We start from the raw sequence: 144,179 nt of genomic DNA, 5'->3' as shown, positions 1-144,179 counted from the left end.
AGGCAAAAGTATAACTGACGGGGATTGGAGTTTCCCAGGGATATAAGAAGCTCTCCCTGAACCAAAGAGAGGCCACAATAATTAACCCCAGGCGTGCAGGTCAAAGCCTGCACTAGGCTCAAGACATTAAATCCCTGACATGCAGGTCAAAACCTGCACTGGGATCATGATAGTTCTATTCAGTCGTTACATTATTCTCCCACGCACACTTGATGGACCCACCTAATTTACTTGTTTCAGTCATTTATTATTATTGATTTCTCTATATGTACATAGTGACTCATTGTTAAGGGAGTTGTTCACTACTAGGATAACCCTGTCTTAAACTAAATGTTTGGCCCCGATAAAATGATAAAGCCTATACTCACCTCTTGTGCCTGTGCTATTCCTGCAGTGTCGATGTGGGTTCACCCCGGGGCTCCCATGCAGTAGTTGTGACATGTGACGCCAGCGCCCAAACAGTGGTAGGGTCACGGTCTCCACCTTTGTTGGAACTGAACATGAAGAGGATGTCAGTGATCAGCTGCAGCCCAGTCTGCCTCTTCATGTTCAGCTTGTCCGAAGGCGGGGACAGTGACACCGGCTCTGATTATGCGTCGGGCTTCATGTGTCATTCCATTGCATCACATCACCAGAACCACGAGTGCCAACGCTGCTGGAACGGCGCCGGCACGGGATGTAAGTATAGGCTTTATTATTTTATCGGGGCATAACATTTAGTTTAAGAAGGAGTTGTCCTAGTAGAGGACAACCCCATTAATGCTTTGTGCATATCTTACTTTCTGATATCTGTTGTTTATTTGTAATTTATTATTCAATTCCATGTGCAGTTTCTACTTTATATATCCGTTACAAAAGAATTATCTTTAAAAAAACGGTGCTATTTCTGGGAAAATGCTGCTCTTTTTATTCCAAATCCCTGACAGCTAGTCAATTCAAGGTGAATCTAATTTGTGTCCAATTTTACAAAAAATTCAGATTCAAGAGAATGCAGAAATTTTGCAAATTGCCATTAGGTTATGATAAGTCAGCTATTTTGCTGGATCTGTAAGAATGCAATTTTTTTTGTGATATTCGAGGAAAATACAATTTGCCTTGAATTGATTCACTCTAGTTATCTGAGAGCAGAAAAACTGATCTGCATTTTTACTGATATTGCACCAGTTTTGTCTACAGGCTATGTATTGAATTGAATGGATCTGAGTTTGACAAAGCCATGGACAAGGAGTTGCTAAGAAAAAAATTAGAAGACTATTTCATCTAATCTTGTCTGATAAAAAAACATATCTAACTATGTTAGACAATCTGATTTCAGAAAAATCCAAAATTTTTTCGAGCTAAGTACCCTGCCAGTGCAAAGCTAACTTTCCAAAACTTCAGCATGGGAAATAATCCTGAGCAAAACTTCTTTACCTGATGCCAGCAGGCTTTGTTCCGCAACTCAAGAACCAATTTAGTTGTGTTATATCAAATCAGCATATTCTGGCCTGCAGTGAACGTATATAAATATAGAATGCTCTATGTCACAATGTTATTTTTGTAGTTATCTATGAAAATATAGCCTTAGACTACATGAAATATACAGCGCTACCTTCCTATCTTTACGCTCAGTACACAAATGAGTTGGTGAAGCATAAGAGCAAGGTGCTAATATATCAGAAAAAATGTAAAGAAAGTGTAAGGAAAGTCAAAAAAACCTTACCTAGTGAGAAGAAAAAGCTAAAAACAAGTAAATGGTGAAATGGTGGATGAGGTAAAAGCCAATATATTAAATTATTTTTTTTCAACAGTATTTACACAAGAAAATCCCATGATGCAGTGTTTTCTTTGACTGGTCTCCCTGAGGTCAGTGATTGTTTTGTGATGTTGGTCTACTAGGCATTGCTCCCACCTAGCCAGAATCCTACTCCACACTGATGAGGGGCAACACCCCGAAACAGCTGTCTGTGGATGGATGCCTGGCCTTGGTATTTCCATTGTCATATCTGTAAACTCGTAAAGAGCTGGATATTGACTTAAAGGGCCACTTAATATGGTGGTAATGGTGGTTTCCGAAAGGAGCCACTCCTTGGCTGGGTCTTTCCCTGGAGGAAGATCTGGCTAGTCCCGTGTTTGAGACTCTTAAATGAGGCTCCACGGACTTTATTTGTATATTCGTATTTACATATACGTATTTACGTATATTGGAGCAATGCGCCTAGGATTTCACTGTGATTGAGCGCCTTTGCCGGCTGCCGCAGTGTTTTCTTTGACTGGTCTCCCTGAGGTCAGTGATTGTTTCGTGATGTTGGATAACATGATCAGTGATAATAAAAATTCTCCATTAAATGTCGCCTGCTTAACCCAGCAGGAAGTATGGCGGCGTCTAAAAATCACTGAATTTGACAAATCCTCTGGCCTGGATGGGATACACCCCCGAGTACTGCAGGAATTAAGTACAGTCATAGATTGACCATTATTTTTAATCTTTAAAGATTCCATAATAACAGGGTCTGTACCACAGGACTGGCGTATAGCAAATGTGGTGCCAATATTCAAAAAGGGGATGAAAACTGAATTTGGAAATTATAGGCCAGTAAGCTTAACCTCTATTGTGGGTTTTCTAAGAGATGCTATGCTGTAGTATCTGAAGAAGAATAACCTCATGACTAGTGTTGAGCGATACCGTCCGATACTTAAAAGTATCGTATCGGATGGTATCGGCCGATCTAAAAAAAATATCGGGTATCGCCGATTCCGATACCGGAAGTCCCATTCAAGTCTATGGGACTTCCGGTATCGGAATAAGAAAAACCCTATTTTTGCCTTGTACAGCCTCTCTGGGGTCTGTACGGGCCTTTCGGGGGGCTGTGCCGGCCTGCTGGGGGGTCTGTGCAGGCTCCGGTGGTCTGTGCAGGCCTGCCGGTGGTCTGTGCAGGTTCCGGTGGTCTGTGCAGGCCTGCCGGGGGGCTGTGCCGGCCTGCCGGTGGTCTGTGCAGGCTCCGGGGGTCTGTGCCGGCCTGCCGGGGGGGCTGTGCCGGCCTGCCGGTGGTCTGTGCAGGCTCCGGTGGTCTGTGCCGGCCTGCCGGGGGGCTGTGCCGGCCTGCCGGTGGTCTGTGCAGGCTCCGGGGGTCTGTGCCGGCCTGCCGGGGAGCTGTGCCGGCCTGCCGGGGAGCTGTGCAGGCTCCGGTGGTCTGTGCCGGCCTGCCGGGGGGCTGTGCAGGCTCCGGGGGTCTGTGCAGGCATCGTCCGATGGGACTACAAGTCCCGTCGGGCGATGCCTGCTACCATGACAGTGATTGACACATTAGCCAATGATGGGGCAGTAGTAATCCCATCATCCGGCTAATGTGTTGAATGTAAAAAAAAAAATATAAAAAAAAAAATGACATGCTACATACATACAACATGCATACTACATATATACTACATGTAACATACATACTACATACATGCTACATACTACATACATGCTACATACTACATACATACTACATGCATGCAACATACATACAACATACAGTATATACTACATGCATGCAACATGCATACTACATATATACTAGATGTAACATACTTAATACATATATACTACATGCTACATACATGCAACATACATACTACATACATGCTACATACATACCTCATACATAATACATATATACTACATGCATGCAACATACATACAACATATATACTACATGCATGCAACATGCATACTACATATATACTATATATACTACATGCAACATACTGTACATACTACATATATACTACATGCTACATACATGCAACATACATACATGCTACATACATACTACATACATAATACATATATACTACATGCATGCAACATACATACAACATATATACTACATGCATGCAACATGCATTCTACATATATACTATATATACTACATGTAACATACATACTACATATATACTACATGCTACATACATGCAACATACACACTACATGCTACATACATGCAACATACATACTACATACATGCTACATACATACACACTACATGCTACATACATGCAACATACATACTACATACATGCTACATACTACATACATGCTACATACATACTACATATATACCACATGCATGCAACATGCATACTACATATATACTGCATATATACTACATGCATGCAACATGCATACTACATATATACTATATATACTACATGTAACATACATACTACATATATACTACATGCTACATACATGCAACATACATACATACATGCTACATACATACTACATACATAATACATATATACTACATGCATGCATCATACATACAACATATATACTACATGCATGCAACATGCATACTACATATATATTATATATACTACATGTATCATACATACTACATGCTACATACATGCAACATACACACTACATGCTACATACATGCAACATACATACTACATACATGCTACATACATACAACATACATACTACATACATGCTACATACTACATACATGCTACATACCACATGCATGCAACATGCATACTACATATATACTGCATATATACTACATGCATGCAACATACATATATACTACATACAATACATACATATAGACATACAGTACATATAACATAGAGTACATACTCACCGTCACTTGTCACTTTGATCCCCGAAGCCATTGTCCCCTTGAGGAATAAATATCAAAATAAAAAAACACCAATATACTTACCCCGATCCGCAGAAGTCCACGAGGGTCCCACGTCCATCTTGCGTGGAGAACAGCAGCATCAGCTGATGCTACCGTTCTCTACCAGCTCCAGGAATACAATGACAGAAGGTAGGTATCCTTCCGCACTGTATTCCTCCACCACTTTAAAAAAAAAAGTCCCTAGTGGGAAATTCCCACGCAGCAATGGCATAAAGTGAGACTAGGGACTTTTTTTTTTTAAAGTGGTGGAGGAATACAGTGCGGAAGGATACCTACCTTCCGTCATTGTATTCCTGGAGCTGGTAGAGAACGGTAGCATCAGCTGATGCTGCTGTTCTCCACGCAAGATGGACGTGGGACCCTCGTGGACTTCTGCGGATCGGGGTAAGTATATTGGTGTTTTTTATTTTGATATTTATTCCTCAAGGGGACAATGGCTTCGGGGATCAAAGTGACAAGTGACGGTGAGTATGTACTCTATGTTATATGTACTGTATGTCTATATGTATGTAATGTATGTAGTATATATGTATGTTGCATGCATGTAGTATATATGCAGTATATATGTAGTATGCATGTTGCATGCATGTGGTATGTCGCATGTATGTAGTATGTAGCATGTATGTAGTATGTATGTTGCATGCATGTAGTATGTATGTTGCATGTATGTAGCATGTAGTGTGTATGTTGCATGTATGTAGCATGTAGTATATATGTAGTATGTATGTTACATGTAGTATATATAGTATATATGTAGTATGCATGTTGCATGCATGTAGTATATATGTTGTATGTATGTTGCATGCATGTGGTATATATGTATTATGTATGTAGTATGTATGTAGCATGTATGTAGTATGTATGTTGCATGTATGTAGCATGTAGTATATATGTAGTATGTATGTTACATGTAGTATATATAGTATATATGTAGTATGCATGTAGTATATATGTTGTATGTATGTTGCATGCATGTAGTATATATATTGTATGTATGTTGCATGCATGTAGTATATATGTATTATGTATGTAGTATGTAGCATGTATGTAGTATGTAGCATGTATGTAGCATGTAGTATATATGTAGTATGTATGTTACATGTAGTATATATAGTATATATGTAGTATGCATGTTGCATGCATGTAGTATATATGTTGTATGTATGTTGCATGCATGTAGTATATATGTATTATGTATGTAGTATGTATGTAGCATGTATGTAGTATGTAGCATGTATGTAGCATGCATGTAGTATGTAGCATGTATGTAGCATGCATGTTGCATGTAGTATGTATGTTACATGTAGTATATATGTAGTATGCATGTTGTATGTATGTAGCATGTATGTAGCATGTATGTAGCATGTAAATTTTTTTTTTTTTTTTTTACATTCAACACATTAGCCAGATGATGGGACTACTACTGTCCCATCATTGGCTAATGTGTCAATCACTGTCATGGTAGCAGGCATCGCCCGATGGGACTTGTAGTCCCATCGGACGATGCCTGCACAGACCCCCGGAGCCAGCACAGGCCACCGGCAGGCCGGCACAGCCCCCCGGAGCCTGCACAGACCACCGGCAGGCCGGCACAGCCCCCGGCAGGCCGGCACAGACCACCGGAGCCTGCACAGACCACCGGCAGGCCGGCACAGCCCCCCGGCAGGCCGGCACAGCCCCCCGGAGCCTGCACAGACCACCGGCAGGCCGGCACAGCCCCCCCGGCAGGCCGGCACAGACCCCCGGAGCCTGCACAGACCACCGGCAGGCCGGCACAGCCCCCCGGCAGGCCGGCACAGACCCCCGGAGCCTGCACAGACCCCCGGACAGTCGGCACAGCCCCCCCGAAGGCCCGAACTGACGGTGCATCATGATGCGCACAGACAGCGCATCATGATGACGTCATTTCGGCAGCCAATCAGAGCCACAAAAGTGGCTCATTGCATTTTGGACTTCCGATTCCGGTATCCGATACGAAAAAAGCATCGGTACTCGGTATCGGAATTCCGATACGGCAAATATCGGCCGATATCCGATACTTGCGGTATCGGAAAGCTCAACACTACTCATGACCCAACATCAACATGGGTTTACGAGGGACCGTTCCTGTCAGACTAATCTGATAATCTTTTACGAAGAGGTAAGTTCCTGACTGGACCAAGGGAATGCAGTGGACATGGTGTACATGGACTTTTCAAAAGCTTTTGATTCGGTGCCAAACAAAAGGTTGATACATAAAATGAGAACAATGGGGATAGGGCAAAATATGTGTAAGTGGGTTAAGAGCTGGCTCAGGGATATGAAACAAAGGGTGGTTATTAATGGAGCACACTTGGACTGGGTCACAGTTGGCAGTGGGGTACCACAGGGGTCAGTATTCGGTCCGCTTCTTTTTATCATATTTATTAATGACCTTGTAGGGGGTATAGAGAGTAGAATTTCAATATTTGCAGATGACACTAAGGTCTGCAGGGTAATCAATACAGAGGAGGACAATTTTATATTACAGGAGGATTTATGTAAACTAGAAGCTTGGGCTGATAAATGGCAGATGAGCTTTAATGGGCATAAATGTAAGGTCTTGGACACTTGGACAGAAGAAATAAGATGTATAATTATGTGCTTAATTATAAAACACTGGGCAAAACTGTCACTGAAAAAGACCTGGGTGTATGGGTGGGCGACAAACTCACATTTAGTGGCCAGTGTCAGGCAGCTGCTGCAAAAGCAAATAAAATAATGGGATGCATTAAAAGAGGCATAGATACTCATGAGGAGAACATAATTTTACCTCTATACAAGTCACTAGTGCGACCACACTTAGAATACTGTGTACAGTTCTGGTCTCCGGTGTATAAGAAAGACATAGCTGAACTGGTGCAGAGAAGAGCGACCAAGGTTATTAGAGAACTGGGGGGTCTGCAATACCAAGACAGGTTATTACACTTGGGGTTATTTAGCTTGGAGAATCGAAGGCTTCGGGGTGATCTTATTACAATGTATAAATATATGCGGGGACAGTACAAAGACCTTTCTAATGATCTTTTCACTCTTAGTCCTGTGATGGGGACAAGGGGGCATCCTCTATGTCTGGAGGAAAGAAGGTATAAGCATAATCACAGACACGGATTCTTTACTGTAAGAGCGGTGAGACTTTGGAACTCTCTGCCATATGATGTTGTAATGAGTGATTCCCTAATAAAATTTAAGAAGGGACTGGATGCCTTTCTTGAAAAGTATAATATTACAGGTTATATACACTAGTTTCCTTGATATTGCGTTGATCCAGGGAGCTAGTCTGATTGCCGTATTTGGAGTCGGGAAGGAATTTTTTTCCCCAAAGTGAAGCTTACAGTTTGTCACATGGGTTTTTTTTTGCCTTCCTCTGAATCAACATGTTAGGGCAAGTTAGGATAGGATATGGGTTGAATTAGATGGACTTAGGCTGTGTGCACACGCTGCGGATTTTGCTGCGGTTCCGCAGCGGTTTTGGCCGCTGCGGACCCGCAGCAGTTTTTGCTGCGGTGTACAGTACAATGATTCCCTATGGGAATCAAAAACCGCAGTGCAGACGGTGCGGAATTTTCCGCGCGGATTATCTGCGGTTTTCAATCCGCAGAAAGAATTGACATGTCAATTCTTTCTGCGGATTCCCCTGCGGTTTGCCATCTCCTCCATTGAGGAGATGAAAAACCGCAGGGTCAAACCTCAGAGCAATCCGCAGGTAAAACCGCAGGTATTTTGACCTGCGGTTTCACCTGCGGATTTTACAAAATCCGCGCGGATGAATCCGCACCTAATCCGCAGCGTGTGCACACAGCCTAAAAGTCTTCCTTCAACCTTAAGAACTATGTTACTGTGTTACAAGTAATCACTGTACTAGAAGTAAAATTGTAAATTGTAACTCAGATTTAAGGCATCAGAAATAACAATTTATCCTGACCCCAGACCAGTACCCTAAAATAAATCCGACACATTCCTTATTAACATAAGGCTTAGAATAAATTTAAAAATGAAAGAAGCAATATCCACCATACCAATCCTCACCACTCCCCCATTCACCGGCTCTCCGGTCCCCCACCAGTCTCTACTTCCTGTAGTTATGACATCCCAGTTCAAGAACATGTGACTGCAAGAACCAATCACTAGTAACCCCTTCAAATTAATTTAGATCTCATTATTTGAAACCCAAGGTCAGATTCTTAAATTTGGACGGGACTCAAAATTATCTCAGACCTCAGATCAGAATGCTAATATTTCAGACCCCAGACTGGACCTAAAAATTAAGGAACAACAAGATCAGATCCCAAAATCAGACATGTTGTTACAAAGCTTTGGCTGCTCTAAAAATGGATACCACAGACAGGTTTAGTGTGACGGCGTTGGGTGTGGACTCAGGGCACCGAGGTTGAGCTTACCCTGGAGGGGCGTGACTAAGTGACTACCTGGTTTTCACGAAATTTGATGGTGAGGATTGGCTTGAGCCACTGGCAGTCACCAGATGTCACGCCATGGAAGTCCCCAGACCTGCAGAAGCTGACCACAGGTCAAAGCAGGAAAGTGGAGCACAGAGGGGCAAAGACAGAAGTGTAATCAGACAGTCCAAGGTCGGAGCAGGCAGAACGGGTAAACAAGCAGGGTCCGTAACAGTAGAGATGAGACAAAAACACTACACTAAATGCTGTTGATGAACAGGAACTTAAGTTTAGATGCAGGGAAGATGAGGAGGAGCAGCCCAATATATCTTCTTCTGGCAGAGTTGGAAATTCGGCCTGACATGGGAAGGAGCAGAGCGGTAAATGCAGTGAGTAGCACAGTGCTGGGAATGCGCGCAAGTTACCATTGTGACACTTAGTGCAAAGTATTCAATTTACCAGATCCCATGGATTGCCCTGGATTTCACACTTTAAGCCCTATAAAGGGATCTGGATTTAAAACAGGAGCTCCTGAGCTGGGTGCATGGAGACAGCCGTTGGCCAATGGTGCAGTGGTTTCAAGTAGCTGAGTCAGAACCAGGAGGGCAATAAAGAAACAAAACAAGAAGGCAAAAAAATGGTAAAGAAATGAAACATGCAAAGAAACAAGCAAAATAGGAATTGAAGGCACAGGACTGAACCAAGAGTAGATTAATTTTTAACTGGCAGTAAGAATCTAAGGCTCACTAGTTTAAATAGATGAGTGCTGATTGTCTAGTGCAGAAACCCTCAGGACCCCAGCAAACCTTCAGAATCTGGGAAAACCAGGTTGGGAAATGTTGACCTAATGGAAAAGGGAATCTGACCAACTAGAACCTTTTCACAAGGGCCACATAGCAGCTGCAAGACCATCTCTATGATACATATGTTTTTGGATACACTAGGGTTCTACATGAATCAATTTTGATTTCCAAAGGGTTTTCCTGTGATTTGATTCAACAGAATCACAAGAATCTGAACATTGTCTCCATAGTACATAGGGATATATGAAGTCAGTGTGGTTATGGTCTTATGATGTTGAATACATGGAATATGAACCACTCCTTCCTTGACAAGCTCCAGAGGGAATGAGTTGAAAATATGAATAAAGAGCCACCACCATACTATCAATATGAGCAATTTTGTATTAAGACTGGCTTCAAATTACAGGGTAGTAATGGTTAATAACGTGAAACCAGAGACACTGTTGGTATTCAGTTATTTTGGTGGCAATGTCCAATAAAACTACTAGACAATAACGACTGAGGGCACGTTTTCATTACTTTTCGAGGACGTCTCCACTACATTTCAGAGATATGTTTTTCCCGTGAATGTGGAACCTAATCCCGGACTGTTGTGAGTTTCTTTAATTAAAAAGAAACCTAATCCTTTTGTTTTGTTGCTATTTCCACCTTCCGATATGTTCCACTCTCCGCATTATAACATTAATATGAATTTCTCTTCATAATCCTGGAGTACTTTTAGAAAGTAATATGGGACCAGATCTGAAATGTTTTTGATTTTATGATCCAGGGCCGATTTTTGCTTGCTTGATAATGAAAATAAAGCTTGAAATACTGCTATACTGATATACACATACAGTTGTGCTCAAAAGTTTGCATACCCCAGCAGAATTTTTGTTTTCTTGGCCTTTTTTCAGAGAATATGAATGATAACACCAAAACTTTTTCTCCACTGTTTTTTCTCTTTTCAAATCATAATGACAACACAAAACATCCAAATAACCCTGAACAAATGTTCATATATCCTGGTGATTTTGGCCTGATAAGGCGCACAGAAATTGACACAAATGGGTTTGAATGGCTACTAAAGATAACATCCTCACCTGTGACCTTTTTGCTTGTAATCAGTGTGTATACATAAAAGCTGAGTGAGTTTCTGGGATACAGACAGACTCTTGCATCTTTCATCCAGCCACTGACATTTTTGGACTGTGAGTCATGGGGAAAGCAAAAGAATTGTCAATGGATCTATGGGAAAAAGTAGTAGAACTGTATAAAACAGGAAAGGGGTACAAAAAGATAACCAAGAAATTGCTAATGCCAGTCAGCAGCATTCAAACTGTGACTAACAAATGGAAAATCAGGGGCACTGTAAAAACAAAGCCACGGTCAGGTAGCCCAACAAACATTTGGCGAACTGCCAGGAAGATTGTTCCGGCTGCAAGAAAAACCCACAAATAGCATCAGCTGAAATACTGGACTCTCTGAAAACTAGCAGTGTGCACAATAGGGAGGCACTTGAAGAAAAATGGTCTGTATGGTCAAGTCGCCAGAAGAAAGCCATTACTGCACAAAAGCCACAAAGTATCTTGCCTACAATACGTAAAACAGCACAGAGACAAGCGTCAAAACTTCTGGAACAAAGTAATTTGGAGTGATGAGACTGAAATTGAACATTTTGGCCACAACCATAAATGTTACATTTGGAGAGAGGTCAACAGGGCCTATGATGAAAGGAACACCATTCCTACTGTAAAGAACAGAGGAGATGTTTTGGAGATGTGTAAGCTACAAAGGCACAGGAAACCTTGTCAAAGTTGAAGGAAAGATGAATGCAGCATGTTATCAGCAAATACTGGAGGCAAATTTGCAATCATCAACCCGGAAGCTGCGCATGGGATGTACTTGGACTTTCCAACATGACAAAGATCCAAAACACAAGGCTACAGCAGAACAAAGTGGGGAGATCTCAAGTGCACAGTTCATGCTAGACAGCCCAGAAATTTACAGAAACTGGAGGCTTTTTGCCAAGAAGAGTGGGCAGCTTTACCATCTGAGAAAATAAAGAATCTCATCCACAACTACCACAAAAGACTTCAAGCTGTCATTGATGTTAGAGGGGGCAATAAATGGTATTAAGAAATAATAATCTTTATTTATATAGCACCAACATATTCCACAGCGCTTTACAGTTTAACAGTTTCAAAACACAAGTCATAAGTAACATCGTTAACAATACAATAATTAAAGCAAAATAAGACGACCCTGCTTATGAGAGCTTACCATCTACAATGAGGTGGGGGAGATACAAAGTACAGGTGTGTATTTACAATGGTGTATTTACAATGATGGTCCAGCCATCTTGAGGGAGTGAGGGATGGATGGAGATAGTGAATGGGCTACAAATGCACACTTACACATAGAATGACTTTGATTAGTGAACGTGATAGGCCGCTCTGAACAAATGTGTTTTGAGGGAGAGCCTGAAACTGCAAATTGTGGATAGTCCTAATTTCTTGAGGTAGAGCATTCCAGAGGATTGGCGCAGCACAGGAGAAGTCTTGGAGTCGGGAGCGGGAGGTACGGATTAGTGCAGAGGTTAGTCGAAAGTCGTTTGCAGAGCTCAGCGGTCGGTTAGGCCGATAGACAGAAATGAGGGAGGAGATGCAGGGGGGTGCTGCACTGTGGAGAGCTTTGTGGGTGAGAACAAGTACTTTGAATTGGATCCTATAATGAATGGGAAGCCAATGTAAGGACTGGCTAAGACTGGACGTGTCCGAGTACCGATTAGCCAGATGGATGACCCTGGCTGCTGCATTAAGGATGGACTGGAGAGGGGATAGTGGAGTAACGGGGAGGCCAATTAGTAGAGCGTTGCAGTAGTCCAGGCGGAGTGGATCAATGCTACAGTGAGGGTTTTTGTTGTTTCCATGGTGAGAAAAGGACCGATTCTGGAGATGTTCTTTAGGTGTAAGCGGCAAGAGCGGGCAAGAGATTGTATATGGGAGGTGAAGGAGAGATTGGTGTCAAACATAACACCCAGACAGCGCGCCTGCTGCCGGGGTGTTATTATGGTGCCACCCAGGGAGAGGTAAATGTCAGATTTAGGGAGGTTAGTAGATGGCGGGAGCAGAAGAAGTTCAGTTTTGGAGAGGTTGAGCTTCAGATAGAGAGCAGACATGATGTTAGAGACTGCGGACAGACAGTCACTGGCGTTCTGTAGTACAGCGGGGGTAAGGTCGGGGGATGACGTATATAATTGTGTGTCATCAGCATAAAGATGGCACTGAAAGCCAAATTTGCTGATGGTCTGTCCAATTGGGGCCGTATACAGAGAGAAGAGAAGGGGGCCAAGGACTGAGCCCTGAGGTAACCCGACAGTGAGAGGAAGAGGAGATGACATGGATCCAGAGAACAAAACACTGAAGAAGCGGTCAGAAAGATAGGAAGAGAACCAGGAGAGAGCAGTGTCTGTTATGAACGAGTCACCGTAGGAGGCAAAAACAGAAATGCTAGCTAAGTCCAGAAAACCAGAGACGTTGGCAGCTATCGGATTGCAGACCCCTGAACCTAACAACAACTAGCAGTAGCCGTGGGGGGTTCCTACGGTGCCCTCGATCACAGCCGGAGAACTACATAGCCTAAAGACAGAAAGGGAAATCTAAACTGCCCCAGAGCAGACCCCAAAGCAATAGGCAGCCCCCAACATATAATGATGGTGAAGCAAGAAGAAAAAACACTAACACAGATAGAAAGATAGACTGAGCAAATGATGGGGCCCAAGCTAACTAGATAGGACAGGATAGAAAAGCTGCTGTCTGCAATCTGCCAAAAACCCCATCAAAACAAGAGCCAACAGACTGACAGGGAAAAAGGCCCTGAAGACGCTAGGCTTCAAAAAGACTATGTCATTACTCAGGTATTTTCTGAAGACAAAGCAAAAAGACACAAAGGAATTCAGCTCACCCCAGCAGGGAATGGCAGAATCCAGAAAAGCAAGGCAAAATAAAACCAAAACACAAATGCAAAAAGCAAGGCAGAAAACTTAGCTTTTGAGGAGCAGGAATCAGACTGGTCTCCTAGAATCCCTCAGAGAAATCACCAGCGAGGCAGAAGGGCGTCGGCTGCCTTATATCCAGTCAGCAATTCCCGTCACCCAGTCATCCTCTACCAGCTCAGGTATTTGGTATTCAGCCTCACTACCTTCCTTCACCAGAAGAGGGAGTTCATCAGATCTCAATGGTGAAGGGGAAAATGAACTCATAACAAGTGTCCTTATTGCCTTGTGACTGGAGCCTAGAGAGTAAGAGATGGTGGTCAACAGTGTCGAAAGCTGAAGATAGGTCGAGAAGAATGAGCAGAGAGTGGTCAACGTTACGTTTTGCTGTCAGAGGGTCATTGGTCACTTTGATGAGCGCAGTTTCAGTCGAATGTAGGGGGCAGAAGCCAGATTGTGAAGGGTCTAGAAGGGAGTGAGTGGAGAGGTAACGTGCAAAGTGGGAGTAAACTAGGTGCTCCAAAAGTTTAGAGATGATGGGGAGATTGGAGACTGGTCTGTAGTTGTTTGTGCAGGTGTTTGGTGTGTTTGAAGGAGGATGGGAAAATGCCCGAGGAGAGGGAGAGATTAAAGATTGCAGTTAGGTGAGTTGTGATGACTGGAGAGAGAGGCTGGAGGAGATATGAGGGAATGGGGTCGGTAGTGCATGTAGTCGGGCGAGAGGAAGGGAGGATTCTGGAGACTTCTTCTTCTGTGATGGGATCAAATGTCGAAAGTGAGCCAGGGGAGATGCAGGAAGTGATGGGAGTCACAGCACTTGGTGGTTGGGAGCAGATTTCCTGATGGATATTATCTATTTTCTCTATAAAGTGGGAGGCCAGGTCATCAGCACAAATGTCTGTGATAGGGGCTTGTGCTTTTGGCCTGAGAAGGGAGTGAAAAGTGTCAAAAAGTTTCTTGGGGTTGTTGGCTAGGGAGGAGATCAGGGTGGTGAAGTAGGTCTGTTTGGCGAGGTGAAGGGCAGCGTTATAGGTTCTTAACATAAATTTGAAGTGGATGAAGTCTTCTGGTGTGCGGGTTTTTCTCCATAGGCATTCAGCACTCCTAGAGCATCACTGGAGAAGTTGAGTTTGCTATGCGAGCCAGGGCTGTTTTACTCTGTGCTTGGAGGTTCTGAGGGTGAGGGGAGCTACTCGGTTATGGGTGCTTCTAAGAGTGTCGTTGTAGTGATGAACAGCCAGATCAGGACAGGAAAAAGAGGAGATTGGGGACATTGATGAGAGTAGGAAGTCTGAAAGTGTCTGAGGGTTAATGGCTTGTAGATTTCTGAATGTGTGGTAGGTAGGAGTGAGCTGGGGAGGGCGAGGATTTGTGAGTGTGAAGGAGAGAATGTTGTGGTCAGAGAGTGGAAGCGGTGAGTTATTTAGGTGGGAGATTGAACATAGTCGGACAAACCAGATCAAGGGTGTTACCGTCCTTGTGTGTCTCAGAGGTTGAAAGCTGCGAGAGGCCTAGAAAAGTGGTTTGTGATAGAAGCTGGGATGCAGATGTGGAAGTAGGGCTGTTAATGGGGATGTTGAAGTCTCCCAGGATAAGATTTGGTAGTTCTGAGGACATGAAGTGTGGCAGCCAGGCTGAAAAGTAGTCAAGGAAGTGGGTCGGTGAACCTGGGGGCCGGTATATGACCGCTACTCTGAGGGAGAGGGGACGGAAGAGCCTGATGGTGTGGACCTCAAAAGAAGAGAATGAGAGTGATGGAACTGGGGGGATGACCTGGAAAATGCATTGTGGGGACAGGTGTATGCCGACTACACCACCATGTCTGTTTGTGGGTCTCAGGGAATGACAGAATTATAAGCCACCATAGGAAATGGCAGCAGGAGACACAGTGTCAGAATCCTGAATCCAGGTTTCAGTGAGGGCCAACATACAGTATTAGGAGAGTTGTTCAGAAAGTAGTTGTGCAGGAAAGGAAGCTTGTTACAAACAGACCGTGGATTCCAGAGGGCACACTTAAAAGATGGAGATGAGGGAGTGCAAGTAATATTAATATGATTATTATGGTTTTGATATGAGGTAGGGTAGGGGTTGAGGTTGGGGGATGGTGGACCAGAGTTGGGGGAGATGTCACCTGCAATCAGAAATGGGGTATGTGAACTTTTGATCAGAGTTGTTTAGATGTTTTGAGTTGTCATTATGATTTAAAAAGAGAAAACACAGTAGTTTGACAATAAATGGCTTCACCCAACCACTAACCATGAGTGGAGACAAAGTTTTGGTGTTATCATCATTAGGGATGGGCGAACCCGAACTGTAAAGTTGGGGACCGGTCACAAGGTCCCGAACACTGGTTTCCATGGTAAACCTGTGTTACAGTTCGGGTCCAGTTTGCGTTTGGGTCCAGGGCCATTCTAATTATACTTACCTGTCCAGCGACGCATTCTCCTGTCCAGCGACGCGTCCTTCCATCCCGCTGTCTCCCGGCCGCATCTGCTTCCGGGAACGCTCTTTAACTGGCGGTAGGGATGGGCGAATCTACTCGTTAGGACTCGTTACTCTGCGAGTAGTAGGGGACTCGCAGGAGTCGGTACTCTGCGCGTTTCCAAGAGATTACTCGCACAGTAACGAGTCCAATGCAAATGAATGGCAATCCTAGTTTTTGCAGAGTTTCTTAGCGATTTTGTGTCAGCAGCTGGACACAAAATCGCTAAGAAACTAGGATTGCTTGTATTAAACTGTGAAAAAACTAGCTAGGAGTTCTCTCTCTCTGTTTTGCAGCGATTCCTGTGCTGGGGAGGAGGAGAATGGGGATGCGAGTTTGCAGCGATTCCTGTGCTGGAGGGGAGAGAGAGAGAACTCCTAGCTAGTTTTGTGTGTCCTAGCTGGACACAAAATCGCTAAGAAACTAGGATTGCTTGTACTAAACTGTGAAAAAACTAGCTAGGAGTTCTCTCTCTCTCTCTCTCTCTCTCTCTCTCTCTCCCCCTCTCTCTCCCTCTCTCTCTCTCTCTCCCTCTCTCTCTCTCTCCCTCTCTCTCTCTCTCTCTCTCCCCCTCTCTCTCTCTCTCTCTCTCCCCCTCTCTCTCTCCCTCTCTCTCTCTCCCTCTCTCTCTCTCTCTCCTCGCATCCCCATTCTCCTCCTCCCCAGCACAGGAATCGCTGCAAAACAGAGAGAGAGAACTCCTAGCTAGTTTTTTAACAGTTTAATACAAGCAATCCTAGTTTCTTAGCGATTTTGTGTCCAGCTGCTGACACAAAATCGCTAAGAAACTCTGCAAAAAAAAAATTCTGCATCCCCATTCTCCTCCTCCCCAGCACAGGAATCGCTGCAAAACTCGCATCCCCATTCATTAACATTGGACTCGCTAGACTTGCAACGAATAGCGAGTTTCCAAGTCGGACTCGTTACAGCCTAGCGATTCCGAATATTTCAGGATTCGCCCATCCCTAACTGGCGGCAGTATTAACTGCACTTGGCAGTCTTTGGCTTTTTCCGGCAGTGTTTCTGTGGTGACATCACTGCACGAACACTGCCGGAAAAAGCAGAATACTGACGAGTGCAGTGAATACTGCCGGCAGTTAATGAGCGGTCCCGGAAGTAGATGTGGCCAGGAGACAGCGGGACGGGAGAACACATCGCTGGACAGGTAAGTATAATTAGAATGGCCCATATCTGTAAAGTTCAAGTTCGGGGTTCGGACGTAAGTTCGCATAATCTCTGGCCCCGAACTCGAACTTTGCAAAAAAACTCAGGCGAACCCGCCAATCCCGAACATTCGCCCATCACTAATCATCATTCATCTTCTCTGAAAAAAGGCCAAGAAAGCAAACATTCTGCTGGGATATGTAAAGTTTTGAGCACAACTGTATATCTGTCACGATCCATTCTTGGATCTGTGTCAGAGTCTGTATTCTCTTATAAAATCCTTTTTTCCTTTCAGGCCATCAGGGGTTAATATTAGTTTTTGCCCCCGGTGGCCGCTGGTGTTACTACAAGTTTAGTGAGTCTGCTGCTGGGTTTCCCCCCCCCGTTGGCCGCTGGTGTTACTACATGTTTAGTCAGTCAGTAGGTGCAGTAGCGTAGCTACCGGGGGGCAGAGAGGGCGGTGGCTCTGAGAATCGATCATCTCCCTGCTCTGCTATGTTCTCTTCTGTACACACAGGACCTGTGATGAGATCACAGGAGGGGAGGAGTCATGGGTCACATGATCAGGGGCCTCTGTGTGCTGTTGGTCATCATGCTGGATGAGGGGAAGTTTATGTGTGGGGTCAGGAGGGGTTTACAGGGTGGATGTAGCAGAGCTGTGTGTGTACGAGGTGTACGGAGAGGAGCCATGTGTGTACGAGGTGTACGGAGCGGAGCCATGTGTGTACGAGGTGTACGGAGCGGAGTCGTGTGTGTACGAGGTGTACGGAGCAGAGCCGTGTGTATATGAGCGAGGTGTACGGAGCGGAGCTGTGGGTGTATGAGGTGTACTGAGCAGAGCCGTTTGTGTACAAGGTGTATGGAGCAGAGCCGTGTGTCTATGAGGTGTACGGAGCTGAGCCGTGTATGAGGTGTACGGAGCAGAGCTGTGTGTGTACGAGGTGTACAGAGCAGAGCTGTGTGTGCACGAGGTGTACAGAATGAGGCCCTGTGTGTACAAAGTGTATGGAGCTGAGCCGTGTGTGTATGGGGTGTACGGAGCGGAGCCATGTGTATGGGGTGTACAGAGCGGAGCCACGTGTGTACGGGGTGTACAAAACAGAGCCCTGTGTGTATGAAGTGTACGGAACTGAGCCGTGTGTGTACAGAGCGGAGCAGAACCATGTGTGTACGGGATTTAGGGAGTGGAGCCGTGTGTGTATGAGGTGTACAGAGCGGAACCGCGTGTGTGCGAGGTGTATGGAGCAAAGCCACATGTGTGAAAGGTTTACGGAGTGGAACCATGTGTGTACAAGGTGTACAGAGTGTGGCTGTTTGTATACAAGGTGTACGGAGCAGAGCCGCATGTGTACGAGGTTTACGGAGTGAATCCATTTGTGTACTGAGTGGAGCCATGTGTGTGCGAAGTGTACGGAGCGGAGCCGTGTGTGTACGAGGCATAGAAAGCGGAACCGTGTGTGTATGAGGTGTGCGGAGCCATGAGTGTACAAGGTGTATGGTGGGGAGCATTCATGACTCCCAACCGTCCCGGATCCAGCAGGACAGCCCCGATTTTGAGAGAGAGTCTGCCCCACTGCCCCAGCTGGGAGCTTACTTTTCCTGCGGACACAGGAGTACACGGCGGAGCCCCGAGGAGCACTTTAAAATTCGCACGTGACGTTCCACCGGAAGTGATGTGCTAGGAGCTGACCGGACAGGAGGTAATTTCTGGAGGAGATTGTGACGGAACCATGGAGGCACTTCAGGGAATGCTTCATATCCATCACCGTGTCCTCCTCCTACAGTGCGGACAGCGGGATCGCCTTGGACTCGGAGATGTCGGCCATGTGAGCAGATCATGATATGTCCTGCACCAGAAGGCTCAGGTGGGCACTACAATGGAAGCTGGGCTGCTATAGTATCTTTATAGAATCTTTCTTTCTTTCTCTCTCTGTTCTTTCTTTCCCTCTCTAATCTTTCTTTTCTTTCTCTCTCTTCTTTCTTTCCCCTCTTTCTTTCTCTCTCTAATCTTTCTTTCCCCTCTTTCTTTCTCTCTCTAATCTTTCTATCTTTCCCCTCTTTCTTTCTCTCTCTAATCTTTCTATCTTTCCCCTCTTTCTTTCTCTGTCTAATCTCTTTTTCTTTCTTTCTTTCTTTCTTTCTTTCTTTCTTTCTTTCTTTCTTTCTTTCTTTCTTTCTTTCTTTCTTTCTTTCCTCTCTTTCTCTCTGTGCTTTCTCTCTTTCTTTCCTCTCTTTCTCTCTGTGCTTTCTCTCTTTCTTTCTTTCTTTCTTTCTTTCTTTCTCTATACTGTAGCCCCCTTCATATGGTATAAAACAGCCACCCCAAAGAATATAATGTAGCCCATTCAGAATGCAGCCCCCCCTCATAGGGTATCATGCTGCCCCCTCATGGAGTATAATGCTACCCTCCCTTATATGGGATATCATGCTGCACTCCCTTATATGGGGTATCATGCTGCCCCTCAATACGGGGTATCATGCTGCCCCCCCTCATGGGGTATCATGCTGCCCTCCCTTATATGGGGTTTCATGCTGCCCTCCCTTATATGGGGTATCATGCTGCCCTCCCTTATATGGGGTATCATGCTGTCCTCCCTTATACGGGGTATCATGCTGCCCCCCTCATGCGGGGTATCATATTACCCCCCTCATACGGGGTATCATGCTGGCCCCATCATACGGGGTATCATGCTGCCCCCTCCTCATACGGGGTATATCATGCTGCACCCTCATACGGGTATCATGGTGTCGCCCCCCCATACGGGGTATCATAACCATGCAACCAGGACTCACTATATAAATCATAATAAAAAAAAAAACTATACTCACCTCTCCTTCTCGATCCCACGCTGATTTCGGCGGGGCCTCTGCTCCGATGTCAGGAGCAGCGCTGCAGTCAGACCAGCACGCAGCTGGGACGTAATATCAATATTGGTCTTTTTATATGTAGATTATTTTTGGCAACAGTACGGTCATCTGCTGAGTTTCTCTGGTTAGGGGCCCACTCAGACGTTTCGCCCTCCCTGAATCAAAACCCTAGCTATGCCTCTGAGTAGGTGTGACCACTCCTTCCTTCCTTTATAAGGCCACTGGGTGCTGCAGATCACTGTTGGTAATACTGGTCATTTGCTAACCAACCTTGGTGAAGATTGGACCTACCTGGTGCAGAGGGGGTTCAGCTTATCTGGAGCTGTGGTTTTCCTGCTGGAAGCTGTGTTCGGGTGCCTTACTCTGCTGCTTGTAGCATTGGCAGCAGATAAAGCTAAGTTTTGGTTTTTAGCTGCTTTAACCCAGTGGTGTCTGTTTTATCTTTCCTTTCTTGTTATTGGTGCAGTTCACTTTATTCCCTGTCTCATCTCCTGGGGAGGGGGTTAGGGGTTTAGCTCAGGGCTAAACAGGAGATAGGGACAGGTCGGCGACTTGGGCCTCACTACCATCAAGTATACCCCCAAGTTAAGGAGAGTCAGGACACCCCCTTAGCCTGAGGGGCAGTTCAGGGGCCCAGGTTCCTCGTCCCCTGTTTTCCCACTACTGTCCCATGACAATATCTATAGAAATGTTATACTAAAGTGATAAACACATTTTGTTTCAAAACTTTTCATCAAAACATTGTTCTTTAGCCCATTAAAGGTTTTCGTGTGACGTATTAAACTGATGGTCTTGGTGTACCCTAAAGACAAGGCCGAGAACCAGCATTAACACCTAGCGAACCCTAGTGAACTGATGGAGTTTTCCCAAGTTTCTCCTAACATTAGACAGTGAAAAATGTACAGCTCTAGGATGAAATTTGGATATCAAATGTGATGTAAAGTTGATCAAATCTATTTGACGCACATAAAATTTTAGTAAAATTTTATTAAATTTGCAAATCCTGGAGAATTTAAACAATTTGCTGTTTGATTTGCACAAATCGACAAAAAATGCCCTCCACCTTTTTACACATTACAGTAGACTTTATGGTGATTTAGGAAAGTGAGGAGATGCCAGACAGGAAGAGAAAACCCTAAAACACTGGACAAACAATAGTACACTTGCAGTACTGAAAAGGATGAGTGTTATGATTGGGTCACCGAGGAGGAAAACAAGACCAAGCTAAGCCACATAAAACCAGAGATGTTGGTAACTAAGCGAATTGCAGACCCCTGATCCTATCTACACAACTAGCAGTAGCCATTGAGCGTACCTACGATGATTTTAGACGCCTCGACACAGCCGGAGAACTAAATAAGCCTAAAGCAAGAAAAGGGGAAATCTAAACTGCCCCAGAGGAGACCCCAAAGGAATAGATAGCCCCCAAACATATATTGTTGGTGAGACAAGATGAAAACTCAAACACAGGTAGGAAAATAGGCTGAGCAAACGATGGGGCCCACACTAACTAGAAAGGACAGGAAAGGAAAGACACTGTCTGCAATCACGCAAAAAACCTTGCAAAAATGTCCAACACTTCTGATAGCAAAAAACTCTGAAGTCACTAGACTTCACCCACTATATCAGCACTCTGGCATATTCTGAAAGCAGAGCAAAAAGAGGCCAATCTAATAAGGAACAAAAAACAAACTGGCACAAACAGTAACATAATGATGGAAATTCAGCACAGCCCCAGCCGAGGCTGGCTGACCACACAAAACTGAATAGACAAAACCAAATCAAATGTGAACAATAGCAAAGAACACTTAGCTTGAGCATGCAGGGACTGAACTGGAAACTAAGACCTCAGGAGGCAGGAAAAATCACCAGCAGGGATAAAGGGAGTTGGCTGTCTTAAATCCAGTCAGAGACTCCAGATGTCCAATCGTCGTCCTCATTATCAGGTGGCAGGCCTCTGGCAATTAGATCAGCTCCATTACCTCCTGTAACCACCAGAGGGTGCCCAGAAAGAGAACTCGCGACTCCTCTGTCAATACAACCACCTCCACTACCTTCACTAGCAACCAGAGGTAGGCCAGAAAGTGAATTCACAACTGTACCCCCCCCCTTTAGGAGGGGTCACCGAACCCTCATCCACGCCACCAGGCCGATCAGGATGGGCCCACTGAAAAGCACGAACCAATCTATCGGCATGAATGTCAGAAGCAGAGACCCAAGAATTATCCTCCTGGCCATAACCCTTCCATTTGACCAAGTACTGGAGTCTCCGTCTAGCCAAATGAGAATCCAATATTTTCTTTACCTCATATTCCACATTGCCTTTAACCAATACAGAGTCAGGAGGTGCCGCCATAGGAACTACTGGCTCAACAAACCTCTTCAACAGAAATTTATGAAACACGTTATGGATCTTAAACGTAACTGGAAGAGCCAATCGAAAAGAAACAGGATTAAGAATCTCCAAAATCTTATAAGGTCCAATAAATCTTGGCTTGAACTTTGGAGACGCAACCTTCATAGAAATATTCTTTGATGACAACCAAACCATATCACCCACTTTAAACCGGGGACCAATGGTCCTATGCCGGTTGGAAAACTGCTGGGCTTTTTCCTGAGAGAGGGACAACTTATCCACCACTTGGTCCCAAATCCGTTGCATTCTCTCTACCAAAGTGTCCACACTTGGGCAGGTCGAAGATTCCACTTGCCCTGAAGAAAATCGAGGATGAAACCCAAAGTTACAGAAAAAGGGCGGCATCAAAGTGACTGAACTAGCTCTATTGTTTAGTGCAAATTCGGCCAAGGGCAAAAATGAGACCCAGTCATCCTGATCAGCAGATATAAAACATCTCAAATAGGACTCCAATGTCTGGTTTGTTCTCTCAGTCTGCTCATTGGTCTGCGGATGAAACGCAGAGGAGAAAGATAACTGAATTCCCAGATTGGAACAAAAAGTTTTCGAAAATCTGGAAACAAACTGGACTTCTCTGTCCGACACAATGTTCTCAGGAATCCCATGCAACCAAACCACCTGTTGTAAAAACAAGGGCACCAACTCTGAAGAAGATGGCAACTTTGGGAGTGGTACAAGATGGACCATCTTCGAAAATCTATCACAAATCACCCAGATAACAGTCATTCTCTGAGAGACACGAAGATCATAAATAAAATCCATTGAGATATGGGTCCATAGCCTCTTGGGCACTGGCAGGGGCATCAACAACCCACTTGAACGAGAACAGGGTTTAGACCGAGAACAAGTCCCACAGGACTGCACAAAATTCCTGACATCACAAGGTAAGGCAGGCCACCAAAAAGACCGACTCGCCAAATCTCTGGTACCAAAAATACCTGGATGACCAGCCAACGCGGAGCAATGAATTTCAGACATCACTCTCTTCCTCCACTGGTCAGGAACATACAATTTTCCCATAAGACAACGCTCAGGTTTGTCCTCCTGAAATTCCTCCAGGGTACGTCTCAAATCGGGCGAGATGGCGGAAAGAACTATCCCCTCACCTAGGATGGCAGTAGGCTCGGTCACAACAAGAGAATCCACAAAGAAACTCCTAGAAAGGGCGTCCGCCATAACATTCTTAGTGCCCGGAAGAAAAGAGACCACAAAATTAAAATGCGTGAAAAACAAGGCCCACCTAGCCTGTCTAGGATTCAAGTGTTTGACTGATTCAAGATAAATCAAATTCTTGTGGTCGGTGAGGACTAGTGTTGAGCATTCCGATACCGCAAGTATCGGGTATCGGCCGATATTAGCGGTATCGGAATTCCGATACTTAATTCCGATACTTTTTTCATATCGGATTCCGGGATCGGAATCGGAATAGGAAGTTCCCATCATGCTATGAGCCTGCTTGCTTTGATTAAGCCAATGGGAATCCTCCGAAGTGTGGGCACATCCTGTTAGGCATGTAGGCATGTTAACTATTGGCATGGCTGTGATTGGCTGCCGAAATGATGTGATGATGCACTATAAAAGCCACCGCAGCCGCCATTTCTGGTCACTCTGCTGTGAATTCAGTTAGGGACAGGCTGCTGTAGAAGACTGTGAGGGACAGTTAGAAATAGCGATTCCACCAAACATCTAGTGCTTTACCCAGGCTACATAAACCACCACTGTAGCCTTCTTTGCCCTAGCAGCAGTGTTCACAGCTGTCTGCAAGGGCTGTGTGAGTGCAGCTCACGCTGTGGAGTGGGTCCTGCAGCCACGTCAGGCTGTAGGCCACCCAGTGTGATCACTGCTGCCTCATACATCTTTTATTTTTTGAGCTGCATTTTTTAAATAATTTCAATCTAGTGTGCTTCCATCCGTATCCATATACGTTGGTTGCAAACACTAGTAGTAGACAGCGGAGCCTTTCTGCAGCCTTTCAGTGCTAGTGTCCACTTTGCTGCACTGTTCACGGCTGTCTGAGAGGTCTCTGACTGTGTGTGAGTGCAGCTCACGCTGAGTAGTGTGTCCTGCAGCTACGTCTGGCTGTAGGACGCTCAGCGTGCGTCACTGCCTCACACATATTTTTATTTGAGTGCAGCTCATTTTTTCTTCTATTAGTGTGCATCCATCCGTCTCCATCTACGGTGGTTGCAAACACTATATAGGAGTACACAGCGGAGCCTTTCTGCAGCCTGTCAGTGCCAGTGCCCACTTAGCTGCACTGTTGACGGCTGTCTGAGAGGTCTCTGACTGTGTGTGAGTGCAGCTCACGCTGAGTAGAGTGTCCTGCAGCTACGTCTGGTTGTAGGACGCTCAACGTGCGTCACTGCCTCACACATATTTGTCTCTGAGTGCAGCTCATTTTTTCTTCTCCTATTAGTGTGCATCCATCCGTATCCATCAACATTGGTTGGTTGCAAACACTATATAGGAGTAGATAGAGGAGCCTTTTTTTCTGGCTTGTGCCCTGCCGGCGCAGCCAGATTAGTATTACCCAATTTTTTTGGAGCCTCATCTTTTGCATTGTAGGTTACCTGCCTGCATTGTAATAGCTCCAAAAAGTTGGTGATACTATCAGTTTCAATTCTTTGTTCTCATACTTTGAGTTTGTTTCAAACAAAGAAACCACATAAAAAGTTCACCAAACACTACATTTTGAACTTGTGTAGGCCACATCAGCTCCTATTAAAGTCTAGTCCACACACACACACTTCATAAAATTAGTGTTTCTTGTACCTGTAACCAGCTGTTCAGGAATAAGCACACTAAGGCCCCCCTTTGTACTTTTTTGCCTATCTTAAGCAGTCTTGCAAGATGAAGAAGGCAGGGAGTAAGGCGCGGGGGCGTGGGCGTGGGCGTGGAGTTTCAGCAGGGAGAGGACGTGGGGATTCTGCAGGGAGAGGACGTGGGGATTCTACAGGTAGAGGACGTGGGGATTCTGGGCCTGCTGCGGGCACCAGTGGATCAGCATCCCCCAGTTTTAGCAGGCAACAGTCCTTTATGCGCAGCTTTGTAGGACCTCAACGTACCCCACTGCTGCGGGAGGAACAAATTGAAGCCGTTGTCGGATGGATGGCAGCTAACGCATCGACTTCAATTACTTCCGCATCCTCTCAGGGTCAGAGCACCGAAGAGCAACCATCTGTCTCTTCACCACCTGCCAAAGTGCCCAGGCAGTCAGAGAGACATGGACAGGAGCCATCACAGTCTCTACTTCTGTTCTCGGAATCTGTTGGCTTGGAAAGAGGGGGCCAGCCAAGCAGCATTCCTGAATGTGAAGAAGAGGGAGTATGCAGTGATGCGCAACTTCTTTGTCCCTCTGAATCTGAAGAGGCGAGTGGGCCAGTGCCTATGGTCAGCACACCTCAGTACGCATCAGATGATGACGAGACTCAGTTGCCACTTTCTGGTGCGTACGGTGCTGGCGAGACAACCCCGGAGAAGCAGCTGTTTGAAGAGGGGAGGGAAGATGATGAGGTCCTTGACCCATCATGGCGTGAGCAACAGGAAGGTGGTGGGAGCAGCTCGGAGGAAGAGATTCCCCTACCGGCCAAAACAGGAGGCAGAGGGAGGGGGAAGACTTGGTTGCCTGTACCCTCCACTTCGGCACCCGTTAGGAGCATTCCTCCTTCCAAAGGCAAACCGGGCGCTCACAAGAGTTGCAGTGCGTGGTCCTTTTTTGACACAGTTGCAGATGACATTTGCTTTGTCAAATGCAAGCTGTGTCATCAGAGAGTCAAAAGAGGGAGAAATGTCAGCAACCTCAATACCACAAATATGTGGAAACATGTGCGCACCAAGCACGAGTTGGAGTTGCAGAGACACCCTGAAGACGTAGGCCAACGTACAGCACCACCTACCACCTCTTCAGTTCGTGTTGGGCCCTCTTCCTCCAGCTCACACACTGCTGGTTCGGCTTCCTCACAGGATCGCCAAGGAAGAACCTTTGCCACTGTTGTCCGGAGACCCTGTCAGATTCCACCCATAACAGCACGTTCCCATCCATCACAGCCATCGGTAGCACAGGCATGGGATAAAAGGCGCCCTTACTCGGCAAACCATCCCCGAGCACAGTCTCTGAATGCTGGCATTGCCAAACTTCTGGCAGTTGAAATGCTGTCATTCAGGCTGGTGGACACTGACACCTTCCGGGACTTAATGGCATTGGCAGTCCCCCAATACAACGTGCCCAGCTGCTTTTATTTCAGCAGGCGAGCCGTCCCTGCCCTGCAGAAACATGTTGAGGGCAAAATAAAACATGCGCTACTAAACGCCGTTAGTAGCAAGGTCCACCTGACCACCGATGCGTGGACCAGTAACCATGGACAGGGACGATACCTTTCCCTCACTGCCCACTGGGTCAATGTTGTGGAGCCGGGTACGGATCTGGAGAGTGGCGCTGTACGTGTTCTTCCAACGCCACGGATTGCAGGACTCCAGTCTGTACACATAGACTCCTCCTCCTACTCAAGTTCCTCAGAAACAGCAGAGCAGGAGCCTGTTACGACCGATATGAGCACAGCCGTGGCCAAACGTCAACAGGCTGTACTCAAATTAATTTCTTTGGGGAATCGAAGCCACACAGCGCAGGAGCTCTGGAATGCTATCAAGCTGGAGAGCGATGTGTGGTTTGGGCCAGCGAATCTCCAGCCGGGCTTGGTAGTGTGTGACAATGGCCGAAATCTGGTGGCAGCTCTTGGCCTAGGCAACCTCACACACATCCCATGTCTGGCACATGTTCTTAACTTGGTCGTGCAGAGCTTTCTGAGGGACTATCCGGATCTTGATGCACTGTTGCACAAGGTCCGCATAGAGTGCGCTCACTTGCGACGTTCCAGCACGGCAAGATCGCGCCTCGCTGCTCTGCAGCGATGATTTGGCCTTCCGGAACATCGCATCATATGTGACCTACCCACCCGGTGGAATTCAACGTTACATATGTTGGAGCGGTTGTGTGAGCAGCAGGCAGCAGTCATGGAGTACCAGCTGCATCAGGCGCAAACAAGTCGCACTGTGCGCCGTTCACACTTCAGCACCATTGAGTGGGCCTCTATGAAGGACATCTGCCTCGTTTTGCGTGCCTTCGATGAATCCACGCGGATGGCGAGTGCAGATGATGCACTAGTCAGCATGACTGTCCCCCTTATCTGCCTGCTTCAACAAACACTGCAAGCACTAAGGGATGAGGTTTCAGAAGAGGTGGAGGATGAGGAGTCCCAAATGCCATCTGCTTCTGGACAGTCTGCGCTACGTGTTTCCTCACAAAGGCCTAGGCAGGGGACACTTTGTGAGGAGGATGAGGAGGAGTCGATGGAGGAGGAAGACATCTCTCCAGAGGAGGGAGGTACACAAACCTCTACTCAGTATGTACAGCGAGGGTGGGGTGATGCAGAGCAGGTCGAGGTCACGCCTCAAACAGGGGACAGCGGTTCTTTGGCAGTTGGGAGTCTGCAGCACATGGTTGATTTCATGCTGCAGTGCCTGAGAAACGACCGCCGCATCGCCCACATTCTCGTCTCGGCTGATTATTGGGTGTACACCCTCCTAGATCCTCGCTACCGGGACAGCGTACAAAGGCTCATACCAACGTTGAACCGGGAGCGTAAAATGCGGGAGTACGAAGAGTCACTGGTGCAGTCCATAATGTTTTCCATTCCACCCAACAGCATTGTTGCTAGTGCTTTACAAAGCAGCTCTGTGCGTCGATGCAGTGGAGGAAACTCTGCACAAAGAGGGAGCAGAGGCAGTGCCGCAGCACAAGGCAAGACCACTATGGCCCAAATGTGGCAAAGTTTTGTGTGTCCACCACAATTGTCTACACCATCAGCGACGCCTCGAGTCAGCAGGAGGCAACGCTTCCGTCAGATGGTGTCAGACTACATGTCTTGCCCTGTCGCTGTACTCCCAGATGGCTCTTCCCCCTTCAAGTTTTGGGTCTCTAAGCTGGATACATGGCCAGAGCTTAGCCAGTATGCATTGGAGGTGCTGGCTTGCCCTGCTGCCAGTGTATTATCGGAACGTGTCTTTAGTGCCGCAGGTGGTGTACTAACAGACCGTCGCACGCGACTATCTTCCGATAATGTTGACCGGCTGACTTTTCTGAAAATGAACAAGGCCTGGATCTCCAAAGACTTTGCCATTCCTCTTACAGACTAAATTAGTGGTTGGCAACTGTATCCAGGTCTGCTGGTGTGTTCATTTTTCTACCACCTGAACTATAATCCCTGTGCTTCAACACAGCCAGTTGTCGCTCAGATGTGTCGTCTGCACAGAGAAACACACTAGCTCCTGTGTTACTGGGGTTCAGTAATGCCAGCTGATCCCCTGCTGTGTGGACGGCAGAGTCACCAGCTCCATCAACATTCAAACCACTACTGATTTTTAACCGTGCCCAACTTAGGTCTCTGGCTCCACTGTCTCTACTATTTCCCCTGACCTCCAACCCCGCCATCTACATCTCTGAAGTGGCGTCAGCACAATCTACACTTGTTCCTGTGTTCCTGTGGCTCAGTCCCATCAGTTTATCCCCTGATGTGTGTCCGGCAAGGTCTCCTGCTCTGTCCACATTCCCATAACCAGTAGTGGGAATGAGGACAGAGCTGGCGAACTTGCCGGACAAACATCAGGGGATCAACTGATGGGACTGAGCACCAGTAACACAGGAACAAGTGTAGATTGTGCTGACGCCACTTCAGAGATGTAGCTGGCGGGGTTGGAGGCCAGGGTAAATAGTAGAGACAGTGGAGCCAGAGGCCTAAGTGGAGCATGGTTAGAATCAGTAGTAGTCCACAACCTCCATAAAAACCGCTGCCCATTGGCCTCTGCATGCGGCATGCGTAATCCTGGGCTCCAACAGCGTCAGTTGGTGTTCAGAAGTGTCGTCTCCACAGAGCCAAACACATTCGTTCAAGTGTTAGTGGGGTTCAGCACTGCCAGCTGTTCCCCTGCTGTGGAGATGGCAAGTCTCCTGCTGCATTCACCTGCCAAAATCCAGTAGGCCCCAGCCTGCTCCTCGCCTAATCCTGGGCTCCAACAACGTCAGTTGGTGTTCAGAAGTGTCGTCTCCACAGAGCCAAACACATTCGTTCAAGTGTTAGTGGGGTTCAGCACTGCCAGCTGTTCCCCTGCTGTGGAGATGGCAAGTCTCCTGCTGCATTCACCTGCCAAAATCCAGTAGGCCCCAGCCTGCTCCTCGCCTAATCCTGAGCTCCAACAACGTCAGTTGGTGTTCAGAAGTGTCGTCTCCACAGAGCCAAACACATTCGTTCAAGTGTTAGTGGGGTTCAGCACTGCCAGCTGTTCCCCTGCTGTGGAGATGGCAAGTCTCCTGCTGCATTCACCTGCCAAAATCAAGTAGGCCCCAGCCTGCTCCTCGCCTAATCCTGAGCTCCAACAACGTCAGTTGGTGTTCAGAAGTGTCGTCTCCACAGAGCCAAACACATTCGTTCAAGTGTTAGTGGGGTTCAGCACTGCCAGCTGTTCCCCTGCTGTGGAGATGGCAAGTCTCCTGCTGCATTCACCTGCCAAAATCCAGTAGGCCCCAGCCTGCTCCTCGCCTAATCCTGAGCTCCAACAACGTCAGTTGGTGTTCAGAAGTGTCGTCTCCACAGAGCCAAACACATTCGTTCAAGTGTTAGTGGGGTTCAGCACTGCCAGCTGTTCCCCTGCTGTGGAGATGGCAAGTCTCCTGCTGCATTCACCTGCCAAAATCAAGTAGGCCCCAGCCTGCTCCTCGCCTAATCCTGAGCTCCAACAACGTCAGTTGGTGTTCAGAAGTGTCGTCTCCACAGAGCCAAACACATTCGTTCAAGTGTTAGTGGGGTTCAGTACTGCCAGCTGTTCCCCTGCTGTGGAGATGGCAAGTCTCCTGCTGCATTCACCTGCCAAAATCCAGTAGGCCCCAGCCTGCTCCTCGCCTAATCCTGGGCTCCAACAACGTCAGTTGGTGTTCAGAAGTGTCGTCTCCACAGAGCCAAACACATTCGTTCAAGTGTTAGTGGGGTTCAGCACTGCCAGCTGTTCCCCTGCTGTGGAGATGGCAGTCTCTCCTGCTGTCTCCGCATTACAAAGACAGTAGGCCTCTGCCTACACCCTCCTATTTCCTGGGCTTCAACACAGCCAGTTGTAGTTCGGAAGTGCCGTCCACACGGAAAGAGATACTTGCTCCCGTGTCTCAGTGGGGTTCAGTAACGTCAGCTGATCCCCTGCTGTGTGGATGGCAGTCTCTCCTGCTGTCACCTCATTCAAAATACAGTAGGCCTCTGCCTACACCCTCCTATTTCCTGGGCTTCAACACAGCCAGTTGTAGTTCGGAAGTGCCGTCCACACGGAAAGAGATACTTGCTCCCGTGTCTCAGTGGGGTTCAGTAATGTCAGCTGATCCCCTGCTGTGTGGATGGCAGTCTCTTCTGCTGTCACCTCATTCAAAATACAGTAGGCCTCTGCCTACACCCTCCTATTTCCTGGGCTTCAACACAGCCAGTTGTAGTTCGGAAGTGCCGTCCACACGGAAAGAGACACTTGCTCCCGTGTCTCAGTGGGGTTCAGTAACGTCAGCTGATCCCCTGCTGTGTGGATGGCAGTCTCTCCTGCTGTAAACTCATTCAAAATACAGTAGGCCTCTGCCTACACCCTCCTATTTCCTGGGCTTCAACACAGCCAGTTGTAGTTCGGAAGTGCCGTCCACACGGAAAGAGATACTTGCTCCCGTGTCTCAGTGGGGTTCAGTAACGTCAGCTGATCCCCTGCTGTGTGGATGGCAGTCTCTCCTGCTGTCACCTCATTCAAAATACAGTAGGCCTCTGCCTACACCCTCCTATTTCCTGGGCTTCAACACAGCCAGTTGTAGTTCGGAAGTGCCGTCCACACGGAAAGAGACACTTGCTCCCGTGTCTCAGTGGGGTTCAGTAACGTCAGCTGATCCCCTGCTTTGTGGATGGCAGTCTCTCCTGCTGTCACCTCTTTCAAAATACAGTAGGCCTCTGCCTACACCCTCCTATTTCCTGGGCTTCAACACAGCCAGTTGTAGTTCGGAAGTGCCGTCCACACGGAAAGAGACACTTGCTCCCGTGTCTCAGTGGGGTTCAGTAACGTCAGCTGATCCCCTGCTGTGTGGATGGCAGTCTCTCCTGCTGTAAACTCATTCAAAATACAGTAGGCCTCTGCCTACACCCTCCTATTTCCTGGGCTTCAACACAGCCAGTTGTAGTTCGGAAGTGCCGTCCACACGGAAAGAGATACTTGCTCCCGTGTCTCAGTGGGGTTCAGTAATGTCAGCTGATCCCCTGCTGTGTGGATGGCAGTCTCTCCTGCTGTCACCTCATTCAAAATACAGTAGGCCTCTGCCTACACCCTCCTATTTCCTGGGCTTCAACACAGCCAGTTGTAGTTCGGAAGTGCCGTCCACACGGAAAGAGATACTTGCTCCCGTGTCTCAGTGGGGTTCAGTAATGTCAGCTGATCCCCTGCTGTGTGGATGGCAGTCTCTCCTGCTGTCACCTCATTCAAAATACAGTAGGCCTCTGCCTACACCCTCCTATTTCCTGGGCTTCAACACAGCCAGTTGTAGTTCGGAAGTGCCGTCCACACGGAAAGAGACACTTGCTCCCGTGTCTCAGTGGGGTTCAGTAAAGTCAGCTGATCCCCTGCTGTGTGGATGGCAGTCTCTCCTGCTGTAAACTCATTCAAAATACAGTAGGCCTCTGCCTACACCCTCCTATTTCCTGGGCTTCAACACAGCCAGTTGTAGTTCGGAAGTGCCGTCCACACGGAAAGAGATACTTGCTCCCGTGTCTCAGTGGGGTTCAGTAATGTCAGCTGATCCCCTGCTGTGTGGATGGCAGTCTCTCCTGCTGTCACCTCATTCAGATTACAGTAGGCCTCTGCCTACACCCTCCTATTTCCTGGGCTTCAACACAGCCAGTTGTAGTTCGGAAGTGCCGTCCACACGGAAAGAGATACTTGCTCCCGTGTCTCAGTGGGGTTCAGTAACGTCAGCTGATCCCCTGCTGTGTGGATGGCAGTCTCTCCTGCTGTCACCTCTTTCAAAATACAGTAGGCCTCTGCCTACACCCTCCTATTTCCTGGGCTTCAACACAGCCAGTTGTAGTTCGGAAGTGCCGTCCACACGGAAAGAGACACTTGCTCCCGTGTCTCAGTGGGGTTCAGTAACGTCAGCTGATCCCCTGCTGTGTGGATGGCAGTCTCTCCTGCTGTAAACTCATTCAAAATACAGTAGGCCTCTGCCTACACCCTCCTATTTCCTGGGCTTCAACACAGCCAGTTGTAGTTCGGAAGTGCCGTCCACACGGAAAGAGATACTTGCTCCCGTGTCTCAGTGGGGTTCAGTAATGTCAGCTGATCCCCTGCTGTGTGGATGGCAGTCTCTCCTGCTGTCACCTCATTCAAAATACAGTAGGCCTCTGCCTACACCCTCCTATTTCCTGGGCTTCAACACAGCCAGTTGTAGTTCGGAAGTGCCGTCCACACGGAAAGAGATACTTGCTCCCGTGTCTCAGTGGGGTTCAGTAACGTCAGCTGATCCCCTGCTGTGTGGATGGCAGTCTCTCCTGCTGTCACCTCATTCAAAATACAGTAGGCCTCTGCCTACACCCTCCTATTTCCTGGGCTTCAACACAGCCAGTTGTAGTTCGGAAGTGCCGTCCACACGGAAAGAGATACTTGCTCCCGTGTCTCAGTGGGGTTCAGTAATGTCAGCTGATCCCCTGCTGTGTGGATGGCAGTCTCTCCTGCTGTCACCTCATTCAAAATACAGTAGGCCTCTGCCTACACCCTCCTATTTCCTGGGCTTCAACACAGCCAGTTGTAGTTCGGAAGTGCCGTCCACACGGAAAGAGATACTTGCTCCCGTGTCTCAGTGGGGTTCAGTAATGTCAGCTGATCCCCTGCTGTGTGGATGGCAGTCTCTCCTGCTGTCACCTCATTCAAAATACAGTAGGCCTCTGCCTACACCCTCCTATTTCCTGGGCTTCAACACAGCCAGTTGTAGTTCGGAAGTGCCGTCCACACGGAAAGAGACACTTGCTCCCGTGTCTCAGTGGGGTTCAGTAACGTCAGCTGATCCCCTGCTGTGTGGATGGCAGTCTCTCCTGCTGTAAACTCATTCAAAATACAGTAGGCCTCTGCCTACACCCTCCTATTTCCTGGGCTTCAACACAGCCAGTTGTAGTTCGGAAGTGCCGTCCACACGGAAAGAGATACTTGCTCCCGTGTCTCAGTGGGGTTCAGTAATGTCAGCTGATCCCCTGCTGTGTGGATGGCAGTCTCTCCTGCTGTCACCTCATTCAAAATACAGTAGGCCTCTGCCTACACCCTCCTATTTCCTGGGCTTCAACACAGCCAGTTGTAGTTCGGAAGTGCCGTCCACACGGAAAGAGATACTTGCTCCCGTGTCTCAGTGGGGTTCAGTAACGTCAGCTGATCCCCTGCTGTGTGGATGGCAGTCTCTCCTGCTGTCACCTCATTCAAAATACAGTAGGCCTCTGCCTACACCCTCCTATTTCCTGGGCTTCAACACAGCCAGTTGTAGTTCGGAAGTGCCGTCCACACGGAAAGAGACACTTGCTCCCGTGTCTCAGTGGGGTTCAGTAACGTCAGCTGATCCCCTGCTGTGTGGATGGCAGTCTCTCCTGCTGTAAACTCATTCAAAATACAGTAGGCCTCTGCCTACACCCTCCTATTTCCTGGGCTTCAACACAGCCAGTTGTAGTTCGGAAGTGCCGTCCACACGGAAAGAGATACTTGCTCCCGTGTCTCAGTGGGGTTCAGTAATGTCAGCTGATCCCCTGCTGTGTGGATGGCAGTCTCTCCTGCTGTCACCTCATTCAAAATACAGTAGGCCTCTGCCTACACCCTCCTATTTCCTGGGCTTCAACACAGCCAGTTGTAGTTCGGAAGTGCCGTCCACACGGAAAGAGATACTTGCTCCCGTGTCTCAGTGGGGTTCAGTAACGTCAGCTGATCCCCTGCTGTGTGGATGGCAGTCTCTCCTGCTGTCACCTCATTCAAAATACAGTAGGCCTCTGCCTACACCCTCCTATTTCCTGGGCTTCAACACAGCCAGTTGTAGTTCGGAAGTGCCGTCCACACGGAAAGAGATACTTGCTCCCGTGTCTCAGTGGGGTTCAGTAACGTCAGCTGATCCCCTGCTGTGTGGATGGCAGTCTCTCCTGCTGTCACCTCATTCAAAATACAGTAGGCCTCTGCCTACACCCTCCTATTTCCTGGGCTTCAACACAGCCAGTTGTAGTTCGGAAGTGCCGTCCACACGGAAAGAGACACTTGCTCCCGTGTCTCAGTGGGGTTCAGTAACGTCAGCTGATCCCCTGCTGTGTGGATGGCAGTCTCTCCTGCTGTCACCTCATTCAAAATACAGTAGGCCTCTGCCTACACCCTCCTATTTCCTGGGCTTCAACACAGCCAGTTGTAGTTCGGAAGTGCCGTCCACACGGAAAGAGATACTTGCTCCCGTGTCTCAGTGGGGTTCAGTAATGTCAGCTGATCCCCTGCTGTGTGGATGGCAGTCTCTCCTGCTGTCACCTCATTCAAAATACAGTAGGCCTCTGCCTACACCCTCCTATTTCCTGGGCTTCAACACAGCCAGTTGTAGTTCGGAAGTGCCGTCCACACGGAAAGAGATACTTGCTCCCGTGTCTCAGTGGGGTTCAGTAACGTCAGCTGATCCCCTGCTGTGTGGATGGCAGTCTCTCCTGCTGTCACCTCATTCAAAATACAGTAGGCCTCTGCCTACACCCTCCTATTTCCTGGGCTTCAACACAGCCAGTTGTAGTTCGGAAGTGCCGTCCACACGGAAAGAGACACTTGCTCCCGTGTCTCAGTGGGGTTCAGTAACGTCAGCTGATCCCCCTGCTTTGTGGATGGCAGTCTCTCCTGCTGTCACCTCTTTCAAAATACAGTAGGCCTCTGCCTACACCCTCCTATTTCCTGGGCTTCAACACAGCCAGTTGTAGTTCGGAAGTGCTGTCCACACGGAAAGAGACACTTGCTCCCGTGTCTCAGTGGGGTTCAGTAACGTCAGCTGATCCCCTGCTGTGTGGATGGCAGTCTCTCCTGCTGTAAACTCATTCAAAATACAGTAGGCCTCTGCCTACACCCTCCTATTTCCTGGGCTTCAACACAGCCAGTTGTAGTTCGGAAGTGCCGTCCACACGGAAAGAGATACTTGCTCCCGTGTCTCAGTGGGGTTCAGTAATGTCAGCTGATCCCCTGCTGTGTGGATGGCAGTCTCTCCTGCTGTCACCTCATTCAAAATACAGTAGGCCTCTGCCTACACCCTCCTATTTCCTGGGCTTCAACACAGCCAGTTGTAGTTCGGAAGTGCCGTCCACACGGAAAGAGATACTTGCTCCCGTGTCTCAGTGGGGTTCAGTAACGTCAGCTGATCCCCTGCTGTGTGGATGGCAGTCTCTCCTGCTGTCACCTCATTCAAAATACAGTAGGCCTCTGCCTACACCCTCCTATTTCCTGGGCTTCAACACAGCCAGTTGTAGTTCGGAAGTGCCGTCCACACGGAAAGAGATACTTGCTCCCGTGTCTCAGTGGGGTTCAGTAATGTCAGCTGATCCCCTGCTGTGTGGATGGCAGTCTCTCCTGCTGTCACCTCATTCAAAATACAGTAGGCCTCTGCCTACACCCTCCTATTTCCTGGGCTTCAACACAGCCAGTTGTAGTTCGGAAGTGCCGTCCACACGGAAAGAGATACTTGCTCCCGTGTCTCAGTGGGGTTCAGTAATGTCAGCTGATCCCCTGCTGTGTGGATGGCAGTCTCTCCTGCTGTCACCTCATTCAAAATACAGTAGGCCTCTGCCTACACCCTCCTATTTCCTGGGCTTCAACACAGCCAGTTGTAGTTCGGAAGTGCCGTCCACACGGAAAGAGACACTTGCTCCCGTGTCTCAGTGGGGTTCAGTAACGTCAGCTGATCCCCTGCTGTGTGGATGGCAGTCTCTCCTGCTGTAAACTCATTCAAAATACAGTAGGCCTCTGCCTACACCCTCCTATTTCCTGGGCTTCAACACAGCCAGTTGTAGTTCGGAAGTGCCGTCCACACGGAAAGAGATACTTGCTCCCGTGTCTCAGTGGGGTTCAGTAATGTCAGCTGATCCCCTGCTGTGTGGATGGCAGTCTCTCCTGCTGTCACCTCATTCAAAATACAGTAGGCCTCTGCCTACACCCTCCTATTTCCTGGGCTTCAACACAGCCAGTTGTAGTTCGGAAGTGCCGTCCACACGGAAAGAGATACTTGCTCCCGTGTCTCAGTGGGGTTCAGTAACGTCAGCTGATCCCCTGCTGTGTGGATGGCAGTCTCTCCTGCTGTCACCTCATTCAAAATACAGTAGGCCTCTGCCTACACCCTCCTATTTCCTGGGCTTCAACACAGCCAGTTGTAGTTCGGAAGTGCCGTCCACACGGAAAGAGACACTTGCTCCCGTGTCTCAGTGGGGTTCAGTAACGTCAGCTGATCCCCTGCTGTGTGGATGGCAGTCTCTCCTGCTGTAAACTCATTCAAAATACAGTAGGCCTCTGCCTACACCCTCCTATTTCCTGGGCTTCAACACAGCCAGTTGTAGTTCGGAAGTGCCGTCCACACGGAAAGAGATACTTGCTCCCGTGTCTCAGTGGGGTTCAGTAATGTCAGCTGATCCCCTGCTGTGTGGATGGCAGTCTCTCCTGCTGTCACCTCATTCAAAATACAGTAGGCCTCTGCCTACACCCTCCTATTTCCTGGGCTTCAACACAGCCAGTTGTAGTTCGGAAGTGCCGTCCACACGGAAAGAGATACTTGCTCCCGTGTCTCAGTGGGGTTCAGTAACGTCAGCTGATCCCCTGCTGTGTGGATGGCAGTCTCTCCTGCTGTCACCTCATTCAAAATACAGTAGGCCTCTGCCTACACCCTCCTATTTCCTGGGCTTCAACACAGCCAGTTGTAGTTCGGAAGTGCCGTCCACACGGAAAGAGACACTTGCTCCCGTGTCTCAGTGGGGTTCAGTAACGTCAGCTGATCCCCTGCTGTGTGGATGGCAGTCTCTCCTGCTGTAAACTCATTCAAAATACAGTAGGCCTCTGCCTACACCCTCCTATTTCCTGGGCTTCAACACAGCCAGTTGTAGTTCGGAAGTGCCGTCCACACGGAAAGAGATACTTGCTCCCGTGTCTCAGTGGGGTTCAGTAATGTCAGCTGATCCCCTGCTGTGTGGATGGCAGTCTCTCCTGCTGTCACCTCATTCAAAATACAGTAGGCCTCTGCCTACACCCTCCTATTTCCTGGGCTTCAACACAGCCAGTTGTAGTTCGGAAGTGCCGTCCACACGGAAAGAGATACTTGCTCCCGTGTCTCAGTGGGGTTCAGTAACGTCAGCTGATCCCCTGCTGTGTGGATGGCAGTCTCTCCTGCTGTCACCTCATTCAAAATACAGTAGGCCTCTGCCTACACCCTCCTATTTCCTGGGCTTCAACACAGCCAGTTGTAGTTCGGAAGTGCCGTCCACACGGAAAGAGACACTTGCTCCCGTGTCTCAGTGGGGTTCAGTAACGTCAGCTGATCCCCCTGCTTTGTGGATGGCAGTCTCTCCTGCTGTCACCTCTTTCAAAATACAGTAGGCCTCTGCCTACACCCTCCTATTTCCTGGGCTTCAACACAGCCAGTTGTAGTTCGGAAGTGCCGTCCACACGGAAAGAGACACTTGCTCCCGTGTCTCAGTGGGGTTCAGTAACGTCAGCTGATCCCCTGCTGTGTGGATGGCAGTCTCTCCTGCTGTAAACTCATTCAAAATACAGTAGGCCTCTGCCTACACCCTCCTATTTCCTGGGCTTCAACACAGCCAGTTGTAGTTCGGAAGTGCCGTCCACACGGAAAGAGATACTTGCTCCCGTGTCTCAGTGGGGTTCAGTAATGTCAGCTGATCCCCTGCTGTGTGGATGGCAGTCTCTCCTGCTGTCACCTCATTCAAAATACAGTAGGCCTCTGCCTACACCCTCCTATTTCCTGGGCTTCAACACAGCCAGTTGTAGTTCGGAAGTGCCGTCCACACAGAAAGAGATACTTGCTCCCGTGTCTCAGTGGGGTTCAGTAACGTCAGCTGATCCCCTGCTGTGTGGATGGCAGTCTCTCCTGCTGTCACCTCATTCAAAATACAGTAGGCCTCTGCCTACACCCTCCTATTTCCTGGGCTTCAACACAGCCAGTTGTAGTTCGGAAGTGCCGTCCACACGGAAAGAGATACTTGCTCCCGTGTCTCAGTGGGGTTCAGTAATGTCAGCTGATCCCCTGCTGTGTGGATGGCAAAGTCTCCTGCTGCCTACACAGTCGTACCACTACTGATTTTTAACCGTGCTCCAATTAGGCCTGTGGCTCCACTGTCTCTCGTATTTCCCCTGTCCTCCAACCCTGCCAGTTACAGCTCCGAAGTGGCGTCTGCACAATCCACACTTGTTCCTGTGTTACAGGTGTTCAGTCCGGTCAGTTAATCCCCTGATGTGTGTCCGGCAATGTCGCCTGCTCTGTCCACATTCCCATTATCGGAATGTGGACAGAGCAGGCGACATTGCCGGACACACATCAGGGGATTAACTGACCGGACTGAACACCTGTAACACAGGAACAAGTGTGGATTGTGCAGACGCCACTTCGGAGCTGTAACTGGCGGGGTTGGAGGACAGGGGAAATACGAAAATCAGTGAAGCCACAGGCCTAAGTGGAGCTTGGTTCAAATTAGTAGTCTACAACCGATCTTAAAATTTCTTCAATGCAGCCTAAGCCTGCTCCGTGCTTGTCCCTGGGCTTCAACACAGCCAGTTGTTGCTCGGAAGTGCCGTCTTCACAGAGTAAAACACTAGCTCCTGTGTTTGTGGGGTTCAGTAACGTCAGCTGTTCCCCTGCTGTTTTGATGGCAATCTGTCCTGCTGCCTCCCAATTGACAGCACATCAGGCCTCAGCCTGCTAAGTGCTTGTCCTGGGCTCCAACATCGCCAGTTGCTGCTCATAACTGACTTTGGCACGGGTACTCCCTCCTGCCCAGCTTGGTTCCAGCCCTGCCTGCTGTTTCCGGGAAGTGTCAATGTCAGTTTGCCACCCCAAGTTGCCATGTCGTGTTGCGGTTGGGTTAGCCGAGGCTAGGGTGCCAGCAGTTTAGGTGCTTCCTATGTGGACTGCGGGTTCTGGTAAGAAAGGTTTGTTCCATAGTGCCAGTAGGACAAGCACCCCCTGTAGGACTGTGTGATTCGGTAACTGCGGCCAGCTTGCGGCATGCCAACTTTGCTTTTCAGGGGTAACTTCTGATACCCCTCCGGGTTCCAGCACCGTCAGCTGGTTCTCATCAGAGCCTTTGGCCTAGGTGCCTCCATCTCGGTATCCGAGTTCCGGCAACGTCTGCTGGTCCTTGGTAGTGCTTTGTAGCACAGGTACCTCCTGCTTAGTAACCGGGTTCCAGCACCGTCAGCTGGTCCTCGGTTGTGCCATTGGCTCTTATTCCTTCTGCTGCCCCTCCGGGTGCCAGCACTGTCAGCTGGTCCTCGCTATTTCCATTTGCTCTTGCAGCTTATGCTACCCCTCCGGGTTCCAGCACCGTCAGCTGGTTCTCGTCAGAGCCTTTGGCCTAGGTGCCTCCATCTCGGTATCCGAGTTCCGGCAACGTCTGCTGGTCCTTGGTAGTGCTTTGTAGCACAGGTACCTCCTGCTTAGTAACCGGGTTCCAGCACCGTCAGCTGGTCCTCGGTTGTGCCATTGGCTCTTATTCCTTCTGCTGCCCCTCCGGGTGCCAGCACTGTCAGCTGGTCCTCGCTATTTCCATTTGCTCTTGCAGCTTATGCTACCCCTCCGGGTTCCAGCACCGTCAGCTGGTTCTCGTCAGAGCCTTTGGCCTAGGTGCCTCCATCTCGGTATCCGAGTTCCGGCAACGTCTGCTGGTCCTTGGTAGTGCTTTGTAGCACAGGTACCTCCTGCTTAGTAACCGGGTTCCAGCACCGTCAGCTGGTCCTCGGTTGTGCCATTGGCTCTTATTCCTTCTGCTGCCCCTCCGGGTGCCAGCACTGTCAGCTGGTCCTCGCTATTTCCATTTGCTCTTGCAGCTTATGCTACCCCTCCGGGTTCCAGCACCGTCAGCTGGTTCTCGTCAGAGCCTTTGGCCTAGGTGCCTCCATCTCGGTATCCGAGTTCCGGCAACGTCTGCTGGTCCTTGGTAGTGCTTTGTAGCACAGGTACCTCCTGCTTAGTAACCGGGTTCCAGCACCGTCAGCTGGTCCTCGGTAGTGCCATTGGCTCTTGTTCCTTCTGCTGCCCCTCCGGGTGCCAGTACCGTCAGCTGGTTCAAGAGGACAAAGAACAGGAAGACAACCACCAAGATGCAGAACAACAAGAGAGAGAAGACAAAGAAGCATAAAAAAAACAAAGCAGAAGAACATTAAGCATAAGACTAATACTCTGAGCAAATGATATTATCTTATTTATAAGCAGAAGAAGACTAAGCAGTGTATGGGGGTGAGTCCGTTCCTCCTCGTGGTGCCCCTGGAAAAGGCCTGCTTCTGCAGGCCAAACTGAACGCGGACAAATCCTGTTGTAAATCTTTTGTGACAGGCAGAACGGAAGGTGTAAACTTCTAACTTTTCTAGATAACAACTACAGGAATGCCTGACACAAACAAGAATATGATGAAGAAGAATAGGAAGAAGATGAAGAAGCTGAATATGTAGAATAATAATTGTTGAATAAGAAGAATATGAAGAATGTAAGAAAAGGAAGAAGAAGAAGAAGAAGAAGAAGAAGAAGAAGAATGTAAAAAAAGGAAGTAGAAGAAGAAGAAGAAGAATGTAAAAAAAGGAATAAGAAGAAGAATGTAAAAAAAGGAAGTAGAAGAAGAAGAAGAAGAATGTAAAAAAAGGAAGTAGAAGAAGAAGAAGAAGAATGTAAAAAAAGGAAGTAGAAGAAGAAGAAGAAGAATGTAAAAAAAGGAAGTAGAAGAAGAAGACATACATGTCTGGCAAAATATAAATGAGGCTAACATAGTCAATATCTTTGTAACTCCTAACATCTTTAAAAAAAAAAGTTTAATTCCTGCTATTCCATTTGATTGGGCTAAACCTCTATGGCTTTAATGTCTCCTCCACCTCCCACAATACATTCTACATTATTCTTAGTTGTTTTTCTTCATGTAGAATTAACCTACAAGGAAAGAAAGGGTTTTTTTTAATTCCGATATTTTGGCCCCATTGACTTGCATTGGTTCCCGGTATCGGAATCGGCGATACCGATACTTTTTTTAAAGATCGGCCGATCCATTCCGATCCGATATTTTCAAGTATCGGCTGGTATCGCTCAACTCTAGTGAGGACCACAACTTGATGTCTAGCTCCCTCAAACCAATGTCTCCACTCTTCAAATGCCCATTTCATGGCCAACAATTCCCGATTCCCCACATAGTTACGTTCAAATGGGGAGAATTTTCGAGAAAAGAAGACACAGGGATTCATTTTAGAAGTCACCGGATCGTTTTGGGACAAAACAGCTCCTGCACCAATCTCAGAAGCATCTACCTCCACCTGAAATGGAAGTGAGACATCAGGTTGCCTGTTGTGAGTTCATTTTCTGGTCCACCAGTTGTGAGTTCTCCTGCCAGGCTCCCTCTGGTGGTAACAGGAGGTAGTGAGGCTCATTTAATCAGTAGAGATCTGCCACCTGATAATGAGGATGACGATTGGACCTCAGGAATCTCAGACTGGATTTAAGACAGCCGAATCCCTATTCTGGTGCTGGTGATTACTTCTGGCTTGTCAGGTCTTTGTTTTCAGCTCCGTTCCAGTCATCTAAAGCTAAGTTTTTCTGCTAATGTTCACACTTGATTTTGTTGGTCTATTCAGTTTTTTGTGTGGTCAACCAACCCCGGCTGGGGCTGTGCTGAATTTTCATTCTTATTTACCTGTATTTGCCAAATTGCTTTTTGTCCCTTATTAGATTGGCCTATTTTTGCTCTGTCTCAGAATATTTCAGAGTGCTGATATAGTGGAAGAAGTCTAGTGACTTCAGGGTTAATTTTGCTATCAGAAGTTTGGACATTATTTTTGTAGGGTTTTTTGCAGATTGCAGACAGTGTCTTTCCTATCCTTTCTAGTTAGTTTGGGCCCCATCGTTTGCTCAGCCTATTTTCCTGCCTGTGCTTGTGCTTTCATCTTGTTTCACCGTCAATACATGTGTGGGGGCTGTCTTTCCTTTGGGGTCTGCTCTGGGGCAGTTAGTTTTCCCCTTTTCTTGCTTCAGGCTTATGTAGTTCTCAGGCTGTGACGAAGCATCTAGGATCATCGTAGGTATGCTCCACGGCTGCTGCTAGTTGTGTGGTTAGGATCAGGGATCTGCAATCTGCATAGTTACCAACCTCTCTGGTTTTCTGTGACTTAGCTTGTTTTGTTTTTTTCCCCTCGGTGACCCATTCATAACAGTTGCCGTAGAACCGGAGCAGAAGTGAATCTCCGCTTAAGCTCCTGAAATGCCGAGACAGCCTCTGGAGACCAATTCAGCACATCAGCATCCTTCTTGGTCAGATCAGTCAGTGGTTTGACAATACCAGAAAAATTACCTATAAATTTACGATAGAAATTAGCAAAACCAAAAAACTTCTGGAGAGCCTTCAAAGAAGTGTGCTGAACGCAATCATAAATCGCCTGTACCTTGGCCGGGTCCATTTCAATAGCCGACGGAGACAAAATAAATCCCAAAAATGAAATCCTCTGTACACCAAAGAGGCATTTCGATCCCTTAACATACAGGGAACTTTCCCTCAAAATCCGGAACACAGTGCGGACATGTACCACATGAGAATCCCAATCACTGGAAAAGATCAAAATATCATCCAGATAGATGATCAAAAACTTATCCACAAAGTCCCGGAAAATATCATTCATAAAGGATTGGAAGACAGAAGGGGCATTAGTGAGCCCAAAAGGCATCACCAGGTACTCAAAATGTCCCTCCGGAGTATTAAACGCCGTCTTCCATTCATCCCCGTGCTTGATGCGAATAAGATTATACGCCCCCCGAGGTCAAGCTTGGTAAACCAGCAGGCACTTTTAAATCAGGGGTAACGGGTACTGATATTTAATCGTGATTTTGTTAAGGGAACGATAGTCATTACAAGGCCTTAATGAACCATCTTTCTTGGTCACAAAAAAAAACAGCACCTAAGGGTGAAGAGGATGGTCTAATATGACCCTTCTCCAACGACTCCATGATATAAGATCGCATAGCATCATGTTCGGGTACCGATAAGTTGAAAAGCCAACCCTTGGGAAATTTACACCCGGGCATCAACTCAATTGCACAGTCATAACGCCTATGAGGAGGCAAAGACGCAGACTTACTCTCACTAAATACATCAGAAAAATCAGCCAAATAATCAGGAATATCATGAGACTGGGGAGAGGTGAAGAAAACAGGAGTGTCACTAAGAACACACTGACAACCCCAACTCACCACAGACACAGATTTCCAATCCAAAACAGGATTATGAGTTTGCAACCAGGGAAAACCCAGAACAATAGTATCATGCAAATTGTGCAGCACCAAAAATGTACAATTTTCTTGGTGGTCCGGGCAACCCGCATTATCACCTGGGTCCAAAACTGGGGTTTATTCTCCGCCAAAGGAGTAGCATCAATACCCCTCAAAGGAATAGGCGTCCGCAGGGGTATCATGGGAAAACCACAATGTTTAGCAAAGTCCAAATCCATCAGATTCAAAGCTGCTCCTGAATCCACAAAAGCCTTAGCGGAAAATGTGGATAAGGAGCAGATCAGAGTAATTGCCAAAAGGAACTTAGGTTGTACACTGCCCATAGCAAATGTGTGTGCAAAACGTTTCTCTCATTTAGGGCAGACAGAAATATTATGAGAGGCATCTCCACAGAAAAAACACAGCTTATTACGCCTTCTAAACTCCTGACGTTGCGCCCTAGACAAAACCCTATCACATTGCATGGGTTCAGACGTTTGTTCAAAAGGCGGCAACGCCTCTCATGTAGTTTTACGTTCACGTAAACGATGATCAACCTGACTGGCTAATGACATAGAATCATCAAGACCAGAGGGAACAGGAAATTCCACCATAACATCTTTTACGGTCTCTGATAAACCCTTCCGAAGGAGAGCTGCGTCCTTCCATGTAGTAAGAACCGCCCACTTTCGGAATTTTTGACAGTATAACTCTGCAGAATCCTGACCCTGGTTCAATGCCAATAGGGTTTTCTAAGCTTGATCAATAGCATTAGGTTCATCATACAACAACCCCAAGGCTTGAAAAAATGCGTCCACATTAGTCAGAATCGGATTTCCTGGTGTCAGAGAAGAAGCCCAATCCTGGGGATTTCCGCGCAGCAAGGAGATGACAATTTTAACCTGCTGCACAGAGTTCCCCGATGAATTAGGCTTCAAGGCAAGAAATAATTTAAAATTATTCTTAAAATTCAAAAATTTAGACCGATCCCCAGAAAACACATCAGGAGTAAGGATTTTTGGTTCAACAGCAGGTGATTGAGCGAGATAGGTGGAAATTCCCCACATTTCAGCAGCAAGCTGCTCAACACGATCAGACAATTGCTTAATCTCCATTAAAGAAAAAATCCTCCTACGGCCCCAGAGAAAAAGAGGAAAAAATATATATAAAAAAAAAAATTCTGACACTTTTTTTTACAATTCTCTCCTGTTTTTGAGTACCCTAGAATATGCGGTTTAGGCTGGTGATTCTGTTATGATTGGGTCACTGAGGAGAAAAACAAGACCAAGCTAAGCCACAGAAAACCAGAGAGGTTGGTAACTAAGCGGATTGCAGACCCCTGATCCTATCCACACAACTAGCAGTAGCTGTGGAGCGTACCTATGATAATTCTAGATGCCTCGACACAGCCAGAGAACTAAATAAGCCTAAAGCAAGAAAAGAGGAAATCTAAACTGACCCAGAGCAGACCCCAAAGGAATAGAAAGCCCCCAAACATATATTGTCGGTGACACAAGATGAAAACACAAACACAGGTAGGAAAATAGGCTGAGCAAACAATGGGGACCCCACTAACTAGAAAGGACTGGAAAGGAAAGACACTGTCTGCAATCAAGCAAAAACGCTGCAAAAATGTCCAACACTTCTGATAGCAAAAAACTCTGAAGTCACTATACTTCAACCACTATATCAGCACTCTGGCATATTCTGAATGCAGAGCAAAAAGAGGCCAATCTAATAGGGGACAAAAAACAAACTGACACAAACAGTAACATAAGGATGAAAATTCAGCACAGCCCCAGCCGGGGCTGGCTGACCACACAAAACTGAATAGACAAAACCAAATCAAATGTGAACAATAGCAAAGAACACTTAGCTTGAGTATGCAGGGACTGAACTGGAAACTAAGACCTCAGGAGGCAGGAAAAATCACCAGCAGGGAGAGAGGGAGTTGGCTGTCTTAAATCCAGTCAGAGACTCCAGATGTCCAATCGTCATCCTCATTATCAGGTGGCAGGCCTCCGTCAATTAGATCAGCTCCATTACCTCCTGTAACCACCAGAGGGAGCCCGGAAAGAGTACTCGCGACTCCTCTGTCAATACAACCAGCTCCACTACCTTCACGAGCAACCAGAGGTAGGCCAGAAAGTGAATTCACAACAGATGAGTTTGCGAATAATACAGATATATAATAGATAAAAGAGACAGAAATAAGAGAGGTGCCAGCAGCAGTGCCAGTCTCAGTGTGATTGATCAGCGAAATGGAACAGCTGTCATCAATCATGTTGCATTTGAATAAAGTTTCATTCAGACTTCCATTTTTCTTGTACTAGTGCTATCCATATTTTTCACAGATAGCATTCTTACCTGTGATAATCTATGCAAAATTTGATCCGAGTGTCGAATCACAATCGGCAATGCAAGTCTCCATGAAAAAGTCAAACCATATTCGTATGACAGCTTCGTGTGGTCTGATTTTCATGGACTGTTGTATAGGAGAGGAGGAGAAACTTTTTTTTCCACGTACATCCGCATACAACGCATGTCACTGCGTACCCAATGTTAAAGATAGGTACGCAGGGAAACACAAGACGCATACAGAAGTAGGAGGAGCATAGGCGAAGCTTCAGGGAGAAAGAAAGGAGGAAATAGGCAGCCATCCACAGCACTCCTGAACGCAAATGTAAAACCAGACTGAGGAATAATTTTTTGACTGTTTTTTTTTAACATGAAAACTCTGTCAGTACATTGTACTATATTAAATGGGCTGTAGGTTGCTACAGGTTTACCCTCTATTTCTGTGGTAAGAGCACGTGGATATTACTAAGGCTGTGTTTTTGTTAAAGAACTTGAAAAATTAGATAAAGTTCTCGAAGTCCTTAAATTATTAACAAAATAATTTCAGGGCAATTGCAAGCTTTGCATTATTGCGATTCATGGCAAATCAATTTGCTAGAAATCAAAAAATTTGCCAAATCCAGAGAAATGAAATTTCAAAAGATTTGATAATCTCTAATGTGATTTTCATTTTTCTTTCTGTAGAGCTTAATGTGAAAAAAACGTACATATCTCTTATTTTTCTTTTGCAGACTGAAAAATCTCATTACGAGACCTAACTGATGCCCCTTGATTAAGGCGCAAAAGTTCTAATTGAACACTTCCTCTAAAAGGTGCAGAGTTCCATTAAGCCCCATACGTGAAATCAGCATAGGGGCAATATGCAGACAATTTGTTTTTCTCACATCTCCTTCCTTAAAAGAAGATATTTGGCTGTAATATCCACTTCAATAGGTGACTACTTTACGTTTACTCGAATGTAACAATTTATTAATGAAATGTCGATCTATGCATTGCATCTGGAAGAGGCGTCAGCCCCAAGAAGGAAAGCAATGAAATGATTGGTTGTAAGTAGTGTTGAGCGAAACCGTTCGATACCCAAAAATATCGTATCGGATGGTATCGCCCGATACGAAAAAAATATCGGGTATCGCCGATTCCGATACCGGAAGTCCCATTCAAGTCAATGGGACTTCCGGTATCGGAATTAAAAAAAGGCCTTTATTTCCTTGTTGGCTAATTCTGCATAATTGAAAACAAATAAGAATCATGTAGAATGTATTGTGGGAGGTGGAGGAGACATTAAAAGCATAGTGGTTTATTCAAATCACATGGCATACCATTAATTCCAATTTTTTTTTTCAAGACGTTCGGAGTTAAAAAGATATTGACTATGTTAACCTTTTTTATATTTAGTCAGATATGTATGTTTCACAACTTCCATGCTCTTCACCTTCTTTTGTACTTCTCCCACACTTTCTCCTTCATGATCCACAGCAGTAGCATTTTTTTCATCAACTTTTTCTTCACCTTATTCATCTTCTTCTTCACCTTCTTCCCATTAATTTTTTTTTCCATTCTTCATATTCTTCTTATTCAGCTATTATTAATTTTCATATGCTATTTCTTCATCTTCTTCCTATTCTTCTTTTTCTTCATTTTCTTATGGTGACAGGCATTCCTGTAGTACTTATCTATAAAAGTTATAAGATTACACCTTACGTTCTGCCTGTCACAAAAGATTTACAACAGGATTTGTCCGCGTTCAGTTTGGCCTGCAGCAGCAGGCATTTTCCAGGGGCACCACGAGGAGGAACGGACTCACCCCCATTTACTGCTTAGTCTTCTTCTGCTTATAATTTTGATTTCTTCTATGCTGATTTTTTGTCTTATGCTTAATGTTCTTCTGCTTTCTGTTCTTCTGCTTTTGCTTCTTCTGCATCTTGTTCTTCTGTCTTTTGTTCTGTATCTTGGTGGTTGTCTTCATGCGAGAACCAGCTGACAGTACTGGAACCCGTAGTGGCAGCAGAAGGAACAATAGCCAATGGCACTACTGAGGAACAGCTGACGGTGCTGGACCCCGGTTACTATGCAGGAGGTACCTGTGCTAGAAACCACTACCAAGGACCAGCTGACGGTGCTGGACCTCGGATACCGAGATGGAGGCACCTAGGCCAAAGGCTCTGGCGAGAACCAGCAGACAGTGCTGGCACCCGGATGGGTAGCAGAAGGAACAAGAGCCAATGGCACTACCAAGGACCAACTGACGGTGCTGGACAACGGTTACTAAGCAGAAGGTACCTGTGCTAAAAAGCACTACCAAGGACCAGCTGACGGTGCTGGACCTCGGATACCGAGATGGAGGCACCTAGGCCAAAGGCTCTGGCGAGAACCAGCAGACAGTGCTGGCACCCGGATGGGTAGCAGAAGGAACAAGAGCCAATGGCACTACCGAGGACCAACTGACGGTGCTGGACAACGGTTACTAAGCAGAAGGTACCTGTGCTAAAAAGCACTACCAAGGACCAGCTGACGGTGCTGGACCTCGGATACCGAGATGGAGGCACCTAGACCAAAGGCTGTGGCGAGAACCAGCAGACAGTGCTGGCACCCGGATGGGTAGCAGAAGGAACAAGAGCCAATGGCACTACCGAGGACCAACTGACGGTGCTGGACCACGGTTACTAAGCAGAAGGTACCTGTGCTAAAAAGCACTACTAAGGGCCAGCTGACGGTGCTGGACCTTGGATACCGAGATGGAGGCACCTAGGCCAAAGGCTGTGGCGAGAACCAGCAGACAGTGCTGGCACCCGGATGGGTAGCAGAAGGAACAAGAGCCAATGGCACTACCGAGGACCAACTGACGGTGCTGGACCACGGGTACTAAGCAGAAGGTACCTGTGCTAAAAAGCACTACCAAGGACCAGCTGACGGTGCTGGACCTCGGATACCGAGATGGAGGCACCTAGGCCAAAGGCTGTGGCGAGAACCAGCAGACAGTGCTGGCACCCGGATGGGTAGCAGAAGGAACAAGAGCCAATGGCAATACCGAGGACCAACTGACGGTGATGGACCACGGTTACTAAGCAGAAGGTACCTGTGCTAAAAAGCACTACCAAGGATCAGCTGACAGTGCTGGACCTCGGATACCGAGATGGAGGCAACTAGGCCAAAGGCTGTGGCGAGAACCAGCAGACAGTGCTGGAACCCGGGTGGGTAGCAGAAGGTACCCATTGAAAGCAAAGTAGCCAGGCCGCAAGCCGGCCGCAGTTACCGAAACCCACAGTCCTACAGGGGGTCCCTGTCCCATTGGCACTACGGATCCAGCCTTCAGTGCCAGTTCCCGCAGTCCACATAGGAGTCACCTAAACTGCAGGCACCGTAGAGTCGGCTAACCCGGCCGCAAGACGACAGGACAACGGATTGGTGGCATAGTGACCTTGACACTACCCAGAAACAGCAGGCGTGCTGGAACCAGGCTGGGCAACAGGGAGTCCCCGTGCCAAAGACACTGCCGAGAACCAGCTGACGGTGCTGGAACCCAGATGGGTATCAAAAGCTACAAGAGCCAATGGCACTACCGAGGAACAGCTGACGGTGCTGGACCACGGTTACTAGGCAGGAGGTACCTGTGCTAGAAACCACTACCAAGGACCAGCTGACGGTGCTGGACCTCGGATACCGAGATGGAGGCACCTAGGCCAAAGGCTCTGGCGAGAACCAGCAGACAGTGCTGGAACCCGGGTGGGTAGCAGAAGGTACCCATTGAAAGCAAAGTAGCCAGGCCGCAAGCCGGCCGCAGTTACCGAAACCCACAGTCCTACAGGGGGTCCATGTCCCATTGGCACTACGGATCCAGCCTTCAGTGCCAGTTCCCGCAGCCCACATAGGAGTCACCTAAACTGCAGGCACCGTAGAGTCGGCTAACCCGGCCGCAAGACGACAGGACAACGGATTGGTGGCATAGTGACCTTGACACTACCCGGAAACAGCAGGCATGCTGGAACCAGGCTGGGCAACAGGGAGTCCCCGTGCCAAAGACACTGCCGAGAACCAGCTGACGGTGCTGGAACCCAGATGGGTATCAAAAGCTACAAGAGCCAATGGCACTACCGAGGAACAGCTGACGGTGCTGGACCACGGTTACTAGGCAGGAGGTACCTGTGCTAGAAACCACTACCAAGGACCAGCTGACGGTGCTGGACCTCGGATACCGAGATGGAGGCACCTAGGCCAAAGGCTCTGGCGAGAACCAGCAGACAGTGCTGGAACCCGGGTGGGTAGCAGAAGGTACCCATTGAAAGCAAAGTAGCCAGGCCGCAAGCCGGCCGCAGTTACCGAAACCCACAGTCCTACAGGGGGTCCATGTCCCATTGGCACTACGGATCCAGCCTTCAGTGCCAGTTCCCGCAGCCCACATAGGAGTCACCTAAACTGCAGGCACCGTAGAGTCGGCTAACCCGGCCGCAAGACGATAGGACAACGGATTGGTGGCATAGTGACCTTGACACTACCCGGAAACAGCAGGCGTGCTGGAACCAGGCTGGGCAACAGGGAGTCCCCGTGCCAAAGACACTGCCGAGCACCAACTGGCGTTGTTGGAGCCCAGGGACAATCATGGTGTAGGCCGAGGCCTACTTGGTGGTAGTTTTAGATTGTTTGTAGGCTACAACAGACTGTCAACGTGCTCCAATTAGGCATCTGTCTCCACTCTATTTCCAGGATTTCACGTGACCACCAATACCGCCAGTTTATGCGTACAGTAGCCGTCTGCCCAATCCACACGTGTTGCTGTGTTACTGGGATTCTGTAATGTCAGCAGATCCCCTGATGTGTGTCTGCCACTGTCTCCTGCTCTGTCCACCTTCCCACCGCTTGCAGTGGGAAGGTGGACAGCGCAGGAGACAGTAGCGGACACATATTGGGGGATCTGCTGATGTTACAGAACCCCAGTAACACAGGAACACGTGTGGAATGCGTGGACGGCAACTGTGAGCAGGAACTGGCGGTGTTGGAGGTCAGGGGAAATACTAGAGACAGAGTGGAGACAGAGGCCAAATCAGAGAATGTTTAAATCTGAAGTAGTTATAATTTGGAGGCAGCAGCAGTTTGCCCTCCACACAGCAGGGGATCAGCTGACGTTACTGACCCCCACTTTCACATGAACGAGTGTGTTTTTCTGTGTGGACAGCACTTCCGAGCACCAACTAGCGTTGTTGGAACCCAGGGACAATCATGGTGCAGGCCGAGGCCTACTAGGAACCAGGTGTAAAGCTGAGGTATTTTGACTTTGGAGGGAGCAGGACACTTTGCCCTCCACACAGCAGGGGATCAGCTGACATTACTGACCCCCACTTTCACATGAACGAGTGTGTTTTTCTGTGTGGACAGCACTTCTGAGCACCAACTAGCGTTGTTGGAACCCAGGGACAATCATGGTGCAGGCCGAGGCCTACTAGGAGCGAGATGTAAAGCAGAGGTATTTTGACTTTGGAGGGAGCAGGACACTTTGCCCTCCACACAGCAGGGGATCAGCTGACGTTACCGAACCCCACTTTCACATGAACGAGTGTGTTTTTCTGTGTGGACAGCACTTCCGAGCACCAACTAGCGTTGTTGGAGCCCAGGGAGAACCAGGGTGCAGGCCGAGGCCTACTTGGTGGCAGTTTTAGATTGTTTGTAGGCTACAACAGACTGTCAACGTGCTCCAATTAGGCATCTGTCTCCACTCTGTTTCCAGGATTTCACGTGACTACCAACACCGCCAGTTTATGTGTACAGTAGCCGTCTGCCCAATCCACAAGTGTTCCTGTGTTACTGGTGTTCTGTAATGTCAGCAGATCCCCTGATGTTTGTCTGCCAATGTCTCCTGCTCTGTCCACATTCCCACCACTTGCAGTGGGAAGGTGGACAGCGCAGGAGACAGTGCCGGACACACATTGGGGGATCAGCTCACGTTACAGAACACCAGGAACACAGGAACAAGTGTGGAATGCGTGGACGGCAACTGTGAGCAGGAACTGGCGGTGTTGGAGGTCAGGGGAAATACTAGAGACAGAGTGGAGACAGAGGCCAAATCAGAGAATGTTTAAATCTGAAGTAGTTATAATTTGGAGGCAGCAGCAGTTTGCCCTCCACACAGCAGGGGATCAGCTGACGTTACCGAACCCCACTTTCACATGAACGAGTGTGTTTTTCTGTGTGGACAGCACTTCCGAGCACCAACTGGCGGTGTTGGAGCCCAGGGACAATCATGGTGCAGGCCGAGGCCTACTAGGAGCCAGGTGTAAAGCTGAGGTATTTTGACTTTGGAGGGAGCAGGACACTTTGCCCTCCACACAGCAGGGGATCAGCCGACGTTACCGAACCCCACTTTCACTTGAACGAGTGTTTTTCTGTGTGGACGGCACTTCCGAGCAACAACTGACGATGTTGGAGCCCAGGGATAGTCATTTTGTAGGCTGAGGCCTACTTGGAGGCAGTTTAAGATAAGACGTTGTTTGAATTTGGAGGCAGCAGCAGTTTGCCCTCCACACAGCAGGGGATCAGCTGACATTACTGACCCCCACTTTCACATGAACAAGTGTCTTTTTCTGTGTGGACAGCACTTCCGAGCACCAACTAGCGTTGTTGGAGCCCAGGGAGAACCAGGGTGCAGGCCGAGGCCTACTTGGTGGCAGTTTTAGATTGTTTGTAGGCTACAACAGGCTGTCAATGTGCTCCAATTAGGCATCTGTCTCCACTCTGTTTCCAGGATTTCACGTGACCACCAACACCGCCAGTTTATGCGTACAGTAGCCGTCTGCCCAATCCACACGTGTTCCTGTGTTACTGGGATTCTGTAATGTCAGCAGATCCCCTGATGTGTGTCTGCCACTGTCTCCTGCTCTGTCCACATTCCCACCGCTTGCAGTGGGAAGGTGGACAGCGCAGGAGACAGTGGCGGACACACATTGGGGGATCTGCTGATGTAACAGAACCCCAGTAACACAGGAACACGTGTGGAATGCGTGGACGGCAACTGTGAGCAGGAACTGGCGGTGTTGGAGGTCAGGGGAAATACTAGAGACAGAGTGGAGACAGAGGCCAAATCAGAGAATGTTTAAATCTGAAGTAGCTAAAATTTGGAGGCAGCAGCAGTTTGCCCGCCACACAGCAGGGGATCAGCTGACGTTACTGAACCCCACTTTCACATGAACGAGTGTGTTTTTCTGTGTGGACAGCACTTCTGAGCACCAACTGGCGGTGTCGGAGCCCAGGGAAAATCAGGTAGTAGGCCGAGGCCAACTTGGTGGCAGTTTGCGATTGTTTCTAGACTACTACTAACTGTCAACGTACTCCAATTAGGCCTCTGTCTTCACTCTGTTTCGAGTATTTCCTCTGGCTTCCAACCACGCCAGTTGCTGCTCTGAAATGCCGTCTGCACAACCCACACTTGTTCCTGTGTTACTGGGGTTCTGTAACAGCAGCTTCTCCCTAGAGGTGAGTCAGGAAATGTCTCCTGCTCTGTCCACATTTCCACTACAAGTAGTGGGAATGTAGACAAAGCAGGAGACATTGCCGTGCTCAACTCTGGAGATGAGCAGATGTTACAGGACCCAGGTACCACAGGAACAAGTGTGGATTGTGCAGACGGCACTTGAGAGCAGAAACAGGCGGTGTTGTAGGCCGGAGGAAATACTCAAAACAGAGTGGAGACAGAGGGCAAATCAGAGAACATATTAAATCAGAGGTAGTCAGAAGTTGTAGGCAGCAGGAGAGTTTGCCATACACACAGCAGGGGATCAGCTGACGTTACCGAACCCCACTTACACATGAGCGAGTGTTTTGTCTGTGCGGACAGCACTTCCGAGCACCAACTGGCGTTGTCGGAGCCCAGGGAAAATGAGGTAGTAGGCCGAGGCCTACTTGGAGCCAGGTGTAAATCTGAGGTTGTTTGACTGTGGAGGGAGCAGGACACTTTGCCGTACACACAGCAGGGGATCAGCTGACGTTACCGAACCGCACTTACACATGAGCGAGTGTTTTGTCTGTGCGGACAGCACTTCTAAGCACCAACTGGCGGTGTCGGAGCCCAGGGAAAATGAGGTAGTAGGCCGAGGCCTACTTGGTGGCAGTTTGCGATTGTTTCTAGACTACTACTAACTGTCAACGTACTCCAATTAGGCCTCTGTCTTCACTCTGTTTCGAGTATTTCCGCTGGCTTCCAACCACGCCAGTTGCTGCTCTGAAATGCCGTCTGCACAACCCACACTTGTTCCTGTGTTACTGGGGTTCTGTAACAGCAGCTTCTCCCTAGAGGTGAGTCAGGCAATGTCTCCTGCTCTGTCCACATTTCCACTACAAGTAGTGGGAATGTAGACTAAGCAGGAGACATTGCCGTGCTCAACTCTGGAGATGAGCAGATGTTACAGGACCCAGGTACCACAGGAACAAGTGTGGATTGTGCAGACGGCACTTGAGAGCAGAAACAGGCGGAACATATTAAATCAGAGGTAGTCAGAAGTTGTAGGCAGCAGGACACTTTGCCATACACACAGCAGGGGATCAGCTGACATTACCGAACCCCACTTACACATGAGTGAGTGTTTTGTCTGTGCGGACAGCACTTCTGAGCAACAACGGGCGTTGCTGTAGCCCAGGAAATAAAGTTCAGGTCATAGAAACATGAACACAACAGGAGACCTGGATCCTGTTGCCAGCCAATTATTTATTCTGGAAGAGGACTGGCAAATTCAGGTGAGATCCAGGCCTTGTTCATTTTCACAAAAGTAAGCCGGTCAACATTATCGGCGGATAGTCGCATGCGACGGTCTGTTACCACACCACCTGTAGCACTAAAGACACGTTCCGATAATACACTGGCAGCAGGGCAAGCCAGCACCTCCAATGCATACTGGCTAAGCTCTGGCCATGTATCCAGCTTAGAGACCCAATACTTGAACGGGGAAGAGCCGTCTGGGAGAACACTAACAGGGCACGACAAGTAGTCTGTCACCATCTGACGGAAACGTTGCCTCCTGCTGACTGGAGCCGTCTGTGATGGTGTAGCCGTTTGTGGCGGTCCCACAAAACTTTTCCACATTTGGGCCATACTGGCCTTGCCTTGTCCTGCGGCACTGCCTCTGCTACCTCTTTGTGCAGAGCTTCCTCCACTGCCTCTACCCACATGGCTGGTTTGAAAAGCACTACCAGCAACACTTGTGGGGGGAATGGAGAACATGATGGCCTGCACAAGTGTTTCTTGGTACTCCCGCATTTTTCGCTCCCGGTTCAACTGTGGTATGAGGCTTTGTAAGTTGTCCCGGTAGCGAGAATCTAGGAGGGTGTACACCCAATAATCAGCCGTGTGGAGAATGTTGGCGATGCGGCGGTCATTTAACAAGCACTGCAGCATGAAATCAACCATGTGCTGCAGACTGCCAACTGGACCGGAAACGCTGTCCCCAGCTTGAGGCAGCATCTCTGCCTGCTCAGCATCACCCCACCCTCGCTGTACACACTGACTACTAGAGCCTTGTGTACCTCCCTCCTCTGGAGAGATGTGTTCCTCCTCCTCCATTGACTCCTCGTCATCCTCCTCACTAAGTGTCCCCTGCCTGGGCCTTTGTGTGGAAGCACGTTGCGCAGACTTTCCAGAAGCAGATGGCATTTCTGACTGCTCATCCTCCACCTCTTCAAAAACCTCCTCACTTAGTGCTTGTAAGGTTTTTTGAAGCAGACAGATGAGGGGGACAGTCATGCTGATTAGTGCATCATCTGCACTGGCCATCCGCGTGGAGTCATCGAAGGCACGCAAAACTTGGCAGATGTCCCTCATAGTGGCCCACTCAGTGGTGGTGAAGTGTGTCCGGCGCACAGTGCAACTTGTTTGCGCCTGATGCAGCTGGTACTCCATTACTGCTGCCTGCTGCTCACACAACCGCTCCAACATATGTAACGTTGAATTCCACCTGGTGGGGAGGTCACATATGATGCGATGTTCTGGCAGGCGGAATCGGCGTTGCAGAGATGCAATGCGCGATCTTGCCATGCTGGAACGCTGCAAGTGAGCACACTCTAGGCGAACCTTGTGCAGCAGTGCATCAAGATCCGGATAGTCCCTCAGAAAGCTCTGCACGACCAAATTGAGCACGTGTGCCAGACATGGTATGTGAGTGAGGTTGCCTAGGCCCAGAGCTGCCACTAGATTTCGGCCATTGTCACTCACTACCAAACCTGGCTGGAGATTCGCTGGCACAAACCACACATCGCTCTCCTGCTTGATGGCATTCCAGAGCTCCTGTGCTGTGTGGCTCCGATTCCCCAAAGAAATTAATTTAAGGACGGCCTGTTGACGTTTGGCCACACCTGTGCTCATATCTGGCCTAACAGGCTCACGCAGTGCTGATTCCGAGGAACTAGAGTAGGAGGAGGACTCAATATGTACAGACTGCATTCCTGCAATCCTTGGAGTTGGCAGAATACGTACAGAGCCACTCTCCAGATCTGTACCCGGCTCCACAACATTGACCCAATGGGCAGTGAGGGAAAGGTATCGTCCCTGTCCATGGCTACTGGTCCACGCATCGGTGGTCAGGTGGACCTTGCTACTGACGGCATTTAGTAGCGCATTTTTAATTTTTCCCTCCACATGCTTTTGCAGGGCAGGGACAGCTTGCCTGCTGAAATAAAAGCGGCTGGGCACATTGTATTGTGGAACTGTCAATGACATAAAGTTCCGGAATGTGTCAGTCTCCACCAGCCTGAATGACAGCATCTCAAGGGCCAGTAGTTTGGCAATGCCGGCATTCAGAGCCAGTGCTTGGGGATGGTTTGCCGAGTATGGCCGCTTTTTCTCCCATGCCTGTGCTACCGATTGCTGGTGAGTGGCCTGGGAGGGTGCTGATGACTGCGAACGTGGTTCAGTGGGTGGAATTTCACTAGGTCTCTGGACAACAGTGGCAGTGGTTCTTCCATGGCGTTCCAGTGAGGAAGCCGAACCAGCTGTGTGTGAGCTGGAGGAAGAGGCCCCAACACGAGCTGAAGAGGTGGTAGGTGCTGCTGAAGGTTGGCCTACATCTTCAGTGTGTCTGTGTAACTCCACCTCGTGCTTGGTACGCACATGTTTCCACATATTTGTGGTATTGAGGTTGGTCACATTTTTGCCTCGTTTCACTTTCTGATGACACAGCTTGCATTTGACAAAGCAAATGTCATCTGCAACTGTGTCAAAAAAAGACCACACACTGCAAGTCCTGGGAGCGCCCGTTTTGTGTTTTGGAAGAGGATTGCTCCTCACGGGTGCCAAAGTGGAGGCTACAGGCAACCAAGTCTGCCCCCGCCCTCTCCCTCCTCTTTTGGCCGTTCGGGGAATCTCTTCCTCAGAGCTGCTCCCACCACCTTCCTGTGGCTGACGCCATGATGGGTCAAGGACCTCATCATCTCCACTCCCCTCTTCAAGCACCGGCTGGTCCTGGGTTGTCTCGCCAGCACCGTACGCACCAGAAATTGGCAACTGAGTCTCATCATCATCTGATGCATACTGAGGTGTGCTGACCATAGGCACTGGCCCACCCGCCTCTTCAGATTCAGAGGGGCAAAGCAGTTGCGCATCACTGCATACTCCCTCTTCTTCACGCTCTAGAATGCTGCTTGGCTGGCCACCTCTTTCCAAGCCAACAGATTCTGAGAACAGAAGTAAAGATTGAGATGGCTCCTGTCCAGTGCTCTCAGACTGCCTGGGCAATTTGGCAGGTGGTGAAGAGACAGATGGTTGCTCTTCAGTGCTCTGGCCTTGGGAGGATGCGGAAGTCATTGAAGTGGATGCGTTAGCTGCCATCCATCCGACAACGGCTTCAATTTGTTCGTCACGCAGCAGTGGGGTACGGCGAGGTCCTACAAAGCTGCGCATGAAGGACTGTTGCCTGGTAAAAGTGGGGGATGCCGGGTCACTGGTGGCCGCAGCAGACACCGAATCCCCACGTCCTCTCCCTGCTGAATCCCCCCGTCCTCTCCCTGCTGAAACTCCACGGCCACGACCACGTGCCTTACTCCCTGCCTTCTTCATCTTGGTAGACTGATAAAGATAGGCAGAAAAGTAAAAAAGGGGTGGCTTAGTGTTCTTATTCCTGAACACCTGCTAACCAGTATAAGAAACACTAATTTGGCTAAGAGTGTGTGTACTACACTTTAATATGATCTAATGTGGCCTAGACAACTGTAAAGTGGAGTGTTTGGTGAACTTTATTTCCTTTTTTTTTTTTTGGGTGGGGGGAAAGGAAAGGATGTGACCAAAGTTTGAAAGCAATAGCATCACAAACTTTTTGGAGCGATTACAATGCAGGAAGCTAACCTACAATGCAATTGATGAGGCTCCAAAAAATAGGGTGATACTAGCCTGGCTGGCCCTGAAGGGCACAAGCCAGCAAAAAGGCTCCTCTATCTAATCCTATATAGTGTTTGCAACCAACCAATGACAATGGATGCGGTTGGAAGCACACTAATATAGGAGCAAAAATCTGGCTAAATTTGCTGCAAAAAAAGGACTATGTATGAGGCAGTGACGCACGCTGAGCGGACTACAGCTAGCGGTGGCTGTAGAACACACTGCAACGTGAGCTGCACTCACACACAGAGAGACCTATCAGACAGCCAAAAACAGTGCAGAGAAATGGGCTATAGCACTGAAAGGCTGCTGAAAGGCTCCGCTGTCCACTCCTTTAGTGTTTGCAACCAATGTATATGGATACGTATGGAAGCACACTATACAGGAGAAAAAAAAAGCAGCAATAAAAGAAAAATGTGTATGAGGCAGAGACACACGCTGGCCGGCCTACAAGCAGACGTGCCTGCAGGACACACTACACAGCGTGGGTCTGCACTCACACAGCCCTTGCAGACAGCTGTGAAAACAACGCTGCTAGGGAAAAGCAAGCTACAGTGGTGGTTTATGTAGCCTGGATAAAGCACAATATTGTTTTTAGAATCTCTATTTCTAACTGTCCCTCACAGTCTTCAACAGCAGCCTGTCCCTAACTGAATTCACAGCAGAGTGACCAGAAATGGCGGCTGCGGTGGCTTTTATAGTGCATCATGACATCATTTCGGCAGCCAATCACAGCCATGCCAGTAGTTAACATGCCTACATGCCTAACAGGATATGCCCACACTTCTGAGGATCCCCATTGGCTGAATCAAATCGAGCGGGCTCCTAGCATTATGGGAACTTCCGATTCCGGTATTCGATATGAAAAAAGTATCGGAACTAAGTATCGGAATTCCGATACAGCTAATATCGGCCGATACCCGATACTTGCGGTATCGGAATGCTCAACACTAGTTGTAAGCTTAAGATCTATCTCTCTATCATCTATCTATCTATCTATCTATCTATCTATCTATCTATCTATCTATCTATCTATCTATCTATCTTTGAAACTAACACAATTTATTCTAAGAAGAGGTCTATAGTAGTTTTGTAATTTATTTCTTCCTATGTAATTCTTCTCTTTGTATTAGACATGGGTAAGGGGGTAAGAATAGTAATTTGTGTGATTGGTGGTATTAATGATTGGTGCAGGAGGCTGGTGTTCAGTTTTGAACATGTACTATGGTGTACATTTTTAGCGCAAACCTCAGAAAGGATCATTCTCACTTCCATTTGGAATTGGAATGGATCCCAGAATAAATCAATGAAAAGAGAAGAATTGGAGCTGTTTATTTCTCCTCTGACGTCTGTTCTCCTATTTAGACAAGAACAATGGACATTTCCTTTATTAGTGTAAGCCGCATTAGTGGGTCCTTTTGGTTTTTTATAAGGGAAAAAATAGCCATATGAGAGTAATTAATTAAAATTTACCTAGATAAAAATGCATCTACTGACCAATTGCAAAGCATATTTTTGCTTATATATTGTGACAGTGTCACCACTGATTGGACGTAGCTACAATCTGTTGTGATGTAACGGATGCACGGAATTATATTCTATGCCCCCAGAGTGCAAATTTTAGAATGGCACGGCAGCAATCAGCCATGCATGAAGTATCAGGGTCTGGGCTAGCATTTACAGCTTTGAATTGAACTTCAAATTAAGGTGACGTGGGTGAAAGATCCGTGTAGACCTCCTGTGTTGGGAGCCCTGATACCTCATGCAACCTGCTTTCATGCACAGCCACACTCAGGTGGCACAAATATCAGTTTCATACACTACTATTGTCAGAAAAATCTAAGGATAGTAACATGGATAGTTGACTCAAAGGAAGAGGAGGCAAACCAGTAGTCAGCATTATTTCAAATCATAACTATACAGGGATCATGTTGCATATAGTGCAGCAAGAAGGCACTCATGTGTCGGACTCTTCCATGAGGTCCAAGCCCATGCTTTGTTGGTGGCTGGGTAACCATGATGCTTGTTTCCTCCATCCCCTCCCGCGAACCACAAACAACAGACAGGGGATGACTATCCTCTTCATCTCCTGACAGTTGCTCGCCAATCACCTCTTCCATTTGTTCCTCAGATCTTGCACCTTCACTAACAGTTTGTCTGTTATACCAACCCCCATTGATCACAGTAATCCACCCTCTCTTGGCATCCGCTTGTATGAAGACAGTCTGGAACATTGAAAAAATGTTATCCCTTCCGCATCCTCCTCTGCTTCCTCCACTTCTTCTAGGACCACCATCTCCTTCCGCAGGCTATTCAAAGTCTGCGCCATCATATAGGTGACTGGAATAGTGATGCTGATGTTGGCATCGTCAGCACTAACCATCTTAGTAGCCATTTCAAAACTGTGCAGAAGGGTTCAGAGGTCCTTAATCTGTGCCCACTCTGTAAACGTGATATGCACCATGTCCATACTGCGTTGGCCCAGGCTATATGACATGACATACTGCGTCAGGGCTCGTTGCAGCTGTCAGTCGCTGCAACACGTGCACAATTGAATTCCAACGTGTCGGCACATCGCATATGGACCTGTTAACTGGAATGGACCAAGAGCTCTGTATCGATGCAAGTCGATGACCTGAAGGGTGCGAACCGCTGAAATGAGCACACAGCTTCTGTACTTTCTGCAGCAGCTCACCCAGGCCAGGATGGTGGCAGAAAAAACGCTGTACCACGAGGTGAGGATGTAAGCCATGCAAGGCATGTGTGTGATGTTGCTATGGCATAGGGCCACCTCCAGATTCACACCGTTATCGGACATGGCATTCCCTGGATGCAGGTTCAGCGGAGACAGACATCATTCAAACTCGACCTGGATTGCTGTCCACAACTCTTCAGCTGTATGACTGCGATCTCTAAGGCATATCAATTTTAACACTGCCTTATTGTGGTGAGCCCTGGCTGCACAGTACGTAGGTGGTGCGGATTTGCTCTGCACTGTTGGAAAGTGTGTCTCGTTAAGGCAGAAGTTGATGGCACAGGTGGACGCCCTAGAGGGGATAGAAGAAGAGGCAGAAGCAGTGGAGGAAGTGTGACATGTTGAGGTTTATCCTGCAAGCCTTGAGGATTCCAAGACTTGTGGAGCAGCGCCTGTCCCCACAGCCACCAGAGTCACCCAGTGCCCAGTCAGCAAGATGTAAAGCCCTTGGCCATGCTTACTCGTACAAGGCTAGCTTAAGAAGTTTCCAGAAGCTACAAGCTTGTACTGGATAAGTCCTATGCTGAGGAGAACAAAGACAGACTCCCCCACGGGTTGTTGACTCAGGCCTGATTACATTGCAGTCCAGGGACACAGGCCAGGGGAGGGACACACTGATACAGTGTGGCAGTATATACACCTGGCATTGTATATTACAGTGGAAAAATATAGCATTACATATTAACATTAACATTGCATTAAAACAGTAACTTAGTGACTGGATGGTATCACCACTGCACTAATGTTAGCGGGAATTCATAGTTACAAGTAGTGTTGAGCATTCCGATACCGCAAGTATCGGGTATCGGCCGATATCAGCGGTATCGGAATTCCGATACTTAATTCCGATACTTTTTTCATATCGGATTCCGGGATCGGAATCGGAATAGGAAGTTCCCATCATGCTATGAGCCTGCTTGCTTTGATTAAGCCAATGGGAATCCTCCGAAGTGTGGGCACATCCTGTTAGGCATGTAGGCATGTTAACTATTGGCATGGCTGTGATTGGCTGCCGAAATGATGTCATGATGCACTATAAAAGCCACCGCAGCCGCCATTTCTGGTCACTCTGCTGTGAATTCAGTTAGGGACAGGCTGCTGTAGAAGACTGTGAGGGACAGTTAGAAATAGCGATTCTAAAAACAATATTGTGCTTTATCCAGGCTACATAAACCACCACTGTAGCTTGCTTTTCCCTAGCAGCGCTGTTTTCACAGCTGTCTGCAAGGGCTGTGTGAGTGCAGCTCACGCTGTGGAGTGGGTCCTGCAGCCACGTCAGGCTGTAGGCCACCCAGTGTGATCACTGCTGCCTCATACATCTTTTATTTTTTGAGCTGCATTTTTTAAATAATTTCAATCTAGTGTGCTTCCATCCGTATCCATATACGTTGGTTGCAAACACTAGTAGTAGACAGCGGAGCCTTTCTGCAGCCTTTCAGTGCTAGTGTCCACTTTGCTGCACTGTTCACGGCTGTCTGAGAGGTCTCTGACTGTGTGTGAGTGCAGCTCACGCTGAGTAGTGTGTCCTGCAGCTACGTCTGGCTGTAGGACGCTCAGCGTGCGTCACTGCCTCACACATATTTTTATTTGAGTGCAGCTCATTTTTTCTTCTATTAGTGTGCATCCATCCGTCTCCATCTACGGTGGTTGCAAACACTATATAGGAGTACACAGCGGAGCCTTTCTGCAGCCTGTCAGTGCCAGTGCCCACTTAGCTGCACTGTTGACGGCTGTCTGAGAGGTCTCTGACTGTGTGTGAGTGCAGCTCACGCTGAGTAGAGTGTCCTGCAGCTACGTCTGGTTGTAGGACGCTCAATGTGCGTCACTGCCTCACACATATTTGTCTCTGAGTGCAGCTCATTTTTTCTTCTCCTATTAGTGTGCATCCATCCGTATCCATCAACATTGGTTGGTTGCAAACACTATATAGGAGTAGATAGAGGAGCCTTTTTTTCTGGCTTGTGCCCTGCCGGCGCAGCCAGATTAGTATTACCCAATTTTTTTGGAGCCTCATCTTTTGCATTGTAGGTTACCTGCCTGCATTGTAATAGCTCCAAAAAGTTGGTGATACTATCAGTTTCAATTCTTTGTTCTCATACTTTGAGTTTGTTTCAAACAAAGAAACCACATAAAAAGTTCACCAAACACTACATTTTGAACTTGTGTAGGCCACATCAGCTCCTATTAAAGTCTAGTCCACACACACACACTTCATAAAATTAGTGTTTCTTGTACCTGTAACCAGCTGTTCAGGAATAAGCACACTAAGGCCCCCCTTTGTCCTTTTTTGCCTATCTTAAGCAGTCTTGCAAGATGAAGAAGGCAGGGAGTAAGGCGCGGGGGCGTGGGCGTGGGCGTGGAGTTTCAGCAGGGAGAGGACGTGGGGATTCTGCAGGGAGAGGACGTGGGGATTCTACAGGTAGAGGACGTGGGGATTCTGGGCCTGCTGCGGGCACCAGTGGATCAGCATCCCCCAGTTTTAGCAGGCAACAGTCCTTTATGCGCAGCTTTGTAGGACCTCAACGTACCCCACTGCTGCGGGAGGAACAAATTGAAGCCGTTGTCGGATGGATGGCAGCTAACGCATCGACTTCAATTACTTCCGCATCCTCTCAGGGTCAGAGCACCGAAGAGCAACCATCTGTCTCTTCACCACCTGCCAAAGTGCCCAGGCAGTCAGAGAGACATGGACAGGAGCCATCACAATCTCTACTTCTGTTCTCGGAATCTGTTGGCTTGGAAAGAGGGGGCCAGCCAAGCAGCATTCCTGAATGTGAAGAAGAGGGAGTATGCAGTGATGCGCAACTTCTTTGTCCCTCTGAATCTGAAGAGGCGAGTGGGCCAGTGCCTATGGTCAGCACACCTCAGTACGCATCAGATGATGACGAGACTCAGTTGCCACTTTCTGGTGCGTATGGTGCTGGCGAGACAACCCCGGAGAAGCAGCTGTTTGAAGAGGGGAGGGAAGATGATGAGGTCCTTGACCCATCATGGCGTGAGCAACAGGAAGGTGGTGGGAGCAGCTCGGAGGAAGAGATTCCCCTACCGGCCAAAACAGGAGGCAGAGGGAGGGGGAAGACTTGGTTGCCTGTACCCTCCACTTCGGCACCCGTTAGGAGCATTCCTCCTTCCAAAGGCAAACCGGGCGCTCACAAGAGTTGCAGTGCGTGGTCCTTTTTTGACACAGTTGCAGATGACATTTGCTTTGTCAAATGCAAGCTGTGTCATCAGAGAGTCAAAAGAGGGAGAAATGTCAGCAACCTCAATACCACAAATATGTGGAAACATGTGCGCACCAAGCACGAGTTGGAGTTGCATAGACACCCTCAAGACGTAGGCCAACGTACAGCACCACCTACCACCTCTTCAGTTCGTGTTGGGCCCTCTTCCTCCAGCTCACACACTGCTGGTTCGGCTTCCTCACAGGATCGCCAAGGAAGAACCTCTGCCACTGTTGTCCGGAGACCCTGTCAGATTCCACCCATAACAGCACGTTCCCATCCATCACAGCCATCGGTAGCACAGGCATGGGATAAAAGGCGCCCTTACTCGGCAAACCATCCCCGAGCACAGTCTCTGAATGCTGGCATTGCCAAACTTCTGGCAGTTGAAATGCTGTCATTCAGGCTGGTGGACACTGACACCTTCCGGGACTTAATGGCATTGGCAGTCCCCCAATACAACGTGCCCAGCCGCTTTTATTTCAGCAGGCGAGCCGTCCCTGCCCTGCAGAAACATGTTGAGGGCAAAATAAAACATGCGCTACTAAACGCCGTTAGTAGCAAGGTCCACCTGACCACCGATGCGTGGACCAGTAACCATGGACAGGGACGATACCTTTCCCTCACTGCCCACTGGGTCAATGTTGTGGAGCCGGGTACGGATCTGGAGAGTGGCGCTGTACGTGTTCTTCCAACGCCACGGATTGCAGGACTCCAGTCTGTACACATAGACTCCTCCTCCTACTCAAGTTCCTCAGAAACAGCAGAGCAGGAGCCTGTTACGACCGATATGAGCACAGCCGTGGCCAAACGTCAACAGGCTGTACTCAAATTAATTTCTTTGGGGAATCGAAGCCACACAGCGCAGGAGCTCTGGAATGCTATCAAGCTGGAGAGCGATGTGTGGTTTGGGCCAGCGAATCTCCAGCCGGGCTTGGTAGTGTGTGACAATGGCCGAAATCTGGTGGCAGCTCTTGGCCTAGGCAACCTCACACACATCCCATGTCTGGCACATGTTCTTAACTTGGTCGTGCAGAGCTTTCTGAGGGACTATCCGGATCTTGATGCACTGTTGCACAAGGTCCGCATAGAGTGCGCTCACTTGCGACGTTCCAGCACGGCAAGATCGCGCCTCGCTGCTCTGCAGCGACGATTTGGCCTTCCAGAACATCGCATCATATGTGACCTACCCACCCGGTGGAATTCAACGTTACATATGTTGGAGCGGTTGTGTGAGCAGCAGGCAGCAGTCATGGAGTACCAGCTGCATCAGGCGCAAACAAGTCGCACTGTGCGCCGTTCACACTTCAGCACCATTGAGTGGGCCTCTATGAAGGACATCTGCCTCGTTTTGCGTGCCTTCGATGAATCCACGCGGATGGCGAGTGCAGATGATGCACTAGTCAGCATGACTGTCCCCCTTATCTGCCTGCTTCAACAAACACTGCAAGCACTAAGGGATGAGGTTTCAGAAGAGGTGGAGGATGAGGAGTCCCAAATGCCATCTGCTTCTGGACAGTCTGCGCTACGTGTTTCCTCACAAAGGCCTAGGCAGGGGACACTTTGTGAGGAGGATGAGGAGGAGTCGATGGAGGAGGAAGACATCTCTCCAGAGGAGGGAGGTACACAAACCTCTACTCAGTATGTACAGCGAGGGTGGGGTGATGCAGAGCAGGTCGAGGTCACGCCTCAAACAGGGGACAGCGGTTCTTTGGCAGTTGGGAGTCTGCAGCACATGGTTGATTTCATGCTGCAGTGCCTGAGAAACGACCGCCGCATCGCCCACATTCTCGTCTCGGCTGATTATTGGGTGTACACCCTCCTAGATCCTCGCTACCGGGACAGCGTACAAAGGCTCATACCAACGTTGAACCGGGAGCGTAAAATGCGGGAGTACGAAGAGTCACTGGTGCAGTCCATAATGTTTTCCATTCCACCCGACAGCATTGTTGCAAGTGCTTTACAAAGCAGCTCTGTGCGTCGAGGCAGTGGAGGAAACTCTGCACAAAGAGGGAGCAGAGGCAGTGCCGCAGCACAAGGCAAGACCACTATGGCCCAAATGTGGCAAAGTTTTGTGTGTCCACCACAATTGTCTACACCATCAGCGACGCCTCGAGTCAGCAGGAGGCAACGCTTCCGTCAGATGGTGTCAGACTACATGTCTTGCCCTGTCGCTGTACTCCCAGATGGCTCTTCCCCCTTCAAGTTTTGGGTCTCTAAGCTGGATACATGGCCAGAGCTTAGCCAGTATGCATTGGAGGTGCTGGCTTGCCCTGCTGCCAGTGTATTATCGGAACGTGTCTTTAGTGCCGCAGGTGGTGTACTAACAGACCGTCGCACGCGACTATCTTCCGATAATGTTGACCGGCTGACTTTTCTGAAAATGAACAAGGCCTGGATCTCCAAAGACTTTGCCATTCCTCTTACAGACTAAATTAGTGGTTGGCAACTGTATCCAGGTCTGCTGGTGTGTTCATTTTTCTACCACCTGAACTATAATCCCTGTGCTTCAACACAGCCAGTTGTCGCTCAGATGTGTCGTCTGCACAGAGAAACACACTAGCTCCTGTGTTACTGGGGTTCAGTAATGCCAGCTGATCCCCTGCTGTGTGGACGGCAGAGTCACCAGCTCCATCAACATTCAAACCACTACTGATTTTTAACCGTGCCCAACTTAGGTCTCTGGCTCCACTGTCTCTACTATTTCCCCTGACCTCCAACCCCGCCATCTACATCTCTGAAGTGGCGTCAGCACAATCTACACTTGTTCCTGTGTTCCTGTGGCTCAGTCCCATCAGTTTATCCCCTGATGTGTGTCCGGCAAGGTCTCCTGCTCTGTCCACATTCCCATAACCAGTAGTGGGAATGAGGACAGAGCTGGCGAACTTGCCGGACAAACATCAGGGGATCAACTGATGGGACTGAGCACCAGTAACACAGGAACAAGTGTAGATTGTGCTGACGCCACTTCAGAGATGTAGCTGGCGGGGTTGGAGGCCAGGGTAAATAGTAGAGACAGTGGAGCCAGAGGCCTAAGTGGAGCATGGTTAGAATCAGTAGTAGTCCACAACCTCCATAAAAACCGCTGCCCATTGGCCTCTGCATGCGGCATGCGTAATCCTGGGCACCAACAGCGTCAGTTGGTGTTCAGAAGTGTCGTCTCCACAGAGCCAAACACATTCGTTCAAGTGTTAGTGGGGTTCAGCACTGCCAGCTGTTCCCCTGCTGTGGAGATGGCAAGTCTCCTGCTGCCTTCACCTGCCAAAATCCAGTAGGCCCCAGCCTGCTCCTCGCCTAATCCTGGGCTCCAACAGCGTCAGTTGGTGTTCAGAAGTGTCGTCTCCACAGAGCCAAACACATTCGTTCAAGTGTTAGTGGGGTTCAGCACTGCCAGCTGTTCCCCTGCTGTGGAGATGGCAAGTCTCCTGCTGCCTTCACCTGCCAAAATCCAGTAGGCCCCAGCCTGCTCCTCGCCTAATCCTGGGCTCCAACAGCGTCAGTTGGTGTTCAGAAGTGTCGTCTCCACAGAACCAAACACATTCGTTCAAGTGTTAGTGGGGTTCAGCACTGCCAGCTGTTCCCCTGCTGTGGAGATGGCAAGTCTCCTGCTGCCTTCACCTGCCAAAATCCAGTAGGCCCCAGCCTGCTCCTCGCCTAATCCTGGGCTCCAACAGCGTCAGTTGGTGTTCAGAAGTGTCGTCTCCACAGAACCAAACACATTCGTTCAAGTGTTAGTGGGGTTCAGCACTGCCAGCTGTTCCCCTGCTGTGGAGATGGCAAGTCTCCTGCTGCCTTCACCTGCCAAAATCCAGTAGGCCCCAGCCTGCTCCTCGCCTAATCCTGGGCTCCAACAGCGTCAGTTGGTGTTCAGAAGTGTCGTCTCCACAGAGCCAAACACATTCATTCAAGTGTTAGTGGGGTTCAGCACTGCCAGCTGTTCCCCTGCTGTGGAGATGGCAAGTCTCCTGCTGCCTTCACCTGCCAAAATCCAGTAGGCCCCAGCCTGCTCCTCGCCTAATCCTGGGCTCCAACAGCGTCAGTTGGTGTTCAGAAGTGTCGTCTCCACAGAACCAAACACATTCGTTCAAGTGTTAGTGGGGTTCAGCACTGCCAGCTGTTCCCCTGCTGTGGAGATGGCAAGTCTCCTGCTGCATTCACCTGCCAAAATCCAGTAGGCCCCAGCCTGCTCCTCGCCTAATCCTGGGCTCCAACAGCGTCAGTTGGTGTTCAGAAGTGTCGTCTCCACAGAGCCAAACACATTCGTTCAAGTGTTAGTGGGGTTCAGCACTGCCAGCTGTTCCCCTGCTGTGGAGATGGCAGTCTCTCCTGCTGTCTCCGCATTACAAAGACAGTAGGCCTCTGCCTACACCCTCCTATTTCCTGGGCTTCAACACAGCCAGTTGTAGTTCGGAAGTGCCGTCCACACGGAAAGAGATACTTGCTCCCGTGTCTCAGTGGGGTTCAGTAACGTCAGCTGATCCCCTGCTGTGTGGATGGCAGTCTCTCCTGCTGTCACCTCATTCAAAATTCAGTAGGCCTCTGCCTACACCCTCCTATTTCCTGGGCTTCAACACAGCCAGTTGTAGTTCGGAAGTGCCGTCCACACGGAAAGAGATACTTGCTCCCGTGTCTCAGTGGGGTTCAGTAACGTCAGCTGATCCCCTGCTGTGTGGATGGCAGTCTCTCCTGCTGTCACCTCATTCAAAATTCAGTAGGCCTCTGCCTACACCCTCCTATTTCCTGGGCTTCAACACAGCCAGTTGTAGTTCGGAAGTGCCGTCCACACGGAAAGAGATACTTGCTCCCGTGTCTCAGTGGGGTTCAGTAACGTCAGCTGATCCCCTGCTGTGTGGATGGCAGTCTCTCCTGCTGTAAACTCATTCAAAATACAGTAGGCCTCTGCCTACACCCTCCTATTTCCTGGGCTTCAACACAGCCAGTTGTAGTTCGGAAGTGCCGTCCACACGGAAAGAGACACTTGCTCCCGTGTCTCAGTGGGGTTCAGTAACGTCAGCTGATCCCCTGCTGTGTGGATGGCAGTCTCTCCTGCTGTAAACTCATTCAAAATACAGTAGGCCTCTGCCTACACCCTCCTATTTCCTGGGCTTCAACACAGCCAGTTGTAGTTCGGAAGTGCCGTCCACACGGAAAGAGACACTTGCTCCCGTGTCTCAGTGGGGTTCAGTAACGTCAGATGATCCCCTGCTGTGTGGATGGCAGTCTCTCCTGCTGTCACCTCATTCAAAATTCAGTAGGCCTCTGCCTACACCCTCCTATTTCCTGGGCTTTAACACAGCCAGTTGTAGTTCGGAAGTGCCGTCCACACGGAAAGAGATACTTGCTCCCGTGTCTCAGTGGGGTTCAGTAACGTCAGCTGATCCCCTGCTGTGTGGATGGCAGTCTCTCCTGCTGTCACCTCATTCAAAATTCAGTAGGCCTCTGCCTACACCCTCCTATTTCCTGGGCTTCAACACAGCCAGTTGTAGTTCGGAAGTGCCGTCCACACGGAAAGAGATACTTGCTCCCGTGTCTCAGTGGGGTTCAGTAACATCAGCTGATCCCCTGCTGTGTGGATGGCAGTCTCTCCTGCTGTAAACTCATTCAAAATACAGTAGGCCTCTGCCTACACCCTCCTATTTCCTGGGCTTCAACACAGCCAGTTGTAGTTCGGAAGTGCCGTCCACACGGAAAGAGACACTTGCTCCCGTGTCTCAGTGGGGTTCAGTAACGTCAGCTGATCCCCTGCTGTGTGGATGGCAGTCTCTCCTGCTGTAAACTCATTCAAAATACAGTAGGCCTCTGCCTACACCCTCCTATTTCCTGGGCTTCAACACAGCCAGTTGTAGTTCGGAAGTGCCGTCCACACGGAAAGAGACACTTGCTCCCGTGTCTCAGTGGGGTTCAGTAACGTCAGCTGATCCCCTGCTGTGTGGATGGCAGTCTCTCCTGCTGTCACCTCATTCAAAATTCAGTAGGCCTCTGCCTACACCCTCCTATTTCCTGGGCTTCAACACAGCCAGTTGTAGTTCGGAAGTGCCGTCCACACGGAAAGAGACACTTGCTCCCGTGTCTCAGTGGGGTTCAGTAACGTCAGCTGATCCCCTGCTGTGTGGATGGCAGTCTCTCCTGCTGTCACCTCATTCAAAATTCAGTAGGCCTCTGCCTACACCCTCCTATTTCCTGGGCTTCAACACAGCCAGTTGTAGTTCGGAAGTGCCGTCCACACGGAAAGAGATACTTGCTCCCGTGTCTCAGTGGGGTTCAGTAACGTCAGCTGATCCCCTGCTGTGTGGATGGCAGTCTCTCCTGCTGTCACCTCATTCAAAATTCAGTAGGCCTCTGCCTACACCCTCCTATTTCCTGGGCTTCAACACAGCCAGTTGTAGTTCGGAAGTGCCGTCCACACGGAAAGAGATACTTGCTCCCGTGTCTCAGTGGGGTTCAGTAATGTCAGCTGATCCCCTGCTGTGTGGATGGCAAAGTCTCCTGCTGCCTACACAGTCGTACCACTACTGATTTTTAACCGTGCTCCAATTAGGCCTGTGGCTCCACTGTCTCTCGTATTTCCCCTGTCCTCCAACCCTGCCAGTTACAGCTCCGAAGTGGCGTCTGCACAATCCACACTTGTTCCTGTGTTACAGGTGTTCAGTCCGATCAGTTAATCCCCTGATGTGTGTCCGGCAATGTCGCCTGCTCTGTCCACATTCCCATTATCGGAATGTGGACAGAGCAGGCGACATTGCCGGACACACATCAGGGGATTAACTGACCGGACTGAACACCTGTAACACAGGAACAAGTGTGGATTGTGCAGACGCCACTTCGGAGCTGTAACTGGCGGGGTTGGAGGACAGGGGAAATACGAAAATCAGTGAATCCACAGGCCTAAGTGGAGCTTGGTTCAAATTAGTAGTCTACAACCGATCTTAAAATTTCATCAATGCAGCCTAAGCCTGCTCCGTGCTTGTCCCTGGGCTTCAACACAGCCAGTTGTTGCTCGGAAGTGCCGTCTTCACAGAGTAAAACACTAGCTCCTGTGTTTGTGGGGTTCAGTAACGTCAGCTGTTCCCCTGCTGTTTTGATGGCAATCTGTCCTGCTGCCTCCCAATTGACAGCACATCAGGCCTCAGCCTGCTAAGTGCTTGTCCTGGGCTCCAACATCGCCAGTTGCTGCTCATAACTGACTTTGGCACGGGTACTCCCTCCTGCCCAGCTTGGTTCCAGCCCTGCCTGCTGTTTCCGGGAAGTGTCAATGTCAGTTTGCCACCCCAAGTTGCCATGTCGTGTTGCGGTTGGGTTAGCCGAGGCTAGGGTGCCAGCAGTTTAGGTGCTTCCTATGTGGACTGCGGGTTCTGGTAAGAAAGGTTTGTTCCATAGTGCCAGTAGGACAAGCACCCCCTGTAGGACTGTGTGATTCGGTAACTGCGGCCAGCTTGCGGCATGCCAACTTTGCTTTTCAGGGGTAACTTCTGATACCCCTCCGGGTTCCAGCACCGTCAGCTGGTTCTCATCAGAGCCTTTGGCCTAGGTGCCTCCATCTCGGTATCCGAGTTCCAGCAACGTCTGCTGGTCCTTGGTAGTGCTTTGTAGCACAGGTACCTCCTGCTTAGTAACCGGGTTCCAGCACCGTCAGCTGGTCCTCGGTTGTGCCATTGGCTCTTATTCCTTCTGCTGCCCCTCCGGGTGCCAGCACTGTCAGCTGGTCCTCGCTATTTCCATTTGCTCTTGCAGCTTATGCTACCCCTCCGGGTTCCAGCACCGTCAGCTGGTTCTCGTCAGAGCCTTTGGCCTAGGTGCCTCCATCTCGGTATCCGAGTTCCGGCAACGTCTGCTGGTCCTTGGTAGTGCTTTGTAGCACAGGTACCTCCTGCTTAGTAACCGGGTTCCAGCACCGTCAGCTGGTCCTCGGTTGTGCCATTGGCTCTTATTCCTTCTGCTGCCCCTCCGGGTGCCAGCACTGTCAGCTGGTCCTCGCTATTTCCATTTGCTCTTGCAGCTTATGCTACCCCTCCGGGTTCCAGCACCGTCAGCTGGTTCTCGTCAGAGCCTTTGGTCTAGGTGCCTCCATCTCGGTATCCGAGTTCCGGCAACGTCTGCTGGTCCTTGGTAGTGCTTTGTAGCACAGGTACCTCCTGCTTAGTAACCGGGTTCCAGCACCGTCAGCTGGTCCTCGGTAGTGCCATTGGCTCTTGTTCCTTCTGCTGCCCCTCCGGGTGCCAGTACCGTCAGCTGGTTCAAGAGGACAAAGAACAGGAAGACAACCACCAAGATGCAGAACAACAAGAGAGAGAAGACAAAGAAGCATAAAAAAAACAAAGCAGAAGAACATTAAGCATAAGACTAATACTCTGAGCAAATGATATTATCTTATTTATAAGCAGAAGAAGACTAAGCAGTGTATGGGGGTGAGTCCGTTCCTCCTCGTGGTGCCCCTGGAAAAGGCCTGCTTCTGCAGGCCAAACTGAACGCGGACAAATCCTGTTGTAAATCTTTTGTGACAGGCAGAACGGAAGGTGTAAACTTCTAACTTTTCTAGATAACAACTACAGGAATGCCTGACACAAACAAGAATATGATGAAGAAGAATAGGAAGAAGATGAAGAAGCTGAATATGTAGAATAATAATTGTTGAATAAGAAGAATATGAAGAATGTAAGAAAAGGAAGAAGAAGAAGAAGAAGAAGAAGAAGAAGAAGAAGAAGAAGAAGAAGAAGAAGAAGAATGTAAAAAAAGGAAGTAGAAGAAGAAGAAGAAGAATGTAAAAAAAGGAATAAGAAGAAGAATGTAAAAAAAGGAAGTAGAAGAAGAAGAAGAAGAATGTAAAAAAAGGAAGTAGAAGAAGAAGAAGAAGAATGTAAAAAAAGGAAGTAGAAGAAGAAGACATACATGTCTGGCAAAATATAAATGAGGCTAACATAGTCAATATCTTTGTAACTCCTAACATCTTTAAAAAAAAAAGTTTAATTCCTGCTATTCCATTTGATTGGGCTAAACCTCTATGGCTTTAATGTCTCCTCCACCTCCCACAATACATTCTACATTATTCTTAGTTGTTTTTCTTCATGTAGAATTAACCTACAAGGAAAGAAAGGGTTTTTTTTAATTCCGATATTTTGGCCCCATTGACTTGCATTGGTTCCCGGTATCGGAATCGGCGATACCGATACTTTTTTTTAAGATCGGCCGATCCATTCCGATCCGATATTTTCAAGTATCGGCTGGTATCGCTCAACTCTAGTTACAAGTCATGGTCAACACAGTCCTGAACTATTTAGTATATACTGGTGCTTCTCACAAAATTAGAATCTCATCAAAAAGTTAAGTTATTTCAGTTCTTCAATATAAAAAGTGAAACTCCCATATTATATAAAGTCATTACAAACAGAGTGATCTATTTCAAGTGTCTATTTCTGTTAATGTTGATGATTATGGCTTATAGCCAATGAAAATCCAAAAGTCATTATCTCAGTAAATTAGAATAATTAACAAAAAAACACCTGCAAAGGCGCCCTAAGTGCTTAAAAAGGTCCCTTAGTCTGTTTCAGTTGGCTTCCCAATCATGGGGGACACTGCTGATGTGACAGATGTCCAGAAGGCAGTCATTGACACACTCTACAAGGAGGGTTAGCCACACAGATTCTAATATGCACCAAAGAGCATTAAAAATGCAATCAAAAAGTGCAGCAAAAATGCAGCTGTTACAGCATAGTGGATGGGATTTCTAGAAATCCCATATCCACTATGCGTGCACCGATGACCGCTGCTCACCCGCAGAGATGGACATGTGGTGTGTCTTTCCAGACCACAGCATGTCTATTTATGGAGCTGAGACGCTCAGTCTCTGCTGTGTAAATTACCCATTCACTTTCATTAGATGCGGTAAAACCGCATTATGTTTCTAGTCACATGTGTATTAAGTGCGAGAACACAGCTTACTACGCATGTGTACAAATTTAAATAATGGTAAATCTTGTGACACAGCTGGAAGTACATGGCAAAGAAAGTGGAGGAAAGCACAGAAAGAGGTCCCCTCCTTTGTTAATAAATAATAATTTAAAAAAAAATAGTGTGGGGTCCCCCTTTATTTGTTAACCAGCCAGAGTAAAGCAGACTACTGGCACTGGTATTTCAGGCTGGTAAGGATCCAATATTCATGAACCTTACCAGCCTGATAATACCAGGTCACAGCAGTCTGCTTACCTTGGATGGTTAGCAAAAATAGTGGGATCCCCTAAAAAGAACAGCGTGGAGTCCTCCTATTTTTGTTAACCAGCCAAGGAAAAAGTAGACAGCTGCGGCCTGGTATTCTCAGGCTGGTGAGGCCCATGGATTTTGGCCCTCACCAGCCTAAAAATAGCAGCCCGCAGCCCCCCCCCCACAATTGGCACATCCAAAGATGCGCCAATTGTGACACTTTACCAGGCTCTTCCCACTTGCCCTGTAGCAGTGGCAAGTGGGGTAACATTTGTGGGGTTGATGTCACCTTGGTGGTGTATATAAGACATCTATCCATTACTAATCCTATAGTTACATGGTAAATAAAGACACTGCCAGAATAAAGTCTTTTAATTGAAATAATGAGACAGATTCCTTTAATAGATCTTAATTAAGCAATATTTACTGCATAGTCTATTCCACCAACGCCCTTGTCTCCTTGAAGAGAATTAAAATAAAAAAGCAAAAATATCCTTACCTGTACGCTGAGAAGATATACAGTGGGGAAAAAAAGTATTTAGTCAGTCAGCAATAGTGCAAGTTCCACCATTTAAAAAGATGAGTGGCGTCTGTAATTTACATCAGGTAGACCTCAACTATGGGAGACAAACTGAGAAAAAAAAATCCAGAAAATCACATTGTCTGTTTTTTTTTCATTTTATTTGCATATTATGGTGGAAAATAAGTATTTGGTCAGAAACAAGCAATCAAGATTTCTGGCTCTCACAGACCTGTAACTTCTTCTTTAAGAGTCTCCTCTTTCCTCCACTCATTACCTGTAGTAATGGCACCTGTTTAAACTTGTTATCAGTATAAAAAGACACCTGTGCACACCCTCAAACAGTCTGACTCCAAACTCCACTATGGTGAAGACCAAAGAGCTGTCAAAGGACACCAGAAACAAAATTGTAGCCCTGCACCAGGCTGGGAAGACTGAATCTGCAATAGCCAACCAGCTTGGAGTGAAGAAATCAACTGTGGGAGCAATAATTAGAAAATGGAAGACATACAAGACCACTGATAATCTCCCTCGATCTGGTGCTCCACGCAAAATCCCACCCCGTGGGGTCAGAATGATCACAAGAACGGTGAGCAAAAATCCCAGAACCATGCGGGGGGACCTAGTGAATGAACTGCAGAGAGCTGGGACCAATGTAACAAGGCCTACCATAAGTAACACACTACGCCACCATGGACTCAGATCCTGCAGTGCCAGACGTGTCCCACTGCTTAAGCCTGTACATGTCCGGGCCCGTCTGAAGTTTGCTAGAGAGCATTTGGATGATCCAGAGGAGTTTTGGGAGAATGTCCTATGGTCTGATGAAACCAAACTGGAACTGTTTGGTAGAAACACAACTTGTCGTGTTTGGAGGAAAAAGAATACTGAGTTGCATCCATCAAACACCATACCTACTGTAAAGCATGGTGGTGGAAACATCATGCTTTGGGGCTGTTTCTCTGCAAAGGGGCCAGGACGACTGATCCGGGTACATGAAAGAATGAATGGGGCCATGTATCGTGAGATTTTGAGTGCAAACCTCCTTCCATCAGCAAGGGCATAGAAGATGAAACGTGGCTGGGTCTTTCAACATGACAATGATCCAAAGCACACCACCAGGGCAACGAAGGAGTGGCTTCGTAAGAAGCATTTCAAGGTCCTGGAGTGGCCTAGCCAGTCTCCAGATCTCAACCCTATAGAAAACCTTTGGAGGGAGTTGAAAGTCCGTGTTGCCAAGCGAAAAGCCAAAAACATCACTGCTCTAGAGGAAATCTGCATGGAGGAATGGGCCAACATACCAACAACAGTGTGTGGCAACTTTGTGAAGACTTACAGAAAACGTTTGACCTCTGTCATTGCCAACAAAGGATATATCACAAAGTATTGAGATGAAATTTTGTTTCTGACCAAATACTTATTTTCCACCATAATATGCAAATAAAATGAAAAAAAAACAGACAATGTGATTTTCTGGATTTTTTTTTCTCAGTTTGTCTCCCATAGTTGAGGTCTACCTATGATGTAAATTACAGACGCCTCTCATCTTTTTAAGTGGTGGAACTTGCACTATTGCTGACTGACTAAATACTTTTTTTCCCCACTGTACATACTGTCCCACGATGAGTTCAGCTCTGCTACATCTGGATGCTTTTGGCTGAATGGTGGCATTATGCCACCATTCAGCCTGACATCCAGAAAACAGCGGAGCTTGAAGATGCTCACCAGAGATAACGCTGTCCCTGGCGGTCACGTGCACTGCAGTTTTCGCGGTCAGCTGATCGTGAGAACTTGGCTAGTGACTGGCGGTAACCCTGTCCCCGGCGGTCACGTGCACTGCAGTTCTTGCTGTCAGCTCAGCTCATCACGAGAACTGCAGTGTACATGAGTACATGTACTTCCGGCTGAAACAGCGTACACCATTATTTAAATTAGTACACTTGCAGGATGCAGTGGACCCATTTAGTTAAGTGGTTGTCTCATTGGTATTCTCGCACCAAGAAAGAAGCTGCGACAAAGACGCAGGTTTAGGTGCGTTTTTTTGGTGCGGTTTTTTCATGCATTTTTGTGTCTCTTTGTGCATGCTAATTAACTTGAGTGCCCCCATATAGTTCACTATCAGGACACCTCACTACCAGACACTACCTCACAATAGCTCTTAACACCTCACTACTACCAGACACCAGCTCACAATAGCTCACCATCAGGACACCTCACTACCAGACACTACCTCACAATAGCTCTTAACACCTCACTACCAGACACTCCCTCACAAAAGTGTGGTGCCCCTGAGGCTCAGTCGCCACAGAGGTACTGCACCTTCTCCTAAGGTGTGGTGCCCCACCATCCAGGTAGGTTGGGGGCTCCTGACCACGCTCCAACACTCGCACCCCTCACAATAGAGTAGTTCAGCACAACCACATTGTGGCTCCTTGCTTAGAGAGAAGCAGAGCACCTTTGGTGGTTCCCTGCTTGGAACACTAGACGTGCTGGGAGGTGGGTGGAGTTATATATATATATATATGAGCGGGGTGGTTTAGGAGGACAGGTCAGTCTGACAGGAGGTCAGTGAGGAAGGAAGCCACTCGGGAGGAGTGGGGATCCCTGGAAGAAGGGATGGAGGAAGGAGTGCTGCAGCTGCCTCAGTGACCTGAGCCAGCTGGCACGGGAAAGAAAAGGAAAGGAAAGGAAAGAAGGAGAAGGACGTTGACCTGAAGCCTGAGCTTCCATAGAAGGGAAAGGACAAGTACGGAAAGTAGGAGTAAAAGGGAACACAGAGGACGTGGGTTAGAGGAAGGACCCTGCCTAGAAGTTCTAAGCGCAAGGCTGGGGCCCGGTCCCCGAGGTTGTATGAACACTAATGGTTCTGCAGCAGACACCGGTGGAGTAGTGGGCTGTAAATGCACTACTCCCATCTAAGACTTGAGGGCACAACATCAATACGGATAGAGAGCCGGGACTCAGGAGTAGAGAGTCCCCGAAGCAGGCTACAGCTGTCTGCCATGCAAGTAGAGTTCTTGGGAACATCTGTCAGGAGGAACTCCAGTGTAACACGGTACTGGAGATCTTCACACTTAAAGGCGCTATAGAGGAGACGTTCAGGAAAGGCACACAAGTTGGCAGAGCGTGGAAGGGAGCTTTCCATCTTGCCTGGGGGTTGACTGAGTCCCTGACCCGGAGGACACGGCACAGAAGCGGGCACTACAGACTGTGAGTAAAGCTTTGGAACTACATGCCCCAGTGTCCTCCATTCCTTCCTGCGTCCGTCCACCTGACACTGCTACATCCCCTGCGCCAGACACTACATCACCTAAGTGTCTCCACAACTACACTGCCCTGGGACAACAGCCATGCCTGTGGAGGGCTATACCATCATTGCTGCACCACACCATCTGTCCCAGAGGATCTGCATGCAGCGTCGGCTTAACACCTCCCTTGCCGAACACCACAGGTGGCGTCACAAACTATTCATTTAACTACATTCCACCATTGATATCTTCCTATTACTTGGGCGCCCAAGGCCACGGTCTGGGTCACCGCTGCTGTGACACATCCCACTGACACCGGCCCGGTAGCGAGTACCCCACATCCCTGGGAGGGCGACCCAACTTGGCGTCACGAACAGGATGACGAGACCCAATGCCATCGGGTTCTGTGTGCCTAAGATTTGTTGGACTTAAAACTTTTGAGAATGTGCAGAAGACCCAGTTTAATAGACTGTGAATTGAACCTTAAAAATGGCCGTTGGCGTGGAGAAGAAGGGCGTGAAGAGATGGGAGGTCCTAGGAAAAGATCGCGAAGAGTCTTGGGCCTCCCCTGCCTGAATTACTATGTAACAGCAACATGGCCCACCCCCCCGAGGACGAAATCACCCGGCTGACCCAAAGTTTGCGGCTGAGGCAGGAGGCCTTGTGGAGGCTGAACTGGCAGCGCGCCCAGGAGGGGCCTACATCTGCGGTGACTGCTGCACCGGAGCTTCCCCAGGCAGATTCAGTGGAGCCTGCCTCCGCCGTCGATCGCCGGCAGCATCTGAAACCCCTTTGCTGCCGCCACAAGAAGACTTATATGAAGCCCCAGGAGCTGAGATGGAAGAGGAGAAGCTCCCGCCTGGACCTGACGCGGCTGCGCAGGTCCCACCGGAGGCCCCCGCGGACCCGGAGCCGCCACCCGCTGCCACCGGCCCGCTTCCACCAGCACCGGAGCAGAGGCCACGTCGCCAGGAGGCCCCAGGTGTCACGTCCGCCATGTCTGCCATGTCTGTTTGTCTCAAGAACTCCTGGAGCGATGTGCATTCGCATGTTTTGTCTGCTGTCCTGCATGTTCGCTAGAGCTGTGTGCAGACTCACCTCATGTCTGAGCTGCAGGATCCCTGCGTTTCTGCTCTGCCTTCTGTGATCTTCTCGTCATGTCTGAAACCCTGATCATGTGACGTTTCCTAAGATCCTGCACTGTCTGGTTCTGCTATCATCTCGTCATGTCTAGAATCCGGAAGTTCTCCCCTGGTCCTGACCTGGAGGAGGAGGTGCTATGCCCTATATCAGGCCGCCTCTTCCTATGCTCAGGGCCTGATTATTGTGTTGCTTCCCTGCAAGGCTCTGGGTCTGTGGGGTTGCTCCCGCTATTCTGTGCCCTTGCACTTTGCTCTGTAGTGCGTCTCTGCACACGCTCCGTGCTCGTATTCCGCCTCTTGTCTTGTGCCATGTCTTGTGTTGTCTCTCGTGCCATGTTTGTCTTTGCCTTGCTTTGCCTTGTAGTCCTTCTGCTGTTCTTTGTCTTAGTCTGTTTTGCTATGTCTCGCCTTAGCTATGCTTTGACTTGTAGTCCTTCCTTTGTTCTCTGCCTCGCCTGTTTTGCCATGTCTTGCTTTTGCTATGCTTTGACTTGTAGTCCTCCCTGTGTTCTCTGCCTTGCTATTCCTTGCTTTGTGTTCCTCCCTATGGTCTCAGTCTTTGCTTGCTCTGCCTCGCTCTCTCCTATGGTGCTCTGTAGTGCTCCCTGGCACACGCACCATTTCTCCTCTCCTTAGTGCTCGTTTCTTTGTCTAGTCCCAAGGTCTTCCCTTGGCCCGGCTCTGGGCTTCTGCCTACGCTCCGCTGCTAGACTCTGTCCTTGCTCTGACCTGGCTCTGTTTCTGCCTGTATTCCTTGCCTTGTTCCCTGCCTTGTCCTTGCATTGAACCCCGGCGTGGGTTCCCCTTGGCCGTCTCCTGTGCCGTGGTAAGTGCCACGTGTTTGTGTACAGCCGTGTGTACTGGCCAGTGTGGCGTGCCCCCTGCGTGGCTCCTAGCACGCAGCCCTTCCTTGTGCCCTGGCGTGGCTCCTAGCACGCACCCTGCCTTGAACCCTGGCGTGGCTACTAGCACGCACCCTGCCCTGAACCTGGCGTGGCTCCTAGCACGAAGGTTCCTTTGCCCCCTCCTGTGCCTTAGTCGTGCCTTGTGCTGGCGTTACAGCCGTGTGCATTGGCCAGTGAGGTGTGCGTCCCTGCGTAGCTCCTAGCACGCAGCCCTGCTCTGAACCCTGGCGTGTCTCTACACGCACCCTGTCTTGTGCCTTGGCGTGTCTCTACACGCACTCTGTCTTGTACCTTGGCGTGTCTCTACACGCACTCTGTCTTATCCTATGCTTTGGCGTGGCTCTACACATGCACCCTGTCTCGTTTGTGAACCCTGGCGTGTCCCCTACACACGCACCTTGCTTTGAACCCTGGCGTGTCCCCTACACACGCACCTAGCCTTGGACCCTGGCGTGTCCCCTACACACGCACCTAGCCTTGGACCTTGGCGTGTTCCCTAAACACGCACCCTGCTTGGATATCTGTCGTGCCTCCTTGCCTGAACCCTGGTTTGCCTGCCGGATGCCCGGAACCTGCCGACCGTTGCCAGAGGTCCGGAACCAGATGACTACGGCCTGATGTCCGGAGCTGACGTCCGCAGCCTGATCCCTGGACCCTGTCGGTTTGCCAGCAGTCCGGAGTCCGATGCCATCTTGCCATTACCTGTGCCTAGGCGTGCCATCTGGCACGTACCATGTTATGGACCTTGGCGTGCCCACGCGCGCACCTTGCACGTTTTGCTTGTTTTCTCTGTATGTGATCTTGTGTTATTCTAATGAAGATACCTTGCACCTACGTCTAGTCTCGTCTTGCTTCCTGCTCGTCCTTGTCGTCAGACACTCGTCTAGTGTCCCCTGAGCCGGCCGTCTGGTCCCAGCAGTCGTGGTGGCTCACCCCCTTGGTCTTGCCCCTGACACTCCCTGTATAGGGGGTGGATTCTCACAAGGTCAGCTCGCCCTCGGTGGGTGGGTGCCAAGACCCAGAGGGTCCACTCAAAAAATGGGCTCAGCAGGAGCTGAGTCCGTCACACCAGGTATGTCCGATGCCCCGACACCTGGGGAGGCCCTTGGGTGCACCACTGTCGCAGCGGCTGGCCAGGTCATGCCAGATCTGGTCTGGGACCGGAATACCAGTCCCCGGGGGGGAACACCGAAACCCCTGAAGGTGGCGCCGCGGTACCAGACCAGCCTGGATCGATCACGGGAGGAGCAGGAGTATGATGAGCACTGGGCTAGTTGTCCAGCCACCATCCTGCAACTGGCAGCTGAACACCGGGAGAGGGAGCAGCACCGGCAAGCAGTACTAGGCCCAGATTTGGACCGGAAGGAGCGGGTCTGTGCCGGTCATTTTGGTCCCAAAGATACAGCAGGTTGGGGCCACGTCCTAAACGTGAACCATGAGAGGGGGTTCGGCTTTATTCATGACCCCAGCCGAATCTCCGATCTATTTTTCAACCGGAGGGATGGGGAGCCTCACTCGAGGAAGGGACACCCTGCCAGGAACCTGAGCCCGGGAGACAAGGTGACCTTTACCAGACATGAAGGTCTCAGAAGCTGGTACGCCATGAATATCCGGCGAGTCCCAAAGGATCTCATCCAGACCTGCAGGCAGAGACCACCTACTGCCCCTTTGTGTCAAGATGTGCCCAAGGTACAGAAAGCCACAGGTTTCACCCCATGGGAAGAGGAGTACTTGAGGACTGCCCGTGCATTTCTTTCATCTGGTAGCAGTACCCCAGCAGCAGCTTCCAGAACCCCAGGAGGGGACCAGCACTAAAATTTGCACTTACTCTCATTACCCAGGAGGGTTTATTTGCACCGTTGTGCCTTTTCTTTTATTTTTGACCATCATGGTTATTTTTTGTTTACCCAGTGTTGCCTTGTTTTGGTTGGCAGCCTTCATATTGAACTAGCGATCATGAACTTGGAGTGATCCAAAAACTTTTACTTGTAAATAGTTGCACCTCTTTAGGTGCCCTCTCTTGGTTTTACATATGGACACTTTGCGAAGATTATGTCTACCTCATTGGAGCATGACTCCAATCAAAGGACACTGCAAGAGATCCCGGCTGGGAGCGGTGTCTAGCACTTACAAGAATTATTGTTGAAAGTTTTAATGTGAAGTATTTGATAATGTGTCTTATGATAGCTTTTATATAGAATTAGGAATGTTTTGATAGAGGGATGAGAGATTTGAATAAAGAATTGAAAATGTGTATGATGAACGAGGCATCACGGTTGTCACTTGAGAGAAGGTAGAAAATGTGCACTGAGAGAGAAAAAAATGTCTACTAGAGATGGAAAGATGAAGAATACTGAAGTGATAGTGAGTAACAGATAATAGAATAATGGAAAAATTACATTTTTTGACTTAGAATTTTAGGTAGTTAATTAATAACTGTTTGCAACGTTCAAGAATGAGTGTCTCTCACATTGGAAAGTTTAGTATAAGAAATGTTTATTCAGCATTGTAAAATTTGTATGTTCCTGTACTGTCAACTTTGTTTACTTTGCAGCCCGCGGACATGCTGTGCTTAACGGGGGGGGTATGTGGCTCCCCTGAGGATCAGTCGCCACAGAGGTACTGCACCTTCTCCTATGGTGTGGTGCCCCACCATCCAGGTAGGTTGGGGGCTCCTGACCTCGCTCCAACACTCGCAACCCTCACAATAGAGTAATTCAGCACAACCACATTGCAGCTCCGTGCTTAGAGAGAAGCAGAGCACCTTTGGTGGTTCCCTGCTTGGAACACTAGACGTGCTGGGAGGTGGGTGGAGTTATATATATATATGAGCGGGATGGTTTAGGAGGACAGGTCAGTCTGACAGGAGGTCAGTGAGGAAGGAAGCCACTCGGGAGGAGTGGGGATCCCTGGAAAAATGGATGGAGGAAGGAGTGCTGCAGCTGCCTCAGTGACCTGAGCCAGCTGGCATGGGAAAGGAAAGGAAAGAAGGAGAAAGACGTTGACCTGAAGCCTGAGCTTCCATAGAAGGGAAAGGACAAGTACGGAACGTAGGAGTAAAAGGGAGCACAGAGGACGTGGGTTAGAGGAAGAACCCTGCCTAGGAGTTCTAAGCGCAAGGCCGGGGCCTGGTCCCCGAGGTTGTATGAACCCTAATGGTTCTGCAGCAGACACCGGTGGAGTAGTGGGCTGTAAATGCACTACTCCCATCTAAGACTTGAGGGCACAACAGCAATACGGATAGAGAGCCGCGACTCAGGAGTAGAGAGTCCCCGAAGCAGGCTACAGCTGTCTGCCATGCAAGTAGAGTTCTTGGGAACATCTGTCAGGAGGAACTCCAGACACGGTACTGGAGATTTTCACACTTAAAGGCGCTATAGAGGAGACGTTCAGGAAAGGCACACAAGTTGGCGGAGCGTGGAAGGAAGCTTTCCATCTTGCTTGGGGGTTGACCGAGTCCCTGACCCGGAGGACATGGCACAGAAGCGGGCACTACAGACTGTGAGTAAAGCTTTGGAACTACATGCCCCGGTGTCCTCCATTCCTTCCTGCGTCCGTCCGTCTGACACTGCTACATCCCCTGCGCCAGACACTACATCACCTAAGTGTCTTCACATCTACACTGCCCTGGGACAACAGCCCTGCCTGTGGAGGGCTATACCATCATTGCTGCACCACACCATCTGTCCCGGAGGATCTGCATGCAGCGTCGGCTTAACACCTCCCTTGCCGAACACCACAGGTGGCGTCACAAACTATTCATTTAACTACATTCCACCATTCACATCTTCCTATTACTTGGGCGCCCAGGGCCACGGTCCGGGTCACCGCTGCTGTGACACGTCCCACTGACACCGGCCTGGTACCAAGTACCCCACAGCCCTGGGAGGGTGACCCAAAAGCTCATAACAACTCACTACTACCAGACAATAGCTCACTGTCACTATGGACACCTCACTAACCACATCCCAAGCTCTTGGCTGTGAGGTCACTCCCTGCTGGCCATGACTGGCGTTTTTGCAGCGTTTTTTTCACCACCCATTCAAGCCAATGGGTGAAAAGACGCAGCAAAAACGCTGAAAGAAGTGACATCCTCTATGTCCAAAAAATGCAGCAAAGCACAAAATTTTGATGACACAAAAAACTAATGTGTATGCATGAGATTTCTGAATTCTCATTGGCTTTGCTGGTAATGGAAAAAGCAGCTGAAAATTAGCATTAAAAAAAAGCTGAAAAAAAACGCAGCAAAAGCGCCCTGTGTGAACTTACCATTATTCTCATTTGCACATTAAAAACACAGGAAGCAATGGGATGAAACTGAAAGGGAGAAGATACAGATTAGATATCAGAAAAAACTTTTTGACAGTGAGGGTGATCAATGAGTGGAACAGGCTGCCACGAGAGGTGGTGAGTTCTCCTTCAATGGAAGTCTTCAAACAGGGGCTGGACCGACATCTGTCTGACATGGCTTAGTGACTCCAGCATTGAGCAGGGGGGTTGGACACGATGACCCTGGAGATCCCATCCAACTCTAGCATGCTATGATTCTATGATTTCTCCTGCTGTATGGCCATCTTGATCGTTCCCTATAAAGGCAGGTGCATGCGTCCGTAGATTTTCTCACCTAGGAAAATTGAATCAATTAAGCAAATGACACTAATCAGAGTGTGATCAAATTCTCTTAGTAGAGGATACAATAGAGATAAAAGTGCCTCCTTCTTCTCCGGTCCATCAGTCCGTGAAAATCAGACTGCACTCAGATGTCATCCGAGTGCAAGGCAATGTTTTCCCCGCACTCATTGACTTGCATGTCCGAGAGCGATATGAATATCGGATCAAACTCAAGCCCGCAGAGATTTCTTTTTTTCTTAGACATTCTCTGTCGGTGGAAAAAATCGGTCATGTGCAATAACATTGGTCCAGGAGCGATCTGATGTTTTGTGGAACCGAAAATACTCTCGTTTTCACCCGCCCTCAGAGTGCACCTCCGCTTGAAGTAGAATAAACTCTGGGGAATAATTTTTTTCCGCCTTTGAAAACAAATCTTTCGTTGTCGGTGAAGGGTGCACATTCAGAACTGCGACGAAACAAACATAACTCGCGCTGCAAACGACCAAATTCAGATCCATTCGGAATAGAAAAAGATAAATATTTACTGGAGCGTTTGTGGCGAGGATATAAAACACAGATAGATGCTCTAATTATAGGGAGATTAGAATAATAATCAGCTTTTATCTGCGCCAGTGCAGGACTCACTACATGTGCCTCTCTTGTTATCACATCTCTAGAGTCGATAGCAAGGAACTTACTGATTGAGGCGAGCACTTAAGGAGGTCGTAAACTAATTAGTGGTTTCTTTCTGTCATGTCAGAACGCTGGTTAGCTGGTTATTAAACTATTTGCATAATTTTCTATTAAACAAAACTTTCCCGGCAGCATTGTATCTGTCTGTTATTTGTGCGTGGACAGGGCTAGTACAAGAAGCAAAGCGCCGCACTGACAGATTACAGTAGGGGAGGTTTCATGCTCTGCGGCGTGAATCATTTCGCTTTTTTTTTATTCAACGCCTCAAAACATTTATCTGTCTTTTTCATAGGTATAGTATTTTTTTTTTTTTATATATTTATATTTTGAAAAGCCTTAAAGGAATAAATATGATCAATGGGGGCGTGACTACTTAGACCATGTACTCTGAGGATATGGGTGTCCATAATTCTTTAAGTTGTAAGAAACAACATTTCCCATTGATTTACAGGAATTTTTAACAGGTTCTTGCCCCCTAATCTGAGAGCAGCACAATGTAGAGGCAGAAACACCGATTCCAGCAATGTGCCACTTGCTAGGCTGATTGCTGTAGTTTTGATAAAATTACTATTTTACTAGCGGACTAATAAACCTCCTGCCTTGAAGTCTAGCCACTTCCCCACCACTGATTGGCTGCTTTCTGCCTATGCACATTGTACACATAAAGCCGCCAATCAGTGTTGTGGGCGGGGTTAAACAGGACAACTACAGCGTATAGAAGGGTGGATGGATGGGGTTATGTATCGCGAGATATTGGCCAATACCCTCCTTCCCTCAGTAACAGCATTGAAGATGGGTCGTGGCTGGGTCTTCCAACATGACAATGACCCGAAACACATGTGGCGCCCCCAGGGGTATGGTCGCCACACTGGCTTTGCCTTCCTCCAGGGGAGGGTAATGCCAGGCTTGGAAGCAATGATGGGTCTCTCCAGCAGTTAACCTAATGCATGCAACACAGTCCCACTCCGGGCCAGCAGGGGGAACTCTGAACCAGGATTCTGGAGAGAAGTGTCCTCTGAGGGCCAGGAGGAAGAAGGGTCAGATAGTCTGCAGAGGGTGAAGTGTGTAGACGGGAGGTGCGAAGCTGAGAGGTTGAGCTGCAGAGGGCGAGCTCCCTCAGCTTGAGAGCACACAGAACTGGAGCCTAGTCTCCACGGTGGTACGGATACTGACGGTCCTACCACAGATACCAGAGGAGTAGGAGGCTGTAAATGCCCTGCTCTCACCAAAGACTTGGGACACAACAGCAATTGAATAGAGAGCCAGGACTAGAGAGGAGTCCCCGAGAGAGGCTACAGTTGTCTGTCATACAAGTATAGTTCTAGGAAGATCTGAAGAGAGGCATTTCAGAGTAACTAAGTACAGGAGTGCTTCATACTGCAAAGCGCTAGGAAGGAGACTGCACAGCCCTTCTGCTGAGAGAGAATCCTGATCTGCTTCCAGGCTGACCTGCTCCAATACCATCTGTAATCAGGACTCTGGACTGCATATACTCCGTAAAGGTACAGAAACTACAACCGCTGTGTCTTGTCTGTTCCCTACGCTTTCGGCACTGCTACATCCCCGTGCCAGCTACATCTACACTGCCCTGGGACTACAGCTCCACCTGTGGGGAGATTTAGCATCTAAGCTGCACATACCATCAGTCCCAGCGGATCTGTATGCAGCGTTGGCCTAACACCATATTTGCCAAACACCACGGGTGGCGTCACAAACTATTCTAACATTAACTACATCTCCCCCATTGCTTGGGCGCCCAGGGCCACTGACTGGGTCACCGCTGCTGTGACACATCCCCCTGACACTGGCCCGGTACCGAGTACCCCACAGCCCTGGGAGGGCGACCCTATTTGGCGTCACGAACAGGATCACGGAGCCCGGTATCCCCGGGTCCTGTGTGCCATAGACTGTGTTTGTGAACTGTGTGAATTTGGCGCCATTTTCCGCCATTGCCACGCTGCTTGGCGCGCGCGGGAAGAAAAGAGGCGGGCCTTCATGGGCGGAGCCTGCTGCAGAGCGCGAAGAAGCGAAGTGCCAAGCGGGAAGAGAGAACAGCGCGCAAGAGGAGGAGGAGCTGAGGCCTACAGCTCAGAGCGTTGGGCCTGTGAAGCGGCCGCCGGTAAGCTCACACAACCCTCGGCCCTAGCTAACGTTAACTAGGGGGGGAGAAGATATCCGCGCCAAACGGCAATGCAGCGGCAGGCGCCGCTGCCAACCCCGCGGTACCACCAGGAGGAGCACCCGCCGCAGCGGTCCCCATAATGCCGCTATCCATGCTCTACATCCCGGGAGCAGCCTGGCTACCGCAGTACACGGGTGGGTCACACACCCTGGGTGAATTTAAAGAGAGACTGTGCAGCTTGTTTAAAGTTTACCCTCTGTCTGAAGACCAGAAAGTGAATATACTGATTGGACAGCTAACGGGTGCAGCCCTGAGAGAAGTGAAAGCCTGGCAGGACACTGATAAAGAGACTGTTGCAAAGGTCCTGGCCAAGCTGAAGAGCACCTTTGACACTCGCACTGCAGCTGAAATCAAGATGCGGTTCTTTGGCTGTAAACAGAGGCCACAAGACAGTATCCGGGATTATGCCCTCAACCTGCAGGAGGCGCTGCGAGCAGTTAACCAAGTTGACTCTGATAGTGTGAAAGAAGAAGACAAATTATTAAAGGAGCAGTTCATCGGAGGACTCCTGTCTAGTACCCACAGAGGACAGTTGCGTATCATGACCTTGCAAAACCCTGATCTGGACTTTGCTGAATTTAAGGACAGGGCTATTCGGGTACTGCAGGAATCCTCTGACAGCCGTCCGGCGCCCTCTAGGCGTCCAGCGATCACCTACCATCAGGAAGCAACATCTTTTCCTTCCATCCCTGTGGAGGCTGATGCACAGACTCTGGATAAAGATCCAACTGAGGAGCTGCGTCTTCAAGTCCAGGAGCTGACCAAAGGGATGGCTGCACTTACCAAAACCGTGCAGTTCCTACAAGTGTACTCTAAAGACAAGGTCCAGCTTGCTTCCAGTCCAGAGAATGTCCCGTGGCTCTGGAGGAGGAGAACCCCGCCACTTCGAGGAAGGAACAACGATCGTTATGACCAGGACGGACGTCCCATCTGTCGGCGCTGCTACAAGGCAGGTCATCTGGCCAGGTACTGTCCTTTAAATGAGCAACCCCTGGGGCAACGGGCCAACCCCCAGGAGTAGGTTCTGCAGGCCCAAAGAACTGGAGAGCCAAGTATGTGGGAGGGAGGCCGATCCTTCCTGTGGTGATTGACGGCATCCCCATGAACGCTTTGCTGGTCACTGGCTCCCAGGTGACCACTATGCTGTATATTTTGTACAAGAGGTACTGGGCTGATTCTGAACTCACCCGTGGCCCCATTGATGAACTAACTGTAGTTGCTAGTAATGGTCATACCTTGCCGCAGATTGGATGCAAGGAAATTTCTGTTAAAGTGGGGCGGGTGGAGCTAAAATCACATGGTCTTATAGTTGTTGATATTGACCGACGTGAATGTAATCCCATGATGACTCTTGTTACAAATGTAATTGAAAACTGTGTGTCCGAGGTTATTGTCTTGTTACAACAGGTGGCTGAGACTGCTGTTTCCGGTGAACAACGAGTCCTGCAGAAGGAGATCTGAGCCCTGATGCAAAGGCAACAGGTAGAACTCTCTGGCGGAGAGATTGGCAGCGTCAGAGTGAGTGATGCTTTTCCCATTGTAATACCCCCCAGATGTGAAATGTTGGTTTGGTGTCGGGGAGTCATAGGGCTCAGAGGGCAGGATTACCAGGCATTGGTAGAGCCAGAATATTCAGATAGCAGGCCCACTGTCCTGACAGCCAGAAGGGTGGTTGATGTACGAAAGGGGAGAGTACCTGTACGCCTTCTGAATTGTGGGGAGGAGGAAGCCACATTACCTCGGTACGCCACAGTTGCTAAACTGCTCACTGTTAATTTCAACTCATTGCAGGCAGCAGAGCCTTTGGTCTCATCCGATCCGGTGGAGGACAATGGCCCTGTGAAGCAGCTAGAAGAGTGGTGCTAGCAACTGCAAGTGGGAACTGACTCTACACCTTCATACCAGAGAAATGGGGTTTACAAAGTGACACAAGAGTATGAGCGGGTATTCAGCAAACACCCACTAGATTTTGGGCAGGCAAAAGGGGTGCAACGTCATATCCCCACTGGAGACCATCCACCCATAAATGAGAGGTACAGACCTATACCCCCAACACAGTACCAATGTGCTAAGAGTATGTTGAAAGAGATGACGGAAGCTGGGGTCATTAGGGACAGTTGTAGCCCATGGGCAGCTCCAATAGTGTTTGTAAAGAAAAAGGATGGTACTATGAGAATGTGTGTTGATTACAGGAAAATTAACAGTATCACACATAAAGATGCCTACCCATTGCCTAGAATTGAAGAGTCATTAGCTGCACTTAAAACTGCTAACTACTTTTCCACCTTGGATCTCACCAGTGGGTATTGGCAGGTTCCCGTGGCAGAGGCAGACAAGGAGAAAACCACATTTACCACTCCAATGGGTCTCTGTGAGTTCAATTATATGCCATTTGGACTCTGCACTGCTCCAGGATCATTTCAGCGGCTGATGGAGTGCTGCCTGGGACACATGAGCTTTGAAACAGTCCTGTTGTACTTAGATGATGTCATCGTTTTCTCCAAGACCTATGAAGAGCATCTGGAACACCTGGCCGAAGTGTTTGAAGCTTTATCCAATTTTGGCCTGAAAGTGAAGCCTTCAATATGCCACCTCCTGAAGCCTAAGGTACAGTACCTCGGTCATGTGGTCAGTGCAGAAGGTGTGGCACCAGATCCTGACAAGGTCACGGTCATCCGGGACTGGACGAAGCCCAGCAACCTCCATGAGGTACGCCAATTCCTTGGACTCGTAGGCTACTACCGGAGATTCATCAAAGGCTTCACTGAAATAGCCACCCTGATGCAAAACCTACTGGTGGGGCAGTCCAAGAAAGGCAAGCAGAAGAATTCCACATTTGAATGGACTGAAGAGTTGGAGAGGTCTTTCACCAGATTGAAGATGGCTCTCACAGGTGACGAAGTTCTGACCTACCCAGATTATGACAAACCCTTTGTGCTGTACACGGATGCCAGCAACGTGGGATTAGGAGCAGTACTGTCACAGGTACAGAATGGAAAAGAGAGAGTGATCTCCTATGCCAGCAGGAAGCTGCGTCCCACTGAGAGGAACCCTGATAATTGCAGTTCTTTCAAGCTGGAGTTCCTTGCCATAGTCTGGGCTGTCACCGAAAGGTTCAAGCATTTCCTAGCTTAGGCCAAATTTACAATCTTCACGGACAACAACCCGTTAACCCACTTGGACACTCAAGCTAGGAGCACTGGAGCAGCAATGGATGGCTCGGTTATCCAATTATGAGTTTACCATCAAGTACCGGGCAGGGCACAAGAATGCCAATGCTGATGCGCTATCCAGGATGCCTAATCTGCCAGATGCAGGAGAAGACCCTGAGGCTCTGGAAGAGGTAGAATTGCCTCCCTTCCACCAGCCATTGGCGGCCCAACGTGCTCAAGGAGTGAGAAACAGGCGGCCTGGCTTGAAGGAAGGCACTCTGAATCTGTTGCCCTATCATGATTGGGCAGAAGCGCAAGATAATGACCCTGCAGTCTGCCTGGTGAAAGAGCTGCTGACACAAGGTGACTAACGCCCAGAGTTGAATGCTCCTGAAGAAACTCATCAGTTGTGGAAGGAAAGAGGTTGGCTGTTCATTTATAAAGGGAAGCTGTGTCGGAGGAGTATGAATGCCCACACACATGAGCTAGTCTGGCAGGTGGTGGTCCCAAAGAGAGATGCATCAATGGTCCTAGGAGCATACCACAATGGAGCTGGACACTTTGGATGGAAGAAGTTGGAAACATTGCTCCGAGAGAGGTTCTACTGGACTGGCATGCGGAAGGCCATTGAGAGGTGGTGCTGGGAGTGTGGATAGTGTAACCTGCGCAAAAAGGATCGAGATAGCCAGAGAGCTCCCTTACAGCCAATCATCACCAAACAGCCCCTGGAGTTGGTAGCCCTGGACCATGTGAAGCTGGTTCCAAGCCGGTCAGGCTACCTCTATGCCCTTACCATTGTGGACCACTATTCAAGATTCCTGGTGGTTGTGCCCGTCAAAGATCTAACAGCCAGGACAGTGGCCAGAGCATTCCAACAGCACTTCTGTAGACCACATGGTTATCCTGAGAGGGTGCTGACAGATCAAGGTCCAGCTTTCGAGGCAGAAGTGTTCCATGAATTTTGCAACTTATATGAGTGTAAGAAGATCCGGACAACACCTTATCACCCACAGACCAACGGCATGTGCGAGAAGATGAACCAGGTAGTGATTGATTTACTGAAGACATTGCCCTTGGAGGAGAGAAATCTGTGGCCAGAAAAGTTACCCGATCTAGTGGACCTCTACAACCATATCCCAGTGAACTCTACCAACTGTACTCCAGCGTACCTGATAAGAGCAATGCCTGGTAAGCTGCCTATTGACTTGGACATGGGAGTCCTGATGCCTGAAGTAACGTCACCAGATGCTGACTGGGACAAGGAGAGGCAGCAGCAGTACAGAAGGGTACAGGAGTGTGTGGAGAAGAGTCTGGCTCAGGCAAGGCAGAAGCAGGAGAGACTTTATAACCAAAATGCACCTGCTGTTCCTTTTTCGCCGGGAGAGCAAGTTCTCAAGAGAAAAAGAAGACTGCATAAGCTGGATGATCAATGGGAAGAGGAGCCCTATACAATTCTGCCTTCGAAGTTTGATAATGCCAAAGTATGCCTTGTTAGCAAAGATGGAGGAGAGACCTCAGCAGCGGTATCCAGGGATCACTTGAAGTTATGCCCTGACCAGTTGAAAGAAAAAGCGGGAGGATCAGATAACATCCCACCTACAGAGGAAGAAAAGACAGTCAGTACCATGCTGGGAGAGTTCCCTGCGAATTGGACTAGAGTTAATGATGCAATCGTAGTGCCAGTGTTCCTCAATTGGGAGCACGGGAAGATGTGACTCAAGAGAATCAGGAAAATCGGGCAACAGAGGCCACACCAGAAGTGGAGCCGGAGAACCGTCGCCCTGCCAGTGGTGAACCTGTTATGCCCATGGTGAGTCCAAGAGTTACTAGACAATCTAGAATCCCTGTGCCATGTGGAACACCCAGTAGCGTATTCAGTACATTTCCCACTGCACCAGTCTTACGCAGATCTACCTGCCCCACACAAGGCATACTACCAGTTAGATACCGTATATAAAGTAATGTGAATATTGAAATTGAATGTAAATATGTAACTGTTTTCTAAGTTTTGTACCTACAGGTAACCTGTAAGAGTTTCTGTGGAAATTGCTAAGTTTTGTTCATGGACACTGAGCCACAGGACTTGTGTGTGGTCAAAAACTTTTACCATTTGCCTAGGGATGGACCATGGACATTGATGCTGGACTTATCATCATAGGACCATTTTTGAGCTCTTGGTTTTTGTACATTTTTCTCTTTTTCAAATCTTGCACAATTATTGTTGTTTAAATGTTTATATGTTGTTTTTCATGTTTTTGTTCAGTCCAGGAGTGCTGACTTGCACTAAGGGGGAATGTGGCGCCCCCAGGGGTATGGTGGCCACACTGGCTTTGCCTTCCTCCAGGGGAGGGTAATGCCAGGCTTGGAAGCAATGATGGGTCTCTCCAGCAGTTAACCTAATGCATGCAACACAGTCCCACTCCGGGCCAGCAGGGGGAACTCTGAACCAGGATTCTGGAGAGAAGTGTCCTCAGAGGGCCAGGAGGTAGAAGGGTCAGATAGTCTGCGGAGGGTGAAGTGTGCAGACAGGAGGTGCAAAGCTGAGAGGTTAAGCTGCAGAAGGCGAGCACCCTCAGCTTGAGAGCGCACAGAACTGGAGCCTGGTCTCCACGGTGGTACGGATACTGACGGTCCTACCACAGATACCAGAGGAGTAGGAGGCTGTAAATGCCCTGCTCTCACCAAAGACTTGGGACACAACAGCAATTGAATAGAGAGAGCCAGTGTCATGATCCCAGTGCCAATACAAAAAGGGTGGGGGAACAAGAGGCGCAATAGTGCCCTATCACTAGTGACACTACGATGTGAGTGGTGTAATGCAGTTCCACTCACCTATTCCGGTTGTGTGACCCACAACTGGCTTGAAGACATAACACAGTATCAGCTGCTGCAGGACCTCCACCGACCACTCCAAAGTGGAAAAACTGCCAGAGAATATGGGAAGCAAGATGTGCCACAGTCCGCGCTGCTGAATCCACAAAATCACCTGGGATGCAAGATGTAGTAACAAAGTACTGCTTTATTCCTTCCTACGCGTTTCGGCGCCCTTCCTGGCACCTTCCTCAGGGATATACAAAGGTTTCTGCACCAAATATTAAGTTCTGTTTTTCTATTGCATCATATACTTATTTCATGCAACAAAATGCTAATGACTTATGTAAAAATCATACAATGTGATTTTCTGGATTTTTTTCAAGATTCTGTCTCTCACAGGTGAAGTGTATCTACAATAAAAATTACAGATCTCTCCACTCTTTGTAGATGGGAAAACTTGCAAAATCATCAGTGTATCAAATACTTATTTTCCCACTGTGTTGGGATTTATATATTATTTACTGTATATTGGTATTTTTTTAGTTTAGTAAGGTGCACTTTAAAGGAGACACAAATGACGTAGGAATCGTAAATTAGACAACCCCAGAATTTTATAGAGTAACCTGAAATTGTCGGTTGCTGTGCTATCACTGGATCTGGTGCTCGTTTCTTCAGAATTTATTGTCTTGGGTGTTAGCTCCATTCTTATATCTATTATCAGCAAGGTCAGGATATTGCTTTGTATGTTCTCCATCAATGCTGCAGCTGGAAGATTTCCAGCAGTTTTTGGAAGCTTTTTTTTTTATGGATGAGAATTACTGATTTACCCTTTGTCACCCAGTTAGTGCGCCATGATTGTGTGCTTGTACACTAGGTGAAGTCAGTGGGCGGATGGCCAAGGATTCATTTTTTTTGTCTTATATTTATCTTCGGTTTCTGAAACTTGTCCAGGTCACTTATATCACATTGTTACTGAACTTACTGCTTTATTTTCAGTGTCTGTTAGTCTACACCATTAGACAGTGGACTTTTTCCACCGTAGAGATTGCTAATATCTTTTTCTTATATTGTAACTACAGATTGGGGGTCAACCTCTAGAAACTCCATTCAATAGTTCTTTCAAACTTTCTGCACAGTACAGGACCAATCACAGCGCTATATACAAGGCTGCCACCAGGAATTTTGGGGCCCCATACTGGCAATATTTTTGGGCTCCCTTGAGACTCTGCTCATGCTCCACCCCAGCTCCGCCTCCACCCTATGACCGTTCCAAATCCCTACTCCCACTCTTGGAAAAACTCCACTTCCGTACCACGACCTCGCCAATCACACATTAACAGTTCCTATGAAACACCATATCACATTCATAGCCCTCAGCTTTTGTTTTGTTTAAAAGATGTTTTAAGCTGCCACCATGACAAGGTAGACTCTATTGGCCGGACTCTACTCTACTCTAACCTATTAAACATTTCTTAAAATATCCAATACTCTTTTTAGGTATATTTTTATTTATTTTTCTTTAACCCCTTAGTGACAGAGCCAATTTGGTACTTAATGACCAAGCCAATTTTAAAATTCTGACCACTGTCACTTTATGAGGTTATAGATCTGAAACACTTCAACGTATCCCACTGATTCTGAGAACGTTTTTTCGTGACATATTGTACTTCATGTTAGTAGAATTTCTTAAATATAACTTGCGTTTATTTATGAAAAAAAGGAAATTTGTCAAAAATTTTGGAAATTTTCAAACTTTTAATTTTTGTACCCTTAAATCAAAGAGTGGTGTCACACAAAATAGTTAATGAATAACATTTGCCACATGTCAACTTTACAGAGAAACAATTTTGGAAGCAACATTTTTTATTAGGACATTATAAGAGTTAAAAGTTGGCCAGCGATTTTTCATTTTTCCAACAAAATTTACAAAACCTTTTTTTAGGGACCACCTCATATTTGAAGTGAGTTTGGGGGGTTAATATAACAGAAAATACCCCAAAAGTGACACCATTCTAAAAACTGCACCCCTCAAGGTGCCAAAACCACATTCACAAAGTTTATTAACCCTTCATGTGTTTCATGAGAACTAAAGCAATGTGGAAGGAAAAAATGAACATTTTACTTTTTTCACAAAAAGTTTAGTTTGGATCCAATTTTTTTTATTTTTACAAGGGCATCGGGAAAAAATGGACCACTATGTTTGTTGTGCAATTTCTCCTGAGTACGCCAATATGCCATATGTGAGGGAAATCTACTGTTTGTGCGCATGGCAGAGCTCAGAAGAGAGGGAGCACCATTTGACTTTTTGAACGCAAAATTGGCTGGAATCAATGTCGCATTTGGAGACTCCCTGATGTACTTAAACAGTGGAACCCCCAATTCTAACTCCAACCCTAACTCCAACACACCCCTAGCCCTATTCCCAACCCTAACCATAACCCTAACCCTAACACACCCCCTAATCCCAATCCAATCTGTAATCCCAACCATAACCACAATCCTATCCCTAGCCTAACCCTAATTTTAGCCCGACCCTAACTTTAACCCAACCTATCAAAATGATCAAAATGAACCAATAGGAAAAATGTACTATTGTTGCCGGGTGCCGGAAGAAGATACCGGCGATCCGGCCGACTTCAGGGGGGGATGCAGGGACACATCAGAGGGGAGATAAATTAAGGCTGTGTGCCCACGTTGCGCTTTTTTAAGCATTTTTGAAGCGTTTTGAAGCGTTTTTGAAGCGTTTGTGCTGGATCAGACGCTTCAGAAACGCTTAAAAGAAGCTTCCCATTCAATTTAATGCATTTTGGGCTTATTGTGCCAATGCATTGTTTTTTTTCCGCTCAGAAAACGTTTAGCGGCTAAAAACGCAGCATGCTCATTATTTTCTGCATAGGTCCGCGTTTTTAGCTGTTTCCAATGTTCCCAGAAAACGCGTGTAAAAAAACGCATCAAAAATCGCACGGAAATAAAACGCGCGTTTTCTGGGAAGGAGGTCTGTTTTCTGAGCATTTAAAAACGCTAACGTGGGCACATAGCCTAAATGGGAAATTACAAATCATACTTTTTTTGTGGTTAATAACGATGATCACAACACTGGGATCGGTGAAAATTGACCCAAATCATGCTCTCTGGGGTCTCAGCTACCACCGTAGCCGAGACCGTGGAGAAATTCTGACTCTGGGGTCGCTATACACTTATTTCTCAGTGCCGTTAAAAAGTGGAGCTGAGGCATAAGTACCCTTAACTGCTGCCGTTAAAAGGCGTATCGCGGTTGTTAAGGGGTTAAGGGAATTTGTCAGATACATTTTATAAAATGATCAATAATATCACATACAAGGGACAAATACCGTCACACCATGACAAGACCACATATTACCAGTAGAGATGAGCGACTTTGCCTTTTTTCGGGTCGAGTCGGGTTTCATGAAACCCGACTTTCTCAAAAGTCAGGTAGAACGAAATTGGCCGATTATCATGAAAAGTCGAAGGCCGACTGAAACACGAAACCCAATGCAAGTCAATGGGGAAGAAAAGTCGGCAGTGAGTGGAGGACAGCAAACACACCTACAGTGCCCATTTTAATGCCAAAAACATCAATTCTTATTCCTTAAGCTTGTCAACCTTAATTTACTTTATAATAATAGTTAGGCATTGAAAACTGGGGGTTATTTGGCTAAAGTTGTGGGGGGAGTAGGGCTGGCTCCAGATTTTCGTGGGCCCAGGGCCAAAGAGTGTCACTGGGCTCCTTTAACACATGCCACCATTCATGATCCTTTGATACGGCAGAGAAATAGCGGTATAGTACAATGAAAAATACTTCACTTCTTACATCACATGGATTGATTTCCATTTTAAATTCTCCAATAGCTCCAAAAACGGACAGTATATTCCTCCATACAGTATTATGGCCACCGCATAGTGCGCCATACAGAGTAATGAGGCCCATATATTTCTCCATACAGAATCATTGGTCCCATATAATGTTTGAAACAGTATATGATGAGCTCCACATAATTCTACAGTATATGTTGGTCCCCATGGATGAAGCTCCACTGTGTTAGGCTACTTTCATACTTGTGTTTTTTTGCAGTGCGTTTTTTTGCGCTCACAAACGCATGAAAAAAATGCATGCAAATGCATACAAACACTGCATTTTTTTCAAGCATTTTTATGCGCATGCAGGAAAAAAAAGGCAGCGTTTGTATGCGTTTGTATGCGTTTTTAGTGCGTTTGCGTTTTTTTGCACATTGTCTGTACTCACCCAAAAAAAATCTAGATAACAATCTGGCAACACACACGACCAATGGGACGTCAGTGGTGGTGTGGTATGTTAATATATAGACCCTGTCTACAGTATTCTTTACATTTCCTTGATTTTTCTCGTGCCAACATGGATCTGCGCTGGAAGCGTTTTCCCTTCAACTTGGATTTGGACATCGCGATGGCTCAGGCTTATGCAGTTGCATGCCATGAACAAAGGAAGAGAGAGACAGCGAAGACGGCAGCGGCAGCGTATGTGGATACATCCAATTGTTGAACTCGGGAGAGCCATGGGGCATACCACACCCTCTACAGTGAGCTACAGGCAAACCCGGAGAAATTTACAGATTATATCCGGATGTCCCAAGAAAGCTTCTGGGATTTGTTTGCTCATGTCCATGAATACATCCGGAGACAGGACACACAGCTCCGTCATGCGATTCCTCCTGAGGAACGGCTCCTGGTGACATTACGGTACGTAATATTTAAAAACCAAGGGGTGGGGTCAGATGTTTTTTTTTTTACATGTACTATTCAAAACCTGGGATAATTATCTTTCGTGAATGTACTAATTTTTTATTTTATAGTTTTAAAAAACCATATACAGAAATATTAATTTTACTTCTTTCTGTTTCACAGATTCCTGGCGACTGGAGAGACCCTATCTTCACTACACTTCCAGTACCGTATTGGAATCTCTACCTTGTCTGGAATTGTTGCGGACACCACCTGCCGGGCTCTCTGGAACATTCTTTGTCCAGAATTTATGCCCCTGCCCACCGCTGAAAAGTGGATGGAAATTGCTGACAAATTCTGGACAGTCTGCAATTTCCCCAACTGTTTGGGAGCTGTTGATGGTAAACACATACGGATAATCAAACCCAAAAGAACTGGATCTGAGTATTATAATTGCAAAAAGTACTTTTCAATAGTACTCATGACCATTGCGGATGCCGGATGTATGTTTGTAGCAGTGGACAATGGAGCATTTGGCCGTGGTAATGACTCACAGGCTTTTAAAAACTCAGACATGGGCCGGAGGTTGTATGGCAACCAATTTAATTTCCCTATACCACGGCCTCTTCCCCACGCCGAAGCTCCGCCACTGCCCTTTGTAATGGTTGGGGATGAGGCTTTTCAAATGTGCGCAAACCTACTGAAACCCTACTCCAGCCGTGATTTGGACCACACCAAAAAAATATTTAATTACAGGCTGACCTGGGCCAGAAGAACTGTAGAGTGAGTGTGCTTTTGGGATTCTTGTCTCCAGATGGCGAATTCTCGGCACAGCCATTAATCTTAAACTTGAAACAGTGGATGAGGTGGTGAAGGCGTGTGTGGTTCTACATAATTTTGTGATGGCTAAAGAGCACCCGACCGTTGAACTCGACGATGCTGCTCCTAACCCATTGCCTGAATTCACTCAGCACTCTCTCAGGTCATCCGTTGAGGTTGGCCAAATGAGGGACCAATTTGCGGCCTACTTTATCTCTGATGTAGGATGGGTGCACTGGCAAGATGAAATGGTGTAAGAATATTTTCATTTGTGTATGTTAATTAAAAACCTGATTTGATACCAGTACCGAGTGCACTATGTTTTTTACACTCCAATAAAATAAAAAACTTCCCATGTATACCTGTGAATTCATGATGTTCTCACACCTGGGCAGGTAAATACACATATGAGTTAAACTGCAGCATCGCTAGTCTGCATGAAATATATTGGTACGTAAGCAAAGCTGCAGGTTAAATATGATATGTGTATTGACCAGGCCATGATTGATAAATAGTTATGATTAAAGTTGAGCGACTTTGGTAGAATCGGGTTTCATGAAACCAAATTTGTTTCAAATGAAACTTGTCCAACTAGTGGAAAAAAAGTCGGAGATTCGTTCAAAACCCAACCCCAATGCAAGTCAATGGGGAATAAAAATCTGCATTGAGTGGATGAATGTAATCAGCTCAATTCCGACTTTTATTTCCCATTAACTAACAGTGTGGTAGTGTTTTCGAACGAAACTCGCCTTTTTTTGGCCCGAGTTTCACCAGTTTGTGTTTCATGAAACCAGATTCTAGTCGGTAAACTCTAGTTATTATACTAGGCCTTGGTATTTAACGTGTATTTTACCCATCAGTGGATTCAACACACAAGAGTATGTTGTTAATTACAAGGTATATCAATAATCCCCCTTGCATAGTATAACAATAAGTGAAATGAGGATGGTAAAAACAGCCAATCCTCAAAACACTTTTTATGACACCTTGCAAAGTTTAAGGCGCATTGTGTGTACGGCGCAGTGTGTGTAGGCGGCGCCAAAAACCATTAATCAAACTTTGCTATGGTGAACCAGAAATTTAAATTTATTTTTAACCACAAAAATTATAAATAACTTTATTTTTTTCTGCGTTTGGGGGCAGATGGTTGCAAGTTGGGGGTGTGCAGTGAAGATGCACAGCTTATAGTTTAAGATGGTGTTCTAGGGGAAGGGGCAACAAAACTTGTGGGAGAAGGGAGTCCAGTTATGGGAATTTAACTAGACACACTAGGAGGAGAGGAAAGAGGTTCAGCTACATTGGTAATAACTAATAATTGTTTGTCTTAAACTGGCCTGCCTGGACCTACTTGGGCCCAATGCCCGCCTTGATTGTTGGCACCTGGAACTTGGGGCAAATAATGAATGTGGGTCCCCCATCTGCTGCTGTGGCTGCTGCTGCTGTGCCTGCTGCTGTGGCTGCTGCTGTGGCTGCTGCTGATGCTCTGTTGTGGCGGTGGCAGTGCTTGTCCTTGTAGGAGGACTGGTGGCGGCAGTGGTGTTCCAGGTTTGCGGAGTGGTGGTGGCAGGGCTACTACATGTTGTAGTGTTTGCGGCAGGGCTGTTCCACATTTGCGTAGTGGTTACTGTGGCTGTGCTCCAAGCATGCATGGGGGTGGCGGTGGTGCTCCAAACAGGAGCAGCACTTGCCATGGTGGTGTCGGTGAAGTGACCAGCAGCACTCAGACTGGTGGTGGTGTAACGGTGGGTGTCCGGGCTTTGAATAGAGGTGTCCTTGCAGTAAGTCGGTAGTGAGGTGAAGCGAGTCAATGGTGGCACAGATGGAAATGACACCACTGACTGCTGCCTGTACCGATTATGCTGCATAGCCTACAAGAAAGCATTGTTGCAGGCCTGCAGCACATTCAGCTGTTGCTCAGGTCTAAGGTGTTCCGCCATGCCCTTTTCAATCTTAAAAAAAAAATGGTGCGCTGGTCTGTTGAGGTCGGCCTCCAGACGGTCAAGGCGCTGTTTGACAGAGTGGAAGCGGTGTTCCATGTGGTTAAAACCACGTTCCATGAGTGGAAAACCGCTTTCCACTCTGTCTGACAGGGACTTGAGGCTGGCATTAAAGGCCTCGCTCAAGTGCATAAACTCGGCCAAGCCCCTCTGTCGCTGGCAGGTAGTGCCCGCATAACCAGTGGCAGAGACCTGGGACAGGGGAACACCTGATGGACCAGCTTCCTGGTCACCAGCTGTCTGTGTGGCTGACCTGCAAGGTGCATCCTGACTGTCGGATGGCTGAGACGGGTCAGGGGACGTCCGATGAAAGACCGCTCCAGGGCCAGGTTGCAGGGTGCTTCTCCAGGTGCTGTGGAAGAAAGGAAAATCATTACTATCATGCCTTTACAAGAAGCATCAGCTGTGGATTCGAAAAACACAGATTAATAAAAATAAAAACCAAAAAATTATAATACTTACGATCTGGTGGCAAGGACCGGTCTTAGGAACTGCAAGGTGTGATAGTATCGGTATCTGGTTCTTGTCATTGACGCAGAACCACTGCAAACCTGTCCCTCAGCATGAACATCACTGTTGAAGCGGTCCTTGATCAGGCGCCAACGTGTTCGGACTTTGTCCACTGTTGGAAAAACAAACAAACAACATGTAACAATTGTGATTGATGCGCGACATATGCTATCACGAAACCCAACAGTGCCATCAAGGACAATAGTCACTGCAGCATAGTACAGCAATACAATATCCAAAGCAGTGACTGTTGAGCCAGATGACACTGTTGGGTTTCCTGCTAGAATATATCTAGCACGAAACCCAACAGTGCCATCAAGGACAATAGTCACTGCGGCATAACAGAGCAGGGAAATACTTACTAAACGCCTTTTTATAGGATGCAGTGGCGTTGTCCCAGCCATCCATCTGCTCTGTGGCCACCTCATTCCATAGCCGTTGGTTCACCACATTGTCCTTGTACAGCCGGTCATGGCTCTCCCACAACGGGGCACGCTCCAGGACCAGGCAGATAAGGTGCTCATTATCCAGTTATACGTCTTCATCCCGTTGTGGAACCTAGACAAAACACATTCATTAGAATATTCGAATTTTGTGTGAATAAAAAGTTACAAAAAAGATCCAGAAAAGAGGAGAGATAGAGGATAAAAAATAAAGGACATTACAAATCATTTGATACTTACATTCCGTATCACCACCGGGACTTGGCTTGGCTGCTGCTGCTGTTCTCCCTCACTTGTCGCGTCCACAGAAGATGACGATGTCTGAAAAAAAAACAGCAAACGTTAAGAGATTTGGAGAAGCAGCAGATGTACTTACCAAACGCATGAAAATAATCATCTCACGGTTTGCTTGCACCAGTTCCTGCCGGGATGGGGAATATTCAGATTCCGAAGACATACTGCATGTAAAAATAATAAAACTCATTAGTACATATACAATTTAAAAGCACAGGCATACATTTTTAGATGTAATAATACTCACATTCTTGACGCTGAAGCTGGGATTGAAGATGGGTTCTTTTTTTGCTGTCTTTCTGCTCTCCAGTCTGTCTCTATAGTTGTGGTACAGTGCTGGCAGACACCTCTTTTATATAGACATGTTTTTTTTTTGGGTGGGGAATTTTATAACTAGTCTAACCAGTGGCCACCTAAAGAAACGCTTACGCAAAAAAACTGCATACATCTGTATGCCAATGCACACGTATGCGCACCCATAAACCATAATGCTCATTTTTTGCGCAAAACGTGTGCATACGTGCCCATGCGTTTTTTTAAAGCGGTTGGGCGGACCAAAAAATGCAACATGTAGCGTCCAGAAAATAAGAACGCACACCATAAAAAAAGCAGCGCACAAAAAACGCATACGTGTGCATGCTAATGCGCACGTATGCGCACCCATGTTAAATATAGGGGGAAAAAACGCATGTGCACGTATGCACAAAAATGCTGCTCAATAAAATGCAAATGTGAAACCAGCCTTATGGGCCCAAATAATGCTCCATATATAATGGACCCCATTTCTAATGCTCCAGTGCATAATGGGCCCTGTAAATGCTGCTCCAGTGTCTGATGTCCACCTTTGGAATGCTCCAGTGTATGGTGGGCCTCATATATCATTCTCCAGAGTATAGTGCTCCCCAAAAATAGCTGTCCCAACATTGAAAACAATTAAATAAGTCTCCTCACTAGGGAATCCCTGTACTAGTCTGGACTCCTCGTCATCCCCATCTTCCATCTCACTGCACTTGGACTGTTTAGGCAGAGGGCGTACAGACGTGATGTCATCGCGCTCTCTGACCAGAATGTCACTGTCAGGAAATGCGGAAGATGTCATGGTGGTGGAGCAGGGAGAGGTAAGTATTTCAACTTTGCAAGTGCTGTGATCCTGAGCAAGCAGGGGGGGCCCACTCGTTGGCGACGACACTGGCACAGGGCCCCTCATAGTACGCCCGTGAGTCTGATGGCGGGTGTGTACCCCCACCATCAGAGACACTTGATTCTACTATGAGGGACCTTGTGCCAGTGCCGTTGCCAAACAGTGTGCCCACCCACCTGTCCAGGGCAGTGGCACTCGCACGGGTGCGTGCACCAGGTGGTGACCCCGGCACTGTGGGGGGAGGCAGCCCAGTTAGGGAGGTGGAAAAATTGGCATATGTTGATGTTGGACATTCAGCAGCTGCAAATGGAGTAACTGGAGAAGTCAGCGGAAGAGGAGGACAAAAGCAAGCCATTTTTCTGGCAACCTACATGTCAGCAGGGGAGGGTGGGACAAAATCCTATGAAACCCATGCATGGTTCATTTTAATGAAGGTTAGATCATCAACATTTTGGGTCGACAGACAGGTCCTTTTTTCTGTCAGGATTGATCCAGCAGCACCGAAGACTCGTTCAGATAACACACTAGCAGCAGGGCAAGCGAGCTCCTGTAAGGCATATTGGGCCAATTCAGGCCAGGTGTCAAGTTTACTGGCCCAATAGTCAAAGGGGAATGACCGGTGAGGGAGAACATCGATATGGGAGGAGAAGTAGTTTGTTACCATAGTTGACAACTGATGTCTCCTGTCACTTTCGATCGATGCAGTATTACCAGTTGTGTGAGCGGTACTTGAAAAATCAGTCCACAACATGGTCATGAAACCCCTGTGTCCAACGCCACTTACAGCTTGTTGGAAAAACATCACCGCTGCTGTGTGCTGGGAATGCCTCAAACAAACGGTTTACCAGAGTTGCTTGTTTGTTAGCCAATATTAGCTCTAGGTTCTCCTGTAGCATGATGTTTTGGAATTTGCCTTTATAGCGTGGATCCAGGATGCTGGCCTACCAGTAGTCATCATCGTTCATCACTTTGGCAATGTGGGGGTCCCTTTTTAGGATCTGCAAGGCATAATCAGACATGTGGGCCAATGTTCCAAGTGTCAATGATGCACTGCAAGTGCTGGGTGGAGGAGCACTTTCTGGCAAATCCACATCCCTCCAGTCACGCACAAACCCTGTACCTGACCTTGCCATGCCAACATTTTTTCTTGCCCCCTGAGAAGCATCCTCCTCCCCAAAATAATCATCCCCATCATCCTCTTCCTCCCCTTCTTCCTCCAGCTCATCCACGAGACTTCCCTGACCAGAAAATGGCTGACTGTCATCAAGGCTTCCCTCCTCCTCATACTCCTCGGCTGCAGACGCCTGCTCCTTAATGTGTGTCAAAGTTTTCTTGAGCAGACGCATAAGTGGGATGCTCATGCTTATGATGGCGTTGTCTGCGCTTACCAGCCATGTGCATTCCTCAAAACACTGAAGGACTTTACAGAGGTCTTTCAGCTTCGACCACTGCACACCAGACAACTCCATGTCTGCCTGCAAACTGCCTGTCCGTGTATCCTCCCACAAATGAATTACAGCCTTCCTCTGTTCGCACAGCCTCTGAACCATGTGCAGGGTGGAGTTCCACCTTGTTGCAGCGTCGATAATTAGGCGGTGCTTGGGAAGGTGGAGCAATTGCTGCAGCTTCTGCATACGACTGGAGTGTACGGGCGACCGGGGGATGTGCGAGCACAGTCTTCGCACCTTATGGAGCAGGGGTGTTAACTCCGGATAATTATTGAGGAAGCACTGCACCATCAGGTTCAAGGAGTGAGCCGGGCAAGGTATGTGTCTGAGTTTTGAAAGGGCTATGGCTGCCACAAAATTCCGGCCGTTATCACTAACTATCTTGCCTGCCTCAAGATGTAGACTGCCCAGCCATGACTCAGTTTGTCGCTGCAAGTAGTCGGCCAGTACCTCCGCGGTGTGTCTGTTGTCGCCCAAACACATCATCTTTAACACAGCCTGCTGACGCTTACCACTAGCTGTTCGATAGTGGGACACCTCGTGTGCAACACTGGCAGCTGCGGATGGAGTGCTCGTGCGACTGCGCTCTGTGGACGAGCTTTCGCTTCTGGAGGAGGAGGAGGAGGGTCGAATGCCTACAGCCAACTGTTTCCTATACCGTGGGCTAGGCAGCATTGTCCCACCGCCGCTGTCCCCTGTGGACCCTGCATCCACCACATTAACCCAGTGCGCAGTGATGCACCTTTCCACTCACTGATTGCTTGTGTGCATGGACAATGCGGTCTTTCACATACACGTGGAGGGCTGGGATGGCTTTTCGCGAAAAGACGTGCCGACTGGGTAGGTTATAGCGTGGTACTGCGTAGGCCATGAGCTTGCGGAAAGCTTTGCTTTCAACCAACCGGTAGGGCATAATCTCTAACGAGATTAGTTTGGCAATGTGGGCGTTCAAAGCCAGTGTACGCAGATGAGAGGATGAGTACTTTCTTGTCCTACTCAGAGTCTCTGGTAGGGTGAGCTGCACTTGAGAGCTGCATATGGTGGAACTAGCGGTGGACATGGCGGACTGAGAGAGGGTTTGTGATGGTGTTGCTGATGGACTAGATTCAGTCTTTCGTAGCAATAACATTGTGATTCCATGACTGCTTTTCCCTTGCAACGACACCTTGACATTTGCTGCTGGTGGTGTGCTAACCGGTGGGCTTACAGTGGGGGAAGCGATTTAGCGTTGCTGACTACCTTCATTCAGAGCAGGTGCACATGTGGTGCGTGAGGTTTGGTAGTCCGTCCATGCTTGCAAGTGCATGGTGGTTAAATGTTTAAGCATGCAACTGGTATTCAAATTTCTCAGATTTTTCCCTCAGCTAAATGTCTTTGCGCTCTTCTTACAGGTAACTTTTGCCTGATCATTCAGATTTTGTTCAAAAAAGTGCCACACTGCACTCTTCCTACTCTGGAAGACATTTTGAGACCTTGCAAGCTGTGCTAATTTGACCGTCTGGCCAGGCTGTTTTGCAACACTTTTGGTTTTTGTAACACGTTTTTGGACTGCTACGGTCCTGCCAGATAACAGCTGTTGCGATGTCGTTGCCTGCTGCGGATCCTCCTCCTCCTCTTCTGAGCTATTGGCAGCGGCACCCTCTTTCCTCAATAGATGCCAATCTGGGTCAACAACTGGGCCATCCATCACCTCCTCTTCAATCTCATGTGCACCTTCCTCTGTGTCACCGTGTAAGGTGGTATAGTATGCGGGAAGGGGCACCTGAGTTTCATCAGGGTCAGATTCTGGCTCAGTACACTGCGAGGACAATGTAGTGCTCTGAGTGAATGTACCAGCAGAAAAATCTAGCAGTGGCTGTGCATCAGTGCACTCCAAGTCAGATTCATCTTGGACTGGGGAATTCACGATTTGACTTGCTAACCCAGGCATGGTATGTGAAAAGATCTCCATGGAGTAATCGATAGTGTGGCCTGCCACATCCTTCACTTTTGGTAGGGGTGAAGGACACAATGAAAGGTGTTGTTCCTGACCAGGAGCCTCCAATGACGACTCAGTGCTTTTATTGTTTGAAACTTCAGAAGAGGAGGCGAGAGCTGGAGGCTGTGTCAGCAATCTAAGCCAAAACTTGTTCCTGAAGCTCCGGCTTTAAAAGTGGTTTACCTACTCCCAGAAAAGAGAGCCTTCGAGGCCTTGTGGAGCCAGACGATGTCGCAGGCTTAACACCTCCTGCCTTATGTGCTAGTGTGCTTTTGCCACTACCAACAGATGCAACACCACCACCACCATCGGGACCAGCTGGCAACCCTCACCCACTTCCATGGCATCTTCCACCATACTTGCTCATTTTTGTGAAAATGTACCCAAAATACCACCAGCTATATGGTACTGTAAAACAAGGTAGAAGGTGCAGGGCACAAATCAGATTAGCTAAAGCTGACAATGAATTGAGGCTTGCAAGAGATGTCAAAAGCAATAATAAAGGATTTTGGGGATATGTCAAAAGTAAAAGAAAAGTCAAAGATGCTATAGGATTTTTACAGGATGAAAATGATGAAATGGTAAGACAGGATGTTGAGAAGACCGAACTTTTAAATTCCTATTTTGCATCTGTTTTCTCTCAGAAAGGAAATGTAACATCAACTGTTCTTCACTGTCCTATTAAGGGAATAGAAGAATCCAGGATATCTATAAACAGAAAGATAGTGAGGAAACACTTAGCTAACCTAAATGAATTCAAGTCTCCAGGTCCAGATGAATTACATCCCAGTGTACTGAAGGAGATAGCAGAAGAAATTTTTGAACCCCTCTCCATAATCTTTGAAAATTCTTGGAGAACAGGAGAAGTCCCAGAAGACTGGAGAAGAGCAAATGTTGTTCCTATCTTCAAAAAGGGGAAGAAGGTGGACCCAGGCAACTATAGGCCGGTGAGTCTGACTTCTATACCAGGAAAGATCTTTGAACAAATTATTAAACAACATGTATGTCAGTATCTGGAAAAGAATGAAGTGATTAAACAGAGTCAGCATGGATTTGTAACTAATAAGTCATGTCAGACTAACTTAATTTCCTTCTATGACGGAATCACTGATTGGGTGGATCAAGGAAATGCTGTAGATATAGTATATCTTGACTTCAGCAAAGCATTTGACAAAGTATCTCATACAATCCTTATTGAAAAAATGACTAAGTATGGAATGGACAAGGAAACTGTTAGGTGGATTCATAACTGGCTTAGTGATTGGACCCAAAGAGTGGTTGTAAATGGCTGCACATCCAGTTGGAAGAATGTCTCAAGTGGGGTACCACAGGGCTCTGTCCTGGGCCCTGTATTGTTCAACATCTTTATCAACGATTTAGATGAAGGAATTGAGGGTAAACTGATTAAATTTGCTGATAACACAAAGCTAGGAGGGATAGCTAATACTAGAGAAGAGAGAGAGAGGATTCAAAAAGATATAAATAAACTGGAGCAGTGGGCAGCAACTAACAGAATGGTTTTTAACAGGGAAAAATGCAATGTACTACATCTGGGCAATAAAAATGAAAGAAGCATATACAGAATGGGAGGAATAGGGCTAAGCAACAGCACATGTGAAAAAGACTTGGGTATGCTAATAGATCACAGACTGAATATGAGTCAACAGTGTGATGCAGCAGCAAAAAAGGCAAATTCAATTCTAGGATGTATTAACAGAAGCATACAGTCTAGATCACATGAAGTCGTTATTGCCCTCTACTCCTCTTTGGTCAGACCTCATCTGGAATATTGTGTCCAGTTTTGGGCACCACATTTTAAAAAAGACAGAAAACTGGAGCAAGTTCAGAAAAGAGCGACCAGAATGGTGACCAGTCTGCAAACCCTGTCTTATGAGGAAAGGTTGCAGGATTTGGGAATGTTTAGTTTGCAAAAGAGAAGATTGAGAGGAGACTTAATAGCTGTCTTCAAATATCTAAAGGGCTGTCACATTGTAGAAGGATCATCTTTATTCTCATTTGCACAAGGAAAGACCAGAAGCAATGGGATGAAACTGAATGGAAGGAGACACAGATTAGATATTAGAAAAACTTTTTGACAGTTAGAGTGATCAATGAGTGGAACAGGCTGCCATGAGAAGTGGTGAGTTCTCCTTCAATGGAAGTCTTCAAACAGAGGCTGGACAGACATCTGACTGGGATGGTTTAGCGAATCCTGCTTTGAGCAGGGGGCTGGACCAGATGGCCCAGGAGGTCCCTTCCAACTCTACGATTCTATGATTCTATGATTCTACTATTGGTGAGATTTTGAATCTCACTATAGATTTGAGGACGCTGAACTATTGTCTCTGACCCAGTAGAGATTACACCTCAATGTAACAGGCTGAAATTGGATGGTGAATGACAAGGTGGAGGGTGTCTATAGGATTGGTGAGATTTTGAATCTCACTATAGATTTGAGGACGCAGAACTATTGTCTCTGACCCAGTAGAGATTACACCTCAATCTAACAGGCTGAAATTGGATGGTGTATGACAAGGTGGTGTCTATAAGATTGGTGAGATTTTGAATCTCACTATAGATTTGAGGATGCAGAACTATTGTCTATGGCCCAGTAGAGATTACACCTCAATGTAACAGACTGAAATTGGATGGTGTATGACAAGGTGTAGGGTGTCTATAGGATTGGTGAGAATTTGAATCTCACTATAGATTTGAGGACGCAGAACTATTGTCTCTGACCCAGTAGAGATTACTCCTCAATCTAACAGGCTGAAATTGGATGGTTTATGACAAGGTTGAGGGTGTCTGTAGGATTGGTGAGAATTTGGATCTCACTATAGATTTGAGGACTTAGAACTATTGTCTCTGGCCCAGTAGAGATTACACCTCAATGTAACAGACTGAAATTTGATGGTGTATGACAAGGTGTAGGGTGTCTATAGGATTGGTGAGAATTTGAATCTCACTATAGATTTGAGGACGCAGAACTATTGTCTCTGGCCCAGTAGAGATTACACCTCAATGTAACAGGCTGAAATTGGATGGTGTATGACAAGTTGGAGGGTGTCTATAAGATTGGTGTGAATTTGGATCTCACTATAGATTTGAGCACACAGAATTATTGTCTCTGGCCCAGGAGAGATTACACCTTAATGTAACAGGTTGAAATTGGATGGTGTATGACAAGGTGTAGGGTGTCTATAGGATTGGTGAGATTTTGGATCTCACTAGAGATTTGAGGACGCTGACAATGATGCTCTCAGTCCAAGTATGGACGCAGGCAGCCTAAAAAGCAGGACTGCTGCCCAGTGCACACGCAAAAGGGTGGAAAAATGAATAATTGGTAACTGTGCAGAAAAGAGGAAGAAAAGTATTTTTGCTTTTAAAAAAGCAGTTTGCACAGCAGTGTGCAAACAGCAATGCAGCTATCAGGGAGCCTTATAAGGCAGCCTAATAACTAACAGAGCTGATGCACAAAAATATAGCCTCCCCTGTCACTGCACACAAAGTGTTGTGTTGTAAGTGGAAATTGCTAACAGCAGAAGCAGTTGTTTGGTTCTTCTTCCCTGCCTAACGCTCTCCCTTATTCTGAATCAGCAGCAGCAACCTCTCCCTAAAGCTAAGATCGGCAGTAGATGGCGGTCGACGTGCACGCCCTTTTATAGCCCCTGTGACGCCACACAAAGCCAGCCAATCACTTGCATGCACTTCTCAAAGAAGGTGGTGACCGATGCCTATGTCATCGCGTTGCCCACAGTGTGCGTCCTCCATCATTGGCTGAAAAAGGGCGCTCGAAGCATCTTTTGAAACACGACTTTGGCGCTCTGGTCGCCGACCTCGTGGCCGACCTCACGCTATGGTCGGGTTTTGTTTCATGAAACCCAACTTCAGCGAAAGTCGGCGACTTTTGAATATGACTGACCCGTTTCACTCAACTCTAATTACCAGTACATAGTGACTGAAAAATATCACATACAGGGACAGATACTACCACACCATAACCAGACCACACATCACCAACACATAGTGAATGAATAATACCACATACAAGGGACAAATGCGACCACACCATGATCAGACCACATATTACCACCACATAGTGATGGAATACTACCACATGCAAGGAAAAAAAACCGCCACACCATCACCATACCACACGTTATCACCATATAGTGACTAAATACTACTAAGCTGATCATTAACAACACAAAAAAAACACAATATTAATATTATCATAAGTGGCATTATACACAGGAGCTCTGTACATAGGACACAGTGTATAGTGTCAGTGTACAGGTAACACAGTGATCACCAAAGACATTATACACAGGAGCTCTGTATAAAGGGCATAGTGTACAGGTAATACAGTGATCACAAGTGACATTATATACAGGAGCTCTGTACATAGTATACAGTGTATAGTGTCCATGTACTAGTAAAACAGTGATCACCGGTGACATTATACACAGGAGCTTTGTATATAGTAACAGTGCACAAGTAACACACTGACTCACCTGTGACATTATACACAGGAGCTCTGTACATAGTATTAGTGTAAAGTTAATACAGTGATCACCGGTGACATTGTACACAGGACCTCTGTATATATTCTATAGTGTACCGGCAATACAGTGATCACCGGTGATATTACACACAGGAGCTCTGCATATAGTCTATAGTGTATAGCATCAATGTAAAGGTAACACATTGACTTACCAGTGACGTCTCTAGTTGATGATATTCATCTTTGCTTTGCTTCTTCATCCAACACAGGCCACCATCACTTCTTCCAGCTAGGACCCACCTCTGCAGAAAATAACACAGTTATCTAGAGCATATTCCCTAACTTCTACACTACGCCAGATGAAGAAAAAAGCGACAGTGCTGCCCTGCACAATAACAGGACCCTTAACTGAAAACAGTATCCTCAAAAATAAAATACATCACAGCCGTAATAATATTCTTTAATTTGCCCCTACAGTAATGATGTCCTTTATCCTGGCATATTCCTTTAATAATATCCCTCATCCTGGCCTTCTGTCATGGCTTATTGGGAGTTCAGGGTAGGTGGTGCAGGAGTTAAAATTGAAAGCCTCTCTGTGGATCTGGGGAGGGTTCTTATAGCATCAGGGGAGAGCCATCCCCTGTTGTTTATACTCATTGCTGAGTGTACCTGACCCTGTCCTGTCCGTGCTTCATGCCAATTGTTGTTCGTCTGTCTGGTGTTTGATCCTGTCCTGTTACGGTTTACGTCCCTGGTTTGCTGATTCTGTACTTTCTCTGCCCGTTCTGTGTATGACCCCAGGCTACATTTGACCTCCCTCCTGAATATCCCTCCTGTACCGCGCTGCCCGTTCTGTGTATGACCCCTGGCTACGTTTGACCTCCCTCCTGAGCATCCCTACGGTACCTCGCCGCCCGCCCCGTGTATGACATTATTGTTTGCTTGACTATAGTTACTTCTCTGTGACGCTTCATTACCACTGTTTCCATCAGCGCTGTTAGAGCCCGGTGGTAGCCCCGCCCCTCCCTGTGAAGCGCGGTCACATGACCACAGGTCCTGCGGGCACCGAGCTGGTTTTCCTACAACCACGTTGGGCTCCTGCCTCTCACCGCTGTAGGTAAGAAGCTGCCTTATAACCTGACATCTGTGTGCTTGTCACCCGGGTTGCTGGGCTGTTACCCGGCCCCTGACCATAGTCCTGACATAATAAACGACCGCTACAGTTCTATCTTCCTCTCCCTGAAGGAAAGGTGTGTGAGTGTTGGAGGTATAGCTTGCGTCATGGACCCCATGCAAGCACTGTCAGACCAGGTGAAACAGTTGTCGCAGATGTTTCAGAAATTAAATGTTGAGCAGCGTTCTATGGCCCATACCCAGCAACAGCTGGTAAATACTGTACAGGGGGCTCTCGGTCCCGAGAACAGGGACGTGTCACTTACTTCCCCGGAGTCTCCGGTCAAATTGCCGGACTCCTTTTCTGGGGACAAAAGGGAGTACAGGGCATTCAGGGAAGGATGCAAACTGTTCTTTTCCTTGAGACCTCGTTCTTCTGGGGGAGAATTTCATAGGGTGGGGGTGATTACTTCCCTACTTTGGGGTGCCCCACAAGCCTGGGTGTTTTCGCTAGCCCCCACAACCCCAGAACGTATGACTGTGGATGCATTTTTTGAGGCCTTGGGCCGCATTTATGACGAACCAGACAGGGTTCGCTTGGCTGAGGACATGGTGATGAATGCACGTCAGGGTCGGCACTTAGTGGAGTGGTTCTGCTCCGAGTTCCGATGATGGTCAGCAGAAGTCTCCTGGGATGATGCCGCTCTCCGGGGACTATTCCATAGAGGCTTGTCAGAATGCCTTCAGGATGCTCTGGCCCTGCATCCACCTCCTGACACTCTGGAGGATGCCATGACCCAAGCCGTGTGGATGGATCGCCGGCTAAGAGCCAGAGGGGTTATGCATTCCGAAACGTCCTTGTTTTCTGGCAGCAAAGAGGTGGAGGCTAATCCAGTGCCCATGGCAATTGGCACCACCTCGGTCAAAGAGAAAGAGAGGAAACGCTGCCGCGAGAAGCAACTCTGTTTCTACTGTGGGGAATCGGGACATTGGAGGAGAGATTGTCCATTGTGTCCAGCATCCTCCAAGTCGACAGGAAACTACTAGGTCTGGGTAGTGATCGAGGAGGCTGCCCAGACCTTCAGGTATTTTTTTCCTCATGCCCTAAACTTTTGCTTAAAGTCGAACTGGTAGTAGACAATTATCATTTTGTTTCTACAGCTTTGGTGGACTGCGGTTCATCACTTAATCTGGTCAGCTCCAGTATTGTCTCCCTGGTCAAGATAGGGACAGTCAGGTTGGAGACCCCTCTGAAAATTGTGGCCATCGACTCTTACCCCTCACCCGTTCGGGTATTCGTTATGTTTCTAACAGTTTTTCTTTATGTGTTGGTTCCTCCCATGTTGAGGAGATGAAATGTTTTGTTATGGACAACCTGCCAGCAGGGCTGGTATTGGGCATGCCGTGGCTTCAACGACACAACCCAGTTATTGATTGGGAGAAAAGGGAGATTGTCAAGTGGGGCCTAAATGTATTGATTGTTCCTATAAACCTATTTTCTGTGTTACACCCGCAAAACCTGTCAACGAGTCTTCTGTTAGTCTGGAGGGTATTCCAGAGTACCTTAAGGACTTAGAGAACGTGTTTTCTGAAAGCGAGGCTGAGACATTACCCCCACATAGGCCATTTGATTGCACAATTGATCTGATCCCTGGGGCCAAATTGCCCAAAGCCCGTTTATTTAACTTGTCAGGCCCGGAGCGTCTGGCTATGAAGGAATACATAACTGAAATTCTCCGTAAAGGGCATAAAAGACCTTCAGTTTCCCCAGTAGCTGCAGGGTTTTTCTTTGTTAAAAAGAAAGATGGTGGCCTGCGCCCCTGCCTCGACTTCCGAGAACTCAACAAAATTACCGTCAGGAATACGTACCCCTTACCCCTGATTACAGATTTGTGTAACCAACTCTCGGGGGCAAAATGGTTTTCCAAATCGGATCTTAGGGGGCTTATAATCTGATAAGAATCAGAAAAGGGGACGAATGGAAGACTGCTTTTCTCACATCAGAGGGGTTGTTTGAAAACTTAGTGAGGCCGAATGGCCTCACTAATGCACCAGCAGTCTTTCAAAATTTTATCAATGTGGTTTTTGCAAACCTCATTGGCCGCTTTATTGTCATTTACCTGGATGATATTCTGATTTACTCGACTGACAAAGATTCTCATTTGTTGCATGTGAAAACCGTACTTCAAAGACTCAGGGAAAAGCAATTATTTGTCAAGCTTGAAAAATGTACATTTTTTGTCCAAGAACTAACATTTTTAGGGCTCATAATCTTGCCACAGGGGTTTCGGATGGATCCCAAGAAGGTGCAAGCCATTGTGGAGTGGGTCCAACCGCAGGAACTGAAAGGACTCCAGCGCTTCTTGAGATTCACAAACTATTATCGTAGATTCATCAAGGGCTTTTCACAGATAGTGAAGCCTCTCACCGATCTCACGTGCAAAGGGGCTGATATCAAAAATTGGTCTCTCCCGGCGAAACAATCCTTTCTGGTTTTAAAGAATTGTTTTATGTCTGCTCCGATACTGGTGCAACCAGACCCATCCTTGCCATTCGTTGTGGAGGTTGATGCTTCTGAGGTGGGGGTGGGGGCTGTGTTGTCTCAGGGGCCAGCTACTCTGACTAACCTTAGACCTTGTGCCTATCTTTCCAAAAAATTTTCTCCAGCAGAGAGAAACTACGATGTGGGGAATAGAGAGCTTCTGGCAATCAAGCTGGCGTTTGAAGAATGGGGACATTTTTTGGAGAGGGCAGAGCATCCGATTACTGTCAACACGGATCACAAAAATCTAGAGTATATCAAAACAGCTAAAAGATTGACTCCCAGGCAGGCCCGCTGGTCACTTTTTTTTCCAGGTTTCAATTCTCTATTACATTTCCTCCAGGGTCTAAAAACGTGAAAGCAGATGCATTATCACGTAGTTTTGAACCTTTGTCTGCCCCCGATCCGCCGTCATCCATTCTTCAACCCGGGGTAGTTATAGCGGAGCTGTCATCGGAATTGGAGCGGTAGATTGTGGGGGCTCAATCTTTAGCCCCAAGGTTTAAACCTGTTCACAAATTGCTTGTCCCACAACACTTGTGTTCAGATCTCCTGCGAGAATTCCATGACTCTAAATTGGGCGCTCATCCAGGTATTACTGCCACATGTGAGGCAATGAAAAGAGTTTTTTGGTGGCCATTAATGTCTGCAGAGATTAAGAAACATGTCACAGCATGTGGGGTTTGCGCCCGTTCAAAGAGCTCTCATTGCCGGCCGTCCGGTGAATTGGTACCTTTACCAATTCCGAGAAGACCTTGGACTCACTTGTCCATGGACTTCATCACCAATCTCCCTCCATCCCGGGGTAATACGGTGGTTTTGGTAATTGTGGATAGATTCTCCAGAGGTTCTTTCGAGACATTTCCTTTCCCAAATTGTTCGCTTTCATGGTGTGCCTACTAACATTGTGTCCGATAGGGGGACACAATTTGTAGCTAAGTTTTGGCAGGCTTTTTGCAGGAAGTTGGAGATATCTCTCTCTTTCTCCTCAGCTTACCACCCAGAGAGCAATGGACAAACGGAACGCACCAATCAGTTGCTGGAACAGATCCTCCGGTGCTTGACTTCCACGTTGCAGGATGACTGGTGCGATGCCTTGCCATTGGCGAAGTTCGCATTCAACAATTGAATAAACCAATCCACTGGTAGGTCACCGTTTTTTATTAATTACGGATTGAACCCTCATTTTGGTGAATTCTCACGCCTAGATTCGAACTGTCCAGGGGCTGAGGACTCTGACAGCAGGATAAGTGATCTATGGTCTAAGGTTTGAGCGAACATTTCCAAGGCACAAGAGAAATATAAACATTTCGCAGATAATAAGAGGGACCCAGGTCAGACACTACAGTGTGGGGATAAGGTATGGCTTTCTACACGAAACATAAGCTTAAAGTTACCCTCCACCAAGCTGGGGCCTAAATTCATTGGCCCTTATGTGATAACTGAGGTGATTAACCCAGTGGCATATCGGTTACTCCTCCCTTCATCCTTGAAACTTCACATTGTTTTCCATAGGTCCTTACTCTAACCAGTAGGCTCGGTGGTAGAGGAACCTGGTTCTCTCCCAACTCCGGTGTTGGTGGACGGTCATATGGAGTTTGAAGTTCAAAACATTGTACAGTCCCGATGGGTTCGCGGTTCCTTGCAATATCTTGTACATTGGAAGGGGTACTGTTATGAATGAGTCACCGTAGGAGGCAAAAACAGAAATACTAGCTAAGTCCAGAAAACCAGAGAAGTTGGCAGCTATCGGATTGCAGACCCCTGAACCTAACAACAACAACTAGCAGTAGCTCTGGGGGGTTCCTACGGTGCCCTAGACCCCTCGATCACAGCCGGAGAACTACATAGCCTAAAGACAGAAAGGGAAATCTAAACTGCCCCAGAGCAGACCCCAAAGCAATAGGCAGCCCCCAACATATAATGACGGTGAAGCAAGATGAAAAAACACTCACACAGATAGAAAGATAGGCTGAGCAAATGATGGGGCCCAAGCTAACTAAATAGGAAAGGATAGAAAAGCTGCTGTCTGCAATCCGCCAAAAGCCTCTCAAAAACAAGAGCCAACAGACTGATAGGGAAAAAAGCCCTGAAGACGCTAGGCTTCAAAAAGACTATATCAGTACTCAGGTATTATCTGAAGACAGAGCAAAAAGGAATTCAGCTCACCCAGCAGGGAAAGGCAGAAATCCAGAAAAACAAGGCAAAACAAAACCAAAACACAAATGCAAAAAGTAGAGCAGAACACTTAGCTTTTTAGGAGCAGGAATCAGACTGGTCTCCAAGAATCCCTCAGAGTAATCACCCGCAAGGCAGAAGGGCGTCGGCTGCCTTATATCCAGTCAGCAATCCCAGTCACCCAGTCATCATCATTCTGCTCAGGTGCTTTGTAATCACTACCTTCCTTCACCAGAAGAGGGAGTTCATCAGACCTCAATGGTGAAGGGGAAAATTAACTCACAACAGTACCTCCCCCTTGAGGAGGGGTCACCAAACCCTCATCCACGCCACCAGTGCGATCAGGGTGAGCCCGATGAAAGGCACGCACCAATCTTTTGGCATGACTATCAGAGGCAGAGACCCAGGAATTATCCTCCTGACCATAACCCTTCCACTTAACCAAATACTGGAGTCTCCGTCTAGCCAGACGGGAATCCAGTATCTTCTCTACCTCATATTCCATGTTACCTTCAACTAATACAGGGTCCAGAGGTGCCACCCCAGGAACAACTGGTTCAACAAACCTCTTCAACAAGGACTTATGAAACACATTATGAATTTTAAATGTGACAGGAAGAGCCAAACGAAAAGAGACCGGATTAATAATCTCCAAAATCTTGTACGGTCCAATAAATCTAGGCTTAAACTTAGGAGAAGCCACCGTCATAGCGATATTTTTTGATGATAACCAAACCTTATCACCAACCTTAAACTGGGGACCAATGGTCCTATGTCGGTTGGAAAACCGCTGGGCCTTTTCCTGGGAGAGAGATAACTTATCCACCACTTGGTCCCAGATCTGGTGCATTCTCTCCACAACAGTGTCAACATCTGAGCAGGCAGAAAGCTCCACCTGCCCTGAAGAAAATCGGGGATGAAACCCAAAGTTACAAAAAAAAGGTGACATCAAAGTGGCAGAACTAGCTCTATTATTTAAAGCAAATTCAGCCAAGGGAAAAAATGAAACCCAATCATCCTGATCAGCGGAAATAAAACATCTCAAATACGACTCCAAGGTCTGGTTTGTTCTCTCCGTCTGCCCATTGGTCTGAGGGTGAAAAGCAGAGGAGAAGGACAACTGAATTCCCAGCTTGGAACAGAAAGTCCTCCAAAATCTAGACACAAATTGAACTCCTCTGTGAGATAAAATGTTCTCAGGAATCCCGTGCAAGTGAACCACCTGTTGCAAAAACAGCGGCACCAACTAAGAGGAAGATGGCAACTTAGGGAGTGGTACAAGATGAACCATCTTAGAGAACCTATCACAAATCACCCAAATAACAGTCATTCTCTGAGAGACAGGCATATCAGAGATGAAATCCATTGAAATATGGGTCCATGGCCTCCTGGGGACCGGAAAAGGCATCAACAACCCACTAGAGCGAGAACAAGGTTTAGTCCGGGAGCAAGTCCCACAGGACTGCACAAAATTCCTGACATCACGAGACAAGGCGAGCCACCAAAAAGACCGACTCACCAGATCTCTAGTACCAAAAATACCTGGATGACCAGCTAATGCAGAGCAATGAACTTCAGACATCACTCTCGTCTTCCACTGGTCAGGAACATACAACTTTCCACTGGGACAACGCTCAGGTTTGTCCTCCTGGAACTCTTCCAGAGCATGTCTCAAATCGGGCGAGATGGCAGAAAGAACTACCCCTTCGCCTAAGATGGTAGCAGGCTTGGTCACCACAGGAGAATCAGCAAAGAAGCTCCTAGAGAGGGTGTCTGCCTTGACATTCTTAGTGCCAGGAAGAAAAGAGACCACAAAATCAAAACATGTAAAAAAAAAAAGGCCCACCTAGCCTGTCTAGGGTTCAAGCGTTTGGCCGACTCCAGGTAAATCAAATTCTTGTGGTCAGTGAAGACCACGACTTGATGTTTAGCTCCCTCCAACCAATGTCTCCACTACTCAAATGCCCATTTCATGGCTAACAGTTCCCGATTCCCCACATCATAGTTGCGTTCAGATGGAGAGAACTTTCGGGAAAAGAAAGCACAGGGATTAATTTTAGATGTTACAGGATCCTCTTGGGACAAAACAGCTCCTGCACCAATCTCAGAAGCATCCACCTCTACCTGGAACGGGAGTGAGACATCAGGTTGCCGCAAAACCGGGGCAGAAGTGAATCTTCGCTTCAGCTCCTGAAAGGAAGAAACAGCCTCCGGAGACCAATTCAACACATCAGCACCCTTTTTAGCCAGATCAGTCAATGGCTTGGCAATACTAGAAAATTTTGCTATAAATTTCCGATAAAAATTAGCAAAACCCAAAAATTTCTGGAGGGCCTTCAAAGAAGTGGGCTGAACCCAATCATAAATGGCCTGTACCTTGGCCGGGTCCATTTCAATAGTTGACGGAGACAAAATAAATCCCAAAAATGAAATCCTCTGTACCCCAAAAAGGCATTTCGATCCTTTGACATACAGGGAATTCTCCCTCAAGATCCGGAACACAGTCCGAACATGTTCCACATGAGAATCCCAATCCTTGGAGAAGATCAAAATATCGTCCAGATAGATAATCAAAAATGTATCCACAAAGTCTCGGAAAATGTCGTTCATGAAGCACTGGAAGACAGAAGGGGCATTAGTGAGCCCAAAAGGCATCACCAGGTACTCAAAATGTCCCTCAGGAGTATTAAACGCCGTCTTCCATTCATCCCCATGCTTAATGCGGATAAGATTATACGCCCCCCTGAGGTCAAGCTTGGTAAACCAGCAAGCACCCTTAACTCTGGAGAATAGATCCGAAATCAGGGGTAACGGATACTGATATTTAATAGTAATTTTGTTGAGGGCACGATAATCAATACAAGGCCTTAATGAACCATCCTTTTTGGCCACGAAAAAAAACCCGGCACCTAAGGGTGAAGAGGATGGTCTAATATGACCCTTCTCCAACGCCTCCTTAATATAGGATTGCATAGCCACGTGCTCGGGTACAGATAAATTGAAGAGCCGACCCTTAGGAAATTTACACCCCGGGCTCAGTTCAATTGCACAGTCATAAATCCTATGAGGAGGCAAAGACGCAGACTCATTCTCACTAAATACATCATAAAAGTCCGCCAAATAGTCAGGAACATCATGCGACTGAGGAGAGGTGGAAAAAACCAGAGCCTCACTAAGGTCACACCGACAACCCCAACTCACCACAGACGCAGATTTCCAATCCAAAACTGGATTATGAATTTGAAACCAGGGAAACCCCAGAACAATGGTATCATGCAAATTATGCAACACCAAAAATCTGCAATTTTCTTGATGGTCTGGGGTGACCCGCATTACCACCTGGGTCCAAAACTGAGGTTTATTTTTCGCCAAAGGAGTAGCATCAATCTCCCTCAAAGGGATAGGCGTCCGCAGAGGTGTCATCGGAAATCCACAACGTTTAGCAAAATCCAAGTCCATTAGATTCAGGGCTGCTCCCGAATCCACAAAAGCTTTGGCGGAAAATGTGGACAGGGAGCAGATCAGAGTAATTGCCAGAAGAAACTTAGGTTGAACACCACCCACAGAAAACGTGTGTGCAAAACGTTTCTCTCATTTAGGACAGACAGAAATAATATGCGAGGCATCTCCACAAAAAAAACACAGCTTATTACGCCTTCTGAACTCCTGACATTGCTCCCTGGACAAAACTCTATCACATTGCATAGGTTCAGACACTTGTTCAACAGGTGGCAACACCTCTCGTGCAGTAACCTGAATGGCTAATGACATAGAATCGTCAAGACCAGAGGGAACAGGAAATCCCACCATAGTATCTTTTACGGCTTCTGACAAACTCTTCCGAAGAGAGCTGCCAAGGCATTATCATTCCAGGCAGTAAGGACCGCCCACTTTTGGAATTTTTGACAGTACAATTCTGCAGAATCTCGACCCTGGCTCAATGCCAACAGGGTCTTTTCAGCCTGATCAATAGCATTAGGTTCGTCATACAACAACCCCAAGGCTTGAAAAAATGCGTTCACATTAGTCAGAATAGGATCATCTGGTTTCAAAGAAAACGCCCAATCCTGGTGATCGCCACGCAGCAAAGAGATGACAATTTTAACCTGCTGCGCGGAGCTCCCTGACGAGTTAGGCTTCAAGGCAAAAAATAATTTAAAATTATTTTTGAAATTCAAAAATTTAGACCAATCCCCAAAAAACACATCAGGAGTAGGGATCTTTGGTTCAGCAGCATGTGAATGAGCAAGGTAGGCGGAAATTCCCCGCACTTCCGCAGCAAGCTGCTCCACACGATCAGACAATTGCTTTATCTCCATTGAGAGAAAAAAAAATTCCCCCTACGGCCTCAGAGATATAGAGGAAAAAATATACACACTTTTTTTTTTTTTACAATTCTTTCCTGCTATTGAGTACCCTAGGATCTGCGGTATGGCGGGTGATTCTGTTATGAATGAGTCACCGTAGTAGGCAAAAACAGAAATACTAGCTAAGTCCAGAAAACCAGAGAAGTTGGCAGCTATCGGATTGCAGACCCCTGAACCTATCAACAACAACTAGCAGTAGCCGTGGGGGGTTCCTACGGTGCCCTAGACCCCTCGATCACAGCTGGAGAACTACATAGCCTAAAGACAGAAAGGGAAATCTAAACTGCCCCAGAGCAGACCCCAAAGCAATAGGCAGCCCCCAACATATAATGACGGTGAAGCAAGATGAAAAAACACTCACACAGATAGAAAGATAGGCTGAGCAAATGATGGGGCCCAAGCTAACTAAATAGGACAGAATAGAAAAGCTGCTGTCTGCAATCCGCCATAACCCTCTCAAAAACAAGAGCCTACAGACTGATAGGGAAAAAAGCCCTGAAGACGCTAGGCTTCAAAAAGACTATATCAGTACTCAGGTATTATCTGAAGACAGAGCAAAAAGGAATTCAGCTCACCCAGCAGGGAAAGGCAGAAATCCAGAAAAACAAGGCAAAGCAAAACCAAAACACAAATGCAAAAAGTAGAGCAGAACACTTAGCTTTTGAGGAGCAGGAATCAGACTGGTCTCCAAGAATCCCTCAGAGTAATCACCCGCAAGGCAGAAGGGCGTCGGCTGCCTTATATCCAGTCAGCAATCCCAGTCACCCAGTCATCATCATTCTGCTCAGGTGCTTTGTAATCAGCCTCACTACCTTCCTTCACCAGAAGAGGGAGTTCATCAGACCTCAATGGTGAAGGGGAAAATGAACTCACAACAGGGTACGGTCCGGAGGATCGGTAGTGGGTACCAGCCAGATTGGTGCACGTGGATCGCCTGGTTAGGGCGTACCATGTTCGATATCCAGAGAGACCTGGGGGTCCAGAGGCCCCCCATTGAAGGGGGGTACTGTCATGGTTTATTGAGAGTTCAGGGTAGGTGGTGCAGGAGTTAAAATTGAAAGCCTCTCTGTGGATCTGGGGAGGGTTCTTATAGCATCAGGGGAGAGCTGTCCCCTGTCGTTTATACTCATTGCTGAGTGTGCCTGACCCTGTCCTGTCCGTGCTTCATGCCAATTGTTGTTCGTCTGCCTGGTGGTTGATCCTGTCCTGTTACGGTTTACGTCCCTGGTTTGCTGATTCTGAACATTCTCTGCCCATTCTGTGTATGACCCCTGGCTACGTTTGACCTCCTTCCTGAATATCCCTCCTGTACCGCGCTGCCCATTCTGTGTATGACCCCTGGCTAAGTTTGACCTCCCTCCTGAGCATCCCTACGGTACCTCGCCGCCCACCCTGTGTATGACATTATTGTTTGCCTGACTAAAATTACTTCTCTGTGACGCTTCATTACCACTGTTTCCATCAGCGCTGTTAGAGCCCGGCGGTAGCCCCTCCCCTCCCTCTGAAGCCCGGTCACGTGACCACAGGTCCTGCAGGCACCGAGCGCTTCTCTACCGCTCCGCCCTCCCCGCAGGTCCTGGAGCTGCTTTTCCCACATTCACGTTGGGCTCCTGCCTCTTACCGCTGTAGGTAAGAAGCTGTCTTACAACCTGTCATCTGTGTGCTTGTCACCCGGGTTGCTGGGCTATTACCCGGCCCCTGACCATAGTCCTGACACCTTCATGTGTCTCATTCTTGCCCCCATATGTCTCCATTCTGCTCCCATGTCCTCCCATCATGGCCCCATGTGTCCCAGTCCTGCTCCTATGTGTCCTCCCATCATGGCCCCATAGGTCTCCATCCTGACCTCTCCCCATATGTCTCTATCCTGCCCCCTCCCTATATGTCTCCATCCTGCCCCCATGTTAATACCTATAATTTCCCCTGAGGAATGCGAGGTATTAATACATGAAATGCACGTTGGGGATCTCTGCACTTACATGTGCACCGGGGGTGCCTTTCAGCAGCAGGGGTAACATTTACTCTTTGAGACTTTCTTGATTACTAAGGATAAGGGTTATTTATGGATGAGGCCCAAATGACTTATTGGGAGACATGACATATTATTCTAAGAAACCTTTCTCATGCTTATCATATTCTATGTGCCCATCTGCATGTCTGTTAAGTGTTAACCCCTTTTTGGTGCTAGTAACCGCCTGTCTGCTTATATATTTTTAACCCTTGTGGTGATTTATTAATGTGTGTTTTTTGTATAAATAAAATTTCTACTTTTTTACGCCTAAACTACTCAAATTCTTCTCCTTTTTTATTCTAGTTTATTAGAAGTGGCTTTCAATTGTTTGAATGCATTATGAGTCTATTATGACTTCATTTATATATATTTCAAATGATCCTGGGATTTGTCTCACCCATTTGAAAGCAGCACGATGCAGGGTCAGAGACCCTGATTCCAGCGATGTATCACTTACTGTGCTACTTTATTTGACATATTCACTATTTTATTTGCTGCAGATCTAGCAGCTCTCTGAATGCAGAACTGTGTATAACCCCGCCCACACCACTGATAGGCCGATTTCTGTGCACACTGTGCATCAGCAGAAAGCAGCCAACCGCGTTGGGATGGCTTTTACGCTTTTTGATCAAAATAGTGTTAACCAAGTACTCTGTGTTACTTACATTTACCTAGTATAGGGTATATACTCATTTTGATTTTTTTCTTGGGTTTTGTCTGTGAAATAGCCACGATATGAACATACTCCTACAGATTATGCTTCTTTTTATTTCTTTGGTTTTGCTGTAGTTTCTTATATTTTGTACTGACAGGAAGCTTCCTCCCTTTCTGAGCTAGGCATTTCATCTATATACTGTAGCATCCCATGGATGGGTGTCTGAACAGTTGGGCCCCTTTCCTGCTCTGTCTTTATGTATATTGAGGTTGGCTGAAACAAGGGGTGTAGACCCGGGGGTCAGCAGGTGCCCTGGTCCGCTAGTTGAAACAACATGGACCAGGGATCATCCCACTGAAAGCCCGCTCTCCTTTTACCGTGGGCATAATACTACTCAGACAATACAGGTTGAAGGTAAAACAGTGTGGTAATACTTTATTGAACTACAAAACAGGCAAATAACACATAGAACAGTCCTAGCAAAATATCCCATGATGGCGCACATTACAGAGTCTCAACCTTCCGCAACACGCAGGGATAAGAGCAGCTGAGCTTCAGAGCTTCCAGGGCCAACTAACCCACCATTGGCATGCAGAGAGAGGAGGTAGCAACAAGCTTAGGAGCATGACAGTCCATTCAAGAACAAGGCTAGGTGACCAGAGGGTCACAACCTGGCTTCTCCGAATATCTCCTTGGAGCCAGGCGACTGATGGGTCTCTTTCCTGTCTTTCATTAATGTATCCATGGTTCAATGGTCAATGGAGCAGATCTGTATTCTTCCAGCCAGGGCCAAGGTCCCCTAAGCTGGCATTCTGTAGAATGACAAATCTGTGGCCCTCATGATAGAGCCGTGATGTCTTGGCTGCTGTCCTGTAGATGTGGCGCCCCTGAGGCTCGGTCACCACAGAGGTACTGCACCTTCTCCTAAGGTGTAGTGCCCCACCGTCCAGGTAAGGTGGGAACTCCTTTCCACACTCCAACACTCGCACCCCACACAACAGGGTTGTTCTGCACAACCACATTGCGGCTCAGTGCTTAGAGAGTAGCAGAGCACCTTTGGTGGTTCCCTGCTTGGAACACTGGATGTGCTGGGAGGTGGGTGGAGTTAAGATACATAAAAGAGTGGGAAAGTATAGGATGACAGGTCAGTCTGACAGAAGGTCAGTCGGGTAGGAAGTCACTCAGACAGGAGCGAGGATCCCTGGAAGAAGGGATGGAGGAAGGAGTGCTGCAGCTGCCTCAGTGATCTGAGCCAGCTGGCATGGGAAGGGAAAAGGAGAAAGACGTAGAACTGAAACCTAAGCTTCCATAAGAGAGAGAAAGACAAGTACGGAACAAAGGAGTAAGGAGAACAGAGAGGATGTGGGTTAGAGAAGGAACCATGCCTATAGGTTCTCAGCGCAAGGCCGGGGCCCGGTCCCCAAGGTTGTATGGACACTTATGGTTCTGCAGCAGACAACAATGGAGTAGTTGGCTGTAAATGCACTACTACCATCTAAGACTTGGGCACAACAGCAACTGGATAGAGAGCCGGGACCCAGGAGAAGGGAGTCCCCGAAGCAGGCTACAGCTGTCTGCCGTACAAGTAGAGTTCTTGGGAACATCAGTCAGGAGAAACTCCAGTGTAACTCTGTACTAGAAGATCTTCACACTTTAAGGCGCTATAGAGGAGTCGTTCAGAAAGGTACATGTTGGCGGAGTGTTGGAGGGGAGCGTTCAATCTTGCCTGGAGGTTGACTGAGTCTCTGACCCGGAGGACACGGCCCGGAGGCAGGCACCCTTGTGTACCGCAGACTGTGAGTAAAGCTTTGGAACTACAAGCCCCGGTGTCCTCCATTCATTCTTGCGCCAACCCGCTCAGCACCCCTACATCTGAGTACCATCATTTACACAGCCTGCGCCTCTCCTCAACCATTGCAACTACACGGCCCTGGGGCTACAGCTTCAATTGTGGGGAGCTACACCATCTATGCTGCAACACACCACCAGCCCCAGAGGACCCGCATGCAGCGTTGGCCTAACACCTCCCTTGCCGAGCACAACAGGTGGCATCACAAACTATTCCACTTAAACTACATTACAAACTCCCATTGATTTTTGGGTGCCCAGGGCCACGGACCGGGTCACCGCTGCTGTGACACATCTCCCTGACACCGGCCCGGTACCGAGTACACCCCACGGCCCTGGGAGGGCGACCCAACTTGGCGTCACGAACAGGATGACGAGACCCGATGCCATCGGGTTCTGTGTGCCTGAGATTTGTTGGACTTTGAACCTTTGAAAATGTGCAGAAGACCCAATTTAATAGACTGTGACATGAATATTAAAAATGGCCGCTAGCGCAGTGAAGAAGGGCGTGAAGAAATGGGAGGTCCTAGGAAAAGACCGCGAAGAGTCTTGGGCCTTCGCTGCCTGAATTACTATGTGACAGCAACATGGCCCACCCCCTGAGGGGTTCGTATACTGGCTTGGTATGGAGGCACTGGAAGAAGATGCCACCCCCGGAAGGAGGGGCAGAAGAAGCCAGTGGCGGGAAAGGGGCCGAGGCAGGAAGAAGAACGCCAGAACGACATTTTGGAGAGAGAGGGAAGGAGGCCTGTAGAGCGCGCAGAGGTTAAGTTGGATCTCCCCGGCGCCATGGCTGAAGGCTCCGACCCCGTCTCAGAGATGAACCGCCAGCAGCTGGAGGACAAAATTGACCAGCTGACACGCCGCCTGCAACTGAGGCAGGAAGCACTATGGACATTGAATCTGCAGCGCGCCCAGGAGGGGCCTACACCTGCGGTACCCGCGACACCGATACCCGTCGCTGCTGCATCGGACCTCTTCCCAGCAGACCCTGTGGAGCCTGGAGCCGCTGCCATGCCACCGGCAGCGTACTTTGTTCCCTCTCTGCCGCTACTATCGGAGGAGTTGCACACAGCCCAGGGAGCTGAAGCGGAGGAAGAGAAGCCCTTGCCTGGACCTGGCACGGCTGCGCAGGTCCCACCAGCGACCCCTGCGGAGCCGGAGCTGCCATTGGCTCCACCGCCACCCCCGATGTCTCACCGGGCAGCGCCCGTTGCCACCATGCCTGCACCGGAGCGGGGGCCACACTGCCAGGAGGCACCAGGTATATACCCCGGCCCTCGTAATGGGTTGACCTCCGAATTCACGTTGTCCGACGCGGGTTTGCGACAACTCGAAATGGGGCAGTTGGAAGAGTCCGCTGGGAGCGCTAGTCAGTCAGAGATGGGGCGGTGGAAGAGGTCCCTACGGAGAAGGGTACGGCTGAAACAGGCGCGCACGATTCGGCATCTTCGGGGAATAGATGAGTCTCAGTTGCTTTGGGATAGTGACCTCGGGATCCCTTGGCTATCGAACCCTCGCATAGTTGCCTATCAGCGCCGACAAGCTGCGGAATCCCTCGGTGCTAGGCCTCGTACCAGAGCAGCGGAATCACCAATTGAGGAGGAACAGTTGATGGGCATTGAGATGCATCATGGCTTCCCTTTACCACAGCTTCAGTGCCCTATAGCAAGAAACCAGAATCAAGATGAAGATACCACATCTGGTAGCAGTTCCCAATCAGCTTCTAGAACCCCAGGAGGGGATCAGCATCAGTAACTCTCTGACCCAGGAGGGTTTGTTTGCACCGTTGTGACTTTGTTTATTTTTGATCATCATGATTAGTTTTTGTTTTCCAGTGTGGCCCTGTGTTGTTGGCAGCTTCCCTAGTGAACTAGCGATCATGAACTTGGAGTGATCCAAAAACTTTTACCTGTAAATAGTTGCACCTCTTTAGGTGCCCTCTCTTGGTTTTACATAAGGACACTTTTCGAAGATGATGTCTACCTCAAAGGACACTGCAAGAGATCCCGGCTGGGAGCGGTGTCCAGCACTTACAGGAATAATTGTTGAAAGTTTTAATGTGAAGTATTTCATAATGTGTTTTATGATAGCTTTTATATAGAATGAAAAATGTTTTGATACAGGGATGAGAGAATTGAATAAAGAGTTGAAAATGTAAATGGTGAACCAGGTATCACTTGGAAGAAAGTAGAAAATGTGCACTAGAAAGAGAAGAAGAAATGTGTACTAGATGAAGAATACTGAAGTGATAGTGAGTCATAGATAATAGCACTTAGAATTACGTAAAGTATGAAAAATTGCACTTTTTGACTTAGAATTGTGGGTAGTAGATTGATAATTGTTTGCAACGTTCAGGAAACAATGCCTCCTATATTAGGAAGTTTAGTATAAGGAATGCTTATGCAGCACTACAAAATTTTGTATGTTCCTGTACTGTCAACTTTGTTTATCTTGTAGCCTGCGGATGTGCTGTGTTTAATGGGGGGGTATGTGGCACCCCTGAGACTCAGTCGCCACAGAGGTACTGCACCTTCTCCTAAGGTGTAGTGCCCCACCGTCCAGGTAAGGTGGGAACTCCTTTCCACACTCCAACACTCGCACCCCACACAACAGGGTTGTTCTGCACAACCACATTGCGGCTCAGTGCTTAGAGAGTAGCAGAGCACCTTTGGTGGTTCCCTGCTTGGAACACTGGATGTGCTGGGAGGTGGGTGGAGTTAAGATACATAAAAGAGTGGGAAAGTGTAGGATGACAGGTCAGTCTGACAGAAGGTCAGTCGGGTAGGAAGTCACTCAGAAAGGAGTGAGGATCCCTGGAAGAAGGGCTGGAGGAAGGAGTGTTGCAGCTGCCTCAGTGATCTGAGCCAGCTGGCACGGGAAGGGAAAAGAAGGAGAAAGACGTAGAACTGAAACCTAAGCTTCCATAAGAGAGAGAAAGACAAGTACGGAACGAAGGAGTAAGGAGAACAGAGAGGATGTGGGTTAGAGAAGGAACCCTGCCTATAGGTTCTCAGCGCAAGGCCGGGGCCCGGCCGCCGAGGTTGTATGGACACTTATGGTTCTGCAGCAGACACCGGTGGAGTAGTTGGCTGTAAATGCACTACTCCTATCTAAGACTTGGGCACAACAGCAACTGAATAGAGAGCCAGGACCCAGGAGAAGGGAGTCCCCGAAGCAGGCTACAGCTGTCTGTCGTACAAGTAGAGTTCTTGGGAACATCAGTCAGGAGGAACTCCAGTGTAACTCTGTACTAGGAGATCTTCACACTTTAAGGCGCTATAGAGGAGTCGTTCAGAAAGGTACATGTTGGCGGAGTGTTGGAGGGGAGCGTTCCATCTTGCCTGGAGGTTGACTGAGTCTCTGACCCGGAGGACACGGCCCAGAGGCAGGCACCCTTGTGTACCGCAGACTGTGAGTAAAGCTTTGGAACTACAAGCCCCGGTGTCCTCCATTCATTCTTGCACCAACCCGCTCAGCACCCCTACATCTGAGTACCATCATTTACACCGCCTGCGCCTCTCCTCAACCATTGCAACTACACGGCCCTGGGGCTACAGCTTCATCTGTGGGGAGCTACACCATCTATGCTGCAACACACCACCAGCCCCAGAGGACTCGCATGTAGCGTCGGCCTAACACCTCCCTTGCGGAGCACCACAGGTGGCGTCACAAACTATTCCACTTAAACTACATTACAAACTCCCATTGATTTTTGGGTGCCCAGGGCCACGGACCGGGTCACCGCTGCTGTGACACATCCCCCTGACACCGGCCCGGTACCGAGTACACCCCACGGCCCTGGGAGGGCGACCCATAGAGAGTCTCTGATTCTATAGATTTCTGGATCTCTTGGCTGTCTGGACGACTCTCTCTGTATATCTGGAGGTTTCTGTCCTTTTTATAGTTAACAAATGCTCTTTAAACCAGCATTCTCAGGTAAAGTGGAAGAGTGGTGATCTATTTCCATAGTTTTTCCTCCTCTGTTTTGCAAGTCAACAAATTAGCTGGCATGGACAATGTGTAATTAGCATATCAGCAAAGATACATTGTCAAATGACCCTGCATGAAAGAAGAGTCAAAATTGTTCAAAGCCATACCTGTGTCTACACCCATGATGGAAGAGTATGTTACTCCATTAAATCTTCACCAATATCAGATGTGAACCTAAAGTGGTTTCTAGAGATGAGCGACTTTGCCTTTTTTCGGGTCGAGTCGGGTTTCATGAAACCCGACTTTCTCAAAAGTCGGGTCGAACGAAATCGGCCGATTATCGTGAAAAGTCGAAGGCCGACTGAAACACGAAACCCAGTGCAAGTCAATGGGGAAGCAAAGTCGGCAGGGAGTGGAGGACATTAAACACACCTACAGTGTCCATTTGAATGGCAAAAACATCAATTTTTATTACTGAAGCTTGTCAACCTTAATTTACTTCATAATAATAGTTACGCACTGAAAACTTGGGGTTATTTGGCTAAAGTTGTGGAGGGGTAGGGCTGTGCCCTGGGCCAATGAGCGCCCCTTTATCACATACCACAACTCATGATGCTCCGATACGGTAGAGAAATAGCGGTATAGTACAATGAAAAATACTTCACTTTTTACATCTCATGACTGATATCGATTTTAAATTCTCCAATAGCTCCAAAAACGGACAGTATATTACTCCATAAAGTATTATGGGCACCGCATAGTGCGCTATACAGAGTAATGAGGCCCATATATTTCTCCATACAGAATCATTGGTCCCATATAATGTTTGAAACAGTATATGATGAGCTCCACATAATGCTACAGTATATGTTGGTCCCCATGGATGAAGCTCCACTGTCTTATGGGCCCAAATAATGCTCCATATATAATGGTCCCCATTTCTAATGCTCCAGTGTATAATGGGCCCTGTAAATGCTGCTCCAGTGTCTGATGTCCACCTTTGGAATGCCCCAGTGTATGGTGGGCCCCATATATCATTCCTCAGAGTATAGTGCTCCCCAAAAATTGCTGTCCCAACATTGAAAACAATTAAATAAGTCTCCTCGCTAGGGAATCCCTGTACTAGTCTGGACTCCTCGTCATCCCCATCTTCCATCTCACTGCACTTGGCTGTTTAGGCAGAGGGCGTACAGACGTCATGTCATTGCGGTCTCTGATCAGAATATCACTGTCAGGACACGCGGAAGATGTCATGGCGGTGGAGCAGGGAGAGGTAAGTATTTCAACGTTGCAAGTGCTGTGATCCGGAGCAAGCAGGGGGGGCCCACTCATTGGCGACGGCACTGGCACAGGGCCCCTCATAGTACGGCGGTGTGTGGCGGTGTGTCTGATGGCGGGTGGGACCCTCCCAGTTTGTAGGGACACTGACGTTCCTGCAGCCGAAACCGGAGGAAGTAGCAGTTGTAAATGCTCTGTACCCAACTAAGGCTCGGAGGCCCCAGCATCGACGTGTGGGAGCCAGAAGGAAAAGGTTACGGCTGTCTGCCATACGAGAAAGTTCCAAAAGAGAGTCAACAGGGGGAACTTCATTGAACTCAGCACTGCGAATACCTAAGATAAGCGCTAGAACAGAGGCCACACTACCTATCTGCAGAGAGAGAATTCCAAATTGGCTTCCAGGCTGACCAACTCCTTCTCCATCTGTACTCTGGGCCGTGGACGGCACTTACCAAGTACAGGTAAAGGAACTGCATGACTGTGTCTGTCATCTTTCTCCTGCACCTAGCGCACGGCTCTGCTACATCCTGCACTGCACACCATCTACCAACTCTTTCATCTGCCCTGTGACTACGGCCCTACCTGTGCAGGGCTTCTACATCTTAGCTGCACCACAACATCTGACCCAGAGAAGCGACACTGCAGCGCTGGTCAATCTAATCAGAAACGACAGGTGGTATCATGTATCATTCACCTATAAACGTAATTCACCCCTTTGCATGGACGCCCAGGGCCACGGAACGGGTCACCACCACCGTGACACATCCCTGTGAGACACCGGCCTGGTACCAATTAACCCCACTGCCCTGGCTGGCCACCCACACTCCATGTCTGATTCATTTTGGACTTGGGAATTTACAATTTGACATGATAACCCAGGCATGGTATGATAGAAAGAGCTACATGGACTAATGTGAAGTGTGGCCTGCTGCATCATTCACTTTTGGTGGGGGTGAAGGACACAAGGAAAGGGGTTCTTCCTGACCAGGAGCCAGCACTTGACGACTCAGTGCTTGCATTTTTTGAAACTTCAGAAGAGGAGGGCATATTTGCTGGAGTCTGTTTTGACAATGTAAGCCAAAACCAGTTCCTCATGCTCCGCCTTTAAAAGCGGTTATCCTACTCCCAGAAAAGGTAGCCTTCCAGGCGTTCCGAAGCCAGACCATGACGCAGGCTCAACACCGCCTTAGCTGCTATTGTGCTTTTGCCACTACCAGCAGATGCACCACCACCATCAGCACCAGCTGGCCCCCCCATGCCCACGTCCGCGGCCTCTTCCACCAAACTTCAAAATTTTGCAGAAAATAGACCCAAAATAACATCAGATATATGGCACCGTATCAGAAGCGTACAGCTCTATTCAGTCAAAGGATAATTGTCAATATCCCTATATATTTCATCTCTGTCTATCGCCCTACACGTGCCCTCCGTTCTACAAATGACCTAAGACTAACATCCCCTGTAATCCGAACCTCGTACCTCCGTCTCCAAGACTTCTCTCGTGCTGCTCCAGCTCTCTGGAATGCACTTCCCCAGACGATCAGACTGATACCTAGCCCTGACCTATTCAAGCGCGCTTTGAAAACCCATCTCTTCAAACAAGCCTACCACATCAACTACTCAGCAAACTAACTTTGCCCTGTTCCCTCCTTCCAAATATTATTCTGAATCTGCACCCTACTATTCATCTGTCTCCACACCCTCCATGCACACGATAACTGCACTTGATACTTGTCTATTGCACTTAAACACACGGGCTGATGACCGGATCATGCAGCTTTATATGAAAATCCCTATTTATTATAATTGCCAGACCTGAATTAACAAGCACTTCTCACCTACTGTGTCCCCCCATTTCCTTGTAGATTGTAAGCTTGCGAGCAGGGACCTCACTCCTAATGTCACTGTTTGAATTGTCTTAACTTGTATTGAATGTATTGTCTGCACATGTCCCCGCTTAATTGTAAAGTGCTGCGGAGTATGTTGGCGCTATATAAATAAAAATTATTATTATTATTATTATTATTCCATCAGTCACACAGAGACGCTCACAGGCTCAGTATGGATTAGACAAGAATATAAAAATTAGACAAAGTGTACAGTATCATCAGATAGCAGGTATATATAGTATAGTTTAAACATTCTAAATCTCCATAGATATTTGAGGAGGCACACACAGACACTCTCAGGCTCAGTAGTGGATTACAACACAATCTAAAAAGCCATAAAACGGTAATGGATCTCAAGAGTACAGCTGTACACAGTGTAGGTGTCATTGTTGTCAATTTCAGTATTTATTTCCACAGTCAGAAAATAACTCTCACTTGGTCAGTTTGGATTAGACCAGAATATAACAAGCAGTAAATGGGTAATGTATCCAAAGCGTAGAGCTGTATACAGTGTTGGGATAATTTTTAAATGTACATCTAAATTGCAGGAGTAACCCATAGACACTCACACGCTCAGGATGCATCACACCACAATATAACAAGAAGATCCGCAAGAAATAATCACACATGTGGGACAATGTTCCAGGTGTCAATGATACCCTTAGAGTGTTGGTTGGAGGAGGACTTCCTGGCAGAAAGGGTACAGTATCACCAGACACCAGGTATATATAGCATAGTTTAAACATTAACAATGTACTTCGATATATCAGGAGTAGTGTTGAGCCACCCCGCTAGTGTTTTGGTTTGTCGCACAGGAGGCAAGTTCGTCGAATGTTTGTCAAACGTTCGAAGAACACCGTCAAACCCCATTCAAAACAATGGCAGGCAAACACAAAAACATACAAACACATAGAAAACAATTACAAAACACCTTTAAAGGTGTCCCAAAGCAGACAAAATGCTCAGAAGACAAAAATAACATATGGAAAAGGGCAGCTACATTTAGAAAAGAGGTGGAGGAGTAAAAGGAGGAGGTGGAGGAGACACAGATATAGGCTTGTCATGCGCTTATGAAGTCAAGAAAGGCTGGAATAAAAATGTAAAATACAAACCAAAAAAAAAAAAAAAAATTCTGAAATCGAACACGATCATATACCGTCGGACTGCCCACCAATAAATTATGGCAACTGCCGATGAGGCGGCGTTATTCCGACGAACCTTCAAACTGTGTCCATGAAGGCAAAGTGTTTGGTTTCCGGGGGCTGTATGATTGCAAAGCTGAACCTTAAAGGAATGTCCAAAAGGACACCACCAGGAGTGGAGCGTGTGGCTTAATTGGACTCCACCCGGGAAACCACAACCATACAAGCTACAGAAAAGATGGACAGATTGCAAGCTTTGTCGTTTCTGTGTGTGGTGTGGTATGTCCGTTTGTAGTTGTGCTAGCGATTTCTCAGCTTTATTCCGTTAACGACCGAGACACCGGCATGCCCCCGCGGTACGCGTCAAGATTACTAGAGGGATACGCGAGGCTCTGGCACGCGAGATCGAGCAATTACAGGTTTATCATGCCCTTACATGTCCGGGGCTGCATGTGCGCTACACTGAAAGGACCAGCTTTTGTTGCTTACAGGTGCTGATAACCCGCTGAACACCGTTAGTGATGGGGATCTGGGATTCCAATTATTCCCCGCGAACGATGATTTCCCAGTAAGTGCAGGTCAACCGCAATTACGGAATTAGGCCTAACCGGCATTCCTGACAAAATGAAAAAATTACGTGTCCAAACCACAGGTGCTGTAGCTTGCTTAACAGCTCGGCAGCCGTTCTCAGGCCCAGTATGGATTCGACAACATTGTAGAAAGTTGATAAAGGGTACAGTTTCACCGGATAACATGTATATATGTAGAATAGTTTACACATTAAAAACCTATGTCTATAGATCAGGAGGCAGGCTCAGACGGTCTCAGGCCCAGTATGGATTAGACGTGATTGGACAAAGGTGAGAAATGTTACATTATCACTGGATAGCAGGTATATATAGCATAGTTTAAACATTTAAAATCTCCGTGTTCTCAGTATGGATAAGACAACAATCTAAAAAGTAGAAAAAAGGAAATGTTTTTGAAGCATACACCAGTATACACTTTTAGTGGTATTTTTAAATCTTCATATATGTTTCTGTCTCAGTAAGACAGTCCAGCCTCTCCGACACAGGAAATGAGATGCATACAATTACTGACATAAAGTCTAGTGATTACAGAAATCTAGGAATTAACAATCACGGGAAAAACTGCCGTCACAATTCTCTGAGGCGATGCTGACCCTCAATTAATTTGTGTGTGGAGACAGCGAAAACATAACTTTTTGAAGAAAGTGTTGCTGTATCGCAGTACCGTTGATCCCATCAGCATTACTCATGTCCACCAAATTTTAATCACAGGGAGAGATGTAAACATGTTGCTCACTGCCTATCATGATCTGTCACGTAACATTGGAGTGCAAAAGACAGAAGCCACAGGCCGTAGGCGATTCTATGGGATTGGCATGAGAGGGCAGATTTAAAAATTTGCGCCGGAATGTCACGCGTCTGTGAGTAGGAAAACTGTGAAAGCTGATGATAAACCACCACTGCATGTCATTGTGAGTGGAGGTGAATAAGAAATGGAAGCCATTGATCATCTGAAGCTAGAGCCCGGCCAGCGGGACAGGGCATAGCTACGTCTTAGCCATCATCTATCAGTTCAACAAATTTGTAGTGGCAGTCCCAGTGAAGGATTTGACAGCCCAGACTACACAGCGGAGGAGCAGGGAGGAGCAGGGAGAGGTAAACATTGCAAATGCTGTGACCTTGCCCAAGCAAGGGGGGCACACTCATGGGTGTCGGTACTGGCACTGGGCCCTTCATAGTACGGCAGTGTGTCTGATGGCGGTTGTGCACCCCAACCGTCAGAGACACTTGATTGCACTATGAGGGACCCTGTGCCAGTGCCCGCGCCCAAGAGTCGGCCCACCCACCTGTACAGGGCAACGGCACTCGCACGGTTGGGTGCGCTAGGTGGTGACCCTGGCCATGGGGGGGAGGCAGCCCAATTAGGGAGATTTACAAAATGGCATATGTTGATGTTGGACATTCAGCTGCTGCAAAAGGCGAAATTGAGCAAGTGCGAGGAAGAGGAGGACCAAAGCAAGTCATTTTTCTGGCAACCTAGGTGTCATCAGGGGAAGGCGGGACAAAATCCTTGGAAACCCATGCATGGTTCATTTTAATGAAGGTTAGATCATCCACATTTTGGGTCAACAGACAGGTCCTTTTTTCTGTCAGGATTGATCCAGCTGCACTGAAGACGCTTTCTGATAGCACACTTGCAGCTGGGCAAGCGAGCTCCTGTAAGGCATATTGTGCCAATTCAGGCCAATGACCTGTGCGGGAGAACATCGATATGGGATGAGAAGTAGTTTGTAACCATAGTTGACTACTGCTGTCTCCTGTCACTTTCAATCGATGCAGTATTACCGGTCGTGTGAGCGGGACTTGAAAAATCAGTCCACAACATGGTCATGAAACCCCTGTCTCCAACGCCACTTCTGATGTGTGCATCACGAACACCTCTTCCAAGCTGCCCCTGGCCCCTACGGCTCGTGTGAGAACCATCACCGCTGCTGTGTGCTGGGAATGCCTCAACCAACTGGTTTACCAGAGTTGCTTATTTGTTAGCCAATATTAGGTCAAGGTTCTCCAGTGGCATTATGTTTTGGAATTTGCCTTTATAGCGTGGATCCAGGATGCTGGCCAACCAGTAGTCGTCATCGTTCATCATTTTGGTAATGCGGGGGTCCCTTTTTAGGATCTGCAAGGCATAATCTGACATGTGGGCCAATGTTCCCGGTGTCAATGATGCACTGCGAGTGCTGGGTGGAGGAGCACTTTCTGGCAAATCCACATCCCTCCAGTCACGCACAAACCCTGTACCAGACCTTGCCACGCCAACATTTTCTCTTTCCCCACGAGAAGCATCCTCTTCCCCTAAATAATCATCCCCATCATCATCCTCCTCCTCTTCCTCTTCTTCCTCCACCTCGTCCAGGAGAGGACCCGGAGCAGACAATGGCTGACTGTCATCAAGGCTTCCCTCCTCCTCTTCCTCCTCATCTACCTCGGCTGCAGACGCCTGCTCCTTAATGTGTGTCAAAGTTTGCATGAGCAGACACATAAGTGGGATGCTCATGCTTATGATGGCATCGTCTGCGCTTACCAGCCGTGTGCACTCCTCAAAACACTGAAGGACTTTACAGAGGTCTTTCAGCTTCGACCACTGCACACCTGTCAACTCCATGTCTGCCCTCAAAGTGCCTGCCCGTGTATCCTCCCACAAATGCATTACGGCCTGCCTCTGTTCGCACAGCCGCTCAACCACGTGCAGGGTGGAGTTCCACCTTGATGCAACGTCGATAATTAGGCGGTGCTTGGGAAGGTGGAGCAATCGCTGCAGCTTCTGCATACGACTGGAGTGTACCGGCGACTGGCGGATGTGCGAGCACAGTCTTCGAACCTTATGGAGCAGGCCTGTTAACTCCGGATAATTATTGAGGAAGCACTGCACCAAAAGGTTCAAGGTGTGAGCCAAGCAAGGTATGTGTCTGAGTTTTCAAAGGGCTATGGCTGCCACAAAATTCCGGCCGTTATCACTTACTACCTTGCCTGCCTCAAGATGTAGACTGCCCAGCCATGACTCAGTTTGTCGCTGAAAGTAGTCGGCCAGTACCTCCGCGGTGTGTCTGTCGCCCAAATACATCATCTGCAACACAGCCTGCTGACGATTTCCACTAGCTGATCGAGAGGGGGACACCTCGTGTGCAACACTGGCAGCTGCGGATGGAGTGCTCGTACTACTGCGCTCTGTGGATGAGCTTTCGCTTCTGGAGGTGGAGGAGGGTCGAACGCCTACAGCCAACTGTTTCCTATACCGTGGGCTAGGCAGCACTGTCCCACCACCGCTATCTCCTGTGGACCCTGCATCCACCACATTAACCCAGTGTGCAGTGATGGACACGTAATGGCCCTGGCCATGCCTACTGGACCATGCATCAGTTGTGAGGTGCACCTTTCCACTCACTGATTGCTTGAGTGCATGGACAATGCGGTCTTTCACATGAAGGTGGAGGGCTGGGATGGCTTTGCGAGAAGAGAAGTGGCGACTGGGTAGGTCATAGCGTGGTACTGCGTAGCCAATGAGTTCGTGGAAAGCTGCGCTTTCAACCAACCGGTAGGGCATCATCTCTAACGAGATTAGTTTGGCAATGTGGGCGATCAAACCCAGTGTACGCGGATGAGAGGATGAGTATTTTCTTGTCCTACTCATAGTCTCTGGTAAGGTGAGCTGGACTTGAGAGCTGCATATGGTGGAACTAGCGGTGAACATGGCGGACTGAGAGAGGGTTGATGATGGTGATGGAGTTGGTGTTCTTTCTGATGGCCTAGATTCAGTCTTTCGTTGAGATAGCATTGTGATTACCTGACTGCTTTGGCCTTGTGACGACACCTCAACATTTGGTGCTGGTGGTGTGCTAAACGGTGGGCTTACAGTGGGGGAAACAATGTAGCGTTGCTGACTACCTTCTTTGGGAGCAGTTGCACATGTGGTATGTGAGGTTTGGTAGTCCGTCCACGCTTGCAAGTGCATGGTGGTTTAATGTCTAAGCATGCAACTGGTATTCAAATTTCTCAGATTTTTCCCTCGGCTAAAGGTCTTTGCACACTTCTTACAGATAACCTTTGCCTGATCATTAGGATTTTGTTCAAAAAAGTGCCACACTGCAATCTTCCTACTATGGAAGACATTTTGAGGCCTTGCATGCTGTGCTATTTTGACCGTCTGGCCATGCTGTCCTGCAACTCTTTTGCTTCTTGTAACTCATTTTTGGACTGCTCCGGGCCTGCCAGATAACAGCTGTTGCGATGTTGATGACTGCTGCGGATGCTCCTCCTCTTCATCTGAGCTATTGGAAGCAGCACCCTCTTCCCCCTATGAATTCCAATCTGGGTCAACAACTGGGTCATCCATCAACTCCCCTTCAATGTCATGTGCACTTTCCTCTGTGTCACCGTGTAAGGTGGTATAGTATGTGGGAAGGGGCACCTGAGTTTTATCAGGGTCAGATTCTGGCTCAGTACACTGCGAGGACAATGTAGTGCTCTGAGTGAATGTACCAGCAGAAAAATCTAGCAGTGGCTGTGCATCAGTGCACTCCATGTCAGATTCATCTTGGTCTGGGGAATTCAAGATTTGACTTGATAACCCAGGCATGGTATGAGAAAAGAGCTCCATGGAGTAATCTGTAGTGTGACCTGCCGCATCCTTCACTTTTGGTAGGGGTGAAGGACACAAGGAAAGGGGTTCTTCCTGACCAGGAGCCAGCACTTGACGACTCAGTGCTTGCATTTTTTGAAACTTCAGAAGAGGAGGGCATATTTGCTGGAGTCTGTTTTGACAATGTAAGCCAAAACCAGTTCCTCATGCTCCGCCTTTAAAAGCGGTTATCCTACTCCCAGAAAAGGTAGCCTTCCAGGCGTTCCGAAGCCAGACCATGACGCAGGCTCAACACCGCCTCCATTGATGACGCAGTGCTTTTATTTTTTGAAACTTCAGAAGAGGAGGTGATAGAGCTGGAAGCTGTGTCAGCAATGTAAGCCAAAACTTGTTCCTGAAGCTCCGGCTTTAAAAGCGGTTTACCTACTCTCAGAAAAGGGAGCCTACGAGGCCTTGTGGAGCCAGACAATGACGCCGGCTCACCACCTCCTGCCTTAGGTGCTATTGTGCTTTTGCCACAACCAGCAGAAGCACCACCACCAACACCACCATTAGGACCAGCTGGCAACCCCCGCCCACTTCCACGGCCTCTTCCACCATACTTCTTCATTTTTTTGAAAAAGGTACCCAAAATAACAACAGCTATATGGTACTGTAAAACAAGGTAAAGGGTCTACAGAGTATTGGTAAGAATTTGAATCTCACTGTAGATTGGAGGAAGCTGAACTATTGTCTCAGGCCCAGTATAGATTACACCGCAATGTGACAGGCAGAAATTGGCTGGTGTTTGAGAAGGGAAAAGCTGTATACAGGATTGGTGATAATTTGAATCTCAATGTAGATTGGAGGATGCTGAACTATTGTCTCAGGCCCAGTATAAATTACACCGCAATGTAACAGGCAGAAATTGGCTGGTGTATGAGAAGGCAAAAGCTGTATAGAGTATTGGTGAGAATTTGAATCTCAATGTAGATTGGAGGACGCTGAACTATTATCTCAGGCCCAGTATAGATTACACTGCAATGTGACAGGCAGAAATTGGCTGGTGTATGAGAAGGCAAAAGCTGTATAGAGTATTGGTGAGAATTTGAATCTCAATGTAGATTGGAGGGCGCTGAACTATTGTCTCATGCCCAGTATAGATTACACCGCAATGTGACAGGCAGAAATTGTCTGGTGTATGAGAAGGCAGAAGCTGTATAGAGTATTGGTGAGAATTTGAATCTCAATGTAGATTGGAGGACGCTGAACTATTGTCTCAGGCCCATTATAGATTACACCGCAATGTGACAGGCAGAAATTGTCTGGTGTATGAGAAGGCAGAAGCTGTATAGAGTATTGGTGAGAATTTGAATCTGAATGTAGATTGGAGGACGCTGAACTATTGTCTCAGGCCCAGGACAGATTACACCGCAATGTGACAGGCAGAAATTGTCTGGTGTATGAGAAGGCAGAAGCTGTATAGAGTATTGGTGAGAATTTTAATCTCACTTTAGATTGGAGGACGCTGAACTATTGTCTCAGGCCCAGGACAGATTACACCACAATGTGACAGGCAGAAATTGCCTAGTGTATGACTAACTACAAGGTGTATATAGAATTGGGCAGAATTGGAATCTCCCTAGAGTGTAGGTCTGTAAGAATGAACAAACTCCTCGACTTTTCCTTACAGAGTCACACACGTAGATAGCTTCAATTTGGCTGTGATAACAGCCGTTACACGGTACTGAGAGAGGATCGTGCACGTACACCGCTGTACGGTGTATGTAAAGTTGTCAAGCTCCGTGTTTTTGTATACGGACTGACACACGCTGTCTCTCTCTAGTTTTGAATGTAATCAAACAGCAAATATACTAAACTGTTTGAAAAACAGACAAAACTATAAGGTGTAGGTCCGTAAGAACGGACAAACTCCTCGACTTTTCCGTACAGTGTCACACACGTAGATAGCTTCAATTTGGCCGTGATAACAGCCGTTACACGGTACTGAGAGAGGAGCGTGCACGTACACCACTGTACGGTGCATGTAAAATTGTCAAGCTCCGTGTTTTTGTATACGGACTGACACACGCTGTCTCTCTCTAGTTTTGAATGTAATCAAACAGCAAATATACTAAACTGTTTGAAAAACGGACAAAACTATAAGGTGTAGGTCTGTAAGAATAGACAAACTCCTCGACCTTTCCTTACAGAGTCACACACGTAGATAGCTTCAATTTGGCCGTGATAACAGCCGGTACACGGTACTGTGTGAGGAGCGTACACCACTGTGTGAGGAGCGTACACCGCTGTACGGTGTGTGAAAAAATGAATGCTCAGTAACTCACCAGGACAAAACAATAAAATTTGGATTGCTTTGAAAAAAGCAGTTTGCTCAGCTGTGTGAAAACAGCAATACAGATATCAGGGAGCCTTAAAAGGCAGCCTAATAACCAACAGAGCTGATGCACCGAAATATAGCCTCCCCTTGCACTGCACAGTAACTGGTGTGTTGTACAGCCAAAATCGCTAGCAGCAGAAGTAGTTTTTGGTATCTTCTTCCCTGCCTAACGCTCTCCCTACAGAATCAGCAGCAGCAGCAGCTCTCCCTATTCTGAGATCAGCATAAGTAACATGGCGGTCGGCATGCACGCCCTTTTATACCCCCTGTGATGCCACACAAAGCAAGCCAATCACTTGCATGCCCTTCACAAACATGGTGGTAACCGCTGCCTATGTGATCACGTTGCCCACAGTGTCCGTTCTTCCTGATTGGCTGAAAAAGGGCGCAAAAGCATCTTTTGAAATGCGACTTTGGCGCGATGGTCGCCGACCTCGTGGCCGACCTCACGCTAAGGTCGGGTTTCGTTTCATGAAACCCGACTTTGGCGAAAGTCGGCGACTTTTGAATTTTTTCAACCCGTTTCGCTCAAGTCTAGTGGTTTCCCCATTTTGGCAAGTCATCACTTATCCACTGGCAATCTCTGGTAGTCCCCTAGTCTACAAATCTCTGGCATCTGAAGGGTTCTTAGAACTGGGACCTCAAGAAAATAGAAAGTTCTATCCAATCTTTTGTTCATAGGATATAAATTGACAAATTGGACCTCCAGCAAATAGCAACTCTTCTCCTATCCAATGGATAGGTAATAAATTACCAAATTGGGATAGTCTCTGTATCAGGACCAGTTTTATAAATTTGTGATACTATACTAATTCTTCTATTTAAAGAAGATGGTTGAAGACAAAAGACGATCCTGGTGGTAACCTTCTGCCACAAAGGTAAAGATTGCCAATTTTGTCAATGTGACATCACAGAATATGGAAGCCTGTGATGACTTCTCCTCCAGGTCAATGGGATTTAATTCTTCAAATTAAAAGCCTAGCAGGCATAAAGCAGAGGAATAACAGTGAAATGCTGGAAGTGTGATACAAGGAGGATTTCACAGTCGAATGGATAAACGTCAGACTAAAAAGACAGCGGAGCTGCAGCCGTGACATCTCATCACCCACCTGGTACGTAGCGGAGCCTCTAAATGTACGTTACATGGTGCGAGATGTGTGTTTGCCTTGCTCTTATGCTATTTTTGACACCTGAAGTCTCGGAGGGGATGTCAAACTGAAAAAAACAGCATTGTTCTAAGATTGATAACCCATCATCTCTTCCCCGGTTGAGGAGAATGCTGGTGCCTGTCTTGTGTCCTTGGTCACATGGCATAATATAGAGTAGCTAG

This window comes from Dendrobates tinctorius, unplaced genomic scaffold, assembly GCF_039654945.1.
Source record: "Dendrobates tinctorius isolate UK_male_01 unplaced genomic scaffold, ASM3965494v1 ptg000158l, whole genome shotgun sequence".
Taxonomy (NCBI): domain Eukaryota; kingdom Metazoa; phylum Chordata; class Amphibia; order Anura; family Dendrobatidae; genus Dendrobates; species Dendrobates tinctorius.
The sequence above is the reverse complement of the archived record's forward strand: the minus strand, read 5'-3'. Positions refer to the sequence as shown.